We start from the raw sequence: 138,720 nt of genomic DNA on the forward strand, positions 1-138,720 counted from the left end.
TCGGGTGGGGAGGTTGGAGAGAAAAAAATCTCTTGCGTGGAAAGGATGGAAGCTGCCCTTCCCTTTCCTTGGGAAGTGCCCGTAGATTCCTTCTGATGTGTAAGTGTGAGCTATGGCACCGTTGCTAACTCGCGCTTGCGGGCCCACTCACGCTGCGGAGCCTTAGATTGGATCCTCCCTCGGTGCTGCGTTGGTGCCGTCCGGCCTGGTCACGTGGCCGGCAAGATGGCGGCCCCCAGAGCGCTGTAGCAGTGCTGCGGTTGGTGAAGGGTTGGTGGCAGCGGCAGCGGAGCGGGCGAGTCCGGTAGGTCCTCCGATCTGGTAGCTCACTGGGGTGTTATGGCGGCGAGGGGGACAAGGAGGACGCCTCACTGGTGGTCCTGGCGCTGGGATTCTTTCGCTGGGGAGTAAAAAGGCCTGCCTTCTGAGAGGTCCTGGCGAACTATTTCGCTCCAGTTCTGCAGACCGTGCCTCCGGGGATGCGCGTAGTGAAGAATCAGCACGTGGGGCGCGGGGGAGTGTCCCATGTTGGGTGATCTCTTTCTCGGGGTTCTGGGAGAACCAAACTGTGAAGCATCAGGTACTGGAGGACACATCTAAACGGATCTTGTTCAGTCGCTCAGTTGTGTCTGACACTTTGCTGCCCCATGGATGGCACCATGTCAGACTTTCCTTTCCCTTACCATCTCCCGGAGTTCCCTCCAACTCATGTCCAATGAGTCAATGATGCCATGAGACATCAGTTCCTGGGAGTCTCTTCCAAGGTGCTTTGGGGAGCCGGTCGTCGCTGGGGGATCCTGCGAGCAGCCCCGAGGGATGCCGTGTTGGGGCGACCTGCCTCTTAGCGGGGGATGGGGCGGGTGTTTAGTTATCGAAGGTCTTTTTGTTGGGAATTCTTGGTTTAGAGGGGGCGGATTTCGGGAATTCCGAACTTCCCTTCTTCCATCCCTTACTCATTCTTCATTGAAGTCTGTCTCTTGAGTCACACCTTCACAGGGGCGAGCGGATTCCCCTATGCCTTGGTTGGGGACTGATCTCAGTAATCCCACGTTCATACCCTTGTCCCCCTTCCCACTGAAAAAAATGGACCTAGAAGTATGAGTAGTGGGCATCCAGGTGGCCAGGTGTACCCCGCGACACACACACCTTACCCTCCTAAGCACGGAAGTGGATGTTGGGCTACCTGCAGAAATAACTTAACACCAGCTCTGGTTTATCAAGTGCATAGTAAGGACCAGGGGTGGTATTAAGTGCTCTGTGGGTGTTATTCCATTCGCAGCAACTCAGTGAGCTCCCTGTGCCCCTTACACCTGTTTTACAGATAATACAGATTTATACTGTGTATAAGGCGCTCAGTACCCTGCCTGGCAGGCAGTGGATAATCAATTCATTCAACAATACTTAAGTGCCTGCTGCTGTGGCGACAGACACTGTGCTAGGCCTTGGGGACACAGCAGGAAACAAACTATTGTTTCTCCTTTGTGTCTTGAAGGAGGCCCTGCACAGACTGGGAGTCAGGAGTCCTGACTTGGCTGTGTGACCCCAGACAGGTCACAGCTCATCTGTTGTAGAACAATGAGTTGAATCTGGATGGTCCCTAATGAGCTTGCTCACCCCTGGCTTCTGCAGTTTCTGATGGTCCCTCTTTTGTGTTTATTTGTGTATTCATTTATTCATTTGGCTGCGCCGAATCTTAGTTGTGGCGTAAGGGATCTAGTTCCCTGACCAGGGTTCAAAACCAGGCCCTGCATTGAGAGCTCAGAAACTTAGCCACTGGGCCACCAGGGAAGTCCCTGATGATCCCTGTTTTGAGTGCCACCTCCTTTGATGGTCACCTGTGCTCAGACAACTGCACCTCCCTTATAATACCGGGTTGGCCCTACTGACTCCCCTGGGAGCCACAGCCTGCTCGTCAGGTTCATGAAGCGTCGTCACTGGTCTGGAGGATGAAGACCGGCCTTAGCTGCGTCCTTTCAACCCTGAGTTTGTGGTTTAGACCTTGACTCTGGAGCCCAGCTGCCGGGATCTCTAACTCTTCACTGGGTTCCTAGGCAAGTGCTTCACCTCTCTGTGCTTGGTGGCCCCTCCTGTAAAACACTGATGACCATGGTGCTTGTCTCAAAGGGTTATGGAGAGGATGGAGGGAGTTTAGGAATGTAAGGGCTTAGAGTAGATGACAGGCACGTAGCACATCCTGTGTAAATGTCAGTTGCTATTATTGTTATGGTCATTGTTCTTTTAAAAATTTTTTTTAAGATTTTTTTTTTTTTTTGGATGTAGATCATTTTTAAAGTCTTTGCTGAATTTGTTACAATATTGCTTCTGTTTTATGTCTCGGCGTTTTGGCCACAAGGCATGTAGGATCTCAGCTTTCCAACTAGGGACAGAACCGCCGGTGCGTTGGAGGGTGAATTTTTAACCATGGGACAGCCGGGCAAGTCCCTTACTTTTCTTTTTTTTTTTAATTAATTAATTTATTTTTTGGCTGTGCTGGGTCTTCATTGCTGCGTGCAGGCTTTCTGTGGTTGTGGTGTCTGGGCTTCTCATTGCGGTGGCTTCTCTTGTTGTGGAGCACAGGCTCTAGGGTGCTTGTGGGTTGCAGTATGGCAGCACTCAGTCTCAACAGTTGTGGCTCGCAGGCTTAGTTGCCCCACAACATGTGAAATCTTCCCAGACCGGGGATCAAATCAGTGTCCCTCGCATTGGCAGGCAGATTCTTAACCGCTGGACGGCCAGGGAAGTCCATGGTCATTGTTCTTATTAAGGAATTGTGTGCTGGGAGTACAGGGGTGACTAGCACTCAGTCCCTGCCTTCAGAGTTTTAGCAACTGAACAATAACAATAATGTAGGATCTTAGCTCCCCGACCAGGGATGGAACCTGCGTCCCCTGCACTGGAAGGCGGATTCTTAACCGCTAGACCACCAGGGACGTCCTCAGCAGCTCTAAACAGTAGTAACACTGTTTTTCAGTTTCTGTGGGTCAGGGATCCAGGCCTGGTTTAGCCGGGTGGCTGTGGCTCTGATCTCGCGTGAGGTTGCATGCAGACCTTGGCCGGGCTACATCATCTGAGGGCTGGACTGGGGCTGGGGGAGCTGCTTTCAAGGCATCGCTCTCACTTGGCTGTTGGTGGGAGGCTTCAGTTTCTCCATCATGTGGGCCCCTGGAGCCACAAGGAGGAAGCCACAGGGTCCCTTATGACCCTCCCACATCACAGTGCCATTTCTACCATATCCCGTTATTCACCCAGGTCAGCCCTATTCACTGTGGGGTCCACACAGTCCACAAACACCAGGAGGTCAGGGTCCCCGAAGGCCATGTTGAGGACCAGTCTCCACAGCCCCTCTGGCTGCTGTTTGGCGAGCAGACCAGCGGAGGTCATTGGTGATGCAGATAGAGGCCACAGGCCCAGAGAGGGAAAGTGCCTTAGGGAAGGCCACACAGCAGGTGGGCAGGGCCAGACTCAGACACCCAGGCTGTTCAGCAGTTTGGAAACCACCCCGCTGAGGTCCTAACTCTGAGATGAACAAGTCAGCTAGCAGCAAATGGCACCTTTAACCTGGCGTCTTGGTTTCCCCTCCCAGCAGGTTCTCAAGCTGAGAGTCCCCTGGTTTAGCCCAAGTGGGGAGGAAGGTGGCATCGCCATGGTGACGGAGCAGGAGGTGGAGGCAGTGGGGCAGACGCTGGTTGACCCCCGGCAGCCCCTGCAGGCCCGCTTCCGGGCACTGTTCACACTGCGTGGGCTCGGGGGTCCAGTGGCCATCGCCTGGATCAGCCGGGCCTTCGATGATGACTCAGCCCTGCTCAAGCATGAGCTGGCTTACTGTCTGGGCCAAATGCAAGACCGGCGGGCCATCCCCGTGCTGCTGGACGTGCTGCGGAACACCCGCCAGGAGCCCATGGTGCGCCACGAGGCAGGTGAGCGGGGACGGGGTGAGGGCTGTACCTGGCTAGCGCTAGAAGGAGTGGGTGGTGAATGCCTTCAACCATCTCTGTCCCACGTCTCAGCTCTGCTGCCGAAGCACGAGAGCCAATAAACCCCAGGTAGTAGATGGGCGTTGCCTCAAGCCAGTCTGGCTTTATAGGCCCTGAGATGTGAATTTCATGAGTCATAAATTGTGATTCCTTTGTTTTTGTTTTTACTGTTTTGGTCGCTCCATGTGGCATGTGGTATCTTAGATCTTTCACCAGGGATTGAACCCTCACCCCTTGCTTTGGAAGCTCAGAGTCTTTACCATTGGACCACCGGAAGTCCCTGATCTCTTTGATTAAAAGAAAATACACAGACAATGCAGGAGACCTGGGTTTGACCCCTGGGTCAGGAAGATCCCCTGGGGAAGGAAATGACAACCCATTCCAGTATTCTTGCCTAGAGAATCCCATGAACAGGGGGGCCTGGCGGGCTGCAGTCCATGGGGTTGCCAAGAGTCGGACACAACTGAGTGACTGGGAAAAAAAAAAAAAACAGTTAAAAATGGAAATACCATTCTTTGCTCATACGAAGACAGGCAGTGGCCAGAGCCAGCCAACCCAAGGTTGCTCAGTCACTTCACTTACTGGACAATTTTTTTTTTTTTATGGCCACTCCAGATGGCTTGTAGGATCTTAGTTCCTCAACCAGGGATCAAACATGTGCCCTCTGCAGCGAAAGCATGGAGTCCTAACCACTGGACTGCCAGGGAATTCCCTGGACAAATGTTCATGGACTGTGGGCCAGGTGCTGTTCTCACAAGAACTCAGATAGCCAGTAAGGGGCTGTGTTTCCATTTATGATTGTTCTTGGTCCTTTTGAATATTCCCTGAGATAATCTACAGCTTTTCCAGGCTGCCCTGGACTCCTCTCAGGATCCCAACCACTGACTCCGCTGGGAGCTCTCCTTACAGAGAAATGTTTGAGCCCAAACCTCGATTTCGTGTGTGTGATTTTCTGGAACACCCAGTGATGTTATGATGCAAATGCTTACCTAAGTGTTAATGAGGAAAATAAAGCCTAAGAGAGGGTGCCAGAGGTGTTGCCTTTTTTATTTTTTTGGCCTTTCCATGGGACATGTGGGATCCTAGTTCCCTGACCAGGGATTGAACCTGCGCCCCATGCATTTGAAGCTCGGAGTCTCAACCACTGAACCACAAGAGAAGTCCAGCATTGCTGTTTTTCACTGCTGGACAGAGATCCGAGTGGAGTAAGGGAGTAATCTAGGTAGTTGTCTGGGGGAAGGGGTTCTGAGCAGTGCAAAGGCCCTGAGGCAGGGTGGTGCCTGTCTGCTGACCCTTCTTGCCCACATTGGAGCTTAGAAACCTCCTCCAGGTTTTCAGGGCTCTCCATGATGAACTCGACTCAGCGGAATGTTCTTGGCTCTCGCCACCCATGTCCCCAAGTTGTAAGGACATGCTTATCTGCGTCTGCCCTCTGGGCCATGAGCTCTAGAGGTGTGGGCCAGTGTGAAGTCTGAGCCAGGTTTCAGCAAAGTCTGATTTCTGGGGAAGGGACATTCATTGGTACAGATTCATTCAGGGTTGGACTGGTCCCTGCTGCAAAACTCATGGCTGGGTGGCCCACCCACGGGACACAGGCAGGGGCGGTGGGGGGGAAGGCATCTGGGGTGTTTCCTAGCCAGCCAATGTGTGCTCTCTGCCCTGTTCTTCTCAGGGGAGGCCCTGGGGGCCATTGGGGACCCAGAGGTGCTGGAGATCCTGAAGCAGTACTCTACTGACCCTGTCGTCGAGGTAACGCAGCAGCCCCTCATGCCCACCTGCATCTCGGGTCCAGGAACTGGCCTCAGACCCTGTGTCTGGTTGCCAGGGTGACCACCTGGCCCAGGGATGCCGAGAGAGGGCTGCAGTCAGGATGGACGCCGGCCACTGCCCCTTTGGGCAAAACTGAACTCTTTTCACTTTTCAAAAACTGAACTCTTGATTCACATGTAACACCTGCCCTGCTCCACTGGCGCCAGCCCAGCCCCCACTCGCCTCTCCCCTAGCCTCCCACGGGCCGTCCCTCCATCCTGTAGCTCTCCCAACCCGCCCACCTCTCCACCTCTGCCCAGCCTCATCCAGTGTCTCCCTGCCGCCTTCCCTGTTTTTTCTTTAAACAACAGCTTTATTGAGATGTGTCACATACCATAAAACCCACTCCCTGAAAGTGTGCATTTGGGTGGTTTTTAATACATCCATGGGCTTCCCTTGTGGCTCAGCTGGTAAAGAATCCACCTGTAATGTGGGAGACCTCGGTTTGAGCCCTGGGTTGGGAAGATCCCCTGGAGAAGGGAAAGGCTACCCACTCCAGTATTCTGGCCTGGAGAATTTCACTGGACTGTATAGTCCATGGCGTCTCAGAGAGTCGGACACGATTGAGCGACTTTGACTTTCACTTCGTACATCCATAGAGTTATAAAACCATCACCACTGTCTGATTCCCAGAACAGTCCATCCCCCCAAAAGGAAGCCCCATCCCCATCAGCAGTCACTCTTCCATCCCCTCCCCCAGCCCCTGACAACCAGGAACCCACTCTCTGTCTCTGTGGATTGGCCTGTTCTGCACGTTTCCCATCAGTGGAATCACACCTTGTGTGTCCTTCTGTGTCTGCGTCTCTCACTGAGCACCGTGTTCTCAGGGTCCATTTACGTGATAGCGGGTGTCTGGCTGCTCCCCTTTTCAGGGCTGAGTGACGCTCCTGCGTGTGGAGGGATCACATTTATTTATAACCTATTCTGTGCCTCAAGACTCATAGTTTTCATCACCTTTAGGACAGTACTCTTAAGCAGTCTGGCCTGGCCTCCTCAGGTCATGTCTGTTGCTGGCACCCCCCTGACGATCCTGTCTCAGAGCCTTTGCACTGGCTGATCCCACCTGATGCCTTTCTCACTGGTCACCTCCGAGTGACTCCTCCTGACCGACTGTTCCCCTGTCACTCCCTGATCACAGCAGTCCCTGCTGGTTGTTTCCAGCCTGGAAGGATCAATTAGTCCAGAGTCTGTGGGCTCTGTTCCTGCTAAACCGGGAGCCCTGGGGGCTGGAGGGGGACCTGGCAGGTCCACTCCCTTCCCTCCTGTCCCCAGTGGCCGCCTGTGCGCCCCTCTCCCTGCAGGTGGCCGAGACATGTCAGCTGGCTGTCCGGCGGCTGGAGTGGCTGCAGCAGCAGAGTGGGGAGTCAACGGTCCGGGGCCCCTACCTCTCTGTGGACCCGGCCCCGCCTGCTGAGGAGCGCGACCTGGGGCAGCTGCGGGAGGCGCTGCTGGACGAGGCCCGGCCACTCTTCGACCGATACCGAGCTATGTTTGCCCTGCGTGACGCCGGAGGCAAGGAGGCTGCTCTGGCGCTGGCCGAAGGTGAGGAGGGGCTTCAGGGGTCAGGGTCGGGGCCCTTTGGGGAGGCCCTGTGGCCATATCTGTCACACAGAGCTGCATAGCATCCTGGGCAGGTGCATCCTGGGGCAAGTACTCTTATTCGCCGTGGTGGGAGCCTAGGCCCAGAGAGGCAGAGGGACTTGTCCAACGTCACACAGCAGTCTCAGCTGCAGAGTTTGGGTTTGACCCCAGGGGCCCCGTTACTGTTACTGGTGGCATTTTCATCTCAGCTCTGCAGGGAGCCCTGTGCAGGTCTGAGGGGCTGTGGCTCCTCCAGCAGAAAAGGAGAGGAGGGGCCTCTGGGAATCCTGGGGTCCCTTGCTCCCCTCCCCCATGCCTGAGGTGGCTGCTTCCAGTCCACAGAGCGTTCAGAGCCCCTCTGCCTTCCTGGAGCTTCCTGTCTAGCCAGGGAGATGCTGGGACATCACCACCACATGGACCCGGGGCGGGAGCACAGAGGGGGCAGGTGTTGGTTTGTCCTGAGTGGTTGCCTGGAGCAGCAGCTGCACAGTCAGGCGGGCTGGCCTCAAATCCCAGCTCTGCCTCCAGATGACATCGGATCACAGGCAGGTCACTCCCGGGTCCAAGGCTGGGGCCCCATCAGGAGAAGTGTGGCCCCTCTGTGTGGCTGTGCTGGTGAAAGGCCTGGGACTCTGCCTGTCAGGGTCACTAAGACTCTATGGAGTGTGGGGATCATGCGGGAAACGACCCAGAAGCACAAATGTATAAGATGCCTGCAAATCACACTGGGCGGTGTGGGCACAACACGGAGTTGGGGGTGCAGGGGGACAGAATGGGAAGGAGGAGGCCATGCCCAATCTGGCCTCTGGGGAGGGGGAAGGGAGGGCTGAGTTTCTAGTGCCCAGATGGGCCCACCCTGCTTCCCCAGTCCCTCTGGTGGCGTAGGGTCCCACCTCTGAACTCCGTGACTGGCGGTGGGGGTGTTGGGGAGTGCTCCCAGATACGGGAACCCCCTTTCGACCCCTCTCGGTCCCTCTGTCACCCTGTACCCTGCGCCAGGCCCCCTCCTCGCTCTATGGTGACCCCAGCCCGTGACCTTCTTCCCCTGTAGGCCTGTGCTGCGGCAGCGCCCTCTTCCGCCATGAGATCGGCTATGTTCTGGGCCAAATGCAGCACGAAGCGGCAGTGCCCCAACTGGCAGCAGCCCTGGCACGGCCCACTGAGAACCCCATGGTACGACACGAGTGTGCCGAGGCCCTGGGGGCCATCGCCCGGCCTGCCTGCCTGGCTGCCCTGAGGGCCCACGTGGCCGACCCTGAGCGTGTGGTGCGGGAGAGCTGCGAGGTGGCCCTGGACATGTACGAGTACGAGACGGGGTCAACCTTCCAATATGCGGACGGGCTGGAGCGGCTGCACTCACCCGTCTCCTAGGGCCTCCACCCAGCGGTCTCCCCCTTGGACTCAGGGCATAAACCGTGTTGGAGTGAGTCAGATCTTGCTTCCCTGTTTCGCTGCCCCTTTTGCATCTTGATCACACGCTCCCAGGGGCCACACTGAAGTCACTTCTGCCACTGAGCACAAGGGGAGGGGGACCGAGGGGTTGTGGGAACAAAGCTGTGTTCTGGGGGGTTGGGGTGCGGTGGCCTAGCTTCTCTAGGAATGAAAGGGTGCAGGGAAGGCACTGTGGGGAAACCCAGCCCCCCAGGGTTGGGGGTTTGGAGCTGTCGTTTGTGGGGTGGGGAGGTGGTCCCTGGTGGGGGGTGGGGTGGCCTGGAGCTAAGGGCTTAGGGAGGGCAAGCAGGTGCCAGGGACACAGCCTAGATGGACTATTAAAATTATTTTTGCCAAGCGATGACTCTCAGAGTGTGTTGGGGGGCGGCAGAGTTGAGGGACAGCAGCTCTAAAGGAACATTTAAGTGTGGGGGACAAAGGCATGTGGAGAGCTCAGCTCTGGCATCTGCCCTGCCCCAGAGGCTGTGTGACCAACCACAAGCCAGTGCTCCTGTTTCACCATCAATTCCCAGAAATAAAATCTGCCCAGCCAGTTCCCTCCAAGCCAGACCTCATCCTTGCCCAGCCTTTATTAGGGACATAAGGGAAGGGGTTTTGTGGTATGGCTAAGAGCTCGGGCTATTAGTTCCCATCCCACCTCCTTCCCCTACTTCCTTCACATGCAGTCTCTAGCAGCCCATTTACCGCTTAGTAAAATGGGTGTTAACAAGAGAACTCATTTCATGTGTGACACATTTTCACACCAAGAAATCTCAATTTCTACGTGGGCATCAGCTGGGTGTCTTACAACTTCAGTGCTGACACCATCTGCCCAGAGTAAGTGCAGACCCTCCAGGTTCAGGGCTCAGACCTACAGAGTTGCCCCCACTTCAGACACTGGTCTCGAGTCTGGACCTCCCATACTTCTGATCGACTGGTTATAATTTGGGGCTCCCACTACCCCTTCAAGTCAGGACAACAATTTACTTACCTATTTATCATAAAGGAGGCAAATGGACAGCCAGACAAAGAGGCGCAAAGTCCAGGAGGGTCCCCAGGACAGGAGCATCTGTCCTCGTGGAGTTTGGGGCGGATGCTCTCACCCACCCAGAAGCTCTCTAAGCCCCTTCCGGTAGGGTTTTCAACATGGGTGCGGTCTGTTAAATCATTTGCCATTGGCAGTTAGCTCAGTTCCCAGCCCCTCTCCCCGGGGTGCGCTCAGTTGTGTCTCAGTCGTATCTGACTCTGCGACCCCGTGGACTGTAGCCCGCCAGGCTCCTCTGTCCATGGAATTCACCAGGCAAGAATACTGGAGTGGGTTGCCACGCTCTCCTCCAGGGCATCTTGACCCAGGGATTGAACCCGGGTCTCTTGCGTTGGAGGCAGATTCTTTACCATCTGAGCCACCAGGAAGCCCTCTCCCTGGGGTGGAGTGGTTGAAAGTTCCATCCTTTCCCAGAGTCGGTTCCCCATGCCACCGGGGCCCCCAACCAAAAGCTGACCCACTCCATCTGCATCAGCTGACACAGGTGTGGTGGGAAGAGGCTGATTACGAACAACAGAGGAGCCTTCCTTCATCCCATCACTCAGGAAATTACAGGTTCTTGGGAGCCTTGTGCCGGGTGCCAGGACGAAGAACAAACCGATTTCCTGTTATCCTACAGCATCACCCTCAGGTGCTGGCTGCAAGCCCCCTCCCCCATTTTTCCCCAGGACCCCAGCCTGCCTCGTCAACTTGGCCCTGTGGCATGTAGGATCTTAGTACCTTGACCAGGGATCAAACCCATGTCCCCCACATTGCAAGGCAAGTTCCCAACCTCTGGACCACCAGGGAAGTCCTTGTAATTTAAGAGCAGAAAAACAACCACCATCACGCAAAGTCTTGACCCCATGCCTTACAGCTCTCGCCCCCATAAGCCCTAGGAAGTTGTCAGACCCTCGCCAGCCGATTCTCTCCCAAACCGGCGCCAACTAGGACTGCCCCTTAAGTCCCCAGAGCCGTCCTTGCCCACAGATGACCTGTGAGTGCGTGCTAAGTCCCTTCATCGTGTCTGAGTATTTGCGACCCTATGGACTGTAGCCTTCCAGGCTTCTTTGTCCATGAGGAGTCTCCAGGCAAGAATACTGGAATGGGTTGCCATGCCCTCCTCCAGGGGATCTTCCCGACCCAGGGATTGAACCCAGGTCTCCTGCAGCTCCTGCTCTGCAGGCGGATTCTTTACTGCTGAGCCAAGAGGGAAGCCCACAGGTGGCCTCCCAGTGTCCAAATCTGGTTGTCATATCTCAGCCTGCACTCTCTCCCTTGGGGCAGCCTCCGACCGCCCAGCTCCTCTGCTCCTGGGAATTTATCAGGGACCCCGCCTCCGGCCCGCCTTCATCTCCCCTTCCTATCCTTCATTGGCTCAGGGCTGGGTCCTCAAGCCCCACCCACATCCCTGCCGGGCAGCTTCATCCACTATTGGGGCTTAAATCCCATCTATGCCCCAATGATACCCACTGTCCTGACTCCAGCCATGGGGTGGGGGTGGGGGAACCTCCTCGGAGCTCTTAACTCAGGGTCCAGTCTGGATATCTCCAATTAGCTGATGAGGCTTCCCAAACTTAGCAGTCCTTAGACTTATTGCCTCCCACAGTGGCTCCTCCTACAGGAAATGGAAACTCCTGTCATTCCAGGTGCTCAGCCTGCCAACACCAGGGTTTGATCAGTTTAAAATCTTCCCCAGCTCTGCCTACTCCGCCCCACTTTTCTGCCTACACCTGGTCCAGCCTCATTATTGCCCATCTGGACCAGCGCAAGCCCTCTGGCCCATCCATCCCCTGGCTCCCAACCTCACCTCCAGGATCTGTCCTCCCCAAAATAGCCACCGGAGGGCGCCTGTGAGCACCTGAGTGAGAGCCCATCCTCACCGCCACAGTCTGTCTTCCCCACAGCAGCCACCGGAGGGCGCCTGTAAGCACCCGAGTCCGGTCATGTCCGACAAGTCCAAGTCGGTCCTGCTCCAGGACTTTTGCATCCAATAAACTTCTTCCCTCTGGTACTGCCATGGCTGGTCCTTTCCTCCTCTGGGTCTCTGGTCAAATATCAGCTGAACATGACCTTGGCTGCCCTATTGCAAACTTTAACTTCCCTCCTAGCAGCCCCACGCTGCCCTCAAACCACTGAGGGCAGAGTGGTCTTCCCTCCCACCCCACCCTCAAGCCACTGTTCACTTTCTCTTTTTTTTAAAAATTTAATGTCATTTATTTTGGCTGCACTGGGTCTTCGTTGCTACATACAGGAGCTTTCTCTAGTTGTGGTGAACAGTGGCTTCTAGCTGCAGAGCACGGGCTTTAGGGCGTATGGGCTTTGGTACTTACAGCACATGGGTTCATTAGTTGCAACTTTCAGGCACCAGCATGGGCTTCGTTGCCCTGTGGCATGTAGAATCTTCCTAGACCAGGGACTGAACCTGTGTCCCCTGCATTTGCTGGAGGATTCGTAACCACTGGACCACCAGGGAAGCCTCACTCTTCACTTTCTAACACAACACAATCATTACTCTAAGGTTATGCTTTTCTCAGAATCTATCTCCCCATGTGCACACATGCATGCGTGCTAAGTCACTTCAGTCATGTCTGACTCTTTGCGATCCCATGGACTATAGCCTGCCAAGCTCCTCTGTCCATGGGGTTCTCCAGGCAAGAATACTAGAGTGGGTTGCCATGCCCTCCTCCAGGGGATCTTCCCGACCCAGGATTGAACCCACATCTCCTGGATCTCCTGCAGGGCAGGTGGATCCTTTACCACTGAGTCACTTGGGAAACCCCCTATCTCCCCATCTTGACCATCAGCTCCAGGAGGGCAGGGATTTTCCCAGAAGAGGGAGCAACCTGTGCTAAGGCCCTGTGGGGGGTGATGGATGTGCAGGGTAGCACCTGGCAGTGGCTGTTGCTAAGCGAGGGAGGGGAGCAGTGGGCGGAAGTGATTTGCAATGTGATCCACCCAGGCAGATGGTGGCCACGGGGGAGCCCCAATCCTCTTACCCAAAGCTCCTTAATACTTCCGCCAGGCAGGTCACCTCCGGGCCTCTCCTGCTCCAGGTGGCTGTCATGCCGGGGCTGGCGGCCGAGGAGGGGATGGACGACTGGAGCCAGGCCCCGCCACTCTATGAGGAGTACCGCCCGCCGCCACTGGATACCATCCGCCTGCCCAGGTACGTGCTGTACCTGCTACTGGCTGCGTTCCTGGTGGTGGCCGTGGCCTACGCCATTGTGGGCCATCTCATCAAGGACCTTGCCCACGATCTGGCTGGTGAGCCATTATCTACCACACCTGGCATGGGCTAGTGCTGGATCATGGGGGGAGGGAGGGCCCAAGGGTCTCCCATAGCCGGGGAAGAGGGCAGAAGGTGACCATGCCTGGAGACGCTCCTCATCACCTTCCTGTCGCAGACTGGGCTTTTGGCCCCAAGCCAGATCAAGAGGACGCCCCCCGGGAGCTGCCCGAGAGCCCCGAGGGTGAAGACCTGGAAGAACTGGACCTGCAGCTGGCTCTGGCCTGGCGGGGCGAGGAGGACGCGGGTGGGAGTGGCGAGGGGGGCCCTGCAGAAGCCCCTACCCTGGCCCCCCGCCGCCCCTCCATTGCCTTCAAAGATCCACCAGTCCGGAGCTCCTTTTGGAAGCTGGGCTGAGCTGGGCCCTGCCCTGGGGCCCAGGAGGCTGGCTCCAACCCCTGTGGCAGTTGTATTAATATAAAGTGGACTCATGCCCATCAGAGCCTTTTCTCCACTGATCTGCGCTGTCTTGACAGAGAAAACATGGTCTTTCTTGGCTGGTGGGCTCCAGTGATTGGACACTGGTTTATTTGCACACTCTGGCTTCCCCCATTCTGCTACAGCCTAACCCAGCCCAGTTTCCACCAAGCCCTGGGCAACCTGTAAACCAAAAACACTAAGGAGATTTAAAAAAAACAAATCACAACAATAGCGGCCAACCCTTAGCTAGAGCTGTGGGATGCTAAGCAAACACTTTCTGTATTTTATTTCATTCAATCCTCTGAGGTGGGACTTATCCACCCACTTATCAGATGGGAAAACGGAGGCGTGCAGCCCAGACGTGACTTGGCTGGAGCGGAGAGAATTTTTTGCGGGATGAGGCCAGCCCAGCCAGCGACCTGCCTGGGGAAGCAGAGGTGTGCCCCCTGGGCTCCTCCATCTCCAGGTCCTCTCGGCTAGATTACGGGGTGGTCTGTCTCTGGGGATCCTGACTTCCTAACTAGCCTGAGGGCACCCCGAGAACAGGGGCCTCCTTCCCTCCTGAGCTTTGCATGGGGCAGCGCACACAGTACGGACTTCAAGTGTGCCTAATGGGCTGGTCTGACTGAGCTTGTCTTGGGCTCCACTGAGTGGCCCTCATTCACCGCGGACATGGTCAGACCTCAGCAAGGGAGGGAGCATTGATGCTGGTGGCCTGGAGAAGGGCCAGGCCTCTGCACCCCAGGCTTCCTGCCACATGCCTGGGCCGTGGCTGTCCCATGGCAGTTGGGGGGTAGGGTCCCCCTTCTCCCAGACGGGGCCATCTATCTAATCAACTTAGTGATCAAGGTTGACACACAGGAGAGCTTGGAGCCTGAGTCATCGGCTGCTCCAGGGCCCCATTCTCCAGGTTTGAAGGTGGACAGTGGCCCCTCCCTTCTTGCTCCTTGTGCTCTCCCTGGAGTTGGCTGTGGGTGCCCCGGAGTCGGGGAGCCATGATGAAGCAGTATAAGCTGGTGATGAGAGAGACCCATGTTCACATCCCAGTACTGGCTGTTTCTGCCCAGCCTGGCACTCCTGGCCTCCCTGTAAAATGCAGGTGGCAAAAGTCTGTGGTGTGTGCAGAGAAAGAAATGCAATGAGGTGTAAAAGCACTGAGTCAGGAAGCAAGGTCAGGGCCATCTCAGCTCGGCCCCTGTGGGGCGAGCCTGGGGGGACCCCCAGGCTGGCTGTCTGGGGGTGGGATGCAGGGCAGAGGGGCTGGACTCCCGAGTTAATCATTACAACCAGGTCCAGAGTCTGCCCTCCTGGAAGGTGGGGGAGAGGGTGTGGGATGCCAACCAGGTGTGGCAAAGGGAGGGGCCCTCAGTCGGGCCCTGCCCCGCCCCCAGACCCGCCTGCCCCCTTATCAGGAGCTGGGCAGGACCTCCCCTGACCCTGACGGGGAGACCGCACACTCTAGCACCCCGGCTGCTGGCTCCTCTGCACGATGGGGACCTTAGGGATCCTGCTTCTGTTCGTGGGTCTGCTCCTGTCGCCAGCTGAGGCCCAGAAGGGTAAGGCTCTGATCTTTGGTTTGAAGGGTGGGAGGAGGGATTGGGGGATGGGCTTGGACATGGGCTCGGCCCCTCCCCACTTGATGAGAAACCAAGGACCCTGAGAGGAGAGGGGACAGGCAGAAGAGAAGGGAGGCCCCCTCCCCAACTCCCCCACTCCCTCGGGGCTTCCCACCCCATCTCTGAGGCACTTCTCTGCCGTCCAGTGTTGAGGACTCTGCTCTCTCATTGCCTGAGGCCTGGGTTCAACCCCTGGTCAGGGGACTAAGATCCCGCAAGCTGCGGTGTCGAAAAAACAAGCAAACAAATTAACAGGACTTCCCTGGCAGTCCAGTGGTTAGGACTCCACTCTTCCACTGCCTGGGGCACGGTTTCCACCCAGGTTGGGGAACTAGATCACACATGCTAATGTCTGAGCATCTCCTGCACTCTTCTTTCCCTGTCCTTTCAGGGGGCCCTCACCTTTCCCTGGTGCTTCCCTGGTGGCTCAGACGGTAAAGAATCCACCTGCAATGCAGGGAGATCTGGGATTGACCCCTGGGTCGGGAAGATGCCCTGGAGGAGGGCATGGCAAACCACTCCAGTGTTCTTGCCTGGAGAATCCCACAGACAGAGAGGAGCCTGGGAGGCTACAGTCCATGGGGTCGCACAGAGTCAGACACAACTGAGGGACTAACACTCCGCTTTCCACCCTTCCCATTTCTGAGTCCCCACTCCCCCCACCTCCCCATAGAGCGCCATCTGAAGCCCTGGCTGGTGGGCCTGGCTGCAGTCGTGGGGTTCCTGTTCATTGTCTTCATCCTCATGCTGGCCAACCGCCTCTGGTGCTCCAAAGCAAGGTGGGAGCCCTGTTCCTCACCCCTTCCCCTCCCTACTCCCAAAGTGCTGGGCACCTCCTCCCACTTCATGACCCTCTCTGGTCCCTTTCCTTGTCTCCCCATTTCCCTGCTCCCCTTGCACCCACAGCCCAGGACAGTCATGCAGTTCCCCCCACCGGCTCTTGCTTCCTGGAGTTCCTCCAATCTGGGAGAGACTGAGGGTGCCTCCACTTCCTGCCCTTTATCTATCCCCACCCCTCCGACTCCCATCTCTTCTGCAGAGCTGAGGATGAAGAGGAGCCCACATTCAAGATGAATCCCAACTCATATGAGGAAATGGATCTGAGGTACTGCTGTGTGAGCATGTGTGTGTGTAGGGTCAGCGGGTCTGCGTGAGGCCCCTCTCAGGGAGAGGAGGGGTGAGTGTGCACTGATGACCTCTTTCTGTCCTTGAACACCTCAAGCGCACTCTGGCCCCAGGGCCTTAGCACCTACTGTTTGTTCTGATTTGTACACCTTTGCCCATATCTTCTGGCTGACTCTGTCTCTCCTCCAGTCCCTGCTCAGATGTTTCCTCCCCACAGAAGCCCAACCTGACCAACATCCTTCCTGACGCTCTCTCTGACACAGTCCTGCATCTTTCTTTGAATGTATTGCCAATTGAAATTATCTAAGTCATTTACCAGTTTCTTGACACTAGATTTTGGTTTCCAGTAAGTGAACAGAACTTAGCTTTGGTCCAGGCTGTATCCTCAGTGTCCTGCCCAGGGCCTGGCATGCAGTAGGCACTTACTAAATACCTGTTGAACAAGATGGTGGTGTGGGATAGTGCAGGGACTGTGTGCAAGCATGTGATTTGGTGTGGGTGACTCTCCTGGATTCAGCATCTCCCATGATCCTGTTTCCAGAGGTGACTTTGATGAGAGTTCAGGGATGCGGGCAGGGCTGGGGGCTCTTATATAAGGAGCAAGCACCCCAACTTGGGCCAAGGTTTGGGGACAGGAGTAGGAGCTGCAAGCTGGGAGGAGACTATCCTGGCTGGAAGATTCTCAGCTGAGCCCAAGATGCCTGAGGGAGGGGTCTGGGTTGGACTATGCTTTGTTTAGACAGCTCAGCCCCAGTAAAGTGTGATTCCTGCTCTCAGGATGTGCTGGAGGCTCCAGGTCCAATAAGCACTCCTAATTCACAGTTTGCTCCCTGCCAGGTTCATTCTTTCCCCATCCATCCATTTACACTCCCACCCACAAATCCTCCCATCCATTCTCCCATCTATCCATCCATCCATCCATTCTCCCATCCATCCATCTATCCATCTATCCATTCTCCCGTCCATCCACCTATCCATCTATCCATTCACCCATCCATCTATCCATCTATCCATTCTCCCGTCCATCCACCTATCCATCTATCCATTCACCCATCCATCTATCCATTCATCCATTCTCCCATCCATTCATCCATTTCCCCATCCACCCCATCGATTGTCCCATCTATCCATCATCTATCCATCCATTCTTCCAATGAACAACTGAACCTTAGTTTCTGCCTTTGTGAAATGGAAATCACAAGGCTGCCTTGTAAGGGCTGTTTTGAAGATTCTGCAAAGACTTTTTGTAAAGCATTCATCATAAGGCCTGGCACAGGTGAGGGTCTGTTAAATGGGAATGACTCTGTTTTGTTACCATGGTTTGGGGTCTTTGTGTCCCTACAGAAAAGAAGACAAGAAGGGGATGGAAGAGAAGGAGGAAAAGGCCAAGGAGAAAAAAGCTGGGAAGGAGAAAAAGGCCAAGAAGAAAGGAAAGAGAAACTTCGGGCTGGAGCTAGAGGAAAATGAGGAGCGCGGGGACTATGAGAAAGTCAAGAACACGGCCATGTGAAGATTCAGTCGCCTCCTCCAAGCAACCCTCCAGAGATGCCCCTTCCACACCCTAGAAGCAATGAACTGAACCTGAAGCCACTGCAGTGACTCCATTTGGGGTTGAGAGTTCAGCGCCCTGAATGAAGAGGCTTGGAACCCTACCCACCCCCCACCAAGGAGGGCTCTTCGTGTGTTATGCAGTCTATATTGTTATGATTTGTTCTGCCTGGTGATTCTTCTTGCATTCGGAGAGCATCCCTGGGTCCCGAGAAATCCCCAACCCCCACAATCTCACCGCTCCACCTGCTTCGCCCCACTGCCTGACATCTATTGGCCAAAACCTCCTCCCTCCCAACTTCAGGACCAGTATAGGCCAGGGGCTGCCTCTTGCGGGGAGAGCCTTTCAGAAGGGCTTCCGTTGTCCCCTGGGACTCAGTTTCCCCAGGAGGAGACAGCTTTGGGGGCTGGGAGCAACATCCAGGCAGCTATGGGAGACCAAACTCCACCATGCCCAGGTGCTGGGCAGATAAGACGCTCCCCTTGCAATCTTGATCCTGCCGTCCTGAACCCTGAACTTTGAGCCCCGAGGGCTGTCTCCTGGGAAAGCCTTGTTCCCCCCACCCCTGGGCTTTTGGCTCATGTGACTCCATTTCCAGGAACTGGGTCTTGACGAGTGGGGTGCCCCTGGGTGCACCATCTTGGGAGGGGACAAGCCTCCCCTGCTCTCCTCACTTTCTTCGGGCCCTGGACTTTGCCCTGGATGTTAACCATTTCCTAATGAGAACTTTGATAAAGGCTGGCGTTTTTCATTTTATTTATTTATTGGCTGTGCTGGGTCTCCGTTGCTGCGCGGGTTTTTCTCTAGTTGTGGCCAGCGGGGGCTACTCTCTTGTTGTGCAGACTTCTCATTGCGTTGGCTTCTCTTGTTGTGGAGCACAGGACAGGCTTCAGTAGTTGCATTAGGGCTCCCTTGTGGAGCCAGTAGCTGGGGCGGTAGCCCAGAAGGCGGGGAGCTTTTGAAACTATCCCAGGATGGGCCACCAGGGGACAGAAAAGTCGTAAATAAAAATATATAATAATCTCCCTAAAAGATTTTCCCACTGAACGCCTAGCATCCTTATGGTCTCAGTCTCTGTTGGTTTGCAATTCATCACATTTTCCAACTGAAAATACAGAGACTTAGAAAGAAGGTAGCCACCAGCCCAGGTCTCCCTGGCTGTTGTTGGCAGCACTGGGATGGAAGCCTAGGCTGCCCAGAGGACGGGCACATGCAGGGACTGGCTAAGGTCAGATTTGGAGGTTCATGTCCTAGGACGGGAGAGGGTTGGGGTAGGGAGTGTTCCTAGCTGGGAGAACTGTGATTCTCTGGGATGCTGTGTGGCCCCAGGGAAGTGGCCTGACTTCTCTGAGCCTCGAGTTTGCTCCTCTTTTGCAATGTGAGGACAAGAGTTCTGACCACCAGAGAGTGTGAGACTTGATGGAGGTGCTGGGACTTCAGAGCCAGTGCAATGCCTCATCAGGCATTGAAATGAGGAAATGAGTCAGGAAATGAGTTCCCCACCTTTCTCGAGCCGCCCCTACTGTGGCTCTGACCGTGGAGAGTGAGGGTCACGATGGGCCTCAGGGAGACAGGGACTCGGAAGCTCAGGACCCTGATCCCCTCCCCATGGTGCCCGGAACTCAGGGAGGGGACCCCACCTCCTACTTCCTGGGGCCCCGGCCACACCCTGCCCTGGGGTGCGCTGGGCAGGCCACTTCCTTCTCCCGCCGGGGCTGCAACCCCAGAATCTGCTGGACAGGGGCGAGGACAGAGGGCGCAGGATGCGTAGATTCTGGACGACCCCTGGTCAACTCTCTCTTCTCGCAGCTTTGGTCCCAAGGCTGGTGCAGGCCCAACCCCGTAAGGCCTTGGGAGGGAGTCGGGGTGGGGTAGGGAAGAGAGTCCCAACCTAGCGGCCCCGACACTGATCCAGTCCTGCTCCCGCCCGCAGTGGCCCAGAGGAAGTCGTGGCTGGTGGGGCTGGGGGCTGCGCTGGCCTTCCTCTTCCTCATCTTTGTCCTCACCTTGGTCTATGCCGTCTGGTGCCGGGAGTCCCAGGACAGGTGGGTTCTCATCCTTCTGAGCCCCTCCCCATCGCTAACTCTTTTGCGTCTCAGCTCCGCCCCTCTCTGAGTCCCACCCCTCTAAGCTCCTCCTCGTGCCGAGCCTCTCCCTTACTTGCCCCTCTCCGCTATGAGTCCCGCCATTCTGAGCCCCGCCCCTCGCCGGCCACTCCCATCTAAGCCCCTCCCCTCTCTGAGTCCTGCCCCTCTAAGACCCTCCCCGCGCCAAGCCCCTCCCTTCTAGGAGCCCCTTCCCTCTACGAGCATCCTCCAAGAAGACAGGGCAGGACCAGCGGGGTAATTCTCTGATTCTGAGAGGCCCCCAGGGGGGCCTCACAGGACCTCACTGACTTCTCTCCTGACTACCTACCTGCAAAACGAGGGTGGCTTCCTCACAGAGATCCCCCATCCTTAGGATGTGTTTCAATAGGGTGGTCTATAACGTTATCACCCCCATGCCAACATCATCCATTTATCCATCCACCTGTCCATCATTCATCCATCATCCCTCCTGACCTGTCTCCCACCTTTTCTCTTTCCTTCCCTCCCTCCATCATCCATCCCTCTTATCTGTCCATCCATCCATCCACCCACCTTCCCACCACCCATCCATGCGTCCATTCGTTCATCTATCCACACACTCATTAGTCCATCCACCCATCCGTCGGTGCAGCCCTTCATCTCTCTGCCCGTCCACTCACCCACAGTTCTGAAACCCAGGAAGCCAAAGAGGCCGGAAATTAAGAGCTCAGTTTTGGCTCATACAGTTCGAGCTCCTGAACTTCCTTCGTGTCCTAACGGGACCAGTGTCCTAAGCTGCCTGAGTCTCGCCCCCTTCCGTGTCATGGGAACAGTAAGGGTGCCTGCGGGACTCAGAGCTTCTGGGAGAATTGTCAGAGGCCTGGAGCACTGTCTGTCCTTATTAACTCGGATTATCTGGGCTCTTCTGGTCTCCACAGCAGTGAAGAGAAGGAAGAGGAGGCTGTGAGAAAGGAGAAGGGAGAGGACGACTGGGGGTTGGAACTGGAGGAGACAGAGGGGCCTCCGAAACATGAAGCAATGGCAAGTTCCTCCACATGAAGTCTTCCCACTCATCTCCTCCAGGCAGTCCTCCAGGGATGCCCAAATGCCTTCTCCACACCCTATCAGCAAAGGACCTGGTCCTGGAGCCAGTAAGATGACTCTCTGGGATTCAGAGTTCTCAGAACCAGCCCCAAATCCCTCTCAGAGGGCTCTCTGTGTGTTACCTGGTGGTCCCGTACCCCTTCCCAAGCTTGGTCTCCACCTGATGATTCTTCTTGAGTTTGGAGGGCACCCCTGGAGAAGGAGCCGCCCACATCCCCCAACTTCCCCCCTCCCCCCACTGTCTCATGTCTCTACCCAGTCCATTGCGGGCATCTTTTTACCCAGCGCCTGATTTCTTTTCCCACCACCAATTTCTGTCAGCTTTTGGATTTAATCGGAGAAGGCAGGTCCTCCTGTTGCCCAGGTGTAAGCTCTTCCAAGAGCTTTCTTTGAGTCCCAGTCCCTCTCCTGGCCGCCGTTCGCTGTCCCTGAACGTGAACTTTGTGCTGGCTCAGCGCGCAGGGCCGTTTCCTGGGAGATGAGCGTTTCTCCTACACTCCGTCCTGGACGCTAGCACTCCCAGGTAGTGGGGTGAGGGTGCAGGGGTGGGAGTGGGGGTGCGACACAGGATCATTACCCCTCTCTTCCTGTCCTGCACTCCTGGTGGGGAGGCTCCATAGAGAAGAAGAAGGAGCTGGAGTCCCCACTTCTTTGCTGTGTATCCCAGAGCAAGTAACTTAACCTCTCTGCCCAAGAGTCTAGTTCTGTAAAAGAAAAGAATAAATCCTTCTTAAGTTGTCATGAGGAACTGAATGAAATACTATCTACAAAACTCCGGAGCGCAGGGCCCAGCACCCTAAATGCATCTAACAAATATCAGCTTTCTGTCTGCTGAAATGGTGAGGATGGGGGTGGGGGCAAATGAGCCTGCAGCCTCAGACTTGGGGGATCCTGAAGGTTAGAGGGTGTGTTTCCAGACGATAGTTCTGGGAGCGCAGTTTGCAGTCCTCCGATTTCCTCCGTGCGAGGAGGCCCTGGGCTTCCGCGTGGGTGGCCGTGCAGAGGGTGGGGCGGGAAGGGAGAAGGGAGGTGCTGTCTGGGCTCCTCCCTTTCCGCAGGGGCGGGACTTTCCTACTAGGAGGCGTCTGGGGGCATTTCGGGGGCGTTTTTTGGTTGTCGCAAGCCTGCCCCTTTTATGGCATTTAGTGGGGAGCCAGTGCTGGGACAGCCCTTTCAAAGCCCCCAAATTGTTTTACCCCAGAGGCCAGTGGATGAAAAAGACTCGGCTTTCCTTGAGATTAAAGGCCAGATTGAGCCCCCCCAACCCCAGCTGAGCCTCGACCCTGGGATGAACCTCCAGCCTCCGGCTGAACCCTCCATCCCAGCTGAACCTCCACCAAGTTGAGCCCCTCATCCTAGATGAGCGCCCCATCCCGCAAAAGAAGCTCCTTCTAGATCCCCTCTTCCCTCTCCCCCGCTCCCCGCCTTCCTCCCAAGCGGGACTGTTGGGTTGGGGGTGAGCTGACTCCTCCACCCGGGACCTGGTTTCTGGATCCAGGTCCTAGGTCTGACCACAAGGGGGCGCCAGAACCTCTTCGCTGAGCGCAGAAGTGACCATCCCTTCCGGGAATGCAGCATGGGCATGGGAAGGGTGCGCGTCCATCTGGGGGTCCTGGGATCCCTCATTCCTGCCTCACGCGCCTGTTACCGGGCGGCGGGGTGGGCTGCGTTCCTGCGTGTCCGCGTCGGCGCATCCTACCTGGGTCCCTCTCCGTCCATCTTGCCGTCTTTCTGTGCCTCAGTTTCCCCATCAGTGAAAAGAGATAGAAACGTCCCTCCCCGGAGTGCGGGGTGGCGTGTGGGTAAGATGGAGGGAGCCTGGGCAGCCGGGGAGCTTTGATTGCATGTCTTGGGGTCTCAGGGGGACTGCTGGGGGGTAGGATGGAGGACCTCCCCACCAAGAAGGGGGAGTGACTGCCTCTCACAGGCATGACTAGCTTCCCTGGTGGCTCAGATGGTAAAGAATCCACCCGCAATGCGGGAGACCAGGTACAATCCCTGGGTCGGGAAGATCCCCTGGAGAAGGGAATGGCTTACCCACTCCATTATTCTTGCCTGGAGATTCCCATGGACAGAGGAGCCTGGTGGGCTACAGTCCATGGGGTCGCAGAGTCGGACACAACTGGGCGACTTTGATAGGCATGATATTTCCGTACCCCCACTCCCCTGTGGCTTTGGGGAAAGCTGGACATGAACGGTTCTGAGTGGTCAGGGGTGGGGTGGGAGAGACAGGGATGCTGGGGTGCTGGGAGGGCAAGCATGGGCAGGTGGGTAGGGCCTCCTGGAGGAGAAGGTAGACGAACCAAGCTAAGCCCCGTCCCCTCCTCTGCCCACAGCCCTCCAGATCTCCCACGTCCCTGGGGTTAAAATCCCAAGTCCTCCTGTGACCCACAAACCCCTGTATGACCTACCTTGTCTCCTCCCTGCCCTCCCCTCCTCCCTCTATCCTCCTCCCTCACTCTGCTCAAGGCACACAGGCCTCCTCACTGTTCCCCCAACACACCAAGCACAGTCCTGCCCCAGGGCCTTTGCACAGTGTGTGCCCTCCGCCTGGAAAACTCTTCTGCCAGATTTTCAGAGGGCTGTTTCTTCTCTCCATTCAAACTTCTGTTGAAAGGTTACTTCCTCACGTGCAGCCGACTCTCCTATCCTGTACTCTGCTCTATTTGTCTCCCTGGCATTTATCTCCTCCGACATACATTTATTTTTATTGTTTATTGTCTGTTTTCCCAACTTTGAACTGTGCCACGAGGGCAGATCGTTTAGGGCATTTTGTTCTCCACTGTGTCCCAAGGGCTAGGTGCTCAGGGAATCTTTGCTGAATGAAGATACTCAGGGAATCTTTGCTGAATGAATGGGGTTTTGCTAGGTGGGGGAAAAACAAGGAAGGAAGGCAGTCTGTACATTTATGGAACACTGAATGTGTGCCAGGCTTTGTCCCTGGAGCCAGGCAGGAGGTGGAATTACCTGAGCTGGCACAGAGCAGGTGCTCCATAGATGCCCATGGAACTTGTTGATCAAAGGCTCTGAGGAATTCCAAGACTGGTTTTCTGAGGCTACCTGCCCCTCCAGCCTCTTCCCTGCACTTTGACAAGAACCCAGAACAGACCAAATGCATCATAGAAAGGAGGACCCAAGACAGCTAGAAAGAGTCGAAGCATAGCTTGTTTAATTTTTATACATTTTTTTCTTTTTTCTTTTTTTTTGCCTTTTATTGAATCTCTTATGGAACCCCCCTTTTTCATTTTTTTTCCATTTTTTTCATTTTTTTTTTTTTTGCATAGGGAAACAAACAAACAAAATAATAACAGCCAGAGTCACTTTCTGTAAATGGTACTTAGGTAGGCGCGTCCGCGGAAACTGAAATGACTGCGTAATATACAAGGTTATGAACGGAGTATGACGTGGGAGCACGGGGCAGGGGAGACAGGCAAGGAGAAGGCTGGGCCTAGGTCTGCCCGGATGTCTGGCTCCTTGTCCCCCATCCCTGCCTTGGGGAGGAGGAGAGGGGGGAGGAGATGGGCAGTGGGCTGGCCTGGTACCAACCTTCTCCTGACATAGGTTCATGAGCATGGTGTGTGTGTGTGTGTGTGTGTGTGTGTGTGTGAGTGTGTGTGTGTATGTGTGTGAGATCCGGTATGTGTGGCAAGCAGAAAGCGAGAAAGAGAGTAAACTATCCTGGTAATATTGGTAAAATACAAAATGGGGGAAAAAAACTCAAAAAATATTTCAGAGGCGACAGAAAATGAAACAGCAACACCACCAAAAAATGTGAGAGAAAAAAAGAGAGAAAGAAAGAAAGAAAATTCAGAGAGAAAACGAGTTTCCCTCCTTTCTCCCTGTTGCCTCCCCTCAACACCATGTGTTCTGTCCCTCAGACACCCTGCTGTCTTGCCCTCCCACCCCCTCATGTGTGGCCCTGGCAAGGGTGAGAGGGTGAGAAGTTGGGGGTAGGGGCCAGGACCCCTGGACTGGAAGGGGCTTTGGTTTCAGGGGGCCTGGCTGGGATCCAAGATGGGAGGCTGGGGTGTTGATGCATTTAGGGAGTGAGCTTTGGGGGCTCACAACCGGAGGGGGGCTGGGTAGCTCCTGGCCCCTTTCCAGTGGGTCTCCTTCTAGCCAGGTGGTGTGAAGGGTGGGAGTTTGGGGGGGGGAGTGGGTCTTCCTCTCCTGGAGCCCATATTCCTGTTGGATCCCACCTCCTCTTTCCTGAGGCCTGAGGGACCCCCTGGGAGTTGGGAAGGAGGACCTCAAAGCTACACCAGCAGACGTGTGAGGCACTGCTTGGGAAGTCTGTTTTGGTATCGCTGGCAACAAGTCCTGCTGGGATTGCTTTGGGTCTCCTTGCTTCACCTGGGGACGGGGGTGGGCCTCCGGGGCCAGCTCGGACCCCACACACTCTGAAATGCTTAGGGATAGGTCGATGGGGGGGAGGCGGTGTCAGTTTGGAGATGTGGCTCTCAGGAAGTGTCCGAAGGGGCAGAAAGATGGAAGGATGCAGGAGATAAAGGACCTGAGGACGTGTCTCTGGAACCTCTCTCCCATCACCCTCCCTAACCCCCCCCACACACACACAAAGTAAAAATCAGGGGTCTCAGAGAGAGAGAGAGAGAGAGAGAGAGAGAGAGAGAGAGAGGGAGAGAGAGAGAGAGACTCCAGGCCAAAATAAAAAGTAGCCACTGTATAATCTGTATTATGAGAAAAAAATTCCAAAATTATACACATATATATAATGTATAGTATAGCCCTACACTGGAGGTCAAAGTACCATCAGAGAAGCCAGAGGGAGTGGGTGGCTGGGGTCCCGTCTCTCCCAGAGGGCTGGATGGCTGCTCCTGGCCCCGGGATCCTGCCTCACTGGTCGCTGTCCAGTCAAATCTGCTTGCTCCTGGAACGTTGCTGTCTCTGGGGACAGAGGGAAAGTTCTGGAGCTGGGGGTGGAGGGGGTTGCTGAGGCTGAAACTGTCTGCTGCTTGGGGAGCTGCAGCAGGGCCCCCTCCCCACAGCCTCCCTTGGGGTTCCCTTCCTGTCTGATTGTCTAGCTCAGGGTGGGAATCTGGGCTCATAACTCAGCCAGAACGTGGGTTCCAGACCTGGGCACAGGGGACCCCAGACCCACCCTCCCTCCCCAGGTCAGATAGGGTGGGGTCGGCTTGCCTCTCCACACCTCCCTCTCCACCCTGGTCGGGGTCTACTACCTCCCTCCAAAGAGAGGGATGGAGGTGATTTGCATATATTGGGGAGGTCTCCCTAAGCCTTTTCCACAGCAAGGGCTGGACCCCAAGGTCAGGGTGGGGGACTCTGCATGGGATGGGCTATGAGTGAGGGGGTGATGGTGGGCTTGGGAGGGGATGGGGTTTGAGATGTCAGTTTCATAAGTGTCAAAACAAAAACAAAAACACCCAACACCCTGCCCACCCCCCTCCCAGGGCATGAACCCCAACCGCACTGGCAGGTGGGAGCCTGATTCCTAGTGTTTCTGCCTTATTCTGACACACAGCAGGCAAGGGAGGGAGGGGCTCTGAGGCCTGGGGTGCTGTGCGGTGCAGTCATGAGGGACACCGTGGTCCGAGGGGAGCCTATGGAGGAGGGGTCCCACAGGGACACGCCACCCACTCCCCTGTGCCACTGGCTGTGCCCACTTCCCTGGTGGTGGGAGGGGGGGGATGAAAGCCAGAAATGGGCCCTATGGAAACTGACAAGCAGGGCCTTGGGCTCTTGGGCCAAAGGGCCGTTCTCAAGGGCAGGGTCAAGGCCAGGGCCTGGTCTCTCCCTGTGGCCCTGGGGCTGGCTGAGGTGTCTTTTCAGAAGAAAATGTGGCATGAGCACAGAGTGGTAGATGAAAGCCAGGGTCTGGCTGCAAGGCCCCTCCCAGCTCTAGAGACAATTCTAACATCCAAGCTGGTGGCCGGGGAGTGAATGGGGACTGCCCGCCTAGCGTACGCCGACAGGAGATGTTTGAGGGGCCCAGGGACCGGGAGGGCCGGAGATGGCAAGGAGGGATGGCCCAAGGTTGGTGGACCCAGCCTCGGGGTTTCTTGCCTGGACACTTCACTGACTGCTACTGTCTCGGCTTTGGTAGAGTTAAAGGCAGAGAAAATTGGAGGAAAAAAAAAAGGTTAAGAGAGAAAGAAAAAGAAGGCAGAAAGGAAAACAAGAGAAAATAAAACCGAAGAAAAGACAACAGCAATGGCCGGCCCCTTGGACGGGGCCTGTGACGCTGTGCCCCCTGGCCGTCCCTGCCCCCTGGCCCCAACCCTCTGGCCGGGCCTCCGTGGCTGAGCTAGACCTTACAGGTACAGACAGACAAATATTGCATATATCGAGTTTGGTTTTGTCTTTTTGTTTCACACCAGATCCCCTCTGCAGTCACAGCTGGAAGACGTAGTAGAACTGGGGGGGGGTGGGGGGGTGGCAGGAGGGTCCTTCCTGCCACCCCAAGGCCAGTCTATGGGGATGGGTCCTTTGGCAAGAAGGAGGGGGCTGCAGGGGGGTAGTGAGACAGCGATGCGACCCAGAGCCAGGGGGATGCCAGCCTGTGGGAGAAGTGTCGGGGGAAGCCTGGCTGTCGGCAGGGTGGCTGCCCCAGGGTGGGGGGGTGAGAACGCGTGGGTGCATGCACGGCGTCTGGGGGGGGCTGGCCTGTGGCCCAGTGAGGGGAGAAGCCCTTGCCTGGGGCCAGGGCACACCCTTGAGGTCTGTCCGCTGCTGTGGGCAGGGGATGCGAAATGACCCCTCTGGAGCCCAAGGATGGGGCCGGGGGGGTTGCAGAGCACCAGGGGGCACCCCCAATGCAGCAGGAGATGGGGAGACAAGAGCCCAGGGTAGGCTGGGGGCAGGGCAAACTGTGGGGTGATTGTTGCGTGCATTGCTTTTTTTTTTAAGCAATGTGATTTTTAAGCGTGTGATTTTTTTTAACTAATTTTTTTTTACAAATAGAAATACATCCCTTTTCAATTTTTACTTTTTATTTCATGTCATTGTTTTGTCTTTTTTTCTTTTAAACTACACGAGCAGTGCATGCAGCTATCTGTGTGCGCTGATATTGTTTAAAGGTAATACTTATTCTCAGAAGGCAAGGCACATCATGTGATAGAAAATTTCGTGCAAATTAGGAAACATGGAATTTTTTTAAGGGTTTTTTTTTTTTCTGTATCTTTTTTTGTTTCTTTTAAAGAGGAGGAGGGTGGTGGTGGAGGGCTGGAGTGGGGGGTGGCGTGGGGAAGGAGATAGAGCCAGTATCAATTGCCATGCAGTTTCAGCCGCCGCGAGCTGAAGTCAGGAGCCAGGTCACAGAAATCCTCGACTAAGCACCATGCAAAGTTAGGAAGCTGGGGGCTGCCGGGTGCCCCTTCCCCTTCCCTGCCTACCCGCACCCTCAGGTTCCCGGCTGACAAGCTTCCAGATACCCCAACTGCACGACCCACCCCTCCTGCCCTCCCCCAGAGCGGCCCATGCTTCGGTCCCCAACAGCCACCTGCTGGAGGGGCCCTGGGGACAGACGGACGGACCAAGGGTTCTCGAACCCCTCCGGACAGTGGGAGTGCAGCTGGTGGGGAAGGGTCTTGTGTGTGTGGGGGTGTCTTTCTCTTTATGATCAAGTGGGTTCGCCAAGCCCCTTGGGCTGGTTTGGGAGGAAAGTCTGGTGTCTGGGGAGGTGGGAGGAGGCTGGCCAGGCCCGGGGCACCGGGGATTTACCAGGAGAGGGAGAGGTGGGTCAGGCTGGGAGCAGTGGGCAGAGGCCCTCCCAGGGCCATGGCTTTGGCCTAGACCGGGGATGGGGGTCGGCATTCCCCAGCGCCAGGCATGGAGACCAGTTGGGATTCAGACAGATGGGCTGGAAGGGGTCTTTGTGTTTGGGCCTGGTGACCCCAGAACACCTAACACCCCTTCCCAGGCCCCCCTTCCCAAGATGACCATCCTGGGGAGGAGGCATGGATGGGGCCGGGGAGCTGGGGTAAAGGGGCACCCCGTGTCCCCAGGTTTAGTGTTTTTGGAGCGGCTCAACGGAAAATGTTTAGCAGATGGGAGGCCCACCTACATGGCAGCAGGGAGCCCCAAGGCGCCGACCTCCTCGACCCCAGCCAGAGCCCCCGGCCCTGTTCTGGACCACAGGCGGCCTGGCCCCTCTCCTTCTGGCCACCCAGCAGCGACGCCTCCTGGCTGTGCCCCACTTCAGCGGGGGGTGGGGGATGAAAGTGCAAACCGTGGTCCCCCTTTGGGCCGGGAGGCACCAGGGAGGGGCTGTCGCTCCAGGATGTAAGGCACTGGCAGAGGAGGCGTGGGGGCAGAGGGGCACACCGGCTTCTCGAGACCCCAGCCCCCGTACCCCAGGGGGGGCAGGATGCTGGGAGCAGACCCAGCTCCACCCCTTGGGCCTGCTGGGGGAGGGGGTTCCCTCTCTCTAGCTCTGATGGGGGCATAGCAATGAGGGGTCAGCAACTGGAAGGGGCCAGGTTGTGGGAGAGGAGGGAGGGGGGAGGCCCACGGCCACTCGCGTCCCAGCTGGACACAGGGGAGGGGGGCGGGCGGTGGAAATCAGGCACTTAAACCACTCGCTCTCACCTCCCACCTCCACAGGCTAAGTGGGGGGGGTCCTCCCCAGTTCAAGGGTTGGGTGGATAGAGACCAGAGCAGCCCCCAGGCCCCTCTGCTCCACCGCCCCCAGCCCCTTCCTTGGAAAGTGCATTTCTTACAGTGTGTGCAACGTGGGGCCCTCCCAGGGTGGGGTGTGGAGCCGGTGGGGGGGGGGCTGGGGTGCGCTGGGGTGGCCTCCTATGCCTGGGGTGGGGCTGGGGGTCATTTGCATAGAGATGTCTCCCAAACCCGGCAGGTGCGGAGGGACTTCGCGCGAAAGAGCAGGTAGAGGTCCACGCCTGCCGGATGCTCCTTTGCCGAGTATCCGCCACATGTCCTAGTGCCCTGGCCTTGCCGGGGTCTCCCCGCCACCCTCTTCTGGCCCCATCGCCCCCTGCCTACCCAGCCGCCTCCGCTGCCTGCTGCCGGGGTCCTTGCCGGCCTCCCAGGGCCTGCCTCCCCAACCTGGCAAACACTGTCCCGGAGGTGGCGGTGGGCGCGCGGGTGGAGAGGCGGCCTCACTGGGTGTCCTGCCCCGTGGGCCTGGCGTGGGCTCCAGGCTGCGCTCACCTGGTCCTGGGAGGAGGCGGGGGTGGCTGGGCCTCCCCGACCAGCAGCAGCAGCAGCGAGAGGAGATGAATAACTTAGGACGATCCCGAGCGTCCGGTCCGTCCGGCCGTGGTGTCCCGAAAGTCTGAAGCGTTGTCATCTTTACCGTTTATCTTCTTGGTTGGGTGGGTTTATTTTTATGTATTGTAATTTTTTTCCCCCGTTTGTCTTTTTTTTCCGTTTTTTTTTTTCCTCCTGTGTTTATGTGTCTGTGTGATTTTGTCTTTCGGCCGGGCTGGGAGTCGGCGGCAGGGTGTTCTTGCTTGCTGTAGCTTTCCACCGAAAACGTGGGCTGGGGGCCGGTCGTGCGGCCCCCTGGGATTCCTGGGACGAAGGAGCAGGGCGTGGGAAGAAATCTTTCTTATCCCAGATACCAGGACTGGGCGGCCGGAGGGGGGACACAGAGAGAAAGAGAGAAATGGGGGTCAGGCTCTGTGGGCCACAGCCTATACCCACTGCAGCCCTGTTGACCCCTGGAACCTGTGACCTCTGTCCCAGACTTGTGTAACCTGCTAGGTGACCTTAGGCGAGTGATTGGGCCCCTAAGCAGGGCTGGTGGATAAAACTCAGGAAGTTCAGTTAAACCTGAATCCTGGATAAACCTTTTAGTGTAAGTATACCCCATGCAACTTTTGGGATACACTTGCGCTTAAAAAAAATTTTTTTTTTAAAATTCTTTATCTGGAACTGCGATCTACCTGAACTCTGTGGTTTTGTTTGCTAAATCTGGCAACCCCACCTCCAAACCTGAGTATAAAATGTGGGAGGGGATCCTCCCCCTTGTCGGAGGAGGGCCACTGGTGACTCTTTACAGACAGGCACCATGTTCAGACACTGTGACTGGGGTTGTTTGTTTCTTTTAACATTTTCCCATTTAATGGTTCCCCCAGAAACTTCACGAAAGAGGGACTACTGCCCCCCGATCCCGTTTTGCAGTGAAGAAGACAGGGGCTCAGAGAGGTAAAGTAACTTGCCTAAGTCCACCAGTGTTTGAGGGAAGAAGACAGAATTTGAACTAGGGCCTGAGAAGCTACTTGCTTGTCCCCCTGCCTGGGGCTGACCCCTTAGCCTGGGCTTTGAGGGTGTCATGACTTCCACTTTAAAGAGGAGGAGACCGAGGCTTGGGGTCAGGCAGCCAGGTCTATAGGGACTGTTCTGGCCTGGGTCCCCACAGGGAAGCCGCTGTACAGACCCTTTCCTTGGAAATGCATCCAGTCCACCTGGGGAGTGAGACTGGGATAGGGACCCCCCTGCCCCATCCCACTGAGGTCTCAGCAGTGCTGTGCCCCCACCCCTGCTGTAAACCAGTCACACCCCCTCCAACCAGGCGATCAATCCCACCAGGCCGCCTGCAGCCGCTGGGCCATCCCATCGAACTGGCGCCGTGGCTCCCAGCCCCCCACCTCCAGCCAAGTTCAAGTTCATCTTGGCCATTACCTCATGTCTGGTTTCCGTTGGCAACCAGACAGATTCTGGGCGTGACCCTCCCCTGTGGTGGAAGGCCTCCCCAGGCCCTTCCTCCCTGCCTCCTCCCCTCCTAAGCTCTCTGCCCGACTCTGGCCCCCGTAACGGTAGGGGGGGAAGGCACCCTTAACTCAACATCCTCCCCCATCAGCTGATGGGGAGACTGAGGCCGCACAGTTCCAACAGTGAGGTCTGGGCTCTGGCACCCTCGGCCTGGCTGGAGCCCCCAGTGTGGCTCTGGGCACATGGGTTAACCACTCAGGCCCTCTGTTTGCTCATCCGCTGACCGGGTATGATGGGCAGAGAAGGACTGGGGTTAAATGCTAGGCCAGGTGGACCCACCCCTTCACACAGGGGAGGGGGTGGAGGTGTCAGACCCCACAGAGCCCTACTCTGTAGGCCAAAGTGATGGCTGGCTCAGGACTGAGGGGGCAGGGGTGGAATGGTGAGAGATGGGGGTGGGGAGATGAAGAAGGTAGGTAATTGATCAGGGAGAGATCAATTGCCATTGATCAGAGGAGGGGCGCTGACTGGGGTCAGAGAATATTGATCAAGGGGCCAGGCGCTGACAAGGGGGAGGCCAGGAGATGGAAATGGGGAGGGGAGAAGCCAATGCAGGCTGGGAGGTGTGGCGGCAGGGGGGCGCGTGCAGAGGAGAGCCAACACGCCAGGAACAAGGAAGGCGGAGGAAGTGCTGACTGCGCCAGAAAGAGGAGGCCTCTCTGCTCTGAGCCCTTTGTACAGGGGCTCCAAGAGGGGGGAGTGGGTCTCATGGCTCCTTCCTCCCCCTTCCCTCCCTTTGGGGTCTGCTGGAGTCGGGGGTCTCCTTAGTCCAGGGACCCAAGGTCTTCCCTACACGATCCTGGCAGGGTCCTCCATCCAACACCTTCACTGCCCCACAACACCAGCCCCACAAAGTTTTTTCTGGCTGCCAGCTCTGGCTGTGCACACCCTCCCCGCCCCAACCTCTTCCATGGCTCCCCTGGGCCCCCAGGCCAAAGCCCAGGTCCCAGGTCTGCCAGCTGCTCAGGCTGCTCCCTCATTATTTCCAGCCCTTGGCAGCGCTGAGCCCCCTACCTGGACACCCTTATCCTCTGTCAGACACCAGGCTCCGACCCCTCCCCTCCCAGGCAGAGGCCCAGATGCCCCCTCCCCCAGGTTCCTCCACAGTCCCGGTCCCATCCTCTCTGGGTCCCCAGTAGGGCCTGCTCACCAAGCAGGGGGTGACCATAGCACAGAGAAACAAAGGTTCCCCCCACCTGCCTTCCTTGGTTTCCCTCCCCTTCCAGGCAGTCCACTTGGGGTGCTCCCCTCTCCCCTCATGCAGAGGCTGATGATAGGGAAGGTGATGCCACAGATGGGGGAGACCGGGGCAGGGTGAAGAAGGTAGCCCGCACCCCTCCGTTGCTTTTATTAGCTTTGGTTTCGGAAGCAATTAGGACATGCCCAGCCTCCAGTGGGGAGGGCTGTCAGGTGAGAGTGGGAGAGGAAATTCCTGGCTCCCTGAGCAGGGGTATCCACACTGGGATAAAACTCAAAACCCAATTGGAAGGGGGGAGTCCTGGGGCTGCGCCAGCTCAGTGGGTGACCCTGACCAAGCAATCCCTCTGTCTGGATCCTGGCCAGGGCTCAGTGAGGTGGGACACTTAATATTTTGGGTGTGCGAGGGGCAGTCCTGGCCTTTCCACACCTTTTCTGGATCAAACTGGTCCCCTGAAGCTCCAGACCCTTCAAGGACTCCCCAGGAGGTGCCAAGGCTGGAAGAAGAGACTGAGGTTCAGAGTGGGTGAAGGAGAGCTGGGCACAAGCCCTTGTTTCCTGACCTCAGAACCCCCAGCTAAAGTCTGGGAAGGGAGGGAGGGGGACTGCCAAGTCCCCCCAGCTCTGGGCCCCCTGAGCTGCCAGCAGCAGCCGGGGCAGCCTCAAATGGTCCCCAGGGGGCCAGGCTGTGGCGGGAGGTTCCTTGGGCCTCCCCAGTGTGGCCGATTCTGATCTCAGTGGAGGAAGGGGGACATGGCTACCTGTCCACCTCTTGCCCCCACCCATGGACTCTGTTGCAAGAGATCACTCTCTCATGGTGGCTTGAGGATCCGAACGTGACCCCTGGGGACCCTGCAAATCCCCGTGCTCTACGTTTCTCTGTGCGTCTGGGACTCAGAGGGTGTGCAGCAGCCGTTTTACATCCTGTGATCCCCTCCTCAACACGCACCAACCAGGGAGCATGGCTCGGGGGTACAGCCACCACCATCGAACACCAGCTGCCAGCACCTTCCTGGCTTGCACACGACACGGATATGGATACCAGACCAAAGGTGGGAGTTGGGGACGCACAGGGAGGGGCTGAGGCCACCTCCTGCCTCGAGAGATGCTGGGAGCCAAGGGTCTCAATTCCAGACACATTGAGGCTTGGCCCTGCAGTGCTGTGCAGCCTCAGGCAACTCACTCCTCCTCTCTGAGCCTCCTCGTCTTGCCCTCAGCCAGCCTTGGCCCCCCCCAACCTGGTGCACACTCAGTGGCAGTGATGCCAACCCCATCTCTGCTGTCTCCCTCCCACCTCGCTGGCTGGAGCCTGGGGTTGGGGCCTGCATGCTCTACCGGGAGGCCCCACCCCCCTGTCATGGGCTGCCTTAGTTTCCCCAGCTTCCCCTGGCATCCTGGGATCCCTTGCCACCCCCTGCCTCCCTCTGGCCGGCACGGGAGGGGATGAAGGTTGGGGGTCTGAAAGCTTGGGCTGATGCAGTGTGTGATCCTGGGCAAAGCCCTTCACCTCTGTGAGCCTCAGTCTTCCCATCTGTACAAATAGGACCAGGGCAGTGACAAGCCCAGCCCCATATCCCCTGGCGGGATTTGGGGCTTTACCACAACCCCCGGTAGGTATGGGCTCAAGGCCCTGGAAGGACCCGGCAGGCTGGTCCCCCGGCCACACTCAACAGCTGCCGTGCCAGGGGTGCAGCTGGGGGAGGGCTCCCTGCACGCCTGGCCGGCCCCTCTGCCCTGCCCCTCCCACCCCCCCGCCAGCCGGCCTCTTGGCCCCTACCTGTGCCTGATAAATGCCCGCTGGATCCCTTGGTCCTAATCCCACAAAGGAACGGTTTGCAGGGGACGTGCCGGGCGTAGAGTAGGCTGCGAGGAGGAGAGAGACCGAGAGCCCGTTAGCGCGGGGGTGGCGCGGGAGCACCAGAGAGGGTGGCCGCTGCTCAGGGTCACACAGCCAGGCCTGTGCGCCCAGCACCCGGCGCCTCTGAGCTGGCCGCCCTCCCCCGGACGGTCCGGGCACCCCGAAAAGCCCACAGGCTCAGGCCCCCCGGGTCGCGCGGGCGGGTGTCTGCCGGGAGGGAAGGCGCGGGATGAAAGATTCATAATCCAGAAACCGCCTGTGAATTATTCAGAGAGTTCCAGTGCCTGGTCCATCCTGCTCCCGTGGCCTGCCTCCCGCCGTGCGGGGTGCCATGAATTATTGAGGGCGTTTTATTTATTAATTTCCCTCCTGGAGAGGGCTCGGGGAAGGCTGGGTGCACACACGCAGCATCTTTTTATTTTAATATCACTGATCACGCTTTGCGGGTGAGGGAATGATTCAAAATCCAGGCTGGGGTGGGGGGAAGAGGATGGCGGGAGGGTCCCCGTCTGGTCTCCACTGGAGCAAGGGTAAGTGGGAGGCAGTGAGGCTTGGGGAGCTTGCAGGGGGAAGCAGGCTGGACCTGCAGTAGAGAAGTTGGTACAAGACAAAAGAGAAAAAAATCCACGTTCACTCCCCGTCTATTAAGTGTCTACTGTATACCAGGCAGTGGGCAGCATTCCAGGATTAACTCAGTGGCCTCAACACAGCAGACAAGTCTATTCTGCCCACTTCACAGATGAGGAAGTAGGACAAGGAGGTGATGAACAGCCCCCCATGCCAACTCTGTGCCCTGCGCCTGCCTGCTGCTAAGTGTTCTCCCTGATCTGTTTCACTGACTCACTCCGCACCGCCCCTGGTGACTGTCCCATTTTGCAGCTGAGAAACCTGAGGCTCAGAGAGGGGAGGACAGTTGCCCAAGGTCACACAGGGAAGGAGCTTCTGGGGTGGGATTGGAGCCCAGCGTCCCAGTGCTGCATCTTGGTGTTTGGAGAAAGATGTCTACATGTGAGGCTGCCCCAGATCCTGGCAGGCAGTGGATGCTGGGGAAGAAACACTAGGGGTGGGGGTGCTGTGTGAGGGGAGGGCGGCCCACAGGGCCCAGAGGGAGGGCTGGCGTTGGGGGGTGGTAAGGACGCTCATTTGGGGAGTGAGGGAGAGAGAGACATTCAAAAAGATGGGGTTCAGGGAGAGGCTGGGGGCAGAGCCATGGCTGGTGGGGATACCTGGACCAGGGTGGGGAGTCCACTGGGGGCTGGTGAGCTGTAGTCTCTCCAGCCACATCCCGAAAGCGGAAAGCTCTGGAAGGTTAGGAGACCCAGCCAGGGCCTCCCACTAGGCTACCACCCAGACCTACATCTAGAGAGCAGAGAGTTCTAGAAGGCGGGGCAGCTACCCCTGGCCTCCTGGAGCCAGACAGGCAAGCGGGGACTGTCCTGCCTGAAGGTGTGGCCCAGCCCAGCAGCCAGCAGGAGCAGAGCCTGCTGTGGCCAGTTTCCCCCGAGAATCCAGAGGAAATCTGGAAGTTTTACGTGAAATGTCCTGATTTTAAAACAGCAACCATCATAACAGATTCCCCTTTTTCACGGACAGAAGGCACCTGGGGGCCGGGTCTGGCCCTCCTGCCTCCAGTTTGAGATCTTCCCCTACTTGTCGTACAGAGGAGGGTTTAAAGCTTAGGCATGGGAGTCAGGGTGGGGTGGCACACGGGGGGCCCCAGGCCACTCAGCCAACGGAGGCAGACCCCAGACTCGCCCCCAGCCATCTCCTCAGGCTGCCTTGGCCCTGCGTGGACCAGGCCTCCGTCTGGGGACCCACCAAACTCGCCGGCACGCACCGGGTGGGCCTAAGCCCCCGACCCCAGCAGCGGGGCCGGGGAAGGGAGGGGCCCCTGGGGGACGCCTTCCTGGGTGCTTACAGGGCGAGGTCGGCGACGAGCTTCCTCCCTCGGAGGTGGGTTTGGTGGCAGGGGGGAGCGCCAGCCGCGGCAGCCCGGGGGGCGGGGGTGCCAGCATCTGAGCAGAAAGGCAGTGACTGGACATTTTGAGCTGGCCACTTCCATTTAACTGGGGGGAACAGAGAGACAGGTGGTTAAGGCGGCGGGTGCCCCCTCCGCCTCGGGCTGCTGCCCACCCCGGGGCTGTGGATGGGCCTGGCCGGGTCGAGTTTGGTGGGTGCCCGGGGCGCGCCTGGCCCCGCAGGCCTCCAGCATCCTGGGATGGCCGTATCATCGCCGCCTCTTCAAGCCACTTTGTGCCCACTTTCTCCTAAACAGGATCAGCACCACCAGACCTCACGGGCGGCCTGGACACACCTCCCCACGTTCGCCACGAGTACCCCTTCATTCATCACCTTGCCCACAGTCCCCAGGTCCAAAAGCCTCCAGACACCAAAGCTCTGGTGGATGTTTGGCCAAAGCCAGCCTGAGCTCAGCGGTAATCGTGTCTGATTTCGGGGTCATCCGCTCAGACATTTGAAACAGACTGAGTTCCCACTGGTCTGACTCCAGGGGCTGTGGACCCAGGTGTTTGCAAAACAGAAGCTGCCCGGTCGGAGGAAGGGCCGCCTGACACTCATAAACGATGCCCTGGGGCCCCCGGGGTGGTCGCGCCGCCCCACACTCACCGGTCCAGGCTGCTGACTGGCCGGGTCACAGGCCAGCGAGACGAGATCTTTGAGTGGGTCCTGGGGGTTGAGGTGAGGCGGGTAGCGGATGGCCGTGTGCGGGAAGTAGGTAGAGGCCGTCTGGGGCAGGATGGAGGTGGTGGGGAAGTGCAGGGCTGAGGACGGGTGAGGGCTTCGGGCGATCCCTGTAGAGATGGGGGGTGGGCAGTGGTCATCGGGGGCTCCCACTCGGCTGCCCTGTCTCAGAGTCACTGTGTTTATGCAGGTGGGTTACACCTACATCTCCACCATGAGCCCAGGGGGGCCTGGAATCACCCCTTTTACAGTTTTTATTCATTTTTAAAGATTTATTATTGGTATTTCGCCATGCTGCATAGCTAATGGGATCTTAGTTCCCTGACCAGGGATTGAGCCCAGGCCTGGGCAGTGAAAGCGTCGAGTCCTAACCACTGGACCACCAGGAAATTCCACCATCCCTTTTGTTAAACAGAGGACGACTGTGACTCTCAACGGGCCCGTCCCCTGTTCTAGCCACACAGCAGGCAGGTGGCAGACCCGGGGGTCTGAGCCCACACTGACTGGCCCCAGAGCCCGCATTTTGACCCAGGGCTTGGCTAGCTCTTTCCATAAATGGAAGGTGGGCAATTTTTTAAAAATTGAGATATCATTTGCACACTATAAAATACACCCTCTTAAAGTGTACATTCACTTTCTTTTTTAGCACATTCACGGAGCTGTGCAACCATCACTATAATCTCTTTTAGAATATTCTCATATCCACCAAAGGAAGCCCTGTTCCCATTAGCAACACTCCTATTCCCTCCCCAGCCCCTGATAAGCAGGAACCCACTCTCTGTGTCTGTGGATCTGGCTGCTCTAGACGTTTCCCATCAGTGGAATCACACCCTGTGTGTCCTTCTGTGTCTGCTTCTCTCACTGAGCATTGTGTTCTCGGGGTCCATCAGTGTGGTAGCGAGTGTCAGGGCTTCACCCCTTTGCATTGCTCAGTAATAGTCCAGTGTAGTATTTGCTTTTTTTCTCTTGTTCTAAATAATTCAGTGACATTTTTAATTCCAGAACATCTTCTTTTCCCACAAAAGAAGCCCTGTATCTATTAGTGGTCACTCCCCTTTATTCTCTCTCTCTCTGGCCAGACAGTAAATATTTTTGGCTTTCCAGGCCATTGGGTCTCTGATAGGGTTACTCAACTCTGCCCTCGTCACCTGAAAGTTGCCACAGATGATGTGTACACGGATGGGTGTGGCCCTGTGCCAATAAAACTTTATATACAAGAACAGGTGGCAGTTGGGGGGCCTGCTTTGCTGGGTCCCAGTCTAAACTGCTGTGCAATCTTGACTTTTGCCTCTGTCCTGTATACATACCTGCCTTTGTATGGCACTAAATCATTATTATCACAACGAAGGGACAACGGATGACATTCAGGTTCCTATTTAACTTATTCTGATTCAATTCATTTGGTTCTACGGACAGCCTTGGGACGGGGACATTTAGGAGCCCTGAATGACGGGTGACTGGCTTAGCTCAAGCCCCATGGTGGCTGGAGTCTGTCTCTGCTGCTGTGAGTGTGATGCTGCCCATGTGGGTGGCCAGGGGCGCCCATATTCCTGTGTGGCCTATGTGTGGCCTTTTTTTTAAACTTAAAAAAATTTTTAAATCTTTTTGCCACACCAAGCAGCATGTGGGATTTTAGTTCCCCAACCCAGGATCAACACATGCCCCCTGCAGTGGAAGCACAGAGTTTAACCACTGGACCACCAGGGAAGTTCGTGTGTGACACACCGTGTGTGTCCTTCTGTGTATCTGCCTCTTTTTGTGGCTGTCCAATCCCAGGATCTGTCCATGGGTCACTTGAGTAAGATATATGGGGAGCAGGTTGAGAGGTGAGGCCCTGGCTGCACCTCTTGGTACAAAAGGGGAAACTGAGGCCTCCAAAGAGTCAGGCCTGGGTGCTCTCTGCCACAGCACCTGCAGGCTTTCTTGCCTGGATGGGAGGCTACAGCAATAGGACTTGTGGTCAGACAACTGGTGGGACTTCCCTAGCTGCAAGGGGCCTGTTAAGAGGGCCCAGCCACCCCTCCACGCCTGGGGCCCGCAGTGCTCACCACTGTGCACGGCGATGACGGGCCGGTGGTGCTGGGTGAAGCTGGAGAGGCGAGGTGAGTCCTGGGGAGATGGGCTGTTGAAAGGAGACTTGTCCATCTCTGTTTTCTTCACTGGGGATGAGATGCCTGCGAGGATAGCCAGACAGTCAAGGGCCTGCAGGCAGGGTCTCTCCATGCCTAGGACCCTTGGACCTCCCTGAGGAGCCTGTGCCCATCCTTCCACCAGCCACTTGTGGGGAAGAGGCTGGGAACCCATTGTAGAGAGGGCAAACTGAGGTTCAGAGCTGGGAAGGGGGCCACCCAGGGTCATGTGGCCCACGGGGATGAGGGGCCTAATGCCCCATGGGCCCCTGGATGACAAAGCCTGGCCCCCATCTTCTCTTCTTCCAGACATGGGTCAGCTCAGGGCTGCTCTCATCCCCTGGGGGACGTCAGAGCCCTGGAGAAGGCAGCAGGGTGGGCAGAGGGGAAGGTCTGGCCCAAAGTCTGAGTGGCTCTGTGCTTGTGCACCTGGGATCCTTACTGGGGGTGCAGAACCTTCCCTGTGGGGTCATCGTGACTATTTAATGAGATACAACAGGTAAAGTCGTCAGATCAGGATCCAGCACAAACCCATGCACTGGAATCACCTGCTTCCATTCCTCTGCAGATAGGGGTCTCACTACCTACCCTGAATGCCCTGGGGGAACCCAGAAGGTCTCCAGCTCAGCCTCAATGAATGAAAGAATGGTATAAAGTAAGTCAGCCCTGTTTCTGGGGTCTCCTGCCCATGGTTCTGTGAGCTGACATCTGCATGTGTCCCCAGCGCTGTCCCATCTGGGACACTGATGCACCCTCCCTCCCCTCTTCCCAGAGGCATTTCATCATAGGGCGCTTCTGGTTGCTGCACTAGTACCACCAGGGGTGGGGGTGGGGGGGTGAGCCTGATCCAAGAGTCAGGCCCGTTAAGGGCATTCAGGCCACCAACTGCTTTTGCCATTACAAAGACCACTGCCCTTGATGGCTCTGGGTGAGCACCCGCTGTGTGTGGTGGGGTGGGAGGGGGGTGGGTCGGTGGCATGTCCTGGGATGTGGCTGGCGCCCCAGAGGGACCAGGCAGCCAAGCAGGGGCTTGGGAGCAGGTCTGGGCTTTCCCAGGGATAGGAGGAGGACCCTGGCGGGACCCAGGGCGGGGTGTGTGTGTGTCCCCACAGCCATGGAGGGTGTGTGTGCACATGCGCACATGTTTGCATGCACACTGGGCACCCGGCTGGCGTGCGGCTGTGGCAAGAATGAGGTTAGGGCTGTCAGCCGTTCACTTAGGATCTCCTAGAACAGCCTGTCTTGCATGGAAATAGCCCGACCCGGACACCCCCAGCTGCACCTCTGCAGGCCTTTCTAGAGCTTCCAGAGACCGGCCTGAGGGAGCCAGGGCATGAGGTGGGGGCAGGGAGGCACCCGGCATTGCAAGAAAGAGTCACCCTCGTGTTCCGCACCCCCCATCTGAGGCTCCTGCATCTGAACATCTCTAGTTCGTCCAAAAAACACACCGGGAACAGCCCCATGTGCGCAACCGCGGCAGTTAACACGGTGCCCCTAGGTGCCCCATCAAAGTAAGCATCTCTCCATTTAGCAGGTGTGCCCTTGACCTCTCCATCCCAATGCAACTGGCCATCTTTCTGTTCAATATACGTATGTATATGTCCTCCTTGAGCATCCCTATGTTGCCAGAGGAAGATACACACCTAACTAGAGACAGGCGCCAGTAGATGCCCCCTCCCCTCATCATCTTTCCACTTGCTTGTCACACATGCCTGTCTGTCCCCCGTTTAAGCACACACTCTTCATCTAACAGGTAGGCCTGTACCTCCCCCATCTGAGACTCACAAAGTAGCCCATACCCCTGTAGCCCACCGCAGTGGAGCCTTCTAGTCTCCAGGGCCCACAACACAGCATGGGCAGAGGGCGTGCAGAGTGGATGGGTGGGTGGGCAGAGCACAGTTCTGGTAGGAACCGCCACCACTCAGTGGGCACTTACTATGTGGGATGATCTCCCCAGCATTGCTGATCTCAGCCGGTTACCCTCTGTGGGACCATCCTGGGCTTTGTGGGGTGTGGGGCAGCCTCCTTGGCCCCACCCACTCAAAGCCAGCAGCACCCCCAGTCATGATGACCAGAGATGTCCCAGACATCACCCAGTGTCCCTTGGGGACAGAGATGACCTGGGTGAGGGCCCTCTGTGAGACCCTGGGGAGCCACAAAGTAGTGGAGCCAGGACTCGAACCCAATCCGTAAGCACAGGCAATGCTCTGCCACCCCCACCTGGTCCCCCCCAAAGTTAAAAAAGGGATGAGGTAAGCCAACCCCCCCTCCCCACAACAGAATAACTGCCTGTGAAGGGCCTATGTCCCCCGGCAAAGGGCCACAGAAGCAGCAAGCAGAGCACTCTGGGATCCCTTCTTTGCCAGGCTTGGCTGAGTAATCGGGGAAGGCCTTGGGGAGGAGGTGGCCACATGAATAGGCACTCTTGGCACGCCTGGCCCGGGCATGGAGGGTGCAAAGGCCTGGAAGCTGGTATAGGGGGGCCTGAAAGATGTGGCTGCAGGGGTCTTGCCTGGGTGGGGGGGGTCTTGCCTAGGCAGGGGGTCTTGCCTGGGTTGGGGCAGGTGGTCTTGTTCTGGAGGGGCTGGCAAGATCCCTCCCCCTGCCCTCGCCAACAGGCCTCTGCTCCTCTAAGGCACTGGAGTGTGGAGGCTGGGGTTGGGGAGTTAGCTGAGCACTGCCTGCTGCCCATGGAGGCCACAGCTGAGGAAAGGAGAGACTGCTCTAATCAGCTTAACCCCTTTAATGAACAGCTAATTGGGGGCTGTCTAGACAGGAAGCCGGAGGAAGTCAGGAGAAAGAGGAGGAGGTGGTGTAAGAAGGGAAGGAGAGGAAAGGAGAGGAAGGGAGAGGAGGAGGGGGAGGAAAAGACAGAATCCATCTCCCCAACAAGCTGTGAGCACCAGGAAGTCAGGGACAGGCACACACGAGAGGTTTGTGTGTTTGTTTGTGTGTGATGCCCACTGAGATGCCCACAGAAGGAAGCAAGTTTGTCATCATCTGAGGCAACCAATGGGAGCTCCAGGGGGACTGACTCCCTCTGGCATCCCCTTCTGGCTCTGTGATTCCCTATCACACACCAGAAGCTGTTACAGGCTTCCTTCTTGTCCTCCCCTGTCATGGCCATGTCATTCTCAGGGCAGGAAGGTCAGATTCAGCCCTAGGGACTCTCTCTAGTATTCCCTTCCTTTTAAAATGCTGTTTTTCTTTTTTGAGCATCCTGTATTGAAAGCTGGGCTCTTTATTTCCAGCCTTTCTCCTTTTTTAATCAATAGACTGAAGGCTATAATTTTTCCTCTCGGGACTGCTATGGCTACTCCACCACAGGCTGTCTTTCAGCTCTAAATAGTATACACTTTATATGTAGACAACCTCTTCAATTACAGAGTTAATGAGAAGTGCTTTTGAGTTTCCAATCAGGAAATGACAGGGCAGAAGTTCACTGTCTCCCAATATCTACTTTATCCTTCTTTCTTAGTAACAGAACCATTAATTTGAGATGGCACATGATTGCCCCAAGTAAAACTACATTTCCCGGCATCCACTGCACAGCCAACTATGGCCTTAGGACTAACTCAGGGGTTCAGAGACAAGCAGAAAAGGTAAGTGAATCTTCTGAGAATTATGTTTAAAGGGGAAGGGCATGCCCATACTTGACTCTTCTTTCCTGATGGCTGGATATGATATATGATGGTTGGCGCTCCAGCAGTTACTCTGGACCACGATGTAGGAATAAAAACCATATTCAGTGTTGCATAATGCAGGAGACTAAAACTCTCACATCACACTTGCCCAGGGCTGCTGATGGCTGGACATCTATTTGAGACAGAAATGTACTTCCTTTTGAGTTTTCTGTTATCTGCAATCAGACTTAAAGCTTATTGAATACAGGTCTTTATAGAGGCAAATTTGAGAGAGAGAGGGAACTCACAGAGACAGAACCATAGAGACACTCTGACTCATAAAGTAGAGCCTAATAGAGAGAAGTCCCCCCAGCATTAGGTACCTGCTCTGGGAGCCCACAATGAGGAAGAGGGAGGACCCTTGGTACCTCAGATGTCACAACCAGCTGTGTTACAGACCGATTCAAAGAGATGGGAATTTTATAAGGATGTGAACACCAAGAAACTCTCCTGTTTCCTGGTCACTTATCACATGCCAGATGGTTGCTTTATTCACATCCCACCATGTCCTCCTTCCAACTCTCCAAAAGAATGATCATTCTCATCTTCTCACTTTGGAGATGAGGCAACTGAGGCTCAGAGAAGTTAAGTCACCTGCCCAAGGGTACATAGCCTACACAGTGAGCAAAAGGCAGGGCTGGGATTTGTACCCTTGTTTCTCTGATGCCTGAACCTGCCATCTTTTTCTTCCTTCCTTCCTTCTTTTCTTTTTACTGAAGAATAGTTTATTTATAACGATTAAGGTGTACAGTAAAATGATTCAATTTCATATATATATATATATATATATATATATATCAGATTCTTTTCCATTTTAGTGAATCTGCCCTTTTAATTGTAATCTTAGATTACTTTTCAAGGGTCCTATAGGTATGGCACTTTGTATAGACAGATCTCTATAAGACATCAGGCCCTACATGAGTAGGGAAGAGGGAAAGAGGAGGAGGAGGGAAGAAAATAAATTCTAAAGGTATATTGGGTACTTATTATGTGCCAGGCCTGTTTTAGGAACATTAGATGTTATTAATTTACTTAATCCCCACAACAACCCTATGGAGTGGGTAACGCAGGTATTAACACCCCCATTTTACAGATGAAGAAACTGAGGCACAGAGAGGTGGGGGCACCAGGAAGCTGCAAAGGGTTGGGGGACTCAAGAGTCTACCGTTCATAACCACTAGGCTATATGATGGGGTGAACTCTTGATAAGGGAAAAGACATCGAGTAGAGCCAAGCTTCTAAAACTGGGGGACAAGAGAATCTGAGGAATGCCAGGGACGTCCTCTCCACAGGCGACTCTGCAAACCACTTCCTTTATGGCTAGCGCTGGCTCACTAGAGAGCGGAATCTTAAGGTGAAAGAGACTCTCTCTCTCTCTTTTTTTTTCGCCCTGGCTGCGCCCCCGCGGTTTGTGGGATCCAACCAGGGCCCTCTGCAGTGAAAGCGCCAAGTTCTAACCACTGGATCGCCAGGGAATTCCCATAAAGGGATTCTTTAGATGACAAAGACGGTGGAGATGGAAACACCAAAGAAGGGAAGCCTCTGGAGAATGCGCTTGGGGAGATGGTTAGTAAACAAAGAATCCGGAGAAGCCAGAGCTCAACAGAAAAGAGCCTCTATGGAAGAGCTGACCCTACAGAACAGGGTCCTCATGAGAGACACATTCTGGAGAGGACCCTATGAAGACAAAGGAGCAACAAGAAAACCTCCCAGGAAAAGGATGCTATAAGAGAAGAGGCGGGGCTCCTATGGAACTGGAATCACCTATACCAAGATCCCGTGGAGATGGGAATCTTGGTTGGGGGGAAGGAACTCCAGAAAGGACCCCAGTGAGTAGGGAACCTATGTATCAGGACCCTCTAGCGGCGACCCTATATTGGAGGGTCTATGGGGAACCCCAAGAAGAAGCACCCTGCTGATCGAATCTATACTGAGTCAATTCTGTAGAGCAAGAAACTCACAGAGATAGCCTGTTTACAGGCAGAGGGCAAGAAAGCCGGCCAGAGTGGAACCAAAGAGCTCCGGGAATGCAAACCCAGAGTTTACTTCCAGCCGAACGCAGCCCACGCGACTACAATCCCCAGGAGGCCCTATGGCTCCAGGCCGACTCCCGACTCCCTGGCGCCCGCGCAGTGCTTGTCGGAATTCGTAGTCCCAGCCGCGGTAACCCCGACCGGAAAGCCGGCCAGCTCCCGCCGCCAGCCCCACCTCCTTCCATGTCCTCCGTCCAGTTGCGGCTGCTACTCGTGGGAGAACTGGGCGAGGTGTAGTAATCGCCGCCGGGGCTCGTGTCCACGTCTTCCTCCATCGAGCCAGATTTGTGCCGCTTGCTCCTAAAGGGCGAAGGAGGAAGCCAGCAGGGCGGTTACCACGGAGACGCAGGGGGCCCAGCTGGCGTCGCTACTTCCGGCCCTTGGGGGGGCGGGGCGAGGAGGGTGCTATCGCGAGACGTCACGCGAGCCGCGGACTTGCCCCTGGCCCTCAGATAACACCTGTTACAACCTGCCCGTTACTTGGATGGGACACCTGGGACCAGAGACAGGGAGGGACTCGGCTGAGGTCCAAGCCAGAAAATTAGCAGAGTGGAGACTAAAGCCCTGAAGACCTGGCTCATCTCTTGAGCTGCTGTAATCCCCAGAACAACCTGGTAGGATCATGATCCCATTTTACAGATGAGGAAACCGAAGCAAACGTAATGTGACTGGCTCACGATCACATAGCATATCTCAGCAAGAATCATTGTCTGTGTTCTCATCTCAAGGGCTCGGTCTGTAGGACTCTAGGCTGCGGGAGTCCAGCGTGGGGTGACAGGACTGGGGAAAAGAGTCCCTTGGGTCCTGGATTTTGAAGGATAAATAAGAGTTTTCCAGGTGGAATGTGAAAACAGGGAAACGAATGAACCAGCTGGGGCTGGATGGGGGTGGGCAGGTGGGGTTATGGAATGCCCCCATATGGAGGTGGGGCCCCGGGGACATACCCGCTGGAGGATGTGCTGGGTAGCGTTCTTCTCATGCCGGTGCTGGCTGGATTTAGGTCATATGCCAGGTGTCCCTGCAGCTCCCCCAGGGAGAAGTTGGGTCCTGTTCCAGTCACCACAGGTGCTGCAGAAGGCGACAGAGAGGAGGGTGAGGGAGGGAACAAGGTCCAAGATTGCGATTTGGCCTGGAGGGGTGGGGAGAGCCCTCTGAGGGCTGGTACTCTGAAAGAGAACCCCTTCCCAAATTGGCTTGATTCCTAGTTTGGCTGCTGCTGCTGTTGCTAAGTTGCTTCAGTCGTGTCCGACTCTGTGAGACCCCATAGACGGCAGCCCACCAGACTCCCCCGTCCCTGAGACTCTACAGGCAAGAACACTGGAGTGGGTTGCCAGTTCCTTCTCCAATGCATGAAAGTGAAAAGTGAAAGTGAAGTCGCTTAGTCATGTCCGACTCTTAGCGACCCCATGGACTGCAGCCTACCAGGCTCCTCTGTCCATGGGGTTTTTCCAGGCAAGAGTACTGGAGTGGGTTGCCATTGCCTTCTCCACCTAGTTTGGCTGAAACTGGCCTAAATTCTATGTATCAGAAGAACAAGGCCATTGAGAGAGGCCAAGGTCACACTGTGGGTCAGAGGCATAGCCTGAGCCAGAGGCCAAGCTTCCCAGCATTCCCAGAGGCCAGGCTCTGCTGATCTGGATGGGGAGGGAGATGGTTAGGGTCAAGGTAGGGTGCTGTGCTGTGCTTAGCCGCTCAGTTGTGTCTGACTCTTTGCAACTCCATGGACTATAGCCCACCAGGCTCCTCTGTCCATGGGATTCTCCAGGCCACAATACTGGAGTGGGTTGCTGTTTCCTTCTCTAGGGGATCTTCCCAACCCAGGGATCAAACCCAGGTCTCCCACACTGCAGGTGGATTCTTTACCATCTGAGCCACCAGGGCTCCCTGGGGTGTGGATATGAATGGAGGTGTCTAGGGGGTGGGGGTGGGGTCCCCAGCAGGTCCATAGGTAAGGCAAAAGGACAGGAGGCAAAGCAGATTGGGGTACCCTCTGGGGTCTCCTCCTCATGGGGTGAGAGAGGCCCCCAGAGGGGGATGCTGGGGCGGAAGTTCGTTTAGCCCCTCCACCCAGCATCTAGAGTCCTTCCTGGGGAAGTGCATGTCGTCCTGACCTTGGACTCTGGAAAGGGCCCGGATACTGCCCTTCCTAGGAAAGTTAGTTTAGTGACAGGGGTGGCTGGAGAGGATGAGGGGGAGTGAGGCAGGGATATAGGTTCCTTCTTCCTCCCTCCCTGAGTCCCTTTCCCCCTGGGAGCCCCCATCCCAAAGCCACTTCTCTTTCCTGACAGCTGCCCCCTCCCCCGGCAGGTCCCAGAACAGGGTGGGTGGGGACACTTACTCCTGGACACTTGGATGAGCTCAGTGACACTGAACACACCGGAGGTGACGAAGCTCTCCTGGAAGTCGGTGGTGTCTGGAAAAGAGACGGAGGACGGGGCTCAGCAGGCGTCCAGCTGAGCTGGGTCTGTTCCCCCACCTTGACACCTCTGGGTTGCCCAGACTCTGGGGTGCCTGACCAGGCACCCCCGTCTACCCCATCCTTCTTGACTGCAGGGGGAAGATGGCTGTTTCAACCCCTCCAGGCTGAAGAGGATTCCTCTGCCCTAACGCAGCTGGAGTAGATCTTCTTTCCTGAGTCTCGGCTCCATCCTTCTCAGCGCAGCTGCAACCAGCCTCCTGTCCTCCAGCCTCCCAGCCTTCCTACAGGGTCTTTGTTAAGCATGGCAGGCTGCACACATGAGTGGAGGCCAGACCTGGGTTCACATCTCAGCTAGGGTGCCCACTTGGCATGTGATTCTGGACAAGTCACTTTACCTCTTTGGTCTCAAAAGTGGGGACCATACACCCGATCACCTTGGGTGATTGTGAGATATGAATGCTACAACCCAAGAGGGACCAGCTCTGTCCTTTAGCCTCACTCATTGCTCCATGCAACACTGCAGTCTTTTAGCCTTCTGCTGCCAGGCTGGGAGCTCTGTGGCATCCCCAGTTCCTGGACCAGAACCTAGAAGACAGCAGAGGCTCAGAACCATGGGCTGAATGGAGGGTCCACAGGCAGCAGTAAAATCTCCAGTGTGCCTAGACCCACTCCTGCCTAATGTCAAAGGCAGTTTCACTGTGCCAGGGGCTGTCTGGGCACTTGGACAGCCTCCTCTCCAGGATGGGGTGGTTTAGACCCATTTCATGGATTTGGAAACTGAGGCTGGCCCCAAGAGAGCAAGAGCCCTGACCCACCTGGACAGCTGGGAGGGAACAGGCCTATCCTGCCCAGAGGCCCTCACAGGCAGGACCCATTCTCTCAGCAAATGTTTACCAGGCACTTCCTGTGTCTGCCCCTGAGCAGGGCACTGAGGAAATCATGGGGAACAAGACGAACAGAGGCCACTGCACTCCAGGACTCACAGTCTGGAGTGGGCAAAGGAAGCCACATAAGAGTAGGAAGTCAAAAACTGTTTTACATGAATGTTCATAGCAGCATGATTTATAGTAGCTGAAATCAGAGAACACCCAAATGTCCATCAGTGATGACAGATAGACAGAATGTGGTCCCTCCACACATGGGAGTATCACTCAGCCATGAAAAGGAGAGAAGCCCTGACACTCGCCACCACATGGACAGACCCTGGGAGGACCCTGAGAACACGATGCTCAGTGAGAAAAGCAGACACAGAAGGACACACAAGGTGTGATTCCACTGATGGGAGACAGATCCAGAAGAGACTGATCCACAGACACTGAGAGTGGGTGAGTGGTCACCTAAGGAAAGGGAGTGACTAATGGAGATGGCGTTGCTTTGGGAGTAATGAAAATGTTCTGGAACTAGACAGGACAGGTGATGTGTGCACAGTTTGGTGAAAGTACTTAATACCACTGAATGGTACATTTTAATATGGTTAAAATGATACATTTTATGTGTGTTGTACCACAATTTAAAAAAACTTTTAAAGATCATTAAGTCAAACATGAGCTGTGTCAGGGGGTAGCAAGGCAAGCAAGGTGCGGAGCCTGATGGGGAGGAGACCTATTTTGCACAAAGGGATCACAGAAGGCTTCCCTGGGAGGGTGACGTTCAACCAAGACATCAGGGTAAGGGTGGAAAAGAGGAATGTGAGTTTACATTTGGGAAGTGCCCAGACAGCCCCTGGCACAGTTGGCTGCCTTGATTAGGATGATCTTGAACTCAATGTTTTGCCACCTGCTTGTGGGCTACAATGTTCCTGGAAGTGGGGATGGCCTACGCAAAGGCCCTAGGGTTGGAACATAGGGCTTTTTTTTGGATGCACCACACAGTGTAGGGGGGTTCTCTGGTATCTCAGCTGGTAAATAATCTGCCTGCAATGCAGGAGATCCTGGTTCGATTCCTGGGTTGGGAAGATCTGCTGGAGAAGGGGTAGGCTACCCACTCCAGTATTCTTGGGCTTCCCTAGTAGCTCAGCTGGTAAAGAATCTGCCTGCAATGTGGGGGACCTGGGTTCGATTCCTGGGTTGGAAAAATGCCCTGGAGAAGGGACTGGCTATCCATTCCAGTATTCTGGCCTGTATAGTCCATGGGGTCACAAAGAGTTGGACATGACTGAGTGACTTTCACTTTCACACAGCATGCGGAAAATCCCTGACCAGGGATCGAACCCGAGTGTCCTGCAGTGGGAGCATGGAACACTGGACCATCATGGAAGTCCAAGGCCCTGGGGTGGGGACACACTTGGTGAATTGGAGGCTGACAGGGCTGGAGTTGAAGGAGCCAAGAGAGCGGTCAGAGTAGAGGTGGCAGCTCTCGGTTTCGAGGCGGTGGTGGGAGCAGTTCTTGTCTAGGCCCCTAGGGGGCAGCACTACCCGCAGGGAGAGCACAGCAGCGCCGGGCTCCCCCGCTGTCCGTCACCTAAGCCCCCTCCTTGCTTACGAGCTTTGTGTCCACTATTTATTGAGCAATTACTGCTTGCCCAGGCCCATGATGGAAGACTGGGGACCATAACATTCCCGAGGAGGACAGGGCGGTGGCTCCCAGTGTCCAGGGGAAGTGGCCATGGCCATTTCCTGCTGACCCAGCTGGCCAGCTGCTGTCAGCACGCCCCTCCACCCTCCCCCCACAGGGGTTTCCTGTTTGTGCAGCGCTCGCCCAGCTCCATCTCCAGGGGACTCCCTGGCGGGTGGGGAGGAAGTGACTTCCTCCACCAGACGCTGGAGCTCCCCATGGGACCCGGCCAAACGCCCCGCAGCCCCCGCCGCCTGCCTCGAGCATCTGGCTTGGAGGGAGGCACGTGGGGATCACAAGAGGCCAAGGAGGACTCAGGTCACAGATGGCCAGTGAGATGTGGCCCAGGGGCCTGTGAACCTCCTGGAACCATCCAGCCTCCCTGTGCACGCCTGTGACGGACCTTCCATAGGGGATGCCCTCACCCACCGGGTGTTTCTTCCCTTCTCCCTTTTCGTCTCCCCTCTGTCCTCGCTCCTGGTATACTATCTCTCTAGTTTCCCTTTTCCTCTCTGCTTTATCCCTCCTCTCCTTTTTTTTTTTTCTTTCTATAAATGTTTTTTGAGCATGTGCTGTGTACTGTGTCCTGTTCTAGGTACTGAGGACAGGGCAGTGATCAAGACAAACACCTCTGCCCTTTAGGAGGGGATGTTCCACCAGGTGAGATAAGCAAACACATATGCAATCACTAAGCAACTAAGCAAATACATACGCAATCACTAACTTCCTCTAAAGGAACTAAAACAGAGGGCTGGGATTGAGAGTGGCCAGGCAGCTTGAGCTAAGGAGCTCAGAGAAGATCTCTCTGAGAGGGAGGCATCTGAGCTAAGACTTGGGTGATCTGAGAGAGACAGAGCAGTTAGCTGTCCAGACAGAGGGTACAGCCTGTGCAAAGGCCCTGGGACAGGCTGGTGCCTGGTGTATTGGAGGAGAAGTGAGGAGGCCCCCTGTGGCTGGACCAGAGTGAGCAAGGGGCAGAGGAGGAGGTGGGGGACAGAGGGCATGGGGCAGGTTGTGCAGGGCCTCCTAGTCTGCAGGAAGGACTTGAGCTTTTACCCTGAGGGCTGTGGGTGGGGGAGGGGCAACACATGACTCAAGTGCTCACAGGAGCCCTCTGACCACTTCAGGGAAGACAAACTGTGACAGACAGGAGCCAGGGGATAGAGTAGAAGCAGGGCCTCTGCAGCTTCCAAAACCTTTCTGTCTTTCAGGCGTCTGCTCCCAGCCCTGATGCAGGCAAATTCTCCTGCTTCCCACCCCCCACCCCAACACAGAACTGACTTGTCCTACTCATTCATTGAACATCCTGTGAGACTATTGGGGGAGCACCTCTGAGCCCAGATGGTGGAGCTCAGGGTCATGGGTCATGGGTTCCAACCCCAACTCCCTGGATGCCCCTGGAAGGTTCATATGCCTCACTGGACCTCAGTCTCCTCCTCTGCAAGATAGAAAACAGCAGCACTTACTCCAGGAATGACTCAGGTACTCACATAGGACCACATGGAACCCACAAAGGGTGTTCCCAAAATTACTCCTAAATAAAAGATGGGAATGCAACCGTGCCCTCCACCCCGCCACTTCCAGACTCACCCAGTGTGATGGGCTTGCTGTCCTCCTGGTCGGAGCCCATCCCTGCCCGGGGACTGCCACTCTGCTCTGCATCTGCAAAGAGAGGGAGGGGGAATTGGTGACGTTGCCACAGGGGTCCCCATCCCGAGGGGAGGAGGCATTAGCCCAGCACTAGCCGGGACCAGCACCATGGAGACAGCAGTCTGGAGCGTGGCATGGCCCCCTCCCTGACTGCTGCCACAGAGGGTCATGAACGTCTTCCGTCACTGGGGTCACGGGTGAGAACTCAAGTGCAGGAGCTGGCTCGGTCATAGGGAAGTGCTCTCTGAGCCTCAGTTTCCTCTTCTGTCAAGTGAGGATAACTCATTTAATCCTGCCTCTACTGTATGAGGTGGGAACCCTCATGCCCATTTTACAGATGGGAAAACTGAGGGCCAGACAGACCCCTCAGGCCCCCTCCCATCTTTCTCTGCCTTCAGAGTCCCAGGGGCTCAGCCCATGATCTTGGTTTGCTATTCAGGGTCCCCAGAGAGGGGGCTGAGGGGCACATTTCCTCAGCTGTGATGTCCCCCTCCCCTGCCCAACTTGGGGGCTCCCTCCCACCCTGGCGCCCGCCCCCCCCATCTTGTCTAAAAATAATCAGGCTCCTTGGCAGCCGGGTGAAGCAGACAGACGCTGAGCTCAGCGTTATTGACTCCAGAGAACTAGATGGAGGGCGAGTCACGCCAGCCCCCTCTGCAGTCCTCACCCACCCCCCTCCACCCTGGGTTGGGGGCAGGGGAGCCCAAGCCCAAGCCCAAGCCCAGTTGGACCCCTAGAGCGCTATTCATTTATGTTTCAGGTCAAGGACAAAGGTGGCAGGAAGCACCATCAAATGACAGAGAAAGAATCAGGCCCCTGCCACCTGCCACACTCCAAGCCCAGGGCTGTTCGCTGTGTGACCTCAAGCAAGTTGCTTACCTGCCCTGAGCCTCAGTTTTCTCTCTCAAATGTGTGAAAGCATTTCACAGGCCCGACTGGGTTGCCAGGAGGTGGCAAGGAGATATTAACAGTATATATTAAGCACTTAGGGCATACTGAGCTCTATATACATGGTAACATCCATCCCATTATTATTATTATTATTTTTAAGTCCCTAAGATGACCGTAGATATGGTGCTTTGTTGTTCTCATTTCATATCTTCCCTTAAATCATTAAGAGCCACTTATCTGGCATTGTTAGTGTACCCATTTTATAGACAAGGAAAATAGATAGTTAGAATGACAAAAAAGTGCCTGCACTACACCCCTTGTTATTTTTTTTACAGTAGTGTATCATTTTATTTCACTTACTTTTTAATTCCCCCCACACAACCAGGGGAGCGACTTGTGGGGATCTTAGTTCCCTGATCAGGGATCAAACCCATGGTCCAGGCAATGGAAGCAGAGAATCCTAACCACTGGCCCACCGCGGAAGCCTCCCCTTGTTAATTTAATTCATACTGTGCGCATGCGTCCAGACGTGCAGCGCAGCCAACGTAAACTGCTTGGCATCTGCCATTCGGTGCCTGCGTTCCCATCCCAGCTCTGGGAGCATCTGAGGCCACGTGGTCCTGGGGAGGTCACTTCCCCTCCTGGGGCCTCGCTTCACCCAGGGTTGCTGGGGATAATAGTAATGATGACGCTGCTCACAACAGTCACTGAGCCCACGCGATCTGCCAGGCATGGAACCTGCAGCTTTGTATACACACTGTGTGCTGAGCACCTGCTGGCGGCCAAGTCTGTGGATGCTGTAAAAAGCCCAGGAGAGCCCCACCACCACCCCGCCTCAGCTTCCCATCCATGACAGAAGTGCATGCAGGGAACCCTCCTTGGCTTGGCCGAGCAGCCCCCTGCGTGGCCAGCTGGGCTGGGCAAGGCTGGGCAGCAGCGAGAGGACTGTGCCCGGCTGGGCCCCACGCCCCGTGGCAACTCCCGGGCTGGGCAGCCAGCAGCCCCTTGGAGCCAGCCTGTCCTGCTTGAATGGCCGCGTGGCTGGGCATGGGTGGCCACTGTTGGGAAGGGCCCAGCCCGGGCAGCCAGCCGTCAGGCTCCAGGCCTTGGGCACAGACCCTCTTCCAGAACCAGCGCCCATACGGACTCAGCGGGCAGCGGTGCCCAACTGGCACTCAGGTGCCTTCCCAAGGAGGTGGGTAGTGCTGTCTGTGTGTTCTCGAGTGCAGTCTGTGTGTTCCTGCTTTGGAACCAGGCAGCCGGGACTGCGGGCCTCTCCCTACATCTGTGAAATGGGCACCATTACAGCATCTCCCTCAGAGCTGTAAGCACTTCACCCACCAGGGTAGAGTTTCATTACTATTGTTGTTATCTGGTTGTTTCTGCCTTGGGTGCCTTTACTTCCTATGGATTGAAAGGCACGGCCCTAGGCTATGGCTGGCTCTCGCCTGGAGCCCTTATCCTTTGCTCTTGACCTCAGGCCGGCCATATCATGTGTCTGAGCGTCACCTTCCTCATCTGTAAAATGAGGATATAACACAACCCACCTCCCAGGGTTTGTCAGGTCTCCATGTCAGCTAATAACAATTGTAAAATGTTGGTGCCAAACTGACATTCAATACATGGTAGGTTTGGGGGACCTAAATGAGAGTGTGTTTTTAATTTAAGTTTCTCTCCTTTTTTTTTTTTTTTATGGAAAAAGATTGGTTAAGGCCTTTCTTTCTTTTGACTGCACAGCATGCAGGATCTTAGTTCCCTGACCATGGACCAAACCCACACTTCCTGTAGGGGAAGCATGGAGTCTTAACTACTGGACCACCAGGGAAGTCCTTTTAATTTAGGTTTCTAATTGATCATTTCTAAAATTTAGAAACAGAATTGGTTTGGGGGTGTTAAGCTTGTTGGAGAAGGAAATGATAACACTCCAGTATTCTTGCCTGGGGAATCCCATGGACAGAAGAGCCTGGTGGGCTATAGTCCACGGGGTTGCAAAAGAGTCCAACATGACTTAGTGACTAAACAACAACAAAGTCTTGTATCCTGCGACCTTGCTGAACCCATATATTAGTTCTAAGACTCCACCCCCCTTTTTTTTGATAGACTGCTTGGGATTATCTATGTAGACCGTTGTATCACTTGCAAGCAGAGCTAATTTTATTTCTTCCTTCCCAATCAGTATGCCTCTGATTTTTTTTCTTGCCTTATTGCACTGGCTAGGACTTCCAAAACCCTGTCGACTACAAGTGGTGGGATCAAGTGTCCTCGTCTTGCTTTTGATCTTAGAGGAAACCCATTCAGTCTCTCACCACTATGAACTCTGTTAGCTATGAACTCTGCAAATTCCTTTACTAGGTTGAAGAAGCTCACTCCCCCTCTCTCTCTCTCTGTTTCCTATACTCCTGGGAGTTCTTTTTAAATTTAAATAAGTATAGTTTCTAAATTATATGATGCTATACTTATATGACATCTCATTAAAATTTTTTTAAATTTGATTTTTAGATTGTTTTGAAATATACATAACATATACTCTACCATTTAACTGTTTCTAAGTGTACAGTTTAGTGGCACTAAGTAAATTCAGATTGTCTTGTGACCATTCCACCATCTATCTCCAGAACTTTCTTATCTTCTTAAACTGAAACTCTGTTCCCATGAAACACTGACTCTCTGTCCCCTCCCCCAACCCCTGGCCCCACCATCTACTTCTTATCTCTATAGATTTGACTCCTTCTGTGTCTGGCTTCTCTCACTGAGCATCATGTCCTCTGAGGTTCATCCACATTGTAGCAGGTGTCAGAACCTCCTTCCTTTCTATTATGCCATCTTACTTTTAATCATCCCTAAAAACCTCAAACTATTTCTCACCCACCTGCTGACCACTTGCCGGTCATTTGGCTTCTGGAAACTCCCAATCTTCTGGAGCTGTCCAGTGTGGGAGCCCCGAGCAACGTGCGACTTGAAATTTAAATTGGCTAAACTGAAATTAAATGCAATTTTCAGGACTTCAGCCATGGCAGTTATCTTTCAATATTGGACAGACACTTGGTCAGTGGTGACTGAATTGTCCAGCACTGAACACACCATCATCACAGAAAGTTCTATCAGGCTGAGCTGCTCTGGATATTTCCATGAAAAATCAGAAAAAGACAGAGGACAGATTATTCTTCTACTTAGAGATCCAACCCTAACACGGACCTTCCTTCAGTCTGAACAGATGGACCCAAAGTGGATAATGCCTAAAGGCTGGCTAATGTCCGACATCCCAGTCCCCAAGTGGGCGGCTTTCATTTGTTGAGCTATTATTGTGTTATGAGCTTCATTGTGTTATCTGACTAAATCTACCCAGTTGATGAGGTTTGTAAACTGAGGCCCAGCTCAGAGAGTCTATATTTCAAAGCTGATGTCTATTCAAAGAAATTGCCTAACACAGAGGGACTTGACTGGGGCATTCCTGCTAACCAAGATGATGTCTGGGGACATCTGTGGTTGTCATGACAGGGGAAGGAGCTCCTGGCATTGAGGGGTTGGGCCAGGGATGCTGGCCTAGGAGAATCTCACCAAGAGTTGCCCAGCCTCCAATGTCTGGACTGGGGAGGGAGTCCAGTCCAGATCCATCCATTCTCAGTAGGGACAAAAACTGGCTTTTGGGGCGGGGAGGGGGCTAAAATTTTTTGATTTTTTTTTTTTTTAATAAAACACAGATATATAGACATGGATACAATATATAAATAGATATATAATATACCTGTGCTATTAAAATTTCATGAGGTTCAGTGGTTAGGGAAAAATCTGTCTAAAAAGGCTTTTTGTGTGTGTGCTAAGTCGCTTCAGTCTTGTTCAACTCTTTGCGACCCCGTGGACTGTTGCCCGCCAGGCTCCTCTGTCCATGGGATTCTCCAGGCAAGAATACTGGAGTGGGTTGCTATGCCCTCCTCCAGGGTATCTTCTCAACTCAGGGATCAAACCTGCAGGTTCTTTACCACTAGTGCCACCTGGGAAGCCCAGAAAGACTCTTTAGGGGGAGGTAAAAATGAAAGAAAAGTGTCTTGTACAATTTTAAAGGGTTGTCAAAAGAGAAAGAATATGCAACAGAAACCGGAAGTGACCTACCAGGTCTAAAGCATTTACTTTATTAAAAGTCTGCCAACTTCTTCTGTGTGTCCTTGCACAAGTACCTGACATCTCTGAGCCTCCATCTCCTCATCCATAAGTCGGAACTGAACTGCACTACTGTTTATCTCTCCCCTTTGAGTACTTGGCAAATTGACTGCTGAGCACCTCTGGGTTCCTCCTGCCTGGGGGAACTCAGCAACACACAAGATGGGCAAATGCTCTGCCCTCATGGTACTGATGTCCTAATGGTGGAGTGCCAGGCAGTCAACAAGTAAGCAAATTAACCAGGAGTATATAATTTCAGGCTGGGTCAGGTGCAAGGGAGGTCATTCAACCCAGAGATGAGAGTGGTAGCCCCTGGTGGGTGAAGGGCTGTGACTGGAGCTCCTGGGAGGGTCATCAAGGCCACACCATGTGAAACGGTACATTCCAGTAATTAATACTTAGTGAGTCACCCCTTTGGCTGTGCTGGGATGCATGTTTCACCTCTACTGACTCATCTAATCTTTGAAACTCTCCCAGGAGGGATGTGTAGTTATCACCCCCATTTTCCAGATGGGGAAACTGAGGCACACAGAGAGGTAGTGACATATGCAAACTCACACAACACCAGGTGGCAGCAATGGGACCTAGGATCAACGCCCAGACACCCTGAGGCCTCACATTTGGGTCCGGTGCTTTTGACTAGGAGGGATCCAGTGGAGGCCCTTGGAGGGGGGCTCAGTACCCCCTGACAGGACCCCTTCTTTGTCAGTAGTTTGGGGTGATTCCCCCATGTTTGAACCCTGTTGTCTGACCAAATAAAGCCCCTAGCTGGGGGTCCCCTCATGCTCAGTTTTTGCCAAAGTTCCTTCTGTTACTAATTGTTGTGTTGGGACAGCTGGGGGCAGTGGGGAACAGCCATTTCACTTATGCTGACAAGCCCTTCATGGGAGAAGAGCCCCCAGACCTTAATGTCCATGGGAGCAGATGCCCCAGACCCTGCTGCATGGGTCAAGGAAATTTCAGAGCATCCTCACCTCACTGAGCAGAGAGCTAAGGTATAGAGTGAGGAGATAGGAGATGATGATACTAAATAATAATAATAATAATAAAATAGTGGCAATGACCAAGCACAGACAGCCTACCAAAGGCCAGGTGTCAGACTGTGCATTTGACTGTCCTGTCTAACACGCTGCAGCAATCCTTGACTGAGGCTGACAACCACACGTTACCCAGAGAGGGTAAGTAAGTTACCCAAGGTCACACAGCAAGGAAAGCTGATGGGCCAACCCTGATTTATCTGCTCCTCTCTTAAAGAACCTATCCGTAGAAAACCATAATTTAAAAAGATACACGCACCTCAATGTTCACAGCAGCACTATTTACAACAGCCAGGACATGGAAACCACCTAAGTGTCCATAGACAGATGAATGGATAAAGACAATGTGGGGTATATACACAATGCAATACTATTTGGCCATAAAAAGAATGAAATAAATGCCATGTGCAGCAACATGGATGGACCTAGAGATTATCATATTAAGTGAAGTCAGACACAGAAAGACAAATATCAAATGATATCACTTATATGTGGACTCTAATATAAAAGATGATATAAATGAACTTAATTTACAAAACATAAACAGATTTCAAAAATAAAATTATGGTTACCAAAGGAGAAACATGATGGGGAGGAATAAATTAGGAGTCTGGGATTAACATACACTGTGAGTGCGTGTGTGCTAAGTCACTTCAGCCGTGTCCGACTCCTTGCGACCCTGTGGACCATAGCCCGCCAGGCTCCTCTGTCTATGTGATTCTCCAGGCAAGGATACTGGAGTGGGTTACCATGCTCTCCTCCAGGGGATCTTCCTGACCCGGGGATCAAACCATCATCTCTTAGGTCTCCTGAATTGGCAGGTGGGTTCTTTACTACTAGCACCACCTGAAAAGCCCTAACTTATGCACGACTATATATAAAATAGATACACAACAAGGACCTACTGAATAGCACAGGAAACTCTACTCAATATTCTGTAATAACCTATATGGGAAACAAATCTGAAAATAACAGCTACACGTAAATGTATAACTGAATTGCTTTGCTGTACCTTTGAAACTAATACAACATTGTAAATCAACTATTCTCCAGTAAAATTTATTTTTAGAAAGAGGGGGCCAGGGGAAACATCCTTGAATGTCTCATTGAATTTTATATCATGTAAATTGCTGGCTTTAAGATGTTTGCCTGTTGACAAGCTTTCTCCTGACCTGCTGCCATCCCCAGAGTCCCCCACTGCCCATCCCTGAAGACGTGACTTTCTGCAGCCCCACTCAGATCAGGCATTCGATTTGGCACTTGGTGCTGCTCAGATTACATTCCTGACTGTGTGAGAAAAACGTGGACACTCCAGAGCAGTACCACAGAACCAAAAGGCACATTCTCGACCACCGAGTAGGGGACCTGGGGAGTAGGGCACCTACAGGTGTGCCTTGGGTGTCCACAGACTCCACCTGACCCTGGGGTTTGTAGTCAAAAAGCGTCAGCCTTGCTGTGGGCCTCTCAGGCAGTTGTGGGACTCCCCAGAGTCTTTCAGGTGCCCTGGGATCATGAAGAACAAGCTGTGGGTCCCAAACTTGTATGATCCTGGAGCAGGTTTTAGAAGCTGGAGTCCTGGAGGCCTCCTGTCTTGGAGTCCCAGCCCTGACACAAGTTGGCCTGTGACTTGGTATGAGTCAGGCCTCTCTTCCTCTGAGCCTCAGTTTTCTCCATCTATAAAGTGGGCTTTCTCTGTTGCTGCCTTACTTTATACAGTTGTGAGGCTGAAATAAGAAGCCTCAGGAGGGGAGGGGCCCATCATAGTCTAAAGGATAAATACTGTTTGTGTGACAGCATATTTCCAAGCTCAGAAGTTACATGAACTTTGTCCCTCCTCTACCCACAGCCCTCCAGGGCTCTCACCTCCCTTGGGGTAAAAGCCCGAGTCCTCCTTGTGGCTCATAAGGCCCTGCACGACCTGCCCCATCCCCTCTCTCTCCTCCCCTTCTCCTTCTCTCCTCCTCGCTCACTCTGTTCCAGCTACACGGGCCTCCTGGCTGTTCCTCCAACATCGTTGTGCCCCAGGGCCTTTGCACCGGCTGTGTCCACTGCCTAGAACACTGTTCCCTCTATATCTATGTGGCTCACATTCTCTCATCTCTCTGGGACCTTCCTGAAAGGTTTCTTCTCTGAGAAACACTCAAAGCTCTCTAGCACCATTCCCAAAGCACAGCTAACCACACTCATGCTAGTATAAGCGAGACTGGCCCTGGACAGACAGCGGATGTGTTTCAAGTGACACCCTGGCTTGGCCCGGCACCAGTTCTCTCGACTTCCCAGGTCCGCGGGGTGTTTGTCGGCAGCCGGAACGTCATCACCTCCCGTGGCCTTTCGTTCAAACAAACACATGATCACAGCGGCAACAGAAATGTAAACTGGATCCCATTGACAGAGTGTACAAACTGTTCTTTCCTGTCCGTGGCCACGAGCCCAAATTTGGTCTGTCCCAGCCCGTGACAAAGGCACCGCCATGGCCTCTGGTCCAGCCCTTCCTGCCCTGGAGCACCCACCCGCCTCTGCACCAGACAACTCTTGCCATCCTGGTGGCTGAGACTCCAACAGTTCCTAACTGGGAGATTCAGACACTGCCCCGGCATTCATCTCCCAGATGTTTACTGACCACCTATGCTTGCCGGGCACTGGGGAAGTGGCAGGGAGCCAAGGGAGGGGAGACAGACAGGAAGCGAGCCAACAGAAGGAGACTGAGATAATTTCGCTGGTTCTAAGTTCCACCGAGGCAATAAAGCTGGGTCAGGGGACAGAGAATAGTTGGTGGGGGCGGAGGTGACTTTTAACCAAAAAGTCAGGCGAAAACTCTCTATAAACACGTAGGGAAGGGAAGGAGCCAGCTATGTGGAGAGCTGAGGGCAGACGGCACGGCAAGTGCAAAGGCCCTGGGGCAGGAACAAACATAGGATGTTTGAGGAACAGAGCACATGGCCCAAACGCCGTATACAAAGCCAGGAGACCTCAGGCCACTCAGGGCATGCCCCCATCCAAGGCCCTGTGGGAAACTTGGGTGGGGAACTTTTGGTCGCAAGGGTGATGACTGGATCTACGTTACATTTTAAAATGTCTCTGGCTATAAGGATGTGGAGAAATTGGAACCCCCGTGCACGGCTGGTGGGAACATAAGATGGTGCAGCTGTGGTGGAAAACAGCTTGGTGCAGTCCCTCCAAAAGTTAAACATAGAATCATGACCCACGCCTATGTCTACACCCCAAAGAACTGAAAACAGGGCTCAAGCATATACTTGCCCACCCATGTTCACAGCAGCGAGACTCAGAGAAGTCAACAGACAGAAACACACCAAGAGTCCATCAAAGCACAAGGGATAAACAAATTGTGGTCCAGCTATGCAGTGGAATATTACTCAGTCTTAAAAAGGAAGGAGGTTCTGGCACCTGCTACAATGTGGATGGACCTTGAAAATGTGATGCTTAGTGAGAGAAGCCAGACACAGAAGGACACATACTGTCTGGTTCTATTCACAGGAGGTCCTAGAGGAGTCAGATCCACATAGAGAGGAAGTAGATGGTGGGGCCAGGGGCTGGGGGAGGGGAAAGGAGTGAATGTTCAATGGGGACAGAGTTTCACTTTCAGAAGATGAGAAAGTTCTGGAGATGATGGTGGGGATGGTTGCAGAACAGTGTGAGTGTGCTTAGTGCCACTGAGCTATGCACTCAAAAAAGGTTAAGACAGTAAACTTTATATATTATATATATTTTACCATAATAAAGCAAACACACATTAAATCTGGCTGCTGAGTGATTTCTGCACTCTCAGAGGCTGGAAGTCCAGGGAGGAGGGGCGGACAAGGATCCCAGTGGGCATAACAGCTTGGCCTAGGGTGACAGCCAGGGGTGGACAGAGTGGGTCACACTCAATTCATCTTTTGGATGAAAGGACAGGACTTGCTGAAACTATGATTACACCCATTTAAACCTGGCAGGATATGGAAGAGCCTAGGGTTCCCGCTCAGGCCCCATGGTGCATCCGCTGGGCTAGCCTCGGCTGCCTCGGTGAGCTCGCCCGCAGGATTTCTCGTCCAACCTCAGCGGGCTTCCAAATGGAGCTGGCTCTGCCGGGCTGCCACGTCCGCCTCCCAGCACCGGCCAGCTAGAGAGAGAACCAAAGCCAGGTCCTGGAATTCCCAGCTCCCGGGTGTCACCAGTCATTTTTAAAGATCGCCGGCCGAGGTTCAACTTTGTCCTGGAAGGCCACGCCAGTCAGGCGACCCTGGCCTTCATCCTCCTTGTTCTTGCCATGGAAACTTCCCTGCCCCTCTTGCTCTCATGCCAGCTCCAACCATCTCTCCAGGCCCGGATCTAACATCTCTTTTGGAACACCCTCCTTTAGTACTTTGTCCAACTTTTGTCTGAGTTTTCATCACACTGGACTGAGCCTGGGTCTTTTCTTAATTTAAAAATTAAAAAATATATATTTATTTGGCTGTGCTGGGTCTTAGCTGTGGCATTCAAACTTTTAGTCGCAGCATGCAGGACCTAGTTCCCCGATCAGGGATCAAACCCAGGCCCCTAGTGTTGGGAGCGTGGCGTCTTAAGACACTGGACCACCAGGGAATTCCCAGGTCTGGGTCTTTAAACGTATGAAAGTCCCAAGTCCTTCTTGTGGCCCACAAGGTCCTTCATCACCTGCCCCATCCCCTCCCTGCTCTCCTCTCCTCTCTCTCCCCCTTGCTCACTCTGCTCCAGCCAAATGGGGGCCTTCCTATTTCTCCAACATGCCAGGCATGGTCCTGCCACAGGGCCTTTGCACTGCCTGGAATGCCTTTCTTGCAAATGCCTGCTTGGCTCAAGAGACCTTTATTCAGGTTTCTGTTCAAGTGGGGTTTTATGTCCACAGGACCTGGCCTTGATGTTCTGGAAGTTTGGAGGTTCATACTCTCGTGTCCCTCCTAAGAAATGTGACCACGGATTCCCGAGTATGTCCCATAATCTTACAACCTGCTTTGTGCCCGGAGCCTCCACCTGCCTCCCGCATAAGTCTCTGTACAAACCGAAGCATAAGGGGAAAGATTGATTCTTTCACTCATGTACTGAGCACTTATAGTACACCAGGCTCTGTCCTAGGGTCCAGGGACACAGCAATGTACCAAACAGACACAAAGTTCTGCCCCATGAAGCTTGAGGTCAAGGTTTCCTCTGGGCTATCTCGAGGAGGGCCAGGAGATCAATCACAGCAGGAAGGCTTCAAGCTAAACTGAACCTGGACTTACCTGGTGGCTCCCATGGTAAAGAATTTGTCTGCAATGGAGGGGACCTGTGTTTGACCCCTGGGTGGGGAAGATCCTCTGGAGAAGGAAATGGCAACCCACTTCAGTATTCTTATCTGGGAAATCCCCTGGACAGAGGAGACTGGTGGGCTACAGTCCATGGGGTTGCAAACAGTTGGACGGACTGAGTGACTAAGAGACTGAACTTGGACTTCCCTGGCAGAGTAGCAGGAGGAAGGCTCAGGACCGAAATTACTCTGGGCTTCAAGGAATTCCAGTACAAATCCTGAGTCTCCCTGGAGACACCCCGTCTTGCCCCTGCAGGCTCAAGACTGCAGACCTCCCAAGGTCAACAATCAGAAATGGATGTCCGTCTCACCAATGCTGTGTGATCTCAGCAAAAGTACTTTCCCTCTCTGAGCCTCCACATCCTGATACAGAGGCTCTAAACCACCCCCTGGTGGCCCTCCTCCCAGGGATGTTTGGATAAATCAAAGGGAAAAAAGGCAAGATGCTAGACATCCTTGGTCCTCAGGGGGAAATCTGGACAAGGCGTCAGGGCAGAGAGGCAGAAGGCCATGGCTGGGGTGACCTCCCAGGCGCCGCAAACCCCTCCTCCACCCCATCCAGGCCTCCCCGGCCTTGTCCTTCCTGACCTGCCACGTTCCTCGAGTCTGGACCACACTTTCCATCTCCCTCTGCCCTACTGCCGGCCGCCTGGGCTCCAGCCAACCTGCTTCGGAATCACTTTCAAAGAAAAGTTTCTTTTTTCTTCCCACCCGGCCCGGCTCTCGCCCCCGCCTGCTCCGCGGCCTGGCTATGGGCCCCGCCGGGCACTCGTGGATACCTCGCCAGCGGGTCAGGACAGCGGCCATCCACCACCCCCCGGCCGGCCACAGCGCCAGGCCCGGGAGGTGCTAGCGCGTGGCCTTGGGCTGAACTTGGGGCGTCCGGTGGGCTCTGGGGGGCTTTGGCACAGGCGGTTGGGGGGTGTCTGGCCCGAGAAACTGGCAGGGAGGCCCCCGTAGGCCGCGGGGCCCACTCTGAGGCCTGCAGGCCAGGGCTCGTCCCACCCCGGCCGCTCTTGGCGGCCACGCCACCTATGACATCAGCGCTCTGGCGGCCATTTTGTCAACGCTTCCTCCCGGCTTCCAGATGCTTCTCCGACCTAGGCGGCCATTTTGTGGGCGCGGGAGGAGCAGGTTGGCTGGGCCTGGAGTCCGGGATCCCCTGGGGTGGGGGTGGGGGGCTGCCTTGGTAGGGGGATGCTGGGCCTCCTCTGCGGCCTCCACGGGGTTAAAGGCTCTTGTGCCAGGAGGGCGGCGGCCGTGCCAGGCAGGGGTAGGAACCTGCCTGCTGCCACCCGGGGCCCGGGGCCCCCCGCCACTCGCTCGGCACAAACCAGACTCCGGGTGGTACCAAGGATGTGAAAAACAAGGTTAAAAATACCCACACGCGCAACCTCGCCCCCCCCCCCCCCCCCCGTCCCCTCCAATGTCAAATGTGTCAGCGCCACCCGGGAAGGGGGGCAGACTTAAAATAACTCGCTGTTTACATTTGGAGCGAATTCTTGGCTTCGCCCGCAGCCAAGCCAAGGCCTCGGCCTGCCTCCCTGGCAGCCCCGCCAGGGGTTGGGAGCTATGGAGCCTCATGTGCCCAAGGGCTGAGCGCGCACGTGTGGCCGCGGGAGGGGACGCAGCCCCGGAAGCCGTCTGAGGCCACGCGGTGGATGGAGGAGGCGGAAGCCCAGAGCATCCCCCCCGCCAAGGACGGGGTGGGGGCGCCTGGCCCCTCCCAGTTTCCCTTCTTTCTGAAGTTTCTCGGGCTTCCTCACCAACTCAGCAGCCCCAGGGAGGGGTGGGGGAGGCCGGAGGCTGGCAGCCTGGGCCAGGGAGGCAGGCAACAAGGAGAGGCCTCCAGAATAGGGCAGGGACCCGCCCTGAGCTGTGTGTCCTTGGTTCAGCACTGCCCCTCTCTGAACTAAGACTGGGTGCTCTCCCCAGTGTTGCCTGGGGGGAATCACACCTGCAGCGAACCAGGAGCCTGCTGACTACCTCTGTTTCCTTCTATGCAGAAAGTAGATTTTGAGATGCAAACCTTTCAGACTGCTTGGAGCCCCATTTTCCAGAGGGGTCAGAGATGGGAAGGGGCTTGTCCCAGGTCTCATGTCAGTAAGTGGACAATCGGATGGGAACTCAGTTACTCTGGTTCTGGTGCCCACATTTGTAACCTGCTGCCTGAAACGCAGGAGGAGGTGGGAAACTCGAGGGCCAAGCCTGGAGTCATAGTTAGTGGGGAGACTTTTCTTCTCCCCTGGTCCTCCTATGGCCTCTCTTCCTGGAGCCTGGCATGCTGTTGGTGCTCAAACAGTGCTTACACATAACTGGCAGTCAATAGATGTTTGTAGACAAGTGAGTGTGATTATTCCTGCAGAGCCTATCACATGGTAGCTGCTCAATACATGCCTATAGCATGAATAATTGGGATGATCCTGCTAGGGCCTGGTTTACAGCAGGTACAAAATAAATGCTTGTCAGACATGAGAATCCCCTGTTGGGAAAACGGGGATATTCAGAGAGAAAGACCAGGTTTAGGAGTGTAGACTCCAACCAGTGGATTTCTACAACAGGCCAGGGCAGGGTATGAAATGTCATCCAAGCATTGCCCATCTCATGCCCCCCTGGTCTTTTGAAGATCAGCAGAAATCCTCTTTTGCAAAGCCCACCCAACTGCTCCAGGCCTAGCTATCAAAGGCAGGACCTCAGTGCAGGAGGAACCCCAAAAAATAACAGAAACTTGGCCTGGGGACCCAGGAAGACTTTCTGTTGGAGGGGACATTGGAGCTGGGGCCTTGATGTCTGAGTAGGAGTTTGCCAGGTACAGAAAGAGCTTGTAATGACAGAGTATGAAATACATTGTCATACACTGTAGAGACAGTGTATGAAAATAATGATAATCATAACTGCCATTTATTGAGTCCTTATATGCCAGGAGCTGCATACAATCACAAGAGCTATGTACAGATTTACAGAGGGGCAGAAGAGGTCTCAGGGAGGTCAAGCAATTGGGTCGAGTACATGCAGCCAGGACTTGAACCCATGCAGAGATTTGGCCTCACCACCTGCTGCCTCACTGAATGTGTCTGGATCTGGCAGAGACCGGGCAGGCAGCACATGGTGGGTGTGTAGCAAAGACAGACAGACAGCCCTGTCTGTATGGGGTGGACTGGACTGTCCAGCTCTAGACGTTCTACAGGGCAAAGGAGGACCCTATAGGCCTGCTTTCCCCAGAGAGAGAGGGCTGCAGTTTCTGGGAAGAGGGGCATGGCTCCTACTGCCTCTCCTTGGCCAGAATGGCCCCAGTGAACCCAGGAGCCTCCAGGAATCTCCTCAGCCCGCACCTAAGGGAAACAAGGGGGTGTGGAGGCCAAAGACCCTCCATATGTCACCTCAGTACCCCAGGAGGAAGGTGTCCGGGCAGAATCTTAGGCTGACCACATAAATCTTTGCAGCCTCTACTTGGGTGTCCAGTTATTCCCACTGACCCCCGCAGTGTACCCATTTCATGGATCCAGAAACTGAGGCACTGGAGTGGCTTGGAGCCAGGCTATCTGTTTCAGGGGCAACTCCTTGCCCAACTGGCTGTGTGACTCTAGGTTAAGCCCCTGGTTCTCTCTGGGTCTGTTTCCCTATGTGGCACATGAGGCTGGGAGAGCATAGTAACAGTCTAGACAGCTTTTTGTGCTGGCCTTTGACCAAGTGTCACAGGGGTTCTGTACTTCCCAGGTGGTGTAGAGGTAAAGAATCTACCTGCCAATGCAGGAGATGCGAGTTCAATCCTTGGGTCTGGAAGATCCCCTGGAGAAGGAAATGGCAATCCACTCTAGTATTCTTGCCTGGGAAATCCCATGGACAGAAGAGCCTGGAGGGCTACAGTCTGTGGGGTCACAGAGTTGAATATGACTGAGCAACTAAACACGCAACATGCCACAGGGGTTCCATAGCTGTGGTCTCATTTTACAGGGACAAATGGGCTCAGATGGGGGAGTCACTTAGTTGCCCAGTGGCCCATCTCAATGAGTATCAAGGGTTTCCACATACCTGTCTCCCCTGTTGGGCATGGGGGAGTGGCGCTTTCTGCCTCCCAAAGCCTCCTACATTATTGCTACTGATCCCTGAATTAGTGCCTACTGTGTGCCAGCGCTCCTGGAACCCGCGGAGCAGTTACAGACCATCATTCCCATTTCACAGCCAAGGAAACTGAGGTGCCAGCCTAAGCCTACCAGGTGAGATCAGGAATAAAAAAACAGGAACAATGCAGCCATGCAAACAGAACACCCAGCTTGAGGCTGGGGGCCCCACAGTTGCCTGCCTAACTCATCCAGAGCCCTATGGGCCACCTAGGGAACCACTGCCCTACCCCAGCTTGCCCACAAACAATATCCTGACTCCAGGAGAGGCCCTGGGTATGTCTGGGGGCCGACTTCACCTGCCCTCCTTTTCCCTGCCTGGGTCCAAGCAGGAGGCAAGGGGACAGGAGGGCCAGCACCAGCCTTGGAAGGGCCCTCATGATCCAAGTGACCGTCCAACTGAAGTGCATGGTCTTGCTCTGCCCAGACTGACCAATGCCACTGAATTCTCATGCTGCTGGAGTCTGCCTCTGCCTGGCTGGCCCCTGGCCTTCCCTGGCCTGAGCCGGAACCAGCCCTGTCTTCTCAACTCCCACCCTTGCCCCCTAAAGCCTGTTCTTCCCACAGTGGCCAGAGGGCGCCGGTGAGCACTGAGTCAGGCCCTGCCCCTCCTCTGCCCACAGCCCTCCAGGGCTCCCACCTCCCTGGTGGTAAAAGACCAGGTCCCCTCCCTGCCCTCCCCTCCTCCCTGTCTCCCCCTCGCTCAGTCTGCTCTGTCTACCTGGGCCTCCTGGCTGTTCCTCCAACCTGCCAGGTCCAGTCCTGCCCCAGGGCCTTTGCACTGGCTGTGCCCTCTGCTTAGGGTGCCCTTCCCCCAGTTCTTTGCACAACTGGTTCCTCTTCACCCTTCAGGTCTCAGCTCAAATGTCAGGTCCTCAGACAGTCCCTCCCCAAATAGTCCATCACTCTGTATTCCTTAACTTTCTTTATTTTTCTCGACAGCCCTCATCACGAACTTGTTCTTTGTCCGTCTCCCCCACCCGACTGGGAACCCCACCAGGGCTGGATTTCTGTCTGTCTTGTTCATGGTGGTGTCCCCAGGACCTGGAAAAGGGCTTGGCATACAGTAAGTGCTTAATAAATATTTATCAACTACCAAGAAGTTGTACTGAACGAGTGCATGCATGCCCCATGCTATCTTAACCCTTCACACGTCTGAACTCATTTCCCCTCGGCAACCCTGAAAAGCAGCGTGTTTTACAGATGGCGATATGGAGGCCCAGAGAGGGTTGCCATTTTCCTGAGGTCATACAGCAAGCAGGTGGCAGGGCTAGCACCCCTGTTAAGACCCACTGCCTTACTTTGCTGACACCCCCTTGCCCAGATGGGGAAACTGAGGCTCAGGGACAGAAGGGACTAGCTGAGGGTCAGAAGCAGAGTGGGCTCTGTGCCTCCTGGGAAAGAACAAAGCGATGATGAACAACATCAACAACAATAATAATAATGGTACTGATGAGCATAGAATCGACGAGAGTTGATAAGGGCTCCCCTCCATGGGTTGGTACAGGGTCCTGGAGGGGAGACTTGGGGGACGCCAGCCCCTTTAAGAGCCTACCCCTCCCCAGATGGGGCTGGCCCGGCCTCCCCTTATGTAAGCAGGCCAGCTGCCCTTGCATAACCCGGTTACATAAGGAAGCAGGGAACAGGCTTGTCCATCCGGCAGCAACCTGTCCCAGGCTGTCTGAGGGGCCGGCCTGAGGCATAGGAGCACCGAGGCCGCCCAGAGCGGCCAGCGGGTGCAGCCCAATTCAAGGCCTTCTGGGTCAGCCCATGTGTGGGGGATGTCCCAGACTCCCCCAGCCACAGCATCTCCTGGGTAGGAGAAGTGAACAGTTTCCAGCCTGAAAGTGGACAGGGGCTATTCCCATTGCTCTGAAGGGGAACCGAGGCCCAGAGAAGGCAAGCGAGCAGCCTGCAGCTTCACAGCCCTGGGTGGAGGGTGGAGGTGGCAGGGCTGACTGACACCTGGGCCGCATAACCTCTCAGCACCTCTGTAAAATGGAGCTCCAGACAGCCTTTCTCAACAGGGCCTGGTGTGCAGCTGGCACTCAATAAGTGCAGCCTGAAACTCAGCTGCAATTAAAACCCTTTTAATTCTGTTAACCAGCCTAACCCTTGCCTCATTTGACATTTGAAAATAGGAGGTAACGGAGGAAGGTGAAGAGGTAACTGCCCAATCCCAACACCACGAGGTTCAAGCAATGCCATGAGCACAGAGGAGCGCCGACTGTGTACCAAACCCTGACCCAGATACCATTACATCTGCCCAGCGGCTGAGAGAAAAGAAGGAAAATTTTCATTTTTCCTAGAGGGAAACCCACACGCCACCAGGCACATGCAGCCACCATCTGACCATGTGGGGCTGGGATGTCTGGATGTGATGCTGCCTGCCCCTACCCCAACGCAGTTCCTCCATCTTTGGGAGGCTGGGGAGTGGAGCTTGGGAGCAAAGCCCCCAAAGGCTTGGGGTGGGCGCCCCCCCCTTCTCTGGGCACTGGCCCTTTAAGCCAGCAGGCTGCCAGGGCTTGTCCTGGAGTGACCCCAAGGGGCGGGTGTGGTCAGGAACAAGGGGCCCATTCAGTTGCTGTTGCCACCTCCGGGCAGCCCACAGGCTGGCCTGGGGTGGTGAGGGGAGGAGACTGGCCAGGACTGGGGAGAGAGACGGGGGCTGAGACAGACAAAGAGACAGAGACCCAGACGGGGAGACTCGCAGCCTGGACTGCATCTCTTGCCTCCCTGTTCCACTACATCAGGGGTTTGAGGCTGGCCTACTCCCAGCCAGGCTGCAGCCCCAACTTGATCCAGCTGAGCCTGGCACCTGCTCACCAGCACCCAAACTCTCTAGGCCCAAAGGCAGGATCCTAGGACATTCTAAGGGAGGTCCCTGACACACCCCAAACAACCCCTTCCTAGGGGACTTCTGTATTCCCTCAGATCTGCCAGTGAAAGTGAAAAGTGAAAGTGTTAGTTGCTCAGTCATAACCAACTCTTTGCGACCACCTGTGGACTATAGCCCGCCAGGCTCCTCTGTCCATGGGATTCTCCAGGCAAGAATACTGGAGTGGGTTGCCGTGCCTTTCTCCAGGGGATTGTCCCAATCCAGAGATCAAACCCAGGTCTCCTGCACTGCAGGCAGATTCTTTACCACCTGGATTCGAATCCTGACTACCATTTAGTTGTGTGGCCTCAGGTTGTTGTCTTAACCTCTCTGGGCCTCAGTTTTCCCATGTATGAAATGTGGTTCATGATAATCCCTACCTTTGTGGGATTAAGGTGAAACAAAATGGTGTGAATAATCCCTGACTTGTACTGAGAATTTACTTCTTAGTAAGCCCTCAGTATGCTTGGAGTTCCCCCCAAAATGCACCCCAACATCCCAGACACAGACAACCCCTGCCTCCTGCCAGAGGTCACCAGGGTTAATTACAGCTGCTGCCTTCCAGCGAGGACCTACTATGTGCTCTGTTCCCCCACAGCCTCTGGAAACACCCCGGGTTCCGTGTCCCCACATGTGATAAACAACAGACTTTTATTGCAGATTAAACAAAATCCCGGCTTATTCCTGGTCCCCCCCTAGTCCCAGCTTCTCACAGTCCTGCTCCCAAACATTTCCCGACCATGGGGCCCCCATTCAAGCAGGCAGCCCCTGCCTCAGCGAGTCTGGAAAAAGCCTAAAAAAATCCCCGAAATCTACCTCTGTCTCCCTCTGTAAGGCTCTTTTCTAGAATGCTCTGCTCAGTCACTAGACGTCTGAGGACAGGCTTACTCAACTCTGACCTGCATGTTCTAGATCCCTGCCAGAAAGAGAATTCTAGAACTTGCCCTGGATGTTCTAGAACCCAAGTTGAGAACACTTCAGAGCCTGTCCTTGGACATGAGAAAATCCCACATGTGGAATTCTGGAAATTCTGGAATTCTGACCATGTGGCTCTGAACCTCCCTGGGAGAATTCTAAAATTGTCAGATGGTAAAGATCTCAGCGTGGTTTGTTTTTTGTTTTTTTTTTTTTTAATATTTATTTGGCTGCACCAAGTCTCAGTTTGCAGCATGCGAGATCTAGTTCCCTGACCAGGGATCAAACCTGGGTCCCCTACATTGGGAGCATGGCATCTTAGCCACTGAACCACCAGGAAAGTCCTAAGATCCTAGCTGTGAAGGGTCTAAAACTGAGGCCTTGGGAATTCCAAAATTTGTCCTGTGGAGGATCTAGGACAGCCCTCCTGCCTCTCTTGAAACCTTTTTGCCACTTGCAAGCCATTTACCCTGAGGTACCAGTGGTATTTGCTCAGTCATGACCAACTCTTTGCAATCCCAAAGACTGTAGCCCTCCAGGCTCCTCTGTCCATGGGGCTTCTCCAGGTAAGAATACTGGAGTGGGTAGCCATTCCCTTCTCTAGGGAATCTTCCTGACCCAGGGATCGAACCCAGCTCTCCTGCAGGGCCCCCCTTTTCCCCCCATCCTGACGCCCACACAAGACAGCCTGGGGCAGAAGGCGGGATAGAATGGACCCGAGGAAGGACCCTCTCTGGGCCTCAGTTTCCTGATGTGGACAAGAAACCCAGTGTTCCCACGCGTCCCCTCCCTTGTCCCTCACTGACTCTGACCATCTGTGACTTCCTGCCCACACCCAGCTGGAGGGAGAGGGGCTGGACTGGCAGCTGTCTGCGGAGGCGGGGGGGTGCCCGGAGATGTCCCTAGCTGCCCTCAGCACCCCTCTGGCTGGCCGGGCGCAGGGCCAGAGTGGCAACTGCAGCCCCACCACACTGGGGTGGCCGCCACAGGTGCATGGAGATGCTTCCCACTTTCTGCGGGCTCCACACCTCTCGGGTCCTCGGGAGCCTCAGCAGGTGTGGACGCGCAAGCTGGGCACCTGAGCGGGGTGTCCGTGGGGGAGGGGCTACCTACTCAGTAAAGTGTTACTCGCTCAGTCCATTCTGACTCTTTGCAACCCCGTGGACTGCTGCCTGCCAGGCTCCTTTGTCCATGGGTTTCTCCAGGCAAGAACACAGGAGCAAGTAGCCATTCCCTTCTCCAGGAAAGAAGTTAAAATTTCTGAGCGCTTGTCATGCTGAGAGGTTCCTTTCTCAGAGATCCTATCTTAACTTCAGTCACTGAACACTGCCTACACTCAGCCTGCAGATGAAGAAAGCAGAAGCCCAGAGGTGGGCATTAACTTGCCCAAGGTTGTCCAGCTGGCCAGAGGGCAGAACTGGAGCTGGAAACACAGTAATGGTGATGATGATGAGAAAGGTGGTGATGCTCAGTCGTGTCCGACACTTTTGCGACCCCATGGACTGTAGCCTGTCAGGCTCCTCTGTCCATGAGATTTTTCAGGCAAGAATACAGGATTGGGTTGCCATTTCCTTCTCCAGAGTATTTTCCCCAGCCAGGGATTGAACCTGGGTCTCTTGCATTGCAGGCAGATTTTTACCAACTGAGCCATGAGGGAAGCCCTAATAGTAACCATGATTATATTACCACCACTGGTTTTATTTTTATTACTTATCATTGCATTATAATAGAGGATGTATTACTCATTATTACTATCATTTTTCAGATTTCGACAATGAAGCCTAGTTAAATTACAAATTATCACTAACAACAAAGAATTTTTTAAACTGTGGTAGAATATCAATAGCATAAAATTCACCTGGTGGCTCAGCAGTGAAGAATCTGCCTGCAATTCGAGAGACCCAGGTTTGATCCCAGGTTGGGAAGATCCCCTGGAGAAGGGAATGGCTACCCACTCCAGTATTCTAACCTGGAGAATCCCATGGACAGAGGAGCCTGGCGGGCTACAGTCCATGGGGTTGCAAAGAGTCGGACATGACTGAGCAACTAACACCACCACTTCCATTGTTATTTTATTTATTTTTTGGCACGTGGGATCTTAGTTCCCCAACCAGGGATTGAACCCATGCCCCCAGCATTGGAAGCACAGAGTCCTAACCACTGGAGCCACCAGGGGAGTCCCCAAAATTCACCACCTTAGCCATTTTTAAGTGCACAGTTCAGTGGCACTGGATACCTTCACACTGCCTTGTAACCATCCCCACCATCATCTCCAGAACTGCCTCATTTTCCCAAAGGAAAACTCTGTCTCCATTAACTAACCCCCCCCCGCCCCGAGCCCCTGGCCCCACCATCTACTTCCTGTCTCTCTGGATCTGATTCCTCTAAGACCTCCTGTGGGTGGAACCAGACAGTGTGTGTCCTGTGTCTGCTTCTCTCATTGAGCATTATGTTCTCAGAGTCCATCCACAATGTAACATGGGTCAGGATCTCTTTCCTTTCTAAGGCACCAAATTATGTTTGAGCCTGGAGGAGGGCATGGCAATCCACTCCAGTATTCTTGTGTGGGGAATCCCATGGACAGAGAGCCTGGTGGGCTACAGTCCACGGGTTTGCAAAGAGTCGGACACCAGTGAAGTGACTTAGCACACATGTTTGAGCACCTACTGTATGCCAGGCCCTGTCCTAGCACTCTTCATGCATTATCTTACTTAACCCCATATAGCCTAGCGAAGCAGGCACCATCTGTTTCATGCCCTTTTCAGAGGGAAGGCAACTGAGGCCCAGAGCAGTGACGTCACCTCCCCAAGGCCACACAGTGCATGAGCGGTGGGATCTCAACCTGGGCCATCTGGGTACAGATGTCATCCCTACCTCTTCCTGACACGGGGCTCCCACCTGCTGCATTAGCAGCACCCTCGGCATCGCTAACCAGGAGCCCAGAGGCCTCCCACCGCCACTATAAATACATCATCAGCTGGTGTCTGGACCTCACCCCTGGGCAGCCACCACCCCTGCACGGACAGACAGCTGGTCCACCTGGCTGCCCTGCCCTGGGGGAGTCCAGGCTGCCAGGAGCCCCTTACTCCTCCACCATCCAGACACCTGGCTTCCAGTGGGGGCCCATCCTCGGTTACAGGTACCCCGGCTGGTTCTCTAGATGCTCAAAGGTTCTTCCCTGCTTTGCCTCCTGGGGCTGGGGAGAGGATCTGGGAAGGAATTGAGCATTTTATTGAGCACCTGTTTTATGCTATCCAGGGGTCACTGACTCCAATTGTCAATGCAGTGGACACAACACAGTTATTTTTTCCACTCTCCAGGTGGGAAAATGAAGGGTCAGAGAGAGGAGTACATCTCACACAGCCTGGAACAAGTGTGGACACAAAATTGTGTCCATCATACAAGCGAATGGGCGCTCTCACATGCCCTCCTGTCCACATCCATCCTGTCTCCCCCAGCACAGTGTCCTGGGCTGGAATGGATATTAACAGGGGTTGGAAGAGATGGGGGACCCTCTGTCAAGGTCCAGCTTGTTTCTCTCCGTGGCCCCACAAGGCCCTACCTTCCTGGCTCAGCTCTCCTCCAACCTCAGAACAGAGAGAGCAGGGCTCTGCCCTAAGTCACACAGCAAGCCCAGGCAGAGCTGAAGCCAACCCAGGCTCCTTCGATCCAGGCCCTTTCTCCTGCTATCTGAGCCCAGGGTGTACTTTATGAGGATCCCGGCCCCCAGGCTGGGGCATGGTAGGCACTTAGGGAAGGTTCACCAATATTCATTCATTTGTTCACTATGTATTTGGGCCAGCTCTCTTCATCATCTGTACAACTGGGAGGGTGTAGGTTCCATTCAGTAACCCCAAAAGCAGTTTTCAGTTTTTTCCTTTAGTGGTTTTGAGGACTCAGGATCTGTGGGTTCTAATTCTGCCCTACCTCTTAGGAGCTGTGGGACCCTAGACAAGTGACTGACCATCTCTGGGTCTGTTTTCTTACTGAAACACGAGAGTAGGTACTAGTTGCTCCCTCCCTGGGTGGTGAAAGTGAAAATGTTAGTCGCTCAGTCTTGTTGACTCTTTGCAACTCCATGGACTGTAGCCCACCAGGCTCCTCTGTCCGTGGGATTCTCCCGGCAAGAATATTGGAGTGGGTTGCCATGCTCTCCTCCATGGGATCTTCCTGACCCACGGATCGAACCTGGGTCTCCTGCATTGCAGGCAGATTCTTTACCATCTGAGCCACTAGGATGATCTCCCTGGGTGGTGGAGAGAATTAAACCAGATGTGGGGCAGGCTCAGCATCGGGTATGCAATACATGTCCGCTGTTACTATCATCTGTTGTTATGATTGCTTCCCAGGTTCATCCAAGACAGGGTGGGGACCCCTTCCCCCTCGATCCTCCTGCCCCCTTCCTGGGCACCCTGGGCAGCCCCTTGAGCAGCTGTGAGCTTCCCAAGCGGGCCCCTGCCCACAGTGCCGTTCCAGGAGGTTGGCACCGAACAAGGCGGGAACAGGAGGCGGGAACGGGAGGCCAGCCCACGGCGGCGTCAGCAGATGGGCACCATCTGGACTGGCGGCTCGGGGCGGGCTGGCAGCTGCCGGGGCGGGCGGGCCTGGCAGCACCTCCCCCACCCGCCCTGGCATGGTGCCCGCCCGCCTCAGGTTTCTCAGGCCGCCAGAGGGGGCGGGGAGGCCTGGCTGGGCTCTGGAGCTGGGCAGACAGCTTCTCTCTCTGGGCCCTGCTTCCTCTGGGCTCCTTCCCAAACGAGAGGCCGAGGAGGAGGCCCGGCCTTCCCACTGCCAGGCAGCGGTCCTCAGCCCCACCCTCCAGCACTTGTGCTTGGGACCATTCCAGCCCCAGGGCCTTTGCACCGGCTATGCCCCCTCAATGGCCTGGCACACTCTCACTCAAATCTCTCTGTGGCCCAGCCAGAGTACCTGCCATGCCTCTCCATGCCCCTCCCTGTCCTTAGCTTTTTATTAATTTAACTGAGAATTGTCAGCTTCCCCATCTCCTGCTCAATGGCACACCCACCCACAAAGGGCATGTAAGGACCAAGCAGCCCCAATGTCCCAAGGCAGAGCTCATGTCACTCCCCTCATCAGGGTCCCCCAGCTGTCCCCTAGGCCATCCTCCGGGCACACACGGAGTCCACTCCTGGAATCAGGGCCCCGTGTCTGCAACGACGCCAGATGGATGCCCGAGGCAGCCAAGTTTGGCCCAAGGTGGTGCCCTGGGCTCTGAGGAGCCTGGGAGTCCCAGCGCCAAAGGGATCTTCTCCCAGCTCGTCCCCACTCTTCTATTCTCCAAAATAACCCTGGGGAGGGAGGCCTGGGATTCCTCCTTGGGGTGGGGCCCCAGCAATCCACCTGATAGCCCCAGGGAGAAACAGAGGCTGTGGGGGTAGGGGGAGCCGAGCCTCATCCCTGGGTCTGGGGACAGTGTGTGGGTCTCCGTGTGTCTCTCCATGTCTCAGGGTCCCTCTGTGTCTCTGGGTCTCTCTCACTGTCATTCTGTTGGCCCTGAGGCCCCACATCTGACACCCAAGGTGGTACCTCCTTCCAGCCAAATGGCAGGTGCCCGTCTCAACACCCAGCCTGTGACCTGTCCCAGAAGTCAAGCAAGGCCCGCTTTCCCCACTCCCCATCAACCCCATGGCCTCCCAGCAGGGCTGGTTTGAGTGGCCACTGCACTCTGACCTCGGCCCGGATGCCCTGCAGCCCTGAGACCCACAAGGGGAGAGGAGAGAAGAGGTGGCCAGTTCTCTCTGCCATCAGATGACTGCTTGGCTAAGAACAGAGACGTAACTGTGGCCCAGATGGGGATGGGGGTCCTGCGATGGAAGTCGGGGAGCTGGGGCTCAGCAGGGGGTTCTGGGCGGCAGCATCAGCTTGGGAATCCTGGAGGAAGCTCTGGTTAGTAAGAGCCTAGAACACAGACCGAGCCCAGAGGTGGCCAAGCCAAATAGACTGGACACCCACATCCTACACTGCAATTTACCTCCATCCCCTTCTGCCATCGAGCATGGAAAGCTAGCAGAGGTGCCAGCAACAGAAGCTGTGCTGTGCTTAGTCGTTCAGTCGTGTCCGACTCTTTGTGACCCCATGTACTGTACCCCCACCAGGCTCCTCTGTCCATGGGAATTCTCCAGGCAAGAATACTGGAGTGGGTTGCCATGCCCTCCTCCAGGGGATCTTCCCAGCCCAGGGATCGAACTCAGGTCTCCTGCATTTCAGGCAGATTTTACAGTCTGAGCCACCAGGGAAGCCCAAGAATACTGGAGTGGGTAGCCTAACCCTTCTCCAGGGGATCTTCCCGACCCAGTAATCGAACCTGGGTCTCTTGCATTGCTGGCAAATTCTTTACCAGCTGAGCTACCAGGAAGCCCTAGCAACAGAAGTTGCCCACGTCCAACCCTAATTCTGCCCTTTTCTAGCTGTGACCTGGGGCAGGGCAGGTAACTTCTTCCAAGGTACTTTTTAGTTTCCTTCTTTTGAGGCTTCCGTTTCCTCATCTGTACAATGGATACAATGATTCCTCCCTCACAGGGTTGCCATGAGAATGGAAAATAATTGCTAAGTCCTCAGAAAAATTGCTTGACAGAAAGAAAGTGGCACTGGGAGTTGGGGTTTTGAACCATAAGTAGGAGTTTTCCAGATGGGAATGACATCCGCAGCAGAGGGAACCATATGGGCAAAGGCATGGAGGTGGGAAATTATAAGCCTAATAAGGATGATAATAATAATGGTCCAAGAAAAAAAAATAAATAACGGTCCACAAAGTCCTATCCCTGTGCTGGGTACTTCTCTCCATGACCCCACAGGGGTTATTTGTCAAACACTTTATCATAAGAATCCAACATTCCTACAGCTATTTTTGATTGTCTCATTTTAAAGACAAGGAAAGCAGGCACAGAGAGATTCAGTGACTTGTTTTGGGTAACCCAGCAGCCAGGCAGGCAGGCAGGAGGCTGAGCTGGGGTTGGGCTCCCCGCTCAGCCTTCGAACCCGACCCTCACTCCCAGCTGGGTCAGCTGGAGCAGGTTTGAGTGGCGGTCCCCTGGGATGGAGCTGGCTCGAAGCAGGAGAGGGTGCAGCCTTGACCTTCCTCAGCCCTCAAGCGAGGAGATTGACCAGATCGGCTAGCAAAAGCATGGCCGACGGACACGAAGGTGTCTGTAGAGGCCTGGAGGCCCCGCCTGCCCGCTGAGCTGAGGAGGGAGGGGGTCGATGGGGGAGGGGAGGCTCCCGGAGATTGTGCTGACGCCGGCAGAAAACTTGCTTCAAAATTTTATCAGCTCAGCGCGGAGGAGGTGGGGGTGGGGCCGGGCGCGGAGGATGGATGTGGTGGGAGAGACCGGGACCTGCATGGTAATGAACGCTGCAGCCCCCAAGGCCGCCTGTGCCCTCTCCTTCCCCGCATCCCAACAGCCGCAGTCACCTTGTCTACCCCTGTGCTTCTGGCCCCATTGAATTCCGGTGGGGGCAGAGGGATGGGGCAGATGGGGTCAAGGACAAGGAATCAAGGTCAAGACAGGGAACTCTGGCCTGGCTGTCCCTCCCACACACCATGGTGACCAGGAGACCTCATGGAAGGCTCACAACACCGCTAGAAGTTGGCATGGTTGTTCCTCCCACTGTAAAGAGGAGGAAACTGAGGTACTGGACAGGGCTAGGTCCAGAGTCACACAGTCAGCACACGACACACGGCAGGGCTGCGATCAGAAGCTGGGCGGTCCTGCCTGGAGTCCCCCATTCTTCTCACTTCCCCTCCCCCCTCCTCCCAAGCCCTCCCCAATCATTTCTGGTTGTGTGATCAAGTGGGTGCCTGTGGGGCTACCGGTGGTGGGACTGGGTCTCCAAGCCGAGTGCACCCACCTGACACGCTCAGGCAGCCCAGGTGTGTGCGGGTTCACCCCCACAAGGGTACCAGGCTCAGCCTGAGTGGGAACAGCAGGGCACAGGACTTGTGCCAGTTAGGTTCTCCAGGCACGCCTGATTCCATCCGCATGAAGACAGTCACAGCTGCCACCCACCACACAGCAGACCAGAGTTCAACACGCGACACACACAATCTCCGAGAATCTCCCCAGGCCCAATCCAGGTAAGAACTTGGATAACCTCCATGTGACAGCTCCACTGGCCACACAACCAGGAAGTAATGGGTCACTGAAGCCCACTGCCCTCGCAACCAGGCCCTACCCACGACCACCAGGACCTGTTGACGTTCAGGACTGGGCCACCCGTCTGGCCTCTGCATCTCTGCCCAGGCTGCTGACCTCTGGGAGAGCCCCACGCTCATCACTGCCCAGGCGTCCTGCAGAGCTCAGCTCAGGGGAGCCTCCTTCTCCAGGAAGCTGTCCTGGATTTCTCCAGCCTCACAAACCCCACTGGTCTCCACGTGGACCATTTGACCACACAACTAGCAAATACCAGAAACACCCAGCTAGAAGGGCGGGAGTAGGGAACCCTGATGACCAGAGAGATTGATGACATAGCTCAAGTCACACATCACCCCAGCTTCCCACTTGGCATCAACATGACACCTGTCGGGACTCTGGGGAAGGTTTGAGAGTCGATCAACCAGCATTCACAGTGTGCCACCCAGCACCCTTCCAGCTTTCCCAGGAAGGATAAGGCTGTCCCTCTTCCACCTGTCAGTGGCCCATCCTCACCCCTGTTGCCAACAGACCTTCTGGGACAGCATCTCATTTCCTGTGACCTGCCACCCGCCTTGGACATCAAGGTCCGATGTCCTCCCTTCAGACCCCCAGGACACACCTGCCTCCTACCCCACTCTCCCCGTGAACCGGATCTCTTTCCCTTACACTTCACTTGGCATATGCCTACTCCCTCTGACTTTCCCCAGCACCTGCCTCCTCCCTTTGACTTGAAGAAGGCCCGCCTCCTTGCTCAAACCTTGCGAGACACGCCTCCCTCCTTGAAGCCTCCTCCACCCCCACCAACCCCTGCGCAGGCCCTGTGGACCTGCCTCCTCGCTCAGACCTGCGGGCCTGGCTCACGCCCCTGTGACAGGCGCATCCCCAGCCCTCTCCACCTCCAGCCCCGTGCATGCGCACGCCCTTACTCACCTCGCTCCCGCACGAAGTAGGCCAGGTAGAGGTCGAGCTCCTTGACCGCCACGCCGATGTGGTGAGGCTGCACGCAGAGCACCGGGTGGCCGCACTGCGCCGCCTTGACCAGGCGCTCGCCGTCGGTGCTCTCCAGGGGGATGCCCTTGAAGAGGATGACCATGACCAGGTCCAGCCGCCACACCTTGTCGGCCTGGCGCAGGCAGTCGATGCGGCGCATCTTGCCCTTCTGGTCGGGGTTGGAGAGCACGCAGCCCGGCGCCTTCTTGCCGGTGATGGCCAGCACGAAGTCCTCGCGGCACTCGGGCCGGATGTCCTTGCGCAGCTTGGCCAGCAGCCGCGATGCCCACTTCTGCTTGACTTCGGCCTTCTCGCCCAGCAGCTCGTCCTTCACCGCCCGCTCCTCATCCTTCGACATCCGTTTCTCATGCTTCTTGAAGTACTTGCGCTTCCGCGCCTGCAGGTTGAACCAGGTGTAGGCGAAGGCGCGGACGTGAGGCAGCAGCGCCTCGATGAAAGGGTGGAACTCATCCTGCGGGGCGGGAGAGGCCAGAGATCAGGAGGCGCTGGGGCCCGTGGACCCACTGCCTGGCCCGGAAGACTGAGCCTTCAGTGGCCCCAGGCAGACCCACTGGAGGGACGGTGGATCAGAGGTGTGCAGGGGTCCTCTGCAGATACCTCCAAACTCCCAGGGAAAAAACAGGGCCAGAGGGGACCCAGCAGAAGTTCACTGGATCGTCTGAGAACCCATTGCCGAGATGGGGAAACGGAGGCTGACCACGGTGAAAGGCACAGGCTAAGGAAGCCAGTCATGGAGGGCTGTTTTGAACCCCAGTGTACAGGCAGGACAAGCTGAGGGTCCCAGGTGGAAGTTGATGGGGACCCACTAAACAGATGGGGAAAACTGAGGTTGGTAGAATAGTGGTGGCATGGATCCATTCTCTGCCTTCTAGAACTGGGGTCAGCAAACTTTAAAAGTACCATAAAGAACTGGTAGTGAGTATTTTAGTCTCTGTTGCAAGACGCTGCAAAGGAGATGTGACCGACATGGCAGTATTTCAGTAAAACTTTATTTATAAACACAGACAGTGGGCCTTGGGCCCTGGGACTGTACTTTGCAAAGCACTGAACTAGAGCATGAACTCAAATGTCTAAAGCAGGGCTGAGCACACACTGGACACTGACAATTCAGGAGCAAACAGGCTTACAGTGTCACTTGTCTGCCAGACCCACTGCTCGGCAGAGGAAGCTGATGTGAGACGGAGGTTCAAGGGCTGCCTCTACTGGCTCTTGGCAGTTGAAAAAAATGAGGACAAGATATCTTTTCTATAGCCCAGAGATATAGACAGAACCAGCTGAGGTCCACAGGCCAAGAGGTCCACAGGTTCAGGGGCTAATGGAAGGGTGGGGGTGGGGTGGGGTAGTTCTTATATAGACCCATTGCAGGGGCAGGGAAAGCTGAGGCCCAAGGAGGCAAGAGCAGAATGCAGCAGAGAAGGGGAGCTCAGTCATGGAGGTTCAGAGCTGGAGAGAGAGGTTCCCGGGGGCCAGTTCACCCTAGCCTGCCCCCCACAGACCCATTCCACAGATGGAAAAACTGAGGCCCGAGGAGGGCCAGAGACCTGCCTAGAACTGTGACTTCAACAACCCCCCTCCGCCACTGCCTGAGTGGGGCTGCTGAGCAGCTGCAACACCCATTTTACGGATGAAGAAACTGAGACCCCAAGAAGGGACTCAGTCAGGAGGAGCAGAGCTGGGACAGGAAGCCACACCTAACCAACTTCTCCATGGAAACAACAGCATCCCCCCCCCCCACCACGTTGGGCCCCTAGGAGAATAATGGGGCCATGGGAGGCCCCTTTCCTCTTCTCTGGGGGTGGGAGGAGGCTGTCTCATTCTTGCCATTTTCAACAAGGGAAACTGAGTCTGCAGAACATCCCAGATGTGCTTTCTCACCCTCAAGGGGTGAGAAATTCAAGGAGAAAGGAAGACAGAGAAGAGAAATTTCGATCCCCACTCTCGCCTGGAGGCTGCACTGGGCTTCCTGAATGGAGGTTATGTCTCTCCCTAGCATGTGAATCTCATTATCTGCCCAGCTTTCCAAAGCCTGCATTATGCTATTATTATTATTGTTATTGACATTGTTGTCGCTGTAACGATTAGTTGCTTACAATCTTCTAGGGGCAAGAAAAGGCCCGAGGCTCCACTATGCCTTGCATGATGGGGAGGCTAAGCTCAGAGACAGGCAGAGACTTGGCTGAGGTCCTGGAGGCTCTCAGGGTCTATGTGAGGACACGAACCAAGACCCTGTCCGCCCCTTTCTCGGAGCAGCCTGCTCTCCGTGAGGCTGGGGTCCTTGGGGAGATGGTGACACAGTTGCTCTGGGCTACCAGTTGGTTTCCAGGTGGATGTGGCCAGGCTCAGTCCCACCTCCAGGCCTGGATGCACATGGTACTCCCTGCCCTAGGTGCCCCCTCCCTGTCCTGTACCCCATCTCCCCTCGGCCACCTGTAGCCATGGGGTGCTGGGGGTGGGAGACGACCTCAGATCTCCCCTATTACTGAGGGTCTGAAAATAGCCTTCTGTCCTCATGGGGTGGGGCAGGATGGGTACTGTTTGTGCCAGCCCAGCCCCCTCTATGCCAATGTCCCCCGACATGTGAGTCACCGTAACAGCTGTGGCAGGGACTGGACCTTACAGCCCCTTTCCCTGCCCTACCCCACCCTGCCCTGGCTGACCTGCAGAGGCAGAGGGAGAATGGAGGGGGCTGTCTCCTGCCAGGTCCCCTCCAACCTCAGAGGTGCTTTTCCTGTGTCACCATGTCACTCGACATGCCAGCCCCGGGGGTGGGGAGCAACTCGCCCAGGGTCACACGGCTGATCCGCAGACTTGGGTCCAGAGCCTGGGAGTCTGGCCAGAAAAGCCAGGGCAGGGAATCCATGGAGGCATGGGGCACTGTCCCCCATGGAAGGGACACCATGGTAGCAGGAGGCCTGGGCTGTGGCTGTCATCCGAGGCCTGGAGCTTATTTGGGGAGTGATCAGAGGGCGCTGGGAAGGGGCAGCTAGGGTGTCAGTCAGCTGAATGGGGGTGCTATCTCCTTCTAGCATAGGAACCCCCTTATCTGCTCGGCTCTCAAAAGCCTGAATTATGCTATTATTATTGTTGTTGTTGCTAGGATTATTTTGGGCCCAGACTCTACCTCTCCCTGGACCCCTTTGCCTCTGAACCCCCTCCCCTTTGATGAGTTCTCTCCTTTTCCTTCTCCTCCTCTCTCCAAGCCCCCTCACCCCTGCCATATGCCTACCCCCTCCTCCCTGGGCCCTCTCTGGGGAAAGATGCCAGGGAGGCGGGCAGGGGCGGGAGCCCACGTCACTGGTGACTCCAGCTGGTTCTGGAAGAAGGAAGACAAACAGCCTGTAACTGGGTCACAGACCTGCTGCCTGAGCCTCCACGTCCTCCCAGGGAGGTCAACCCAGGTGAGAGGCAGGCCTGTCGCTCTCTTTGTCCCACAAGACCTGTGACAACGAAGGCCTCTTCCCCAGACACTTCCCAATGCCCTCACTGGTTGACAGGGCAAGGGAGACAGCCAAGGAAAGCTAGAAGCCAAGAATCCTCCTGAACTCCTACGCATCCCTCAAAACCCCACCTCCAGTGTTCCTTCCTTCAGGCAGCCTTTCCTGCTTTCCTCAAGGTTCTCCCAGAACTATCCTGGACCAAACAGCTGGGCATTTTTGAGTCCAGCTCAATCGTTTTTCCTCCAACCCTGAGGCCCAGGGTTGAGGCACTTGTTGCCAGGCAGACTGGAGGGAACGAGCTTGGGTGACAACGGCCTCCATTTTCACCTTCTGTATGATCCAGGAACAAATCACTGCTATGCCTTGGGCATCAGTTTCTCATCCTATACAATGGGCAAAAAGGGACCTGGCACCCTGCTGGGGATCAGTGGGGAGCTTATCCACTGCTCTGGTAATCACAGATGCAAGGTTAGGGAAGACAGCAAGAAACCCCAGAAACCTTACTTGGCCCACTGGGACTTCACAAACTAAGAAGTATAATAAAATGTCAAGCTGGACTTCCTTGGTGGTCCAGTGGTTAAGACTCTGTGCTTTGACTGCAGGGGGCATGGGTTTGATTCCTGATTGGGGGACTAAGAACCCCAAAAACCTTACTTGGCCAAAGAGGACAGCAGCAGCTGGGAGGCAGATACTTGGGTCCAAGCCCTTGCTGGGCACTATGGACTGGTCAACTGTGCTCTGGGCTGTGTCCTTACTGGGCCTCCCTGTGGCTCACCCACTCTGAGAGTCCAGGACAGCAAACCAGGACATGAAACTCTAATTCCCAAACGAAAAGTTTTCCACAAAGCATTCTCTCTCCTTCTCAGTGACTCAACAAATGTTACTGAGAATCTCTTGTCCACCTCCTAAGTGCTCATCCCAAACTCCTATGCATCCTTCAAAATTCAGGTTCCAATGTCCCTTCCTCCAGGTAAGCCCACTGTTTGTTAAGTGTCAAACAGCAGAACTCATATTTGAACGCAGGCCCATTTGGTGCCAGAGTAAGTGTTCCTAACTGCTAGTGATTCCTCCTTCCAAGTTCAGAGCATCATAGCTTATGAACGGCTCTTATCCAATGAGGGAAAAATGCATTTGATGGTTCAACAAACATCTACTGAGTGCCAGCTCCATGCATGATGCTGGGGCCCAGCATAGTCCTGGGCTCAGCCCTCACCCAGATCGTGATTTGGGTAGGGATGGATATTAAACAAGCTGCTGCTAAGTCGCTTCAGTCGTGTCCGACTCTGTGCAACCCCATAGACGGCAGCCCACCAGGCTCCCCCGTCCCTGGGATTCTCCAGGCAAGAACACTGGAGTGGGTTGCCATTTCCTTCTCCAATGCATGCAAGTGAAAAGTGAAAGTGAAGTCGCTCAGTCGTGTCTGACTCGTAGCGACCCCATGGACTGCAGCCTACCAGGCTCCTCCGTCCATGGGATTTTCCAGGCAAGAACACTGGAGTGGGGTGCCATTGCCTTCTCCTTAAACAAGCTAGCAAATGTAATAAAATGTCAGGTTGGACTTCCTTGGTTGTCCAGTGGTTAAGACTCTGCACTTCAACTGCAGGGGGCATGGGTTCAATCCCTGGTTGGGGGACTAAGATCCCACAAGCTGCAGCCAATAAATAAATAAATAAAACAGGGAATTCCCCGGTGATCCAGTGGTTAGGACTCTGCCTCTGCACTCTCACTGCTGAGGGTCTCGGTTTCATCCCTGGCTGGGGGACTAAGATCCCACAAGCTCGGAGGTGTGGCTAAAAAAATAAATAAATGAAAGACAGAGGGAAGGAAAGAAAGTGAAAGAAAGGAAGGATGGAACAAAAGAGAAAATGCCGGGTTGAACAACGTGCTCTAAAGAAATTTAAAGGAGTTTGCGGGGGTGTCCAGGGAGTCCCCTGGGGATGATTCTTTTTAGTTGGAGGTGGTCAGGGAGGGTCTCTCATAGGAGAGGACACTTGAACAAAGACCTAAAAGATGACCATCCATGGTTGGAGCTTTTCAAGTGGAGAACACAGCACATGCAAAGGTCCTGAGGCAGGATCATGCCTTATATTTGGAGAGAACAGGGGGGAGGCCAGTGAGGCTGGAGCAGAGTGAGTGAGAGGGAGAGGAAAGAGGGAGGGTAGGGAGGGAATGCGCAGATCAGGCAGGGCCTTTGAGGACCCCCTGGGAAGACTTTGGGTAAATTAAGTCCAGGGAGTAGAAAATCTGGCAAAGTGACCAGTGAGTCTGAGCCCTGAATCTCCTGACTTTACTCTCTGTGCCCTGGGGTCCTGGGTGGATGCTGAGCCAGAAGGTTGGGGTGTGAGGGAGAGACGGGGAGCAAGGCTGAGCGTTTACTGAGCTCTCAACTCTACAGAATGGGAAAAATTGTTGTACCTGCTGTCCAGAGGGAAAGACTGAGGCACAGAGCACTGAAGCCACTAGCCCACAGTCACAGAGCCAGGAAGGAGCTGAGCTGGGGCTTGAACCTGGGTCCCTATGACCTTGAACTTCCTGATCCTTGGCCCCACCACCAGCTCCCCCAACCCCCCGAGCTTGGGGGTCTGGTCATTCCTCAGGGCTTCCTGTTCTGCACCCCACCTGCTCTCTCTGAATCCCATGTGGCCCTCTTCTGCTGCTCAGCCCTGGGTCACGTGCCACCTCCTCTTCGGGAAGCCAAAGCGGCAGCCGGGTCCTGCCATCCCCTCACTACACTGCAGCCCCTCGAGGGGATGGCTTTGATCTGTTTCTTCACTGCTGCTTCAGGGGCATCCAGATTAGAAAGGACCAACTTCATCCTCTGCTTGTTCCCAATGCGCACACCCCAGTGGACGAAGGAAGCTGGTTCCCACATTGGTCTAGTCAAACTCAGGGAAACCCTGTACAGGGCTAGGCAGGTAGGTGAGGAAAGACCAACAGAAAAACCCTGGCGGGGGGTGGTGGTTAGGGCTCAAGGTTCTGGGGAGTCACTGCTGCCCCTGGCTCCCAGCTCACCTTGAGCAGATAGTGACCGAAGGCAAGGAGGACAAGCTGGAAAATGCCTATGGGGTGTTTAATCCAGTTATTAGTTTCTGTGCTAAGTCACTTCAGTCGTGTCAGACTCTTTGCCACCCCATGGACTGTAGCCCACCAGGCTCCTCTGTTCATCGAAATTCTCCATGCTAGGATACTGGAGTGGGTTGCTATGCCCTCCACCAGAGGATCTTCCCGACTCAGAGATCGAACCTGTGTCTCTTACATCTCCTGCCTTGGCAGGCAGGTTCTTTACCACTAGTGCCACCTGGGAAGCTGCAGTTCTTAATTTGGTGACAACCATCATCACAGCCAAGCTTATTTGGCACCGATTGTATACCAGGCCCCAAGCTAAGGTTGAAGCATGCAAGGAAGGACTAGGTCACCCGCCTAGAGACACACAGCCACCTGGGCAGGATCTACATGCATATCCAAGGCCAACCTGGGATTCTGCCTCGGTGACCCCAGTCAGGGCACATGCGTATGCACGTCTGTGTGCCTACATGTGTGGGAGTGTGAGCTTTGGGAATGGCTCACCCAGGGTCCACTCGCACCCAGGCCACGAGCCAGTACACGTATGTGCGGGTCACTGTGAACCCACCTGTTCGTGGGACAGAAGCCCCAGGACACTTGGTGGGTCCCATCTGTTAGGTGGGAGACAGGGAGGTAGGTCAGCTCAGGCAGAGAGAGAGCAAGGAGGGGAGGAAGGGAGAGAACGCTGACTCGGCCAGAAGCCCAGCTTCGTGATTTACAAGGCACCCGACCCTGAGGCGTTGAAGCACCTCCGCTCCAGAGGAGGGAGAGGGAGAGACACGGACTTAGACTCAGAGAGAGACAGAGAGAGGGAGAGAGACATGGGGCGAGGTTGTGCCTTGTACAGGAGCCAATCGGAGACCACCAGACCACAGGTCATGGGGGGTAACCTCAGGAAGCGCCCACCTGCCCAGTCCTGACCAAACAGTCAGGTGGGCAATGGCTCCAGTTCCAGACTCACCAGCCATGCTGTGCCACCCAGGGCGGGCCCTAGCCCTCTCTGTTCTTGGTCCCTCTCCCAGTCCTGAAATGCTAGGAGACCCCCCCCCACCCAATCCCAGCAGGGCCTCCATGAACTCATACTAGGCTGGCACTTCATGCCTTCTGTCCCCTGCCACAAGCCGCCGCCACATACATCTGGCCCATAGGAGGCACTTAATGAAGATCTATTATATTCAATCAAGACGGAGTGGGGGACCCTCTCCTAGCCTCAGTCTCCCCACTGGAGAAACAGTGATTTTTTAATAAAGAGTGTTGCCCCACAGGCCATGGGGTGAAGCAATGAAGGGAAGAATGAATGAATGAGGGGGGCCCTGGCGGCCGGCGCTGCCGCTGCTGTGGCCACGGCCCAGGCCCAGCCTCGGCCCCGGGGAATCCTGGGCACTGCAGCCAAGAGGGATTTGGCCCCAAACCCGGAATAACTAACGTGGCGGTAGAGGCAGGCGGGAGGGAGGCAGGGAGGGAGGCCCAGAGTGGGGCAAGCGTGGGGAGGCCAGCCTTCCCGCCGGCAGGATTTATGGAAGTAACGGCTGCTCCACACAGTTCCTCTTAAGAGTAAAAGTGAAAAGTGTTTGAGTCACCATTGAAACAAGGACGGCGCTCCCAGAATCCTCCAGGGCCGCCCGGGCCGTGGCTGCAACCCCCCCCCCAGGTGGGCAGGACCTTGGGGGCACAGGGCGGGCTGGCACCGGAGCAGCCCGGCTCCCCTACTTTACACACCCCCAGCCAGTCTAGGCTCTGAGAAGATCCGGGTCGGATCAGCTAAAAGGGAGCTATTTTCGGATGGGCTCAGGTTGTAAAATTAGTCAGTAGAGAGGAGACAGGCCCAGAGATGGAGAGAGAGAGATGGAGAGGGAGAGAGACAGGGAGAGATGCAGGCAGAGAGAGGTGGGTAGGGTGAGATTAAGATGCAGCCAGGAGTGGGGGTCCTCCGTGGACAGTCTGGGTCCTTCCAGATTCCCCCAGCTGGAAAGCCCAGACCAGACTGAGCCTGCATGCAGCTTTGGAGATTACACCGAGGCTGTGGGGGGAGATTGAGGAGGGTCCCAGGCATCTCTCCAGGGTGGGGGGCACCCATGGAAGAATAAGCAGAGGAGAGGGATCCTCTTGCCTCTGGGTCACCCCATCCCCACCCTGGCCTGGGAGCTCCCAGGACCTCTCTCCACCTGACTGTCTCCCGGTCACCCTGTCCTTTGCACACAGAACCTCAGGTATTTTTTATTACCATGTTTCCACTGAGAGCCCGCTTGGCTGATCCTTGCCCTGTGCCCGGGGAAAGCCAGGCCCCGGGAGCAGCGGAAGGCCAGCTCTGCTTCTCACTGCCACCCCCACCTCCCCACCCCCGGGCAACGTGGACCAAGGCCTGTCTCCCAAGGAGTCCTGATGGGGGAATTCCAGGGCTCAGTGACAATAGGCTGCCGTCCAATCTCCTCGCCTGGAATAGCCTCCCTGGGCTCAGCCCCCCTGGGCGGTTCCCAGAGGGAGGGAGCCAGCAAGCGCGGGAAGGACAGAGGGGGCGGGGGCACCTCGGGGCCACCCAGGCCACCCCTTGAGGCCCAAGGTCACCCAGCAACCCTGACTAGGACCCTCATGGTACTTGGGGAGCTTTAGCGCAACAAGCGGCAGAGGGGAGCCAGCGAAGACTGCTTTGGGGGACCCCAAAATTTGCTCTGAAAGGGAAGGGAGGTCTGGAGAGGGGCAGGGACATCCCCAAGGTCACTCAGAGGATAAGGGGTAAGACAGGCCCCGCGACCCCCTTGGCATGGGCCCTCACATTCCCTGTGGGGAGCCAGAAACTGGAGGGGCTGGAAGGGGCCTGTGAGAAAGAGCCTACTATGCGGGAGGGGCACCCCAGGATCGTGAATGGTGGCGGGGGACGCCCAGCAGAGACTAGTATCCACGTGCTCCCCACACAGTAGTTGGTCCTCAGGATATTCGGTGGCCTGCTGGATGCCCACCTTCTGCAGCCCCTCACTTGACACTGCCTCTCCCTTCAGAAACTGCCTCCGCAGCCGCTTGTCACTTCGAGGGAAACTGAGGCCCGACCCCCATGGGTTAAAGACATCCAAGGACGTGGGGTGGGGGCGGAACTGGAGAGTGGAACCAGCAGATCTGGGAAGGTCCGCCGGGAGGAAGCTGGGGGAGAGAAGGGGTCCCCTGGGGCAACCCCGGGCACAGCCGCCCCCTCCCCACACACCCCCTGGGTCATTGCACAAGGGCCGAGCCCGGGCAGTCTGGGAGCGCGGCCAGGGGTGAGAGGCTACAGGAGGGGGCAGGGGCAGGTGCCGGGCAGGCGAGGGCGTCTGCAGCGCCGCAGTGCCCGGGCCAGACCCGGGCTCGCCCGGCCTCCCGGCTCCTCTCGCCGGCGGCGGCGGCTCAATAACCCACAATCGATGCAGCGAAAATATCGGGCCGGGGTTGGGGGCGCGCGGGGAGTGGGAGACCCGACTGGACGTTGGAGCACCCCCCCCCCACCGCTGGTGCCTCCAACTTGGCGTGCCCCCTCCCCCTCCGCGCACACGTGGGCCAATAATGGGGGGAAAGGCGGCCAGGGCCGGGGTGGCGGGGCACCACCTTATGGGGGAGGCGTCCGTCGCCGTATCAGAGGGGTCCTCCCCTCCAGAGTCTCCTGGCGTCCAGGGTCCAACCCGGACCCCCTCGATTCCTCCTTTGATCAGGCCTGGATCCAGTCCGGGGGTTCGCAGAGAACCCCGCCTTTGGCCTTCTCCCGGGCACTCTTCGACCTTCCCGGGTGGGGTGGGGGTGCGCCTCCAGCGTCTGGGGAGGGCGAGACTGCAGGGTGAGCCCCCACGTCCGCCAGGGGGAGAGGTCCCGTGGGGCGCGCGGGCGGGCTTCCCGGATGAGGGTCCCAGCCCATCCCCCCCGCCTACAGGACCCTGGCCTGAGGCGGGGGCATCCCGGCCGCGGCGGCGGGAGGGACGCGCGCCTTTTTCGTCCCGCCTCCTCGGCCTTCCAAACTCCGGGGCCCGGTGGCGGGGGGCGCGGGGCCGGGGCACGGGGGGCACGCGCCCGGGACCGGGCGGGGGGCGTACCTGGGTCAGGCAGAGCGGGGACGAATACATCCCGGGCGCGGCGGGAGGCGCAGGGCCGGCCGGAGCGGGCGCGCTGAACTTACTGAGTCATTTTTCCAAACCCCCCCCCCCCCCGCGGCCGCGGCCGGCGCGCTCCTCGCCGCCTCCTCCCTCGGTCTCCCTCCCTCCTCCCTCCCGCGCTCTCCCTCTCTCCTGCGCCTGACTCCCTCTCTCTCTCACTCTCTCTGTCTCTCTCTCTTCCTTTCCTGTCCCCCCCCACCCCGTCTCTGTCTCTCTGTGTCTCTGTCTCTCCTCCCTCGGCAACCACCTCCCTCCCTCCTCCAATTTTTCTCCCCTCCCACCCCGAACCTCCCACTTCTCAACATCCAACTTTCAAAGAAACGAGGGGGGAAAAAAAGAGCGCGAGCGAGGAAGGAAAGCCGCTCCCCCCGCGCTCCCCATGCCTCCTGAACCCCCATCATTGCTTATTATTACGAATTTCGAGCCGCCCTGTGCCAGGGCACCGGACGGGGACCCACGGGCCTGCGCACACCCCGACCGCAGCGGGTCCCCCTGGATCGCCCGCCCGAGTCGAGTGGGTAGGGGTTGGTGGCTCTTGCGGGACATTTAGGGGCCGAAGGTGGATTTTGAAGGCCCCCCCCAACCCGCCCCAAGCTGGCCGGGAAGTTGGAGAAAGGAGCCAACGTTGGGGGGGGAAGGGAAAGAATGAAGAAGTGACGTGTGCAGAGGCCCGGCGCGAGCGCGCTTTTCCCCTTAAAGATGTACAACCCGGGGTGCATGGCGGGAGAAGGGGGTCTCATGGTATCCTCTCCCCCGATCGCCCCCGACAGCCAGACCGGGACTGCAGTTCCCAGGCAGAGGGGCTTGGCTACAACTGCCCTTCCGTGGCCAGAAGAGCCCCAACCAACAGGGGAGCCTCCAGAACTCTGCTCTTGCTTCCTCAGCCAGCACCAAAGGAGAACTGGGAGCTGGGGGGGGGTTGGGCCTCCCCCATCTGTTTTTCCAGTACCCCAGGAGGAACGTGTCCAGGAAGAACCTCAGGCTGGCCAGATAAACCCTTGCAGCCTCTTCCTGGGTATCCAGTGATTCTTACTGACCCCCACCCACAGTGTACCCATTTCACGGATCCAGAAACTGAGGCACTGGAGTGGCCTGGAGCCCAGTTACCTGGCCCCAGAGCCCACACTCTGCAGGCTCTGTTGTTCTACCTCTGGAGAACAGACCTGCCCTCCTCCAGTCTGAGACCCCAGGGAGCCTGACGGACCTGGCCTCACCCCTCCCTGGGTTCATCCTGCACACCCTCCCAGCCTCTCTCAGGTGCTTCTACCACCTCAAAGAGCAGGATGCTCCCCCCTTGGCATCCTTCCCTGTGAAGTGGATGAACAGTGCCCACCCCCTGGGGTTGGTCAGCAGAAGAACAGCACTTAGAAGCGCTTTGACCTTCCGTTAAATATCCACTGAGATGCTCTTAGAAAGCTTGGCCATTCTGACCCATGTCCAAGGACAAATGATAACCCCTCACCAACTTGGGGCAGCCAGCCCATGCCCAGGAAGACTATTATTCTCCCGTGTTATAGGGGAGGAACCCAAGGCTGGAGGTAAAGATGCTACTGACCTGGGGCCCTGGGGCTAGGCCAGAAGGAAGCAGGATTCACAAGGGACACATACACCCTCCGTCCTGCCGGCTCCCCCTGCTGTGACAGTCACTCAAATGGCACTTTACTAATGTTTTGTTTTTCTAAATTCCCACTGTGCAACCATGGGGGGGTATTTAAACCTCAGGATGAAAGGGAGAGACAGGTGTCTAGGAATCCAAATGCCAACATAACAGAAAGCAATATTTTATTATTTTTAAAACCATTGTGAACACCTGGAGGGCAGAACCCCCAATTCACAGACATTTTCAAGTTCAAGTTGCCTTAGGAGCTTTCTCCCAGGTGGCTGCGACTGCCAGACTGTTCCCCACACCCACCTGGCATGCAGCCTTCACCAGGCAGTTTGGGTTACTCTGAAACGCAGTTTGGAGAGCACAGACTTTCTCTCTCTCTCTAAACCTCAGTTTCCACATCTGTAAAATGGTTACAGTAGATGCAACTCTCGCATTTTGGGAGGTTGGGCAGATCAGAGTCCTTGAGATAAGGTGTGTAAAGATGGTATTAATATATTAGTGGTGGCGGGTGCAAGTTCACAATTGAGAGTGAAGAGTTCTATCTATCTGTCTATTTATCTATCTATCTAGGCTTACCAAGTGGTGCTAGCCATAAAGAACCCGCCTGCCAATGCAGGAGACATAAGAGACGCAGGTTTGATCCCTGGGTTGGGAAGATCCCCTGGAGAAGGAAATGGCAACCCACTCCGGTATTCTTGCCTGGAGAATCCCATAGACAGAGGAGCCTGGCGGGCTACAGTCCATGGGGTCGTAAAGAGTCAGACATGACTGAAGCGACTTAGCAATGCATTTGTCTGTATCTATCTATCTATATCATCCAGTTCAGCAGGAAGAGGTCCCTAGAGTGTACACAGTAGGTCCACAGCAGGGCAGTTTTAGTGCAGGGTTACAGCCTTGGGTCTACACTGATTGAGGTCTGGGGACACCCATGGTTGTCACACTGGGGTGGGGCTCCTGTGGTCCACCCCGCACAGTGCTCAGGGCAGCCCAATCAGAGAGGATGGTCCAAAGTGCTGAGTGGGGAGGAGCCCTGGGCTCCAGGGTGTTTCTTGGAGGCGTCTCCAGGTAGGAGCCCCTTGGCTAAAGGATCTCCTTTAGCCAGGAGCCCAAATTGCCTGTGCCTCAGCTTCCTGCTCTGAGAAATGGGGTGATAATAGTTTCTACCCCTCTGGCCTGTTGTGGGTAAACCAGCCAATGTTTGTACTGCACATAGTGTTTTTGAAACAAAACAACTGCTGGACTGGACCTATGTGTGGAATATCTGGGGAGGGGGGCGTCGCATGACTTTAGTTCCTAGTGCTTTGGAATATAAGTTAACTCATTTGTTTAAAAATGCTCTCCCCATCACTCACTCTTAGGCTCCTCTGTAACTGCCCCAGCTACGGACGCAGGAGGGTGTTGACTGTCACCCTGTAACACTAATGCCAACAATCTAGAGTCAGCTACCGTGTCCGTCGTGGGGGCCAGTTCAGCAGTGCCACCCAGAAATACTGCGCAGCTCCACAAAAGAACAAGGGACTCCTACCTGGAGACGCCTCCAAGAAACACCCTGGAGCCCAGGGCTCCTCCCCACTCAGCACTTCGGACCATCCTCTCTGATTGGGCTGTCCTGAGCACTGTGCAGGGTGGACAACAGGAGCCCCACCCCAGTGTGACAACCACGGGTGTCCCCAGACCTCACTCAGTGTCCCCTGGGGAGAACCTCTGCTGTAGACTCAGCAAACAGACTCAAGATCTCATTTGGGAATTTTTTTTTTTAAGAATATACATATATCCTTTATGAGAATGTGTATCTGTTACATGTGCAGCAGCTCAGACAAAGCTGGGTGAAAATAGGGCTTTTCTGGAGGAGTCCCACAGGGTGGGGGTGATGAGGAAGGTTTGATTTTTACTCTGGGTACTTCTACATCCTCTTAAGATGTTCATGAGTGGCTTATGTTATTAAAAGGCAAACTTTAAAAATGTGAGTGGAATCCACAGCAAAATTTTAAAAAGCAAGAGCAGCTCAGGGAGGAAGGATAAGAGCTGGAGCTGCCTGGGAACCCCCCAGCTGCCACACCCAGCAAACTGAGTTCCAGCCAGGGCGGCAGGACCACTCTCCTCCTCCAACCTTGCAGGGCATCCTGTGTGTCCCCATTTTACAGATGAGAAATTGAACCTCCAGAGGGGGATGTTAAGGTCCTCAGCCTTGAGAAGTGATGGTGGGATGACATTGGGCTGACACAGACATACAACAGAGAGGCACACAAACACACCCAGCATGCCACAAAGAGACACACAGACGTACAGAAACACTTCACACGGAGACACACAGATTCTCGCATGTCACACAGACTCCAATAGATACCCAGACCCAAGGGGACACACACACAGACTCACGTAGACTTACAGAGAGACACACAGCCCCATACGAGGGCATGCACAACCCCAAATACAACAAACGTGCAACCAGCCACAATAACATACTCAGACCACAACACAACCATACATGCTTAGGAGCACACGCACCCATAGGCAGAATCCATCTCAGGATTATACACCGGCGTGCGCATGCACACACACACACAGGCTTCCCTGGTGGCTCAGACGGTAAAGAATCCGCCTGCAATTCGGGATCCCTGAGTTGGGAAGATCTTCTGAAGAAGTAAATGGCAACCCGCTCCAGAATTCTTGCCTGGAGAATCCCACGGACAGAGGGAGCCTCGCAAGCTATAGTCCATGGGGTCGCCAAGAGTTGGACACAACTGAGTGACTATCACACATGCACACAGTACACACACAGTGACACACACTGCATTCCTGCTCCTCCCTCATGGCTGTCCCCTCCCAGTTGCCCCCACAGCTGGAGTCTTTGCTCTCCAGATCTTCAGGGACCCTGGCTAGGACATGGAGCTGGGGGAGGGCGGGATGGGCTTGGCTCCTCCCCCTCCCACAAACGCAGGTGCCTGTTTGTGTGTCTGCTGCCTGCTTGTGTGTGATTGTGTGTGCACCTGTGTAGGGGCAGAATTCTATACACGTGTGGCTGTGAACAGATAGCTGTTGAGTGTCACGGGTGTGTGCTACTGAGTGCGATTACACGAAGGTGTTCCCCTGTGTACCCGGTGACAGGTGGGGAGGGAGGCCAGTGTGGTGGAGGGCAGTGCCTGGGGGTGGAGGATGGGGGAGGGCAGTGTTTCAGAGCTGGCAGTGGGTGTACGGGAGGGGGAGCACAGGCTGTGGAGGGGCCTGAGGGTGGGGGAGCTCACATGAGCTGAGGACCCGAGTATCGGGTGTGGATGCTTCCCTGTGTCACTGTGGGACCCTTTTCTCCCCTTCCCAAACAGCACCCCCAAAGGGGATGCAGGTTCAAAGTAAGACCCAAAGACTCTCGCCTAGTCTTGGGGCTTTTATATTTAGAAAATTATATAAAGTGCCCTGGGGTGGGGCGTGGGGGCGCGGTGGGGATTCCCCTGGAGGGGAGAAAACAACACTGCGTGCCCATGCGTCTGGCCCATCCCAGACAAGTGCTGGAGGCAGGGCACGGGGCGCGGCTCCCTGCCCATCCAGCCCACAGGGTCTCCTTGGCCACTTCCCTGGTCCAGACTTAACCCACGCGAGCTTGGGTAACCACCCATCCCACCGGGCCTCCTCAGAGGAGGAGTGGGGACCCCCGCTGCCCCGCCCCCCTCTGGGCCAGGTCCCCGCGCACGCGCAGCCCCTGGCAGGAGACGTCGCCGCTGAGTGATCGCGTCCCGGCGCCACCTCGCGCCCAAACCTCAAGCTGGGACCACCTGGGGCCGCGCGGATGGCGGACCCCGAGGCAGGGGGAGTTGGAAGGAACTGGGTGGGGAGTGAGAGGAAGGGACAGAGCTTTGGCAAAGTGGAGGAAGCCACCGTCCCCCACCTGGTAGCTCGGGTTATGGGAAAAAAGGGACTGGGGGGAGTGGAGGAGAAAGCGTAGACCCATCCTCAGACTCAGCGCCAGTCACACGCACACAGTGACACCGAAATGTCCCCTGAGACGCAGTCACACGACACAGCTCCCCACTCAGTGGCAACCCCCTAGCCCCCCAACACTCACACGGGGACACCCCCACGGTCATCCAGGGACATCACATTCCCTGGGGACACACAACCCAGACACACTGCTTCACAACACCGCCCCACGAGGACGCATGGCACAGTCGCCCAGTTACCCGAACACGGACACACTGTCCCATAGTCGCACAATGCTCTAACAACACGCAACACAACACACACACAGCCACGTGGATGCGCAGATACACAGATCCGTAAAGGAGAGGACCCCACGCCTGGGGACCCACGGACAGGGATGGGACCACCCAGCCGCACAGACCCTCGAATGCACCCCCAGGAACCCGTGTTGACCCGTTGCAGAGCACAGGGGCCCCCAAACGCAGCCCTCGAGTGCGGATGCCACTGACACCGGCGGACCGGACACCGGAACCCTCAAGTGCAGCTACCGGCGCTCGCGGGCCTGGGGCGCGCCCGGCCTAGACCCGGTGACCCCTCCCGGCTGGGACCCGTCGCGCGCCGCGGCGGGGCCGGGGTCGGCTCGGGGGCGGGGCTCAGGCGGCGCTAGAGCCAGCCGGGTGGCTGCCCTTGCACGGCGCCGAGCGCAGCCGCCCGCCCGGCTCCAAGTTCAAGGCGCCCGGCGGCGGCCGCTGCGCGCTCTCCGCCCCTCTCCGCAGCGGCCATTTTCCGCTAGCTGGCGCGCCGCGCTCGCCCGGGCCGGGGCAGCCCGCTGGGGCCGCCGCGACCCCCGCCCCGCACGGCCCCGGCGGGCGCCCCCTCCCCGACCCCGGATCCCCCGCGGGCTGAGCGCTCGGGGGTCTCGAGCCCGGAGCCGCGCCCTCCCGCTCGGCCAAGGAGGGGGCGGAGGCCTGGCCTGGGGGGACCCTCTCTCGGGAGCCCCGCCCTCCCCTCTAACTCCGCCGCGCCCGTAAGGGGCCCCCCACTTGGGGTCCCCCGCTGCGCCCCGCGCGCCAGCTCCGCCCCCAGCCGCGGGGGTGTGGATTGGCGGGCGGGGGTCCCCGGGCGGCGGGCGGGAGGGGGGTTCCCCGCATCGAGCCCCTCCCCCGGGCGGCCCCCGCCCCCTGCCCCCCTAGACCTCGCAACTTTCGCCCAGAGCCCACGCACCACCCCAAAAACTCCCCCGGCGAAAACGAAAGTGGGGGCGGCGACGTACCATGGCGCTGCTGCGAGGAGGCGAGGCCGGCGCCGGAGCGAGCGCGCTCGGTCCCCGGCGAGGGGGGGCCGGAGGCGGCGGGAGGAGGCGGCGAGGGAGGGCGCGCGGGGGAGGGAGCGAGCGCGCTAGGGAGGGGGCGCGCCGTGCCCGCCCCCCCAGCCCAGGACCCTCCCCTCGGCCCGCCCTCCCCCCGGTCCCGCGCGCCGCCCGCGCCTCAGGCGGCTCCGCGTCCCGGCCCCGGCTCCGGCGGCTCAGGCTGCGGCTCCATCCCCGGCCCGGCCCGCGCAAGGGGAGGCCGGGAGAACTGTCGCGGCAGCGGGTCGTGGGGCCCGGGTCGGGCTCGCTGCGGAGGGAGCGGATCCACCTTTATGGCGCGCGCGCGCTCACACACACACACACACACACACACACACACACACGCAGGCAGCTGGGGACACTCGCAGCCCGGGCCTCCTTGACTCCGACACAGACACAGAAAGCACAGCGACGCGCCTGCGACGTGTTACAGACACACACAGCCTGCGGATGTCACCTAGATACCCCGGGGCCCACGCTCAGTCCGTTCGGTTCTCGGACGCACACCTTCTGCAAGATGCCACCAACACAGACTCACACTCACAACCTGCGGGTGTCACCCAGACACACGGGGACCCACATGCTCACAGTCTGCGGGGTGTCGCCTAGATACCCACAGCCTCCACACTGTCACATACACAAATCCACAGCCTGCAGGGTGTCACTCAGACAGCCGCACAGACTGACAATCGCAGGAAGACACTTCAGACTCGGTCTGAGCCCCATGCCGACCCCACGACCCCTCCTTCCCGGCCATCGCTGCAGCCACCCTTGCCCCCAAGTTTAGGTGTCCTGGATACACAGACACAAATACACACAGCGGGGAGACGGGACAGATGGGGACACAGACAGACTCGCACAGCGAGGGTGACAGACCTGGGGGGGTTCCCTGGGGATCCCGCAGGGGCTCCAGGCGGGGCGGGGGCGGGGAGCGCGCGCGGCGGCTCCGTGGGTGTTGGGGGGAGCGGGTGCCCCCTCCCTGGGTCGGGATTAATGGCGAAGCCTCCGCAGCGGGGGAGGGGCCGGACCGGGGAGGGTCAGCGCCCCCGCCCCTGCCGCGCGGGCCGCTGCGGGCTGGGAAGCCGTGCCGCAGCGCCCCCCCACCCCACCCCACTGAGCGCTCTCCCGCAGTGCCCCCTCCTCGGGCAGCCGCAGAATAGGCCCCGCCCCCTTCTCCCCTCCTTCTCCCCGGCTCTGCGTCTGGCGCAACCCCGGGATGATGCGAGGGGGGCTTGCTGAGACCTGGTGGAGTGGAGGCGATTCTGTGGTCGTCCTTCGGTCTGGATTCCCCCCTCCCGCCTGCGACCTCACTCTCCCCAGCTGGGGCTCGGGGATTCAGGGATCCCTTTGGGGAAATGATTCCCAGCTCCCCCAGGGAGAGCGCCAGGGTTTCAAGTGGGGGCAGGCAGCATCCCGGGGGGCGCAGAAGCAGGCCCTGACTGTCCTTCTAGAGCCCTAGCTGACTCTGGGGGCTTCTGGAAGTTCATTCTGTGCCTTGCTGGGCAAACCGGGGGCCGGCCAAAAAATCTCAGGCAAACGGTGGTAACAACAGCCCTGCCAACATAGGATGTGTTCAGTGGTACGGAAGTAGCCTATATCTCAGGCGTCCAGGGAGCTTTCGCTCTGGGACGCTGAAGTTTTCTTCTTTCTTCTGTGCATTTCTACCCCCACTTGAAAAAAAATTTGGGGGCCGCACCCAGCGGCAGGTGGGATCCTAGTTCCCAGACCAGGGATCGAACCCCGACGTCCCTCATTGGAAGGTAGAGTCTTAACCACTGGATTACTGGTGAAGTCCCCCTTGCTGGATCTTTAAGAGGAGAGGGGAACTCATCAACCAGCATATCAGAAACCCAAGGGTCCTGATCCTGACGTCTCTAACCGGGTGCTTTGCAGGTTGGAATGGGGAGCTTCTGAAGGGGGCCTTCTGTCTCACACACCTAAAGCCAAATAAAGTAGGGCGCATACCCCAGCTCTGGCTTTGGAGAGGAAAGGGTGAAGAGGATAGAGACCCCCTGCTCCCAGCTCCTCTCTAATCTGCCTCTGTTAATCCCCAGCTTGAACACTCCACTCCTCCCTTGCCTCAGGGAATTAGGTACCTGGGAGGAGAAGAGAGGAAAGGAGAGGAGGGAAGGGGTGGGTTGGTGTCAGCCAGGCAGAGATTTGGGTCCTGAGGGCTATAATGCAGGCCCGTCATTTTACCCACAAGGCCATCCTTGGGCCTGCAGGCATAGGGTTAAATGCTTTACACAGGACTACTCATTTACTGTTACAGCAGCCCTAGGAGGTGGGCTATATCCCCATTTCACAGATGAAGAAACTGAGGCTCAGACCAGGTTTTAGACCCTTGCCCAGTTTCACCCAACTTGTAAGTGATGATGGTCCAGAGGACGCTTTCCTGACAATGAATCTCCTGATTTTGGCTTCTTTGGCAATCTGCATAGGCTGAGATTCTCCCAAATCATCAAGTCTTGGTTCCTTTTTGCTAAACAGTGCTTGTCTCCATCTATCTCTTTCCTCTCACATTTTGCTATAAGCAGCAAGAAGAAACTGATCTGCACCTTTGACAATTGGAAATTCCCCTCTGCTAAATAACCAAGTTCATCACTTACAAGTTCTGCTTTCTGCATAACTGTAGGACACTACTCTGTTAAGTTACCACCACTGTATATAAAAGATCCCCTTTCTCCAGGATGTGTTGACTTATGTTTCTTCCACCCTAGAACATTCCCAAAAGACAGACTGATTAGCAAACATATTAAAAATGTCCAGCCTTATAGAGACCAAAGAAAGTATAACAATAAGAACTTATCATGCTTTGGCACTCATCAAGATCAGTAAAGATTTCTGAATTGATAAAACCCAGTGCTGGTGAGGATGTGGTAAAACAGGCATTGTCATAAATTACTTGGAGGTAAAAGTATATATGAACTGGGAAAGCAGTTTGGCACACATGGTAGAGGCCTAAGACAAGTTCAGATCTTGTGGTTCAGTTTCTGGGAGTCTATCCTGAACTCGGGAAAAGGTATGCCCCTAATGATGTTCATTGCCACAGACTTGGGCAAATTGCCGTAAATCAGTGTTTCTCAGCCTTTTTTTCATTATCCCTCCCTGGTTGTTTTAGACAGTTTTTTCCTAATCACCTCTTATGAAATTTTAATACCACAGATATACCGAATATTTGTTTATATAGTATATGTATAGCTATGTTTTCTACATGAAAAGAGTAAGATTTTTTTCACTCCCCAAGAACTGATTTTTGCCCTTGCTGAGAATGCATGCTATAAACAATGGTACAGCCTTCTGATGGAGTGGTACAGTCCTTTAAAAAGAAGTTTCAATATGAAAAAGGCAGCCACCCCCAAAAGAAAACGAAGAAAGCATGCAAATGATGACACATGGGTGGCCAGAAAGTGCATGAAGGTTGAGGAGATGTCTGACCTCTTTAGGAATCAAGAAAATGCATGACAAAGCCACATCAAGGTCCAATTTCACCCCTGTATCATTGTTCCAAATTTAAAATGTCCAACAATACCAAATGTTGGAGAGGCTGTGGGTACACAGGACTCCTCTACACTGCAACCATTTTGGAAAGCAGACTGATATTAATCACAACACTGAACGTTCATGTGCCACATAACATAGCCATTCCTCACCCAGATAAATATCCACAAGAAACCCTGACTTTTTGCCCACATTACTGCACTGTGAAGAAGGCAGACACCCAGAAATAACCCAAATGCTCGTCTCTAAGATAACAGAGAAATGCATTCTGGGAAATTCACCCAATGGCATAGTAATCAGCTACAGTGGTGTTCTCAGCCACAGGCAAACAGTACAGGATGGACTTAGCAATATTACATGGAGTGGAACAAAAACTCCCCAATATTAGGCATAGCATGAGTCCCTCTATGAATTTCAGTTCAGTTGTTCAGTTGTGTCTGACTCTGCAACTCCACGGACTGCAGCACACCAGGCTTCCCCGTCTATCACCAACTCCCAGAGTTTGCCCAAACTCATGTCCATTGATTTGGTGATGCCATCCAACCATCTCATCCTCTATTGTCTGCTTCTCCTCCTGCCTTCAATCTTTCCCATCCTCAGGGTCTTTATGAATTTAAGATAACTAAAATGAGACATTGGACAGATAAAGGACAGAAATGGTATGGACCTAACAGAAGCAGAAGATATTAAGAAGAGGTGGCAAGAATACACAGAAGACCTGTACAAAAAAGATCTTCATGACCCAGATAATCACGATGGTGTGATCACTCACCTAGAGCCAGACATCCGGGAATGTGAAGTCAAGTGGGCCTTAGAAAGCATCACTACGAACAAAGCGAGTGGAGGTGATGGAATTCCAGTTGAGCTATTTCAAATCCGGAAAGATGATGCTGTGAAAGTGCTGCACTCAATATGCCAGCAAATCTGGAAAACTCAGCAGTGGCCACAGGACTGGAAAAGGTCAGTTTTCATTCCAATCCCAAAGAAAGGCAATGCCAAAGAATGCTCAAACTACCGCACAATTGCACTCATCTCACATGCTAGTAAAGTAATGCTCAAAATTCTCCAAGCCAGGCTTCAACAATACGTGAACTGTAAACTTCCAGATGTTCAAGCTGGTTTTAGAAAAGGCAGAGGAGCCAGAGATCAAATTGCCAACATCTGGTGGATCATTGAAAAAGCAAGAGAGTTCCAGAAGAACATCTATTTCTGCTTTATTGACTATGCCAAAGCCTTTGTGTGGATCACGATAAACTGTGGAAAATTCTGAAAGAGATGGGAATACCAGACCATCTGACCTGTCTCTTGAGAAACCTGTATGCAGCTCAGGAAGCAACAGTTAGAACGGGACATGGAACAACAGACTGGTTCCAAATAGGAAAAGGAGTACGTCAAGGCTGTATATTGTCACCCTGCTTATTTAACTTATACACAGAGTACATCATGAGAATCGCTGGGCTGGAAGAAACACAAGCTGGAATCAAGATTGCCAGGAGAAATACCAATAACCTCAGATATGCAGATGACACCACCCTTATGGCAGAAAGTGAAGAAGAACTAAAGAGCTTCTTGATAAAAGTGAAAGAGGAGAGTGAAAAAGTTGGCTTAAAGCTCAACATTCACAAAACTAAGATCATGGCATCTGGTCCCATCACCTCATGGGAAATACATGGGGAAACAGTGGAAACAGTGTCAGACTTTATTTTTGGGGGCTCCAAAATCACTGCTGATGGTGACTGCAGCCTTGAAATTAAAAGATGCTTACTCCTTGGAAGGAAGGTTATGACCAACCTAGATAGCATATTGAAAAGCAGAGACATTACTCTGCCAACAAAGGTCCGTCTAGTCAAGGCTATGGTTTTTCCAGTAGTCATGTATGGATGTGGGAGTTGGACAGTGAAGAAAGCTGAGCGCTGAAGAATTGATGCTTTTGAACTGTGCTGTTGGAGAAGACTCTTGAGAGTCCCTTGGACTGCAAGGAGATCCAACCAGTCCATCCTAAAGGAGATCAGTCCTGGGTGTTCATTGGAAGGACTGATGTTGAAGCTGAAACTCCAATAATTTGGCCACCTCATGCGAAGAGTTGACTCATTGGAAAAGACACTAACGCTGGGAAGGATTGGGGGCAGGAGGAGAAGGGGACGACAGAGGATGATTGGATGGCATCACCGACTTGATGGACATGGGTTTGGGTAGACTCTGGGAGTTGGTGATGGACACGGAGGCCTGGCATGCTGTGATTCATGGGGTCGCAAAGAGTCGGACACGACTGAACGACTGAACTGAACTGAAAATGAGACAAAATTTTTGGGGAATACATATTTGAGGTACAGTTATTTTCAAGCAAAGAAATGAGACATTCCAGGTTAAGAAGTGTGATTAACTCTGGGGAGAGGAGCCCAAAAATTAGGATGGGGGAGAAGAATTTCTGAGGTGTGAGTGGTTGTGAAAGTTCTGTTTATCCTAGTGGTATTTATTTTGAGGATTTAGGGTATTTATTCTATTAGCAAACATTTAAATTTACTAATAAATGGAACAATGATAAGTGCAAGTCATGAGTCAGGCTGGGATTAAACTCATGCCAGCATCTAAAGCCCAAATAAACAGCAAAATCACGAACTCAAAATTAGGATGTGCTAGGAAGAGACTGTCAGCTCCATGTTGGGAGAGGGGAGGGTGTCTGCTTGGTTCACAGCTATGTCCCTGATGCTGAAAACAGTGCCTGGTACACAGTGGGGGCTCAGTACATATTTCTTGAATAAGTGAAAGTCTCAGGGGGTAATGCCTGTTTAAAATCCCATTTTTAAAAAATAATCACGTGTGTATCTTAAGTCTTATATATACAAAAAATGTATCATATAAAATGTTTATGTACTAAACATATAAACATATGTATAGGAACCAAAAGACCCTGATGCCGGGAAAGATTGAGGGCAGGAGGAGAAGGGGGTGACAGAGAATGAGATGGTTGGATGGCATCACTGACTCAATGGACATGAGTTTGAGCAAACTCCAGAAGATAGTGAAGAACAGGGAAGCCTGGTGTACTGCAGTCCATGGGGTCTCAAAGAGCCGGACATGACTGAGGGACTGAACAACAGCAACATGTATAATTATTATTAATTATATAGTTTATATTTGTACATTATAGAATGTGTGTATGTATTAAATGTATATTTAAAAGAATCATACACACACACACCACAGCACTGATAATGAACTTATCTCCAAGATTTTTTGTTAGGCAGAGGGGAAAAAAAAAAGAAAACCCAAACTGCTGAATGTTAAAAACATGTGTTCAACATTTACGTAAGAACATGAAGAAAGCCACACAGTCCCAAAGCTGCAGATATCCATCCCTGTGCACAGGTGATAAACTTAGCCCCATTTTACAGATGTGGGAACTGAGGCCCAGAGAGTTACTTCCTACCTTAAGTCACTTATCACTCAGCTCTGCCTCTGGCACAAAAGCAGACCCAGACAGTAAGTAAACGAATGGGTGTGGCCAAGTGTCAATAACATTCTTTGTGTCTGGCTTCTTTCACTGGGCATAATTATTTTGAGGCTCATCCTCATTGTCCCTTGTACCAACAGCTCATGCCTTTCTATCCTGGGCTAGTGTTACGCTGTCTGGATATGTTACACAGTGTCTATCCGTTCACCTGCTGATGGACATCTGAGTTGTTTCCAGTTCTGGACTATTACAAATGAAGCTGCTATGAACCTCCGGCACAAGCCTTCCTATGAACATTTGCTTTCACTCCTTGTGGTGGTAAAGGTCTGGGAGTAGAATGGCCATAGCCAAGTGCATTTATGTCAAAGTCTTTCATGGCCATAACCTTTAGTTTCTCTTGGGCAAAGATCGCAGAGTAAAAGATTGGATCCCATGGTGGTAGGTGTGTGTTTAACTTTATAAGAACCTGCCAAACTATTTGCCAAAGTGGTTGCACCATGGGACACACCTTCCAGAGGGAATTTCAGTTGCTCTACATCCGGTGGCCAAGACTGAACAAACACAGGAGCAGATGCATCATTGCAGACCTGGTGAGTGATGGGGAGAGTGCCAGTCAGATGGCAGCTGGGGTGGGGGAGCAGGCAAGGTGAGGCATAAATCCAAGGCTTGCTGGATTCTTCAGAGCCCTGCTGCCCCCAGCCCCATCAGGTACAGGGGAAAAGCAGCTACTGATTTGGACCCCTAAATCCATTGGAAGAACTGATGCTGACGCTGAAGCTCCAATACTTTGGCCACCTGACACGAAGAGCTCATTGGAAAAGACCTCAATGCTGGGAAAGATTGAGGGCAGGAGGAGAAGGGGGTGACGGAGGATCAGATGGTTGGATAGCATCACCGACTTAATGGACCTGAGTTTGAGCAAGCTCTGCATGATAGTGAAGGACAGGGAAGCCTAGCGTGCTGCAGTCTATGGGGCCACAAAGAGTCGGACATGACTGAACGACTGAACAACAACCTAAATCCATAACAGGATTGTACCCAGGGGTTGTCACTTCCCTGTCTTGGTAGTTATGACCAGTTCTCCTGGAGAATCTCAGAGTCCAGGGCCTGCCTTTGGGAGGCCATAGGTGGGACTGAAACATCAATGAGTTGGTCCAAAGTGATCGTCAGATGTATCCAGTGGGGATAATTTGCCAGTGAACCAGGGAGTCTTTGAATCCTTGCTCCTTCCACTACAAGGACTAGAGCTTCTAGGTCTCTACCTCAAGGCACAGACAGGAACTGCCTAGCCTGGGTTCAGATCCCTGTAGTGTGACCCTGGGCAAGTCAGCTCAACTTGCTGAGCCTCAGTTTTCCCATCTGTAAAATGGGGGAGGGGAACACAGTAGTCATTGTTGTTCAGTCGCTCAGTCATGTCCAACTGTTTGCAACTTCATGGACTGCAGCACGCCAGACTTCTCTGTCCTTCACCAACTCCATGAGTTTGCTCAAACTCATGTCCATTGAGTCAGTGATGCCATTCAACCATCCCATCCTCTGTCATCTGCTTTTCCTCCTGTCTTCAATCTTTCCCAGCATCAGGGTCATGCAGAGGATTAGATCATTTGATATTTGCCAAGTGCCTAGAATGGGACCTAACACCCAGTGAATGATGGAGTGTGTTTGTTTGTAGCAACAAACCAGCTTGAGACACAAGTCTGTCCTCTGCAGATTTGCCTTAGCAACTGGGAACAAACTAAGTACCCAGCCATTGGCGATTGTGGAGGAGATGGCATAGGAAGAGGCAGTAAGGCAGACTCTCAAGAATCCTCAGTGGTGTGCGGGAAATGCTGGCTATTCGAAGTTGACAGAGGTGGGGTTGGGCCAGATTTAATAATAGTAGCAAACACACCTGGCTTGGGCTCATTTTGTGCCTACCACAGTTCAAAGGAACCCAGGGCTTGCAACTTTTCCAGCCAAGAGCCAGAGAGTGACTATTTTCAGCCTTTCAGGCCAGAGGATCTCTGTTGCACCCACTCGGCTCTGTTCTTGTAGCTTAAAAGCTGCTGTGGACAACCTGTTAATGCATGGGTGTGGCTGGGTGCCAACAAAACTTTATTAACACCAAAATGTGAATTTCACATCATTTTCATGTGTCGTGAAATAGTATTCTTTGTATTTCCTTCAATAATTTAAACATGCTTAGGGACTTCCCTGGTGGTCCAGTGGCTAAGACTTCAAGCTCTCAATGCCGGGGGCCCAGGTTTGATCCCTCATTAGGGAACTAAATCCCATACTGCAATGAAGATCCTGCATGCCACAAATAAGACCCAGTGCAGCCAAATAATTAATTAATCTAAAAAATAATTATTAAAAAAAAAACTTTAGCTCAGTGGCTGAACAGAAGAATCTAGCCCTTGAGACATAGTTTGCTGATCTCTGCCTTAACTCATTGTTGTGGCTCTGAGTGAAAGATACTGTTATCATTCCCGTAGTACAGATGAGGAAGCCGAAGCACAGAAAAGTTGAGGGAGTTGCCCAAGGTCACACAGCCAGTAAGCTTTTCAGTGCTTCTGCAGGAGGTGTTACTTTGATGGTGGGGCAGGGGGTCCAGTTTTCCAAACAGAAACCACCACCCCTACTTTCCCAGCCTTCCCACGGTTCCCCCACAAAGCATCATCCTTCCCCTTTGAATCCTCTGGGTCCCTGGGAGTTTAACTGTAGCAGGTATCATTACCCCCATTTTATAGATGAGGAAATTGAGGCCCACGGGTGGCCTTGAAGCCCTAATAACAGTTTTACATTGTGTAAGCAGCCATTTCCGGCTATTAAGCCATTTCATGCACAAAGAGCCCTCAAGGCAGGCAGGGAAACCCTTATTAGCTTGTGTGATAGAAGAAACATCACTAAGGCCCAAAGAAGGAAATGATTTGCCCAGGGTCACACAGCAGCTGAGCTGTATGTGCCATGTTGGGGCTCCTCCATCATTGCTGGTGCCCGAGGCTCTCACTGGTTCAACATCTGCCTCCAGTGATGGGAGCTCGATGCCTGACCTTTGCATTCATTCATTCATTTGGCTGCACCAAGTCTTAGTTGAAATGTGTGGGGTCTTTAGTTGTGGCATTTAGTCTCTTATTTGAAACATGTGGGATCTTAGTTCCCTGACCGGGGATCGAATTGGGGGACCCTACATAGGGGGCATGAAGTCTGAGCCACTGGACCACCAGGGAAGTTCATGACCTTAGTATTCTTTGCCTTGTCTCCATCCTCGGGCCTTGATTTCAGCCTGGCACAAACTAGATCCCCAGGCCTGCAATGTGGGTGAGGCCAATGTGGCACTTATCGAGGGGTGTGATATCTAAGAGGGCACCAAAAGCTCAGTCATCAAGATAAATAATCTTTTAAAGTAGCTGCAGAAAATCTAAGACCAACAAAATGTCGCAATTAAATAAAGTCAGGATTGGTATTACTGAATTTTTTTTTTTTTTTTTTTGACCTCAGGCTCCAACCTCAGGCCTGTAGGTAGGCAGGGACAGAAGACCAGATTCCAGGTGGCTTGGGGAGACCCTGAAATGGATGCAAAGGGCACCCCAGGCCAAAAGAACAGCCTAACGAAAGTGGGGGGAGACAGGGCAGCAGCCAGGTGGGGACCTTGAAGGTCAGGTCTGCTGTCCTTTGAGGCAGCCACCCCTGTTTCTGAAAAGGGGGTGCAGGCAGAGGATGAAGAGCACAATCCTCCCTTCCCACCACCTGCCCCCCCCTTTCCAGCTGCCGAGAGTGCAAGGCCAGGAGTGTGATTCAGAGTGAGCCCGGCCTAGGCTTAGTTCCAATCCCTTCCTCCTGCCAACAGCTCTCTCTCCTCCTTTGGATTCTGTTGGAAAAAAAACAAAAAACAAAAAAACCTCTCCCTCCCCACACCCCCCTCCCCACCCCCGCTGCTGGGAGGAATCTGACATGGCAGCAGGCCCAGGCCTCCACCCTCCCCGAGGCTGTCCTCTGCCAAGCACGACGTGGCCACACCAGGGAGGACCCTCTGAGGATGGCACTCTCCCCACCTTGGACGCAGAGAAGCTCCCGGCTCTAGTGAGCCCTCTAGGGGGCCCACCCTGCCCCTCCAGGGCTCAGCCTGGCAGTTCACTCCCTGCCAGGCCGGAGACCATATGTTCATCATTGAAATCTCAGCACTGGGTTTGGTTGGCAGAGATTTCTGGAGCTGCATGGCAGGGACCCTGGGCCCTGCAGGAGCAGAGGGCTTGCCCAGGTCTTGGCGCCCCCTAAGATGGCCCATGCTGGGCTTCTGGGATGGGTGGGGTTTGAGACCCCTCCATTTATCTGCACACAGACGCACACACACCCACGGCTCCATTTCCTCAGTCCCCTCAGTCCCAGGAATTGGGCCAGAACTGAGTCCCAGCCAGTCACCTAGCAAGACCTCACCAGGCCGCCAGGCCACGAAGCCTTCCCACAAACACAAATACACCCACCTCAATTACTCCCCCTCCACTAATTCAGAAAGCAAATCCCGGTTGACAGCCAAAGTGGCTGACGGCTGCTGGAGGTGGTTGCCCAATTGCCAGAGTATGGGGGGGCTCTGTCCAGACTCTGGAGCCCTGGGTTCTTCTTACCACACTTGCTTTTCCCTCTATCAGCCCAGGGAACACTGGGGGCTCCCCCAGAGCTGGGGGGTGTGGCAGAGGGGATACTGGAAGAGGGTGGGGGGCTGAGCTGAAACAGTATGCAGAGGGGTTAAAGATAATTAGTCTTCTTTCATTAATTCATCTAACAACATTGATCCAGCACCTTCTGTGTGTGCCAGGCACTGTTATGGGCACTGAGGATGTGGTAGGGGACAAAAAAAGGGCAAAATTCTTGCCCTCATGGAGCTGATGGTGCAAAGGGGGAGATAGGTGGGGAGCAAGATGTGGAAGGAGAATGTTCAGTGTTGGGTGGTGATGAGTAACTTGGAGAAAAAATAATGAGAGAGATGGGGACAGGAAGTGGGCAGGTCAGGCTTGGGGGTGCAATTTAATAAGCTAAAGGAGGTGGAGAAGAGCCACGTGGGTGTCTAGAGGGAGAGTGGTTCAGAAGGCATAGCACCTGCAAAGGCCCTGGGGCAGGTCCACAACTGGTGTATTGTTGGAACAGAAAGGAGGTCCCTGTGGATGGAGCAGAGTCAGCGAGGCAGGAAGGGAGGGCAGGAAGAGGATGCGGCAGGTCGAGCAGGGCCTCCTGGCCTCAGAGAGGACTTGTACTGTTATCCCAGGGAGGTGGGAGCCCTGGAGCGCGCGAGCAGAGGAGGGGGCGGGGCCTGACTCAGGTTCTCTCGGGCGCCCTCTAGCTGCTGCGGGGAGGACAGACTGAGGCACAGGTGGGAGTTGGGGACCAGGATGAGCGATGCCCTGGGTCCAGGTGGGTGGTAATGGAGGCTGGGCTGGATCAGGTGAAGGTTGTATACCTACTATGTACTAGCTACCTTGCTGGGATGTTCCTTTGCCTTCACATTAGCTCCACAGGTACGTATTGCGTGTGTGTGTGCTAAGTGGCTTCAGTCGTGTCAAGACTCTGCGACCCAATGGACAGTAGCTTGCCAGGCGCCTCTGTCCATGGGATTCTCCAGGCAAGAATATCGGGGTGGGTTGCCATTTTCTCCTCCAAGGGATCTTCCCAACTCAGGGATTGAACTCGGAAGTCTCTTATGTCTCCTGCATTGGCAGGCGGGTTCTTTACCACTGGGAGGCCCAGAGAAAGGCAGGACTGCACCCCAAATCCCAGTGTTTAGGTGGCACAGCACATCTTATCAGTGTCTAAAGCCCTCCAGGGCTCCCTGTTGCACTCAGGATGAATAAGTCTTTCCAGCGGCCCACAAGGCCCTGCATGACCTGCCCCTTCTCCCTTTCTCCCCTTCACTCACTCTGCTCCAGACACACAGGCCTCCTGGCTATTCCTCCAACACACCAGGTCAGGTCCTGCCCCTGGGCCTTTGCACGTGCCATGACTGCTGCCCAGACTCCTCTCCACCCAGTGTGGCTTTTCCTCTGCATCTTCACTTCCTTAGTGCCCGGCACATGGCAATTGCTCAATAAGTATTTAGTGACTAACTTACTGGACGTTTAAGTATAATTCGGGCTTTGTTAAGGCGATAACAGCCCAAGAGCACACATCTGAGCAAAGAGCTCCCTCAAACCAACTCTGAGAGCCACAAATTAGGAAGCACCAGCAGAAGGATGTCTCTAAGGGACCAAGAGGGGTAGATTTGGAGGACTAAAGGGACCCACTCCGAAACCCTTCGCTGGGCCAATGGGCTTCACCTGGAGATGGGGCGTGACTTGTTGGGGCATTGTCATTGGCCAACATGTACCCAAGCATGTTCTGATAGGCCTCGCGGCCAGGAGCAGGCTGATTGGCTCCTTCTTCCCCATCCGCCATCCCCAGGCCTGGGAGTCCACTGTTTGTGCTGGTGCCCAGTTCTGAGCTGCTTTTTCTATCCTGATGGTGCCCGCGGGGCCAAGGCAGTGGCACTGCCCAGGCATGCCGCTCTCAGATTTTGCAACTGTGGCATGCCTTGGGCTCCTTCTACCAGTTCCTGGAACCCTGGCATGGCCGATTGCCTTGACTGCCCACCCCTCCCCAGGTGGGACTAGTGTCCTGAGCAATGGGTTGCCCGGAGAGACTGTAGAGCCTGGTTGCACCCTGATGTGATGTGCACTCTCTCCGAGCCTGAATTCTCTCCTCTGCTAAAGGAGATCTCTGAACGTGAGGGTGCTAACGAGTCTGTAGAGGTTCTCAGCGGGGCAGTTCTGTCCTCCAGAGGACACTGGGCTGTGTCTGGGGACATCTGTGGTTGTCATGATGGGAGTGGGGAGTGGAAAGGATGCTACTCCTTACCCACAGTGCCCAGGACAGCCCCACAGAGAGTGATCCCCCCTGCAAATATCCACAGTGTCCACGGGGGAGAAACTCTGCAAGAGAGGGCTAGGTGTTTTGGAAACTGGAAAACATTGTGTGCCAGAAAATCTACTTGATGGTCACGATTTACTCAACAAGCATATATCCTCCTGCCGCGGGCCAGACCTTTACAGAGTGGGCTTCATTTATCTTCCTGACAGCTAAGGGATGTGAGGACAATGAAAGCAGGACAGTTTTGTTGTGCACCTACTGTGTGCCAGGTACCTCCCATACCTCTTACACATGTGACTCCATCTCACATTCCACCCCTGCCACCGATGCTCCCATTACTCCTTAGCCCATTTCACCGAGGCACAAATTGGGGCACCTGCCCACAATCACCACAGGTAGCACCCTTGCGTCTGGTGTCTGTGGTGTAGACAGACTCACTCACTTGTATCATAATAAGAACATCAGTAGCAGATGGGGCCCGACTTTGTGCTAACTCTTTTACAGACTCAATGCAGGAATTTTCAAAGCTGCCCTCTCAGGGGTGTAGGACTGTTGCCTCCATTTTATAGATGGGGAAACTGAGGCCCAGAGAGAAGTGGGTCTGTTCCAGGGTTCTGTGCAACATACAGCTAGCTTCCCAGGTCATCTTGTACTCATACCCCTGTTTCTGCCAAGCTAGGTCTGCTCCCGGCCCTTCACCCCAATCCTCCTGGAAGGTGGGAGGTGCTGCTGTTGATCCACTCGGTGCAGTTCCCCCAGCCCCCCAGCTTCTCTGGGCTCATCCCTGCAGCCCTCCAAACAGGAGGAAAGGGAAACAAAGCAGCAAGAGAGACTGGGGTTAGACACCTAGTAGCACTTCCTGGGTTTGGAGACCAGTAGAGCAGGAAATGTACCTGAAATATTCCCTCTGCTGGAAACATTTCATACCCTTGGAGCAGAGCAAAAAGCAAGTGAGTGACAACCCTTCTGGACAAGACAGGGAGACTGCAGTTCCAGGAGGCATGACCATTTGCCCATGGGCAGGGGATGTCCAGCAGCTGGGGAACTGTATCCCTGAGGCCTTTGATATTGTTCAGATGCCTTGGCTCTAGAGTCAGGCTGAATTGGGTTGGAATCCTGGTTTGGTCACTAGTTTGCCTGGTGACTTTGTGGGGGAGCTTGCCATTGCTGGGGACACTGAGAATGCCATGGAGGGTGGTGGCCGGAGTCAAGCCCAGATTTCCACGGAGGCCATTGGGGAAGGCCTCCACCCAGCGCCTTTGCCAGAGGGCCTGGCGCAGGCACCTGGGTGTGGGCTCGGGCACCACCTGGAACTCTGGAGCCTGCCCACACATGCCGACCTAGGCACAGCCTCCAGAGTCCCGCTCTCATGTCTCTGGCATCTCTCCTTCAGATGGAGAAACTGAGGCTGGGACCTCATGAAGTGGGAGCTACTGAGCCATTCAGGGTGGCTGTGGGGACACAGCCCACCTGGCCCCCATGACCACCCAGCTCAGGGCTCCCCAGGCTGCATGTCTCCCACTGTCGCATGGGAACTCAGACAAGTTGCTTCTGTTTTCTTGTCCTTGGTTTCCCCATTGGTCTGAGAGGAACTCATGATGTGCCTGGCGGGGCTGCTGCAAGGAACAGAACATCATGCACTTCCGTGCAGCAACAGGGGCAGGAGTGACACTGTGATTTCCAGTCCCACAAGGCCCAGGAGGCCTCTTCCCCTGAATCCCACCTGCCAGGCCCCAGGAGTCAAGCCACTGAAGGCTCAGACCTCCGCTCTGCTGCTCACAGATGGTGTGGCCTCGAACAGGAGGCATCCTTGCCTCAGTTTCCCCATTTGTAAAATGGGCACATCCACATGATGATCACAGTTGCCACTCTTTGCAGGCTGCTTTGCTGGCTGGAGGAGGGCCCCAGAGACAGCCATCCCACATGCCCTGAGAAGGGCTGGGGTCTCCTCTTCCCACCATGGGGACTCTCTCCCACCTCCTGCCAGCTGCTCATAAGAGTCTTGCCAAATGGGAGGCTTATTTGCCTTCTAAAAATTAGGGGGCAACTCCTGTTCCTCTAGGTCTTAAAAGGGAGCTCCTTGGCCTTTGCCCTTTGCCCTCCAACCTCCAGCAGCCAGGTAGGGGGAAGCCAACAAGTGGGGAGGGCAAGTCAGGAGGGCAGTAGGAGCCTGGTAATTGGGCCCCAGGTCACACCCAGGTAGACCTGCCACTTAGGGGGGCATTTCTTGGGAGTGGGAACCTCAGGTGAGGATTGAAGTCCTAGCACTGCAGCCCAGGCTGGGGGGCAGGGAGCGGGTGGCTGGCACCCAAGGTGGGTCATAACGGCAGGAAGTCAGTTACAGAGGGAGAGAGTCGTTGGCACTGTGATTTCCGGCTGTGCTGCTGGGTTATGTAAAGGGCAGAGCCACGGGGTGGGGAGGGCGGGCACCTCGACATTTTTGCCCACCTAGCCCGGCTGACAATGGAGGGACAGAGTTTCAGAGCAGGGGTTGGCATTAATTTGAATTGGACCATGGGGGCTGATGCCGTCAGCTCGTTTCTCTACCTCCTCAGCCTCCCATCCACTGGGCACCATCAGGTGGAGGGGTAGGAGGCAGCCCTCTGGGTTTTTCAACTCCCCCGGCCCTGCCCCAGAGGCAGAGGACCCCAGTCTTGGTTTGCCAGTCTGTGCAATAGGCCTGGCTTGCTTATTTATTTACTTTTTGTTGTTGTTGTTGTTCTTTCTTTTTTTTCTCAAGGATAAGAGACTTTTTAATTTATTTTAATTTTTTTTTGATGACTACTATATATTTGGGCTTCCCAGGTGGCTCAGTTGTAAAGAATCTGCCTGCAATGCAGGAGACATGGGTTTGATCCCTGGGTTAGGAAGATCCCCTGGAGAAAGAAATGGCAACCCACTCCAGTATTCCTGCCTGGAGAATCCCATGGACAGAGGAGCCTGGCGGGCTACAGTCCATGGAGTTGCAAAGAGTCGGATAAGATTTAGCGACTAAACCACCACCATCATCACCACCATCACTACCACCATACATTTATCCATCATATCATGTAGATACAAAATTAAAGAAATAGAAAAAAAATTTTTTTTCCTTGTGATGAGAACTCTCTGAACAGACTTGGCTGAGGGTAGGTGGCCTCTCCACTTCACAAAGGAATATGCTGAGTCCTGCTGAGGACCCCCCCCCCATGGTCATGAGGTCTCACATCTAGTCCCAAGCTGTCCTGTCCCCATTGTGCTGTGGTGGGGGCGGGCATCCCACCTCTTGCTTCATCAGGATGGTGACCAGCCCACGTCAACTGAGCACCTGCTATGCATTCACTCCTTCTGGGGCTTTCCCCACAACCTGGAGGTCGGGACCTCCACTTTCTGGAAGAGGAAACTGAGGGGACAAATCTGGGGTCAGAGAGGGGCCAGAGCCTGACTTGGGTGTCATCACTTTGGGCCCTATGCTTCCATCCTTGGTAGCTCAGTCGGTAAAGAATCTGCCTGTAGTGCAGGAGACCCGGGTTCCATCCCTGGGTTGGGAAGATCCCCTGGAGGAGGAAACAGCAACCCACTCTAATATTCTTGCCTGGAAAATCCCATGGACGGAGGAGCCTGGCGGGCTTTATAGTCCATGGGATCACAAAGAGTCAGACACGACTTAGCAACCACCGTCACCGCTCCCATCCCTCAGACACGCGCTGCACCCACCACGCCTAGCCCCCCACCCCGGTGCCCCTTCCACCACCAAGACCTGGACGTGGGGGTGTGCAGAGGCCCCCACAGGATCTTCACGGAGTGGGGCGGGGCGGTGGCAAAGGTCAGGCTGCAGACCCCGCCCCCTCCTGGGAGGGACCTGGCCAAGAGCTCCGTTAACAGGGCGATTAAAGAATGACAGATGGGGGGGGGAGCCTGAAAGAATTAAGCCAGCGCAGGGAGAGGTCGGTTTATATAATCTCCGGTACAACGTGTCCTCTGGAGCCAGGATTAGGTGCTGCCGTTTCCCAGGCAGCCTTGGGGGAGATGGCATTCCGCTCCTGCTCTGCCATGCTTCACTGGGGCTACCCCCTCCCCAACCAAGCCCTCCTGGACACCTGCTGGGGGAAGCTTGGGGGCTGCAGGGGCCGGTGCCCCAGGAGGGCGCCAGCTCTGCCCGAGGAGGGGGAGACAGGCCTAGGAAGTGTGCCACCTGGCAGATCCACTCCCAGGTTCTGCCTTGCACAACCGGCTCCTGACCCTGGACAAACCCGAGGCCTCATGTTCTCTTCTGGAGGATGAGTTTTGCAGGTTTAAGCATTTGGAGCATGGTACACAGTTGGTGCTGAATAATCCTAGGCCTTGGGAGGCCTTGGAAGCTGAAATATGGGCTAGCCACACCGTCCATTGGCTATCAACATCCCTGATGGGCTTCCCTGGTGGTCGAGTGATTAAGAATTCACCTGCCAATGCAGGGGACACGGGTTTGAACCCTGGTCTAGGAAGATTCCACATGCTGCTTGATAACTAAGCCTGAGGGCCACAAATACTGAGTCTGTGCTCTAGAGCCTGCCAGCCACTGCAATGAGAAGCCCACGCATCACAACTAGAGAGTAGTCCCACACTCACAGCAACTAGAGAAAGCCCGCACACAGCAGTGAAGACCCAGTGCAGCCAACAACAAAAAATATTTTAAAAACTAATGCTGACTGCAATAATAATAAAGTCTAACAATCATTTCAGTTTTCCTTATGGCATTCAGTGTCCCTTGATAGTATGTGTTCTTTTTCCTCTGTAGTCTGTCTCTCTCCCTGGAATGCCAGCTCCACAGGTAGCCAGAAAGCACCCTGCATACAACTGCGGAGCTGTTCATGTGTACTGCACAGCCACTCAAGACCATGCTCTGTGCTGGGACGCTCACGTGGGCATCCCTTGGCAACCTCACAAAACCAGGAAGGGCTGTTTTATGGCTCCCATTTCCCAGAGGCAGAAACTGATGCTCAGAAAGGGAGGCTCACCTGCTCAACGTCATCCTGCAAAGAAGTGACAGAGCTGAGGTTTGCATCCAGCTCCCTTTGCGGTCCGAGGCTCCCGGCCAAGTTGCTGCCTGGCTCCTCCTGGACTCAGGCGCTTGCATGACTAAAGTGCAAGGAAACATGGGGCAACCAGAGATGCCTGGGCCTTTGCCTCCACCCATCAGGCCTTGTGGGGAGCTACAAGGGGGGTTGGCAGTGTCAGTTTTTTGGAGGGGGGCTGTGTTGGGGGACTGTGGGTGCAATAGGGGATAGACAGTGCAGGGGGAGGGGAAAAGGAAACTTGTTCCCATCACATATCACAGCCATGGTACCCTGGCCTCCAACAACCAGGCTGGGGATCCTCCTAAGGAGGATGCGCTGCAACCACTCAGCGGGCTGACTTCTTTTTCCAGTAACTATTACTCAGCTCCGAGATCTGGGAGAAAGGTCAGGGACGTGGCCAGCAGCAGTAACTGGGCTGGATGAGGGAGAGGGTGGAATTCCCACTCCTCCCAACTCCTGGGCTGGGTTCCCGCTGCCTCCTTGCAAGTGTTGGATGTCCCCAGAGGCAGGGAGGGGGTAGAAGAGACTCCCCAGCCTCTATATGGCCCAGACAGTCATACAGGGTGGACTCCGTGCTGGTACAGCCCATGATCCACTTCCTCCCCTGCTGACCACCTGTCACCAGCCTTCGGGACACACACTCACCACTGTAACTGAATCTACCAGGCAGCTCTGTGGATCCCCCCACCCCGTGACTGGCACAGACCCCGGGAGAGTAAAATGGGAGGGGGCAGGAGGGGCTCTGCCCCTGAGGAGTTGGCAAGCAGGGTAAGGCTTCAGTCCTTCATCCTCTGCTCTCTCCCTCCTCCTGCTCTTCCATCTTCCAGATGGGCGGTTACCTAATTTCCTTCCCTGCTCATAGCCTGTAACATCCCTGTGGGTCTACTGTGCATGGGGCACTGACCAGGCACACGTGGTTTCTAACAGCTCCGGATAGACCCCCCCACCCCGACCTGCCTCTGACTTTACGACCTGTGGGTATGAACATTCCATGCGCTCTTGCTTTGCTGTGGGGTTAAGTGGATTTCATGGGTCCCATTTTATAGATGGGGAAACTGAGAATCTGAGAGGTGAAGAAATTTGCCCAGTGGGGGCTGATTCATATCCTCTCTGGTTTCCTGGATTTCACTCCTGCCCCCACCCAATCTCATCTGAAAAATGTCCCCCAACTTCTCCATGGGTCCTCATTGCCCTAAGAATAAAATCCACTGTCATCTTCATGGCCCACAAGGCCCTGCATGACCTGCCCCATCCCCTCCTTACCCTCCCTTCCTCCCTCTCTCCCCTTCACTCACTCTGCTCGCGCCTCAGGGGCCTCCTTCCTGTTCCTCCAATACGCCAGGACCGGTCCTTTCCCCAGACCTTTGCACAGACTGTGCGTTCTGCCAGGGACACATTTCCCCAATGTCTTAAGGCTGGCTTCTCATCTTTCAGGACACTTTCTCTATAAGGCCTTCCCTCCCACTTGCCACCCACCTATCATCCTGGTTTTTCTTGTTTGTTTCATAGCCTCAGCATTGTTAGATGCTGTGTCTGTGTACACCTGTCTTGGTCACTGCTGTATCTCCAGTGCCTGGAACAGGGCTTGACACCCAGTAGGAGTCTGATAAATATTTAGGCCAGTGGTCAGCAGACTATGGCCCAGGGACCACATCTGGCCCACTGCTTGTTTTTATAAATAAAGTTTTATTGGCACACAGCCATCCCATTTAGGTACATGTCATATATGACTGCTTTTATGCTCCAACTGCAGGACTGAGTAGCCATGACAGAGGCTGAATGGCCCACAAAGCTAAAAATATCGACTATCTACCCTTTAATAGAAAAAACTTGTGACCCTGTTCCCCTCCTCCACCCACTTTACAACTAACAGATGTAAACAGAACCAAAGAAAACACTCAACCTGCCCCAGTTTCTTGTCCTGACTCCCCTCAACCTCTGACAGTATGACTTTAGGAACTGTCTTCCCTTCCCCTGAGTCTCAGTCTCCTCATTGTCAAATAGAGTAAGCCCACACATCTCACCAATTGCATACAGTGGGTCAAGATGTTTAAAATAATCAAATGATGGGACTTCCCTGGTGGTCCAGGGCTTCAGAATCTGCCTTCCAATGCAGGGGATGTGGGATCCATCCCTGTTCAGAGAAGATTCCACTCCCCTGCAGGGCAACTAAGCCTATGTGCCACAACTACTGAATCCCATGTGCCCTAGAGCCCATGCTCTGCAACAAGAGAAAGGCCCTCACAATGAGAAGCCTGTGCCCCACAACTAGAGAGTAGCCCCCACTCGCCACAACTAGAGAAAGCCCGCCCACAGCAACGAAAACCCAGGACAGCCAAAAAATTAACAGTAATTATAATAAAATAATCAAACAGACTCATCAGAGACATTTGAGAGCCCAGAGGTGTGTCCTCGGATATCTGCAGACATGACATCACAAGCCAACAAGGAAAAGACTAGGGTGGCTGGACAAATGGTCTTGGGGAAAACTGACTTGCTCCATGAGCAAACTCAAGCTGTCTCCCTGGCTGATGTCACCCACAGATGGATGCGTCCCTGGATTAAAGACCTAAATGTGAAAGAAAGAATGGAGCCATTGGCAGAGCAGATGTAGGAGAAGAACTTTAGGACCTGGGGATGGCAAACGACTTTGTAAACAAAACCTCTGAAGCACAAGGTAGAAGACAAAGAAAGAAAGAAGATAGCGCTAAGTTGTGTACAACTCTTGTGATCCCATGAACTGTAGCCTGACAGGCTCCTCTGTCCATGGTTTTCTCCAGGCAAGAATATTGGAGTGGGTTGCCATTTCCTTCTCCAGGGGATCTTCCCAACCCAGGAATTGAACCCAGGTCTCCCACATTGCAGGCAGATGCTTTACCAACTGAGCTACATGAGACCGCAAAGGATGTGTAAGTTCTAGGACATTAAAATGAAAGATTTCTGTTCCTAGGACACTAGGAACAGAGAGATGATGCGACAGGAGGAGAAATGGCAGGGCCAATAGCTGGAGTGTACAGGAACTCCTAATCAGGGCTGCTGTATTGCATATGGCAGGGGGAGTCATTCTCACTCTAGTCTAATTGAGTTCCAAGACATCCCAGTGGGAATGTTTGCCCTGGAGGTGTACAATACAGTGGCCCTGCTCCTCAAAACCATTTCAAAAAGATGGTACCTGTAGAGCAGATTGGACAATGTGTGTGAACCAGCAGCTTTCAGAGGAGAGGAGAAATGGTCCGCCATAAGCAGTGCAGAGTAGCACAGTTGTATCACTTTACACCTGTCAGGGGGGCAAAAATGAGAAAGACGGGGAATGCCGAGGGTTGCTGAGAGCCCGTGTGTGTGTGAGGGTGTGTGTGTGTGTGGACTGCGGCAGCCCCTCTGGAAAGCAGCCACTCACTACCAGTTGACATAGGTAGATATATACACCTAACAGCAATGCAGCATCAGTCCACAAGAAGACATGCATAGGAATGGCCATAGCAGCTTCGCTCATAAAAACCCCAAACTGGAAACAACCAAACATCTAATCAGTCAAAGGATCCAATTGCAAATGCTGAAGTTTCCTGGTGAAAGGAGGAGTTCTGCCACGAACCTGTCACACAGAAGTCCTGCCTGAGTCTTCACCTGCCCAGCTTGCAGATTTCAGGATCAAGGATGCAACATCACATCTTAACTGAATTTCCAGCATGCTGGCCTGCCCTACAGATTCCAGACTGGCCGGCTCCCACAGTACATGAGGCAATTTCTTAAAATAAATGTATTTATCTACTTTTACCTATGTCTGTTTATGTCTACACACACACACACACACACAAACACACACACACACACACCATTGGTTCTGCTTCTCTGGAGAACCTTGACGAATATGTAGCCCATACCCACCTTCTATAAATAAAGTTTTATTGGCGCACAGCCACACCATTCACTTTTGCATCATTTCTCCAGGCCTATTAGCTTCCCTGATGGCTCAGTAAAGAATCCACCTTTAATGCAGGAAACGCAGGTTAGATCCCTGGGTCGGGAAGATTCCCTGGAGAAGGGAATGGCAATCCACTTCAGTATTCTTTCCTGGAAAATCCCATCGACCTAGGAGCCTGGCGGGTTACAGTCCATGGGGTTGCAAAGAGTCAGACATGAGTAAGCCACTAACACTTTCACTTTTCACTTTCACTTCCAGGCCTATTACCTACATGTGCAGCCTAAGAAAATACATTTTCAAGGACACACGGATGTAAAGAAGATACACATTGACACTTAAGACATTTGCCTATGGAGGGACAGGATTAGGAAAAAGGGACAGAAATACAGAGGTAAATAAAACAAAGATAGGAAACAGAAAGGAAACCTTCAATAACATGGGAATATGGATCAAAGAGTTAGGGCAGGTCTCCTGGTCACGTGCTGCCCTCTCGTGGGATCCATAAGCATTGCGGCCTCTATCACTTGGTTTGTCCTAACAGAGGCTCAAGCAGTAAAAATCCGTCTGCAATGCAGGAGATGCAAGAAACGTGGGTTCGATCCCTGGGTTGGGAAGATGCCCTGGAGGGGGAAAATGACAAACTTCTCTGGGGGTCCAGTGGTTAAGAATCCACCTTGCAATGCAGGGTACCAGCATTTGATTCCTGGTCGGGGAACTAAGCTCCCACATGTTGCAGAGCAACTAAGCCCACGTACCACAACTACTGAAGCCTACATGCTCTGGAGTCCGTACACAACAACTAAAGACTCTGTGCTACAATGAAAGATTCCCCATGACACAAGGAAGCTCCTGCGTGCCACAACTAAGACCTTTGTTGTTGTTCAGTCGCTCAGTCATGTCCGACTCTTTGCAACCCCATGGACTGCTGCACGCCAGGCTGCCCTGTCCTTCATTATTTCCCATAGTTTGCTTAAACTCATGTCCACTGAGTTGGTGATGTCATCCGACCATCTCATCCTCTGTTGTCCCCTTCTCCTCCTGCGTTTGATCTTTCCCAGCATTAGGGTCTTTTCCAAAAAGTCAGCTCTTGCATCAGGTGGCCAAAGGATTGGAGCTTCTGCTGCAGCATCAGTCCTTCCAATGAATATTCAGGGTTGATTTCCTTTAGGATTGACTGGTATGATCTCTTTGCAGTCCAAGGGATTCTCAAGAGTCTTCTCCAGCACCACAGTTTGAAAGCTTCAATTCTTCAGTGCTCAGCCTTCCTTATGGTCCAAATCTCACATCTGTGCATGACTACTGGAAAAACCACAGCTTTGACTATATGGTCCTTTATCAGTAAAGTGATGTCAGCCAGCGGAGGGGGAATAAAGATGCTTGAGCTTGGAGAGACAGGAGTTTGTGACCACTTTGTCAGCCACATTATTTACCTGATATTTATTAATATTCCTTTATTCATTTTTCAATACATAATTTCAGTGCCTCCTATGTGTCATGCCTTTTTCGGAGCACTGGGAACCCAGAGAAGGCCAGGGCAGAAATCCCCACTCCCACTTGTGGCCCAGTAGAGGATACAGAATTACACAGAATATACTTGCAATGTGTGCTTGCTGCATTCAGGAGAATGGGGGAGGAGTAAGGACAAGACAAAAGAAAGACCTGCTTTAGTTGGGAAGTGGGGCTGTCTGAGGGCCATTTGAGCTGAAAACAGAGAAATGAAAATAAGCCAGCTTGGCCAAGGGGATGTGAAATAGCATCTAGGGCAGAGAGCACAGCCCATGCAAAGGCCCTGGGGCAGGGCTGTGACAGGTTCATTGGTGGAAGAGGGAGGAAGCCTGTGTGGCTGGAGCAGAGTGAGCGAGGGGGAGAGGGAGGAAGGGAGGGCAGGCAGGCGGTGGGGCAGGTTATGCAGGACCCTGTGGTCCACAGGGAGGACTTGGGTTTCCCCCCCAGGGAGTTAGAAGCCCTGGAAGTCTGTCGGGAACAGGGAGGGGTGGTGGTGGAGGTGTAACCTGACTCAGATGCTCACTGCCTCCCTCTGGTGGCCATTATGGGGATGACAGACTGTGGAGACCAGGATGGGAGCTGGGGAATCAGGACTGAAGGACACAATGGTGGTATCAGGTCAGTTTATCCAACTGTGGGCCTCAGTGACCCCCCCTCCCTAAATGGGACCGCCCAGCATTTACTAAGTGTTCAGTAATTACTGGTTTGCCTTGAATAGCTCACTGAATCCTCCCAACAGCTCTATGAGGAAGGGGTTATTATCATCCCTGTTTTACAGATGAGGATAAGGAGGCACCGAGAGGGAAAGTGACTTACTCAAGGACACACAGCTGACAAGTGGCAAAGTGAAGTTCTTGCTCTTAACTCCCTTGCATAAGAACCAGGGGGCTAAGATGATACACACGTGTTGGCAGGGCAGATGTTTCTGAGAGTGAATGATGGGTTGATCTGGTCTGGGAGGACTGTCTAGAGGTGGTGGACCTGAGACTTAAAAGATGAGCTGAAACTACCAGACACCTTTGCAGGAAGTATTGCAGGGCAGAGGTCCCGAGGGAAGACCCACCAGGATGCACGGCCCAGGTGGGTCCATACCTAGCATCCAGCGCCATCTTTTCCATGATATGGACCTTCCCCTCTCCCCGGCAGCACTGTTTCCCGGGACCACCCCCTCCCTCTCCCTTTCAGATTGGGTGGCTTGGTGCTGACGCCCTCCCCCAGCCACCTCCAGCTGGTAACAATCCCCAGAAAGGGGTCATTAAGTGGCCCAGCTGAGGCCGCCGATAACCAGCGCACAGGCACTAGTTTAATTTTCCACTGATTTGTGTGCGGTGGGCCCCCCAGAGCTGAGCCATGTGTGTGTGTGGAGAGGAGCATCTAGCCCCACAGCCATCTACAGGGAGTGAGGGCAGAGGAGAGGGTTTGGGGGGCCTCATTGAGAGATAGTTAGGGGGCAACTAACATGGTTTCTGCCCTCCCTCCCACCAAATCTCACCAGCCTGGCCCTACCAACCTACAGCCTGGGTTGTACTGGGTCCTTTGTCCTTCACACTCTGACAGCCACTTCTGTCTTCAACCTCCACCCACCCATTTGTCCATTCAGCCATCCAGTTGTCCATATGTTCCTCCATCCATCTATCCATCATCCACAATCTATCCATCCACTTATTTCCATCCATCATCCATCCATCCACCTACAGTCTATCCATCCATCCACTCATCCATCCATCCAGCCACCCACTCAATTATTCATCCACCCACAGTCTATCCATCTACCTACCCACTCACTCATCCATCCATCTACCCACTCGTCCATCCCTCCATCCCTCTATCACTCCCTCCCTGACCCCTTGTCCCTCCCTCCCATGGACAAGCAGTTATTGATCACCTAACATGAACCAGGCACTACTTCGGGCCCCAATGGTTTTCTCCACACCTTACCTAGTATCCCTCCCAGACCATCCCTTAGGGTCGCTAGACTCAACATCTTCCTCCACAGTCCTGCCTGCCCCCTATGTTCCCATCTCAGGAACAATTCCACCCTTGCTCTCCATCCCTGAAGCTGGGATCCCAGCATTAGCCTCACCTCCTCCCCCCTCTCCTACTCCACAGCTTGTGGCCCCGCACATTCTTCCCATTCACCCCCTTGGGACTCTCTCCCACCCATGCCCAGGTCTCATTTTCTGCCATGTGTATCACCACCTCCATCTCCTCCTGGCCTCCATTCCAAATCTCACAGCTGCCTGAAATCTGGCCACACCCCTCCATGCTCAAACACCCTCTATGGCTCCCTGCTACCCCGGAAGGAAGGCCTTGCTCTGCAGGCCGGCAGGCTAGGCCCACCAGGGTCTGGCTTCACACTTCTCTCTCGCCTCCCTCTGCCACCTCATTTCCTCCCCACTTTAGCTCTGTCACACCCAGCACATCCCCACCGCCACACCTGCTTCTGCACGGTTCCTTCTGCCAAGAATGCCCTCCTTGCCATCTCTCTGAGCTGAAAGCCTTGGTATCCCCCCCAGGCTTGGCTCACATGCCACTTCCTCCAGGGAGCCCTCCCGAACAGAGCCTGTTCCCTGTGTTTCCATCTAAGAACCAGGCTCTTCCACCCTGCCTTCGTCTCTGCCCCTCAGGTTCTCAGAGCCTCGCAAGGCCACCAGGTGCAGAGGTGGACCAGAGCACCGTGTCAGCAGCTGGTGTGGGGCCAGGGTGTGACACTCACCACCTGGGTGACTTGACCTCCCGTAATAGCAGTCACTCATGGATGACAGAGACAGAGGCTGCTTCAGAAGGCAAGCCCTGCTCCACTATGTTATCCTGGCACATCTCTGCATCCTCATACAGCTACTGCCCCTCTCTGAGCCTGTATCCCCATCTGCAATGTGGGGAACAAGCCTCCTTCGTGGGCTTGTTGGGAGGACTCCAGTTGGTTATTATCTTGAGCTCTCAGCTCAGCACTGTGAAGTTACGGCAGTTTGCTGTGTGACCTTGGGGAAAGTGCTATCCCTCTCTGAGCCACTCTGCCCCTTCTCTTGACTTCTAGAATGAGCAGCAGCCAGCTCTACCCTGCTCCTGGAGGGGCAGCCTCAGGAGCCCCTAGGGGAGGGTCTTCACACCCCACATTTGCCAGCCCAGGAGAAGAAAGGATGGAAGAGAGGAGGGACTTCTAGAAGGTAGGAAAGTGCTGGGATTTGGAGCCAGGGTGGAGGTGGGGGGCAGGGTTCATGCATCTGGTCAGGTACTAGTTGCCTCTGGCTGAAGTGAGAGGCGGGGCTGGCAGTGTCGGCTGCCTTCATTCACTCTTACAGAGACCATTCATTCATTCTTTCTTTCATTCATTCACAACATATCGCACTGACTTCCTTAGTGGTTAAGTCCCCAGGCTCTGCAGCCAGGTAGCCTGGGTTCGTTCGAATCCTTATGCTGCTTCAACCCTAGCTCTGTAGACAAATCCATTTACCTTCCTGTGCCTCAGTTTCCCCCTCTGTAAAGTGGAGGGTGGCATACTGTGACCCCTTCTGCCCTCTGTGCTGTCCAGGTCTGCACTACCCAACCCCCCGCCCTGGCCCTGCTGTCTATGTCTCCCCAACTCTCTTCTCCGGGGCTCCCCGCCCTTCCCCTCCTCACCGCCGACATTCCCGGCCCGGGCGCTCCGGGAAACATTCCGTGGTTTGCAGCAGACTGTCCGGCTCCTCAGTCCCTCAGATGTGGGCAGAGTGGGCGGCGGCCGGGCGGGCGCGGGCCGGGGGCTGGGGAGACTGCGTGCCCCCCGAATCCCACCCCAGCGCCGGGCACACGGAGGGGGAGGCAGCGGGTGGTACTCACAGACGGGCAGAGAGACCCCCTCGGCAGATGGGGAGGCCCTCTGCTACTCACAGCCCTCCCAGGGCTTGCTAGTGCCCCTTGAATAAAACCCCAAGTCCTCCCCACAAGGCCACAAGGCCCTGCACGACCTGCCCCGTCCTCTCCTCCCTCTCTCCCCCTTACTCGCTCTGCTCCAGCCAAAGGGTCCTCCTCGCTGTTCCTCCAACACGCCAGGCACAGTCCTGCCCAGGGCCTTTGCATGCATTGTGCTCACTACCTCCAGATCTTTAGTTCCTGAGATCACTCTGGTTGCAACTCAAAGAGACCTTCCTTGCGCACCCGGCTTCCTGGTCAGGTCCATCGCTCTCTCTGGTTATGTCTTTACAGCCTCCCTATCAATTTGAAATTATCTCCTGCATTTATTCATTTTCTCTCTTACTCCCCACCCCCACCCCAAGCTGTACCATGAGCCTAGAAAGGGCAGGGCTGGGTCAGCCTGGTTCCACTGCTGACACGTAGTAGGCACCCGCTAAATAGATGGAGCGAGCAGCCATGGAAGTCCTCCTAGAATCTAACCACAATCTCTCTTGCTTTAGCTGTGTGAGTATAACACGGTTCCTGACCTGGGCACAGCCCTTAACAGCTTGCCAGACACCTCCACCATCATAAGCTCATTGGATTTCCCACAAAGAGCCTGTAGGAGAGAGGCCTTATCATTCATGATCCCCTCCCCCATTTTACAGGTGAGGAAACAGGCTCAGAAATGTGAGCTAATTTGCTCTTTGAATGAATGAACAGAGAGTGAACAAACAGAGCTGCATTATGACTTTTGAGGGCCCAGTGCATTTTGCCTTCATCCCTAAAAATAAAATTATTAACAATTATGTTTTCTGGCTGCGTTGGTAAACACATAAACAAAATCTGGGCTAGATTCATTGCTATATGTTCATTATTATCATATTCAGCGTTCTTCTGATTATAAAAAAAAAAAAAAGTTAAAATATTTCTGAGGGCACTGACAGTCCCACGGACCCCGGTCACTGTAGGAGATGTTGAGTCTGCCTGGGGTACTGGGGACTGAGACTGAAATCTTGGCCACCTCCCCACACTTCCCTGTCCAGACCCACATTTTGAATGCTGCCTGGTCCCTTCACCCACCTTGCGATCTTTGAAGCTCTTGAGCATAAAGACTCGCTTTTTAGACTTGCTTGGTCCTCTCCACTTAACAGGATGCAGTTCCCACCAGCTGGGGCTTGGATGCCTCCTGTGATGGATGCCTTATTACCTTTCATTCTCCTTCCTAAGGATGAACTGACCCTTGCAAAGGCTGAACCCTGCCCTCTGGCATTACACAGACCTCAACCCCCTCCCCCACAACCTCCTTGGCTTCCTGTGCCCAAGGGGCTGAACCCGGGGAGATTTGAGACCTATCTTGGGTCTGGCTGTTTCAGCTCTAGTGTTGGGAGCTCCATGTGGGTGGGGCTGGGGCAGATCTTCTGTGTGGGGCCCAGGTAACCAAGCTTGAGACTTGAGTCCAGAGGAAGACGGTGAATTTGACCAAATGTGCCCAGGCTTTTAGGGCTGAGGCCCCAAGTCTCAGTCATTCCATGCAGCCTGTTGAACCCCCTTCTCTTTCCTCTGCCAGATGTACCCCGGTTTGATACCTGTTCTTAGCTGATCCATGAAGGTGAAAATGCAAGTCGCTCAGTTGTGTCCCACTCTTTGCAACCCCATAGACTATACAGTCCATGGAATTCTCAAGGCCAGAATGAGTGGATAGCCTTTCCCTTTTCCAGGGGATCTTCCCAATTCAGGGATCGAACCCAGGTCTCCCGCATTGCAGGCAGATTCTCTACAAGCTGAGCCACAAGGGAAGCCCAATAGCTGATCCATAACCTCCCCTGTATTGGGGCTTCTACCTCTATTGATAAGACCTCAAGTTTGCACAGAACCATTTTCCTTGTCACAAACTGCCAGTTCTGCTTGACTTTCCCAAGACCCTGGCGGTAGGAGATGGGGAATTGCCCCCTCACTTCTGACCTCTAGCCCCAGCTCTCTCCTCCAGTTCCCAGCTCTGCCTGCCACTTCCTGGGTGACTTTAAGCAAATTACGCCATTATCTGAGCTTCCAATCTAATCACCAGGTTCTCGCTTTTCTTCATATGCAACTCACCCACTTCCCTCCACCTCCCAGGCGCCCATCCTAGCTGGCGTGGATGCTTCCCGGCCTCCCCTTGGTACCAGCTGCCACGTCAGTCTCAGACAATCCCTTCTCCCCACAGAAGTCCAAGGGAACTTTAAAGAATGTAAAACAGGCCCCATCCCTCCTCTGCCCACAGCCCTTCAGGGCTCCGACATTCCTCGGGGTAAAAGCCTGAGTCTTCCCCATGGCTCCCAAGACCCTGAACGACCGGCCACATCCCCTCCCTGCCCTCCCTTCCTCCCTCTCTCCCCTTTGCTCAGTCTGCTCCACACTGCCTCCTTACTGTTCCTCCAGTACACCAGGCACAGTCCTGCCCCAGGGCCTTTGCATGGGCTGTGCCTGCAGCTGGGGCCACTCTTCCCCTTTCTCTTCTAATGAATTCTGTCATCTGCCTGGTCTCAGATGCTATGTCACCTCCTCAGTGAAGCCCTCCTAGATTGCCAAGCCTAACTCAAAGTCTCCAGCTCCTTAGAACCCCTTCCACAATCATAACTAAGTCTGATTTTGTACACTGATTTTGCTTTTTCCCCTTATTGCAACATCAGCCCCAAGAGGAAAGGGATCTTTGTCTGGGTCACTGGTGTGTCCTCAGCAGCAGAACAGTGTTGGCTAAATGAGAAATGAAAAATGAAAGCAGTGTGCAACACTTCTCAGGAATGTGGGGACACCTCTGAACTGCTGGACCCCAAAACCTTCATACTCCCAAGATCAAACAGCTTCTCCTGCCCCCAACCAATTTGAGTCATCTCAACTCTAGGGGGACAATAATGAGAGATCAAAGGAGATCTCCCATCTAAGGCTCAGTTCTCCTTGGAGAGAACACTGGCTGCCAAGCCTGAGATGTCCAGGCCCCAAACCGTTTCCCTGATGGGGAAACCTGAGGACCAGAGAGGGCAAGTCACTGGCCCAAGGTCACACAGCATGCCCAGGTTCAGACCTAGAAGTGTATAGGTAGGTAGAGGGTTTCACAAGTCCACTCTGGGTGGTGGGCCAGCTGCTGGAGGGACAGATGGATAGATGGACAGTGGGGCAGACAATGGTGCACTGGCTCATGGCCTCATGCTGGTTGGAGAGCCTCAGCAAATGTCCAGCCCCCAGCCTCCAGGTGCCACAGGCTACCCTAGAATGTCTCCTCTCCCATCGGCTGGAACATGAACGTGGCCATCTACCTTGAAGCTTCCAGAAGGGTGCCCAGTCCTAGGAGCAGATACTATGGGGTGCCCATACCCTCTCTGAGGCCTGGGGGCACAGAAACAGGCAGAGGTGTGGCCAGGATCCCACAGTGGCTCAGATCACAAGCCTCCTGCCTTCTGTCTGTTAATCAGGCCTCCCAGAGCCCCCAGCCCCCATACCTTCCTGCACTCAGAACTTCCCATCGTAGGCCCTGAGGTCAACTGAGTCTCAGCCACTGCAAGGTTTCATGTCCAGTCAACTCACTGAAAACCTTCTCAGAGGATGGCCTCTCTCGGTGCCCTTGGCCGCTCTGGACACAGTCAAATCTGGACCCTCAGCTGCCTCTGGGCAACCCGGCCATGCTTCCAAGTGGAATGGCTTTCTCTTCATCATCTGGCCTTGGTTTCCCCACTTCCGATCACCTTTCCCCATTTTCCAAACACTCAGGGACGGGTCACCGCCAACCGCTAACCATGCCTGACTCCCCTTCAGCAACATCCAAGTGTCCCCAAATCCGAAAGGCTGGAAAATGGGGCGAGAAGCCCCCATCTGCCCGCCGTTCCCTCCTGCCCCCCGAGATGGCGGTCTGAGCCCCTGCCCGAGCCTCTGCCCAGCAACGGCGGGCACCTCCTCACTCACCATCCACCACATCTTGGCCGTCATGTCGTAGCAGAGCTGCCATTTGACCGAGGTCTCGCCCGGCTTGCTGGACACGAGGGGCCCGGGCACCTCCATGCTCGGACGGAGGGGAGGGCGGCCCGAGCCGCCTCACTCAGTCAGAAGTGCGGGCTGAGCCGGCCGCCAGGGGTGTAGGTCCGGGGTCCGGGTTTCCATAGCCCCTGGGGCGAGGGGCTTTCTCTGAGGGACACTCAGAGCTGGAGATCACAGACTTGAGGGGGAGAGGGAGGGGTGCGGATGCACTGGTCTGAAACACACCAGGCCGGTCTCTTGCAAGTGGCCACCCACACCCCGAGGAGGCCGTCGCAGGCCCTGTGTGTGTGTGAGTGTGTGTGTGTGTGTGTGTGTTCATGTGCGTGTGTGAGCAGTCAGCACTGTCATACCAACCGAGGATTTGTGAATGAGCCTCTGATTGGGAATCCCCCCTCCCACCCCCGGAAGGAGCGTGGCTTGTGTCCCCCCTCCCCTGCCTACCAGCCACCCATCAGCTCTATCAGGGAAGAAAGCCTGGGCTGGGAGGGAGTTGGAGTGTGGGCAGTGGGGGACGTCAACCCCCCTGCCCTCCCACACCCCCACCACCCTGTGCTGGATGCTGGCTGGGGTGGTGCTGGGGCCCTAGGCTTCATTAAATCCAGGTGGGGCCCTGAAGCCAGGGACAGCAGTTGGTACCTTTAGAGAGCTGGGGAGAGAGAGGCGCTCCCGGTGTACAAACAAAGTGGCATCCGAGGCTGGCTGTGTGATCCCAGACCAGTCCCTGGGCCTCTCAGGGGTTCACTCTCCTTGTCTTTAAGATGTCAGATGACATCACTGAGGACAACAGTGGGGTGGGAGGGGGTGATGGGACAAAACACAGAAGCCCTTAGAAGGGGATGCAGTCGTCACTGGTTGACTTTTTCCCTTTCTTTTCCCAACTTCTGAGCAGAAGTGAGCCAGGAGGATCCCTTTGATCTCATCATCTAATCATCGCTGTGTATTTATGGAGCACTGAATGTGTGCCTAAACTCCATGAGAAGTGGCCGGTCAATTCTCTGTGTGAGTCGATGTCCTAGCCTCACACTGGCAGCAGGAGAGACTGAAGATGGACAACAGGCAAGATTTCCCAACCTGGCTAGGGGCTGCCAGGAGCTCTGAAGTGGCAGAGGCGAGGTCTGGCAGGAGATCATGTGGCCCCTGGGTTTCTACTGGCCTTTAAGGCTTCCAATTAGGAGTGAACGAGGGAAGGGGAGATGGTATCAGTGGGACTGGGTACAACCAGGACCGAAGCTGACCCCCGTGGCATTGGGAGCAAGTAGAAGTTCACGCTGGGAGTGTGGTTGCCCCAGGCCCGCCTCTTCTGCCCTGTCTCCCATCAATCTGGAGGATTCTGACTAAAACATGGCTCTGAGGGGTTCTCTTTCCTTCCTGCCGTCCTCCATGCTCCCCAGTGTCCCCTGGTTAAGCCTCCCCTGCCGGGAATGGGCCTGACTTCCCCCTGGCCTCTCTGCCTGGCACACTCTTCCTCCTTGCATTACCTATGGACTCCTATACATCCTTCAAAACCCAGCCCAATATTTCCCACCTCCCCCTGAGGGTGAAAGTTATACGGAGACAAAAAAGAAACGGAGATACTAAGAGAGAGACAGAGTGAGTGAGAGAGACAGAGAGACACCCAGCCATGCCCAGTACACTGTCTGGACTACAGACTCTTACCACCCACCCTAAGAGGCTTGGATTATCAGCCACTTTTTTCCTGATGGAAAGACACTGTATGACACATACCTGCTGGCCCCAGGTTCCAACCCCCAAGCACACAGGACTGAGAGTTTCTGGGTCTAGCTTGAGGACTCCCAGAAGACAGCACCTGGGTCTGAGCCCTCACTGGGTCAGTGAGCCCTCCAGCGAGGCATGCAACAGGCTCCAAAGATCACTGACCAAGTGCAAGGGTGTAGATTAGACCTGATGATTCCAATCACCACTATTGACAGCAACTGCATGCCAGGAGCCATGCAAGGTCAGTACAGACAGGAAAATGGAGGCTCAGAAAAGTTAAGTCAGGAGCCTAGAGACACACAGCAAGTAGGGCTCACTTTTGCGATTTCAGGGGGATGCTGGACACCTACCTAGCTCCCACCTTCACCTCTTCAAGTCTCAGCTTAGATGACACCTCTGAGGAGCCTGCCCAGCAGCCCCTCACCTGCCATTTAAAAGTGCTCCCCACAGGACATCCCTGGTGGTCCAGAGGCTAAGACTCTGAGGTCCCAATGTGAGGAACCTGGGTTCGATCCCCAGCCAGGGAACTAGATACCACACGCCACAATTAAGAGTTTGCATGATGCCGCTAAAACCCAGAGTAGCCAAAATAAATAAATAATACAACAAATATTTTTAAAAATTATTTTGAAAGTGCCCTTACCCTTCACGAGCAGCCCTCCTCCCAGTTTTAGTTTTCCTTTATCACTTTACTTATTGCTCATCTGTGGCCATCCCCTGGGCATGGGGGGAGGGGGGGAAGTCAGCTTTTGTCTGTCTTCTTCACGGCTTTGGCCTCAGTGCCTGGAACATCGCCTGGCATCGAGTAGGCGCCTGGTAATCTATTTGTTGAATGAATGAATGAATGAACCGCGGGTCAGGATTTTGCAAACACTGGCATTTCCTGCTGACTCTCCCCAAAGGCATTTTCCTCTTGGCGCAAAAGCTGCAGGTTTGGCAAGGGGGGTACGGAGTGGGGGTGGGGAGGGACGAGGGGCTGGGCCTGGCTGCTGCCAGGGCCTGAGCAAACCAAAGGAACAAACGGGGCCACGCCTTAGCCAGCTCGCCCAGCTGAGGCCGGCAGGGCCCAGCCCAGCGGACGCGGTTCGCCCACATGGAGGCCCCCGCCCCGTAACTATAATTTGCCTCAGTACCTTGTGGTCGTAAGAGACAATTACCCCACAGATGTGTGGTTGGAGTGAGGCATTCAGACGGCGGGTCAGAGCCCGGGTCTTGGCGGAAGGCAGTTGTGGGAGGCGGCTTTCAAACGGGAAGGGAGAGAGGGCGACTTCACAGAGAGAGAGACAGGGAGAGTGAGACAAAGACAGACAAACTGAGAAAAAGACACACACACACAGAACAAGGAAGACCTAGAGACCCAGCCAGGCTTCCCTGGTGGTTCAGATGGTAAAGAAACCCCCTGCAATGCAGGAGATCCCAGTTTTATCCCTGGGACAGGAAGATTCCCTGGAGAAAGAAATGGCAACCCACTCCAGTGTTCTTGCCTGGAGAATCCCAGCAATGGGGGAGCCTGGTGGGCTGCCGTCTATGGGGTCGCACAGAGTCGGACATGACTGAAGCGACTTAGCAGCAGCAGCAGCCAGTATTCTTGCCTGGAGAATCCCATGGACAGAGGAGCCTGGCGGGCTGCAGTCCATGGGGTTGCAAAGAGTCAGCAGGACTGAGTGACTAACTCCTTCGCTTCACTTTTCAGAGACTCATCCACTCCCTGTTCATCAGGGTAGGTGTTTGGGCTGCTGGGTCACCTACACAACCAATCGAGGGGCCTGGTTTATCAGCTGCGCTTCCACCCAGGGAAACTGAGAGCCCTGAGGATTGGGGGATGCCCAAGCCTTCAGCAGCAGCTGAGCTGGACTAGAGCCCAGTGAGGGCCTCCCAGCACCTCCCCTGACTTCCCATCCCCTGATCCTGAGGGCAGAGGGCCGGAGTCCCTCTGAGCCTGTTTCCCCAGTTGCAAAAGAAGGAGCTTAGGGGGCTTCCCTGGTGGTCCAGTGGCTAAGACTCCAAGCTCCCAACGCAGGGGGCCCAGGTTCTATCCCTGGTCAGGGAACTAGATCCCACATGCCGCAACTAAGAGTTCACGTGCTGCAACTAAAGATCCCACAAGCCAAAACTAAGACCCTGGCATAGCCAAATAAATAAATAAGTAAATGTGGTGACCCAAGGACGAAAGAGCAGATAAAACCAAGGAGGGTCTTCGAATGCAGGAACGGAAAAACCAGACCCTTATCATCCTTCCCTCCCGCGTGTCGTAACTATTAACAGATTTCAGGTCCTCCTGAGCAGTACAACCTGTCTCCCCTCCTACCCCATAGGGAGAAGGTATTTGCCTTATTCTTCCCCACACCCAGTGTACGTGCCTCACCCAATCAGCAAATGACCGGCAAGACCCCATCCCACTCCTTGTACCCTGGCTACGGACTAAGAAAAAAAAGTGGACTAAGGACCCCTGTTTAATGTCGGTTCTCTCTTGAGCTGGCCCACTGTTATAACGGTGTCTCCCACTCTAATAAACTTTATTTCCTTCTCATTGTGTCTCATGTCTGGAAATTCTTTTCCAACCCGCGCCTGGACCACGACATTTTTGGTGGCCCATACGTGGACCTTGGGGTCTCTCCCCACCTCCTCACTTCTCCTTTTTCATAGGGACCCTCTGCGAACAGGCAAGTGTTGTGGAAGCAACTGAGGAACTCTGGCCAGGGTTACCCTCTGGTGTGTTCCAAATGCCCCACTGCTCATTGCGCCCCAGTAGCTGCTGCCCGAATGGGTGAGGGTCTCTCCTTTTTCTTCTCTCCAACTGAGGACTAGGCCAACCAGTATTGTGTGGGCACGGGGCAGGCGCTTAAAAGCCGTTAGGGCACCTGCCACATGAAGACTTCCGTGTGAAAATAACAGGGACATGGAACAGATCAGGCTACAAGGGCATCCACCCCCAGCAAGACAACTTCCATGCGCTGTGTCAGGCACATAGTGGTTGAAGCAAAACAGAGACCATTGTCTCCTGACCACCGCCTCCCTGATAGGATTGTAAGGCGTATTCCTCAGCCTTCTTCCCTGTCACTTTCATTTCTTTCCCTTTCGGTCTGGATTGATTTACAGGAGCCTAGGTGTTGCCTCTGAGCCATCCCAAGAGTGCCTTCCATGTTTCAGGGAATTGCCAAACAGTGAGTCACCCGGTTGTTCCCAGGGATCTGTCTTTCTCTGCCTGGGTCACAGGGTGGTCTTTCTTTGCCCAGATCACATGGTGCTGGTACATCTCAGAAGCCTCTCTCAGACTCACCCTTTGACTACATTTTCAGAAACTGGAAAATTTTGACCCTGCAAAAGGCCTGGCCCCAATACAAACTGGGGGACCCAAAAAATGGCCTCTGAAAGGCATACTAGCTTTTGTCAAAAGCAGGGAAAGGACTCAGAATTTCCTTTCGTCCAGCCCTTCATGGCCCTCGGTCAGAATCCAGATTTGAGGGACTCATGCTGCATGTGTCTTTCTGTGGCCTCCCTATCTCCTATTGCCCTCTGTCTCTCTCCATCAGATTTCCTAGACGACCCCTACTCGACCTTTCATATGCACATGATCTCTAGGGAAGGATTCTGAGGTTCCCTTTGGTCCAGGTCTTTCTCCTATATTCAAAAGCCTGAAGGATCAAAAACTCTCCTAACATTCTAAAGAATCCCTTCCTAACTAGCTTATCTCTCAGGTGGGGAGGGAGCTAAGCTTCCCCCATTCCTGAACATCCTAAAGAATTCCCTTCTAACTACTCCTGTTTCTCAGGGTGGGGAAGGACCAAGCTTCCCCCACTCTTGCAAATTTCCTTAACCCTTTAAATTCTTCTGATGGGACAAAGACCTCACTTCCCACCAGAGAGACAGTCCAAAATTTTATCAGCTGATCTGTCCCTGATATCAGAGTTAATTTGAGCACTATTTGGTCTATATTTTAGCTATAAAACTAAAATGAAATTTTTTTCTTGGAAACTGCAAAACTGGTTCTTTTTGGATATGAAATTAAAAACCACTATCTTGTTAAAAGGCCTGCCTAGGGAAAAACTTGAAGTTAACCCCTTCTATGTCCTTGAAATACACAGCCAACTTTGACCGAGACCTCAACCTCAAGCCAAAAAAAAGGGGGGGCTGTTAAAGAGACATTTTAAATCTCAAGCGGAAAACTATGAGATCTCTCTCTGCCTGTCTGTCTGTCTGGATTTATGTATGTCTCAGTGTGTGTCTTTTGGTTTTTTTCTTTTTAATAATATTGCTGAAGTTGTAAATGAGTTCTAATTTAATTGGCCTAAAGAAAAGTAAGCTTTTACAAATCAGACAATTCTAAATACAAGAGAAATTAACCTAAATGAATTTCAGATTCACATGAATGAACTGGGAAATACAATACTAAATATCTAGTATAAATGTTTGTTTGCAAATCTAATATAGACATGTCTAAGAGTCATTAATCTTAAGCATAATATTTTCATTGTGCCTAGGTTTACTATGTTAAATATTGTTATATTGTTATATCTGTTACAAGTTTGTCAGCAAGGAAGGTACCTCCAGTGAAGAAACTTCAAAAAAAATGTAAATGAGATATGAGCTTTCAGATAAAATCTATTAAGATTAAAAATGTCTGTCTGAAACAGTCTCTCTAGATTTTGGTAACCTGAATTTCTAGGGTTGTGCTAAACTAAGTGACGGAAGTTGATTGAATAGCTAGTTCATTTCCAAATAAAGTAAGATTCTGAAACATTCATTACTGAACACTAATTTCCTCTTACAGAGAAACTAAAGATTTTAGAACATTAATGAATAATGTTTGATGCCATCCTGAGATGATCTCTATAAGAAAGCAAATTTTTTTTAAAGAAATTATCACTAATATTTTTGTTCACCAATCTATAGAATGCTAACATAAAGGTCAATTCTTGGTTGCTTAAGGAAGGTGGGATGTGTGTTTTCAGTAAAGAAGGTATGAGGAATGAAATTACATTTTATGAAGGGAAAAGGAAGTAGGTCTGACTTACAGGTGGCTGTTTCAGGGTGGGAGAACAAAGTAATGGGTACAGAAAGTGATAAGAAGTTTTATAGAATGTGGACCCCAAGGGAAGAGTTTTGTGCATAAATACAAGTTTTCTTAAGTTGTTGAACTGCCTTTGATAATGGATTTTAAGTTTACCTCTGAAGTGATCTGTTCTATGTTTACCTTTGAAATCTTTGTTACTTTGGCTAAATGAATATGTTGTTTCACAGTGACCTATATGATCCTATCTGACTGAGTGCTGTAAACCCTTTTGATATTTATTGAAAACAATTCCTAAATCATTTGACTTCTAGCTAACTTTGGGATGCTTCAGAGAGCCCCTGAAACATCCCAAAGAGAGATATTAAACAGCCTGAGTTCATTTGACATGTTAAATTACATGGGAAGTATTGTTGGAGGAGTGATGAATCTTCTCAGGTTATATTGTATGGTTGATGTTACTAATATAGATATCCTAGAAATTATGTGAAATTCATGAAAATCTGATATGTCCTGATAAAATGTTGTCAGTTATAATTCTAGTTATCATATTAAAGTGCTACATTTCACAGCAATGACCAGGCTACTTTGTCAATTGCAATTTCATCAGATTTTAAACATGCCTTCTATGGTTTCACTCTGATGCCTTTGCAAGAATACTGCCACTTCAAGATTTATGGAAAAGACTTCTAAGATTAAGCGATAAACAAATTTTGTTTGTTTGTTGTCTGGTAAACTGGTAACAGACTGGAATTTAGTCTACTGTCTATGTTAAGAGAACAAAGTTTTCTTAGAATGAAGCTTTCAATAACAGATTATGAATTTCTTTGCCTTTAAGTGATTTATATTTATTTTAAAAATCTTGTGTTACTTTGGTAAAGTAAATAAATATCATTTAAGATTATGGTACATGTAGACAAAGCTCATTCTGCTTCTACAAAAAAATAAGCCCTGGTGGTTATACTTTTGCTATCCTGATGTCCTTAAAACATGGCTACAGTCTACTCCTAAATCAGGGAATTAAAAATGGGTGGGCAATAGCTGTAAATCAAAGAGTCAGTGCTATGGGAAATCCAAGACGGCTGCTTGGATTTTCCTGGCTCCCTGACAAATCTCATTTTTATTTGATGGGTTAAAACCTTCCCTGGCTACAGGGTTAATGCTCTCACAATGACAAAGAAATTATATTTCACTTAATGTTAAGTTCTAGTTTTGTTAATTAAGCTCTGTGTTTACTACAACTTCCTCCTGAGATAGTTCCTTGTCGCTATGTTATATTGCTAAAAAGTTTAATTAATTAAGTTATTAAAAAGGACACTCTAGTAAGTTTGTTTCTAAAGCTAATATAACCAATCTTTGGATAAAGGTCAGATGCTCCATGAAGTACAACCAGGAGGTTCACACCTGGCTATAATCATTTAATTAAGTCAGATGACCTGGGGAATACTGGGCTATACCTAATGAAAGTTCTTGACTTAAATTCTTGCTTGTGATCTTACTAGTAACTGCTAGCTATATTATTTTCTGTGTTGCTTGTTTCAGAAGATTGTTTCTTACGTTACTCCATATGACAGCGATGATTGTAATAATGTAACTCTAGATATTGGAAGCAGAGAAAGCAATGGCAACCCACTCCAGTACTTTTGCCTGGAGGATCCCATGGATGGAGGAGCCTGGTGGGCTGCAGTCCATGGGGTTGCGAAGAGTCAGACACGACTGAGCTACTTCACTTTCACTTTTCACTTTCATGCATTGGAGAAGGAAATGGCAACCCACTCCAGTGTTCTTGCCTGGAGAATCCCAGGGACAGCAGAGCCTGGTGGGCTGCCGTCTATGGGGCCACAGAGAGTCGGACACGACTCACGCGACTTAGCAGCAGCAGCAGCAGATATCAGAAGAAGCAACAAGAGGGAATATTTTCCTGGACCAAGAGGC

At 54.4% G+C, this 138,720-nt stretch overlaps 5 protein-coding genes and 3 long non-coding RNA genes across 32 annotated transcripts; 6 read left to right on the forward strand and 2 right to left on the reverse strand.

Moving 5' to 3' along the window:
* The first annotated feature begins 213 nt into the window (after positions 1–213).
* Positions 214–9,152, forward strand: DOHH (deoxyhypusine hydroxylase). 3 transcript variants are annotated; one of them, XM_081499825.1, is made up of 5 exons: positions 214–580; positions 3,587–3,917; positions 5,647–5,723; positions 7,085–7,325; positions 8,416–9,152. In XM_081499825.1, exons 2-5 carry the CDS (start codon positions 3,644–3,646, stop codon positions 8,733–8,735), a joined length of 912 nt encoding a protein of 303 aa, XP_081355951.1. In that variant the 5' UTR covers positions 214–580; positions 3,587–3,643; the 3' UTR covers positions 8,736–9,152. The 3 variants fall into 3 exon arrangements, with proteins under 3 accessions (XP_081355951.1, XP_081355950.1, XP_081355949.1); XM_081499824.1 differs by having other exon boundaries at positions 214–304; positions 3,584–3,917; XM_081499823.1 differs by having other exon boundaries at positions 214–304.
* On the forward strand, positions 214–13,548 carry SMIM44 (small integral membrane protein 44). Its single transcript, XM_081499826.1, has 7 exons — positions 214–304; positions 3,587–3,917; positions 5,647–5,723; positions 7,085–7,325; positions 8,416–8,662; positions 12,876–13,086; positions 13,227–13,548. The coding sequence occupies exons 6-7, from the start codon at positions 12,885–12,887 to the stop codon at positions 13,463–13,465; spliced, it is 441 nt and encodes a 146-aa protein (XP_081355952.1). The 5' UTR covers positions 214–304; positions 3,587–3,917; positions 5,647–5,723; positions 7,085–7,325; positions 8,416–8,662; positions 12,876–12,884; the 3' UTR covers positions 13,466–13,548.
* A 1,413-nt stretch (positions 13,549–14,961) lies between these two features.
* Positions 14,962–18,578, forward strand: LOC145509977 (small integral membrane protein 24-like). 2 transcript variants are annotated; one of them, XM_081499827.1, is made up of 4 exons: positions 14,962–15,084; positions 15,818–15,923; positions 16,184–16,249; positions 17,614–18,578. In XM_081499827.1, exons 1-4 carry the CDS (start codon positions 15,018–15,020, stop codon positions 17,777–17,779), a joined length of 405 nt encoding a protein of 134 aa, XP_081355953.1. In that variant the 5' UTR covers positions 14,962–15,017; the 3' UTR covers positions 17,780–18,578. The 2 variants fall into 2 exon arrangements, with proteins under 2 accessions (XP_081355953.1, XP_081355954.1); XM_081499828.1 differs by having other exon boundaries at positions 16,184–16,238; positions 17,612–17,779.
* Positions 18,579–19,508: 930 nt separating this feature from the next.
* On the forward strand, positions 19,509–21,733 carry LOC145509978 (small integral membrane protein 24-like). Its single transcript, XM_081499829.1, has 3 exons — positions 19,509–19,660; positions 19,752–19,863; positions 20,823–21,733. Exons 1-3 carry the CDS (start codon positions 19,582–19,584, stop codon positions 20,941–20,943), a joined length of 312 nt encoding a protein of 103 aa, XP_081355955.1. The 5' UTR covers positions 19,509–19,581; the 3' UTR covers positions 20,944–21,733.
* Positions 21,734–24,135: 2,402 nt separating this feature from the next.
* NFIC (nuclear factor I C) lies at positions 24,136–97,857 on the reverse strand. Of its 21 annotated transcripts, none has more exons than XR_014056589.1 (12): positions 97,802–97,857; positions 80,312–80,843; positions 51,864–51,935; positions 47,640–47,714; positions 46,246–46,369; positions 45,477–45,601; positions 39,505–39,630; positions 37,382–37,566; positions 36,675–36,822; positions 34,676–34,761; positions 30,136–30,553; positions 24,136–25,893 (listed from the first exon to the last, which is right to left on the reverse strand). XR_014056589.1 is itself a non-coding variant. In XM_081499836.1 (11 exons), exons 1-11 carry the CDS (start codon positions 97,802–97,804, stop codon positions 30,536–30,538), a joined length of 1,494 nt encoding a protein of 497 aa, XP_081355962.1. In that variant the 5' UTR covers positions 97,805–97,857; the 3' UTR covers positions 24,136–30,535. The 21 variants fall into 21 exon arrangements, 14 of the variants coding, with proteins under 14 accessions (XP_081355962.1, XP_081355961.1, XP_081355960.1 ...); XR_014056588.1 differs by lacking the exon at positions 97,802–97,857 and adding an exon at positions 90,945–91,118; XR_014056591.1 differs by lacking the exon at positions 36,675–36,822.
* Positions 45,752–55,504, forward strand: LOC145509984 (uncharacterized). 2 transcript variants are annotated; one of them, XR_014056594.1, is made up of 6 exons: positions 45,752–45,915; positions 47,609–49,045; positions 50,869–50,933; positions 51,485–51,755; positions 52,684–53,525; positions 53,891–55,504. It is a non-coding gene; the product is annotated as an uncharacterized LOC145509984 (long non-coding RNA). The 2 variants fall into 2 exon arrangements; XR_014056593.1 differs by lacking the exons at positions 45,752–45,915; positions 47,609–49,045 and having other exon boundaries at positions 50,811–51,755; positions 53,891–54,810.
* Positions 55,318–64,328, reverse strand: LOC145509986 (uncharacterized). The gene is made up of 2 exons (XR_014056596.1): positions 63,903–64,328; positions 55,318–55,791 (listed from the first exon to the last, which is right to left on the reverse strand). It is a non-coding gene; the product is annotated as an uncharacterized LOC145509986 (long non-coding RNA).
* LOC145509985 (uncharacterized) lies at positions 65,328–68,534 on the forward strand. The gene is made up of 3 exons (XR_014056595.1): positions 65,328–65,417; positions 67,430–67,531; positions 68,378–68,534. It is a non-coding gene; the product is annotated as an uncharacterized LOC145509985 (long non-coding RNA).
* Positions 97,858–138,720: the final 40,863 nt, after the last annotated feature.

Source organism: Giraffa tippelskirchi, chromosome 6, assembly GCF_054371585.1.
Source record: "Giraffa tippelskirchi isolate mGirTip1 chromosome 6, T2T-mGirTip1v1.2.pri, whole genome shotgun sequence".
Taxonomy (NCBI): Eukaryota; Metazoa; Chordata; class Mammalia; order Artiodactyla; family Giraffidae; genus Giraffa; species Giraffa tippelskirchi.

Excerpts from the sequence above, each read along its gene's own strand:
- DOHH (XM_081499825.1), top strand. The coding sequence starts at position 3,644 with ATGGTGACGGAGCAGGAGGTGGAGGCAGTGGGGCAGACGCTGGTTGAC. Across the intron at positions 5,724-7,084 it reads CTACTGACCCTGTCGTCGAG|GTGGCCGAGACATGTCAGCT; the intron begins GTAACGCAGCAG and ends CTCTCCCTGCAG. Across the intron at positions 7,326-8,415 it reads TGCTCTGGCGCTGGCCGAAG|GCCTGTGCTGCGGCAGCGCC; the intron begins GTGAGGAGGGGC and ends CTTCCCCTGTAG.
- SMIM44 (XM_081499826.1), top strand. The coding sequence starts at position 12,885 with ATGCCGGGGCTGGCGGCCGAGGAGGGGATGGACGACTGGAGCCAGGCC. Across the intron at positions 13,087-13,226 it reads CCTTGCCCACGATCTGGCTG|ACTGGGCTTTTGGCCCCAAG; the intron begins GTGAGCCATTAT and ends TTCCTGTCGCAG.
- LOC145509977 (XM_081499827.1), top strand. The coding sequence starts at position 15,018 with ATGGGGACCTTAGGGATCCTGCTTCTGTTCGTGGGTCTGCTCCTGTCG. Across the intron at positions 15,085-15,817 it reads GCCAGCTGAGGCCCAGAAGG|AGCGCCATCTGAAGCCCTGG; the intron begins GTAAGGCTCTGA and ends ACCTCCCCATAG. Across the intron at positions 16,250-17,613 it reads TATGAGGAAATGGATCTGAG|AAAAGAAGACAAGAAGGGGA; the intron begins GTACTGCTGTGT and ends GTGTCCCTACAG.
- LOC145509978 (XM_081499829.1), top strand. The coding sequence starts at position 19,582 with ATGCGTAGATTCTGGACGACCCCTGGTCAACTCTCTCTTCTCGCAGCT. Across the intron at positions 19,661-19,751 it reads GCTGGTGCAGGCCCAACCCC|TGGCCCAGAGGAAGTCGTGG; the intron begins GTAAGGCCTTGG and ends TCCCGCCCGCAG. Across the intron at positions 19,864-20,822 it reads TGCCGGGAGTCCCAGGACAG|CAGTGAAGAGAAGGAAGAGG; the intron begins GTGGGTTCTCAT and ends TGGTCTCCACAG.
- NFIC (XM_081499831.1), bottom strand. The coding sequence starts at position 90,974 with ATGTATTCGTCCCCGCTCTGCCTGACCCAG. Across the intron at positions 46,370-47,639 it reads GCTCATCCAAGTGTCCAGGA|CACCTGTGGTGACTGGAACA; the intron begins GTAAGTGTCCCC and ends CGCCTTCTGCAG. Across the intron at positions 45,602-46,245 it reads CCCAGCACATCCTCCAGCGG|GAGCAAGCGGCACAAATCTG; the intron begins GTATGTCCCCGG and ends TTCGCCCTTTAG.